At 37.5% G+C, this 133,447-nt stretch overlaps 3 protein-coding genes across 6 annotated transcripts; all 3 read right to left on the bottom strand.

Moving 5' to 3' along the window:
- Positions 1 to 22,831: 22,831 nt before the first annotated feature.
- Positions 22,832 to 30,998, bottom strand: VCAM1 (vascular cell adhesion molecule 1). 3 transcript variants are annotated; one of them, XM_086753501.1, is made up of 8 exons: positions 30,867 to 30,998; positions 29,863 to 30,141; positions 28,818 to 29,135; positions 27,924 to 28,196; positions 27,047 to 27,313; positions 26,331 to 26,597; positions 24,510 to 24,780; positions 22,832 to 23,778 (listed from the first exon to the last, which is right to left on the bottom strand). In XM_086753501.1, the coding sequence occupies exons 1-8, from the start codon at positions 30,916 to 30,918 to the stop codon at positions 23,610 to 23,612; spliced, it is 1,896 nt and encodes a 631-aa protein (XP_086609627.1). In that variant the 5' UTR covers positions 30,919 to 30,998; the 3' UTR covers positions 22,832 to 23,609. The 3 variants fall into 3 exon arrangements, with proteins under 3 accessions (XP_086609627.1, XP_086609626.1, XP_086609625.1); XM_086753500.1 differs by having other exon boundaries at positions 24,514 to 24,780; XM_086753499.1 differs by lacking the exon at positions 30,867 to 30,998 and having other exon boundaries at positions 24,514 to 24,780; positions 29,863 to 30,208.
- Positions 30,999 to 64,807: 33,809 nt separating this feature from the next.
- Positions 64,808 to 65,884, bottom strand: GPR88 (G protein-coupled receptor 88). The gene has a single exon (XM_010118761.2). It carries the CDS (start codon positions 65,882 to 65,884, stop codon positions 64,808 to 64,810), a length of 1,077 nt encoding a protein of 358 aa, XP_010117063.2.
- A 3,170-nt stretch (positions 65,885 to 69,054) lies between these two features.
- Positions 69,055 to 133,227, bottom strand: CDC14A (cell division cycle 14A). Of its 2 annotated transcripts, XM_086753384.1 has the most exons (16): positions 131,328 to 133,227; positions 130,685 to 130,775; positions 120,947 to 121,022; positions 113,269 to 113,361; positions 105,815 to 105,894; positions 98,288 to 98,354; positions 95,265 to 95,327; positions 92,026 to 92,113; positions 90,223 to 90,453; positions 87,966 to 88,104; positions 85,430 to 85,586; positions 82,981 to 83,096; positions 82,332 to 82,379; positions 80,345 to 80,473; positions 79,068 to 79,390; positions 69,055 to 70,888 (listed from the first exon to the last, which is right to left on the bottom strand). In XM_086753384.1, exons 1-16 carry the CDS (start codon positions 131,431 to 131,433, stop codon positions 70,875 to 70,877), a joined length of 1,821 nt encoding a protein of 606 aa, XP_086609510.1. In that variant the 5' UTR covers positions 131,434 to 133,227; the 3' UTR covers positions 69,055 to 70,874. The 2 variants fall into 2 exon arrangements, with proteins under 2 accessions (XP_086609510.1, XP_086609511.1); XM_086753385.1 differs by lacking the exons at positions 120,947 to 121,022; positions 130,685 to 130,775; positions 131,328 to 133,227 and adding an exon at positions 113,792 to 113,819.
- Positions 133,228 to 133,447: the final 220 nt, after the last annotated feature.

Here is a 133,447-nt window from a genome sequence, read left to right as displayed (position 1 = left end):
GGACTGCTTCTTAAATAGAAGTTACATCTGCTACAGGAGACATAATGTAGGTAAGCTTAGCAGTATACCAGGTCTTCACTATTTCTTCAGAATAAAACATGGCAGAAGAAAATTAGATAATAAGTTCTACCTTAGTTATGAAGTTCAACCAGGCCAAGTGCAAGGTCTTGCACATGGGTCACTGCAATCCCAGGCACAAATACAGGCTGGGCGGAGAATGGATCGAGAGCAGCCCTGAGGAGAAGGACTTGGGGGTACTGGTGGATGAGAAGCTCAACAGGAGCCGGCAATGCGTGCTCACAGCCCAGAAGGCCAACCCCATCCTGGGCTGCATCAAAAGAAGCGTGGCCAGCAGGTAAAGGAGGTGATTTTCTCCCTCTACTCTGCTCTTACGAGGCCTCACCTGGAATACTGCATCCAGCTCTGGAGCCCTCAACATAAGAAGGACATGGGCCTGTTGGAGCAAGTCCAGAGGAGGCCACGAAGATGATCAGAGGGCTGGAGCACCTCTCCTGTGAGGACAAGCTGAGAGAGTTGAGGCTGTTCAGCCTGGAGAAGAGAAGGCTCCAGGGAGTCCTTATAGCAGCCTTCCAGTACCTCAAGGGGGACTACAAGAAAGCTGGGGAGAAACTTTTGACAAATTTTGCTTAAAAATTGCTTAAAAATTGCTTAAAATTAATACAGAAGAACATATTGAATACAGTTTGTAACTAACAGAGTTAAAGCATTTCTTTTCATTACTTTGTAAGTTTGTCTGTAATTTAGTGTCTTTCTACCAATACGCAATCAAGCAACATTCACAGAGTGCAGCTACAAAATTTATTTTTTATTATGCAATTCAAGTGTATGTAGAAATTATGGTCCTTGAGAGACATTCTTTGTACTGTTATTCAAAGTAAACCAACATTGTGTATGTCTTTATAAATTACAATCCAGCAACTAACCCTTTAAGGGTTTAAAACCCTTTAGGCTTTAAAATCTCTAGCGATTGCCTTACACACTTGGCCCTTTTGCCCTGTAATCACTGCTTCCCTTTAGCAATCAAGTACGAATGACCCACTTTCTTGCCTTAGATTCTTTGTGGACTGTAAGCATACTTGGATGTTAATGCCTAGATGGTTTAAAAACTAAATAAATCTGCATAACTAGCTCCTGCCATGTTAAGAAAACCTTAGGAATAAAAGCACAGCTAAGTTAAATCCTTTGGATTAGGCAGGCTTTTACGTATTTGTGCACACATACACATTGCATTATGCATGAACAGTAGGGTTCATCATGATTTCATATCTGCTTAAAGGCTGGCTGGGGTACCTTGTCATAGCTTTTCTTTGCTTCTGAAAAACTATGCCAGTTTGCACACCCGAGATGTCTGCAGTGCTACCAAAACTTTTCCCACATTCACAACTACCCAAGATTGTCTTGGAACAGTTACAGCAAAAAAGAAGAGCTAGTGAAACCTTGAGAGAACTATCTCACGTTAGAATCCCTATTTCTATCCAACACTTCCTGAAATCAGATCTATCTAACTAAAAATTTATTTTGGAAATAATTTTAAAATATGCAGGTTTTGTTTCTCAGGAGAATAGGGGAAAAAAAAAAAATCAACAAAACGGAACAGGATTCAGCTGAACAAAAAATTCCCTTTGAATGACTGAAATGCAATTCCCATCTTCCAGACATACAAAAGCATATAAATGCTCAGCCAATATACTTAACAAATATTAATAAAACCCAGGTTACTAGAAAATAAGTTTTTTCCACCTTCTTTTAGTAAATGCACAGTAAATAGCAGCTCAGCAGTACTGGCAACTATTAACTGTGCCTCCCTGCTCTCCAGAAGCCTGTTAAAAGAGCCACTGGTCATTAACAACTGGCAGTCCTTGGTAGCTTCCTTGCAGGCAAGAAAGTGTCCAGCCTTCTCTTCTTCTGCCATGACCACTGGGGCCTCTGCTAGATGGAAGAGGAGGCTGGTGTGCTGGCTCTTCCCTGCTCGCCTCTGTCATTTTAAGGTCTGTCCCCTTATGCCATCCCTGCAGTGCTTCCTGGATTGAAAGAACCTGGTTCTGATTTGGTCAGGCTTTACATACAATGTTTTCCTCCTCGAGAGTTAGAAGATCTCTAGATGGGAGACATCCACAACAGATTTTACTCTTCAATAGGATTAAATTCCCAAACCAATTTTTACTTCCTGCTATACACGCACACACACGTATGCACAGACAGAATTTTATTACCCAGGCCCAGTTCACATCCTGCTACCTCACGGTGACCTCTTACTAGGAAATGTTTATCGTAATTCCTGTTCTTTTTCTATGTACAATAATTAATTACTCTTCACTACATATATACTTAAACAAATTTTAACTGAGGTAATAAAATTCATAAAATGAATTTGAGACTACTAGTATCATTCATATTCTACTAAGTTGCTATTCTCCCTTTTCTTCAGGGTTCTGCGTCATAAAACTTAAATCCTCTGGGTTTATTTTACTTTCAATTCAGTTAGATTTTAAATCTAAAGTCAAAACATGAGCTGCAGATATTGTTACATCACACTCTTGCATTGCACATGCTATATGTACTTAAGCTTACGTTTTACAGCGTAATTAATTCTTAAAATTAATGCATTGTGTGCAAATTAGTTGTTGGTAGTTAGTGGTGTACCTTTTCTTTTTTTAAACTTCCTGCCCTTTTTTAACATTAGCTAATAATTACAGTGCATTACTTGAAGCTGTTAAACTTTCATTTATATCCATTTACAGTCCTATCATTTTTAGCAATAAGGTTGGATTAAATCACTTGTGCAAATGTATTAACCTTTTGTTCAGGAAGAGATGAGACATTGCTTGCACCTGCTCTACAAATATGCACTGGGTTTTCTTATGTTAATCAGGCACATTTGAATCTTACATAAAAACTTCAGTGTGGGTGTATAGATACAACTAAGATGCTTACATTTAATACCGCTCAGACAAGTAGTGGCGATGACTCACAAGTTCTATATACCGAGGAAATAGGATTAATCCTCTCGAACCATGTGTCCCTAGTGTACTTCCATGAGAGAGAATTGTGTTTGAACAAATGTGATGATCAGAGAAAGGCACTGCACTGAGATATGTGGGGACTGAAGTCTCAAGACAAATAATAAGGGCATTATATGCAGTCAGTTACAAAAATCTCCTCAGGAAATACTGCACTCTGGTTCTGACTGAACTCTGTTACTCTCAAAAAGAGTACCTTTGAACTTTTTCTCCTCTCGTACCCTTAAATCTACTTCAGCTGCTAACTCTTCCTCTTCTGAGCCTACGTGTCTTGTTCTGATCACTAGAATATTAGTAAAACATTTACTGTTTTCTAGACCATGCTGATAATACTGCATCCAGTTTTAGGCCACTCCATACAAGAAAGAGACCAACAGTCAAGTTGGTCTGGGGCTGGATCCCTGTGAGGAGAGGCTGAGGGAAGGGGACTTGCTCAGCCTGGGGAGGGGATGGATTTGGGCACCTACCAGCAACCTGCCAGTGCCTGCGAGGACGTTACGAAGGAGATGGAGCCAGGCCCTTCATGCTGGTGCATGAACGGAGGGTGAGACGCAGTGAGGGTAAACTGAAACAAGAGAGGCTCAGGCTGGATAGAGCCCTGACCAGCCCAGCCTGAGCTCATGGCTGGCCCTGCATCGAGCAGGAGTTTGGACCAGAGGCCTCCTGCAGTCCCTTCCTACCTCAATTATCCTATGAGTCCTGAATGCCCTATCTGGCAACTAATGATAATCTGAACATAGTGCGGAAGAATTCTCTACAATATTCCGGTACAAGTTAATCATAACCCACTTTGTAAAAATGAGCCATAGGTTAAATAAAACACTATACCAAATAAAGGTGCAGATAGGCAAAAAATTGCCAAACTGAATTCTTTACAATGGAAACAATGGAGAAGTTTTTTTTTTAGAATAAAAAACAAGTGAATGCAAACATAGAGATTCAATCTGTTGGTGATTGGAGAGAATAAGAAGTAATATCAGTATCTAAAAATCAAGTAAGAAAGGTCAACTGGAAAGTGCTTCCCTAATATTTGACTGCAGAGAAGTCTGTAAAGATTGAGGTAAAACAAGTGGGAGCACAATCCTGTGTAAACTTAGGCAGACACAGAATTTTTCCTTTAATCTCAGATTTACTACAGCATTAAAGACCAAAGTTCAAGGCTTAGGAAATCTACTGATAAGTACTGAAAAAGTTCTTAGGGAGTAGGCATACAGAGAAGCTCCCACTACAAGCTGTGTGATTCTGAGTTTTTGAACCACTCAGCTGCCTCTTAGGTGTTTCACAGTCTCCCCTCTGGCTGGGAGGCTTTCTGCTCAATGCTTTCCAAATCAAAAACCATAATCCCGTAATGACAGGATATCTGCTACAGCAAGGAACTCAGATTTGAAAATCTCACTTTCAAATAATCTTTTTATTCACATACAAGTATTTTAGGATGAAATTTTAGACAAATTTTCTGCCATACCATGCAAGTTTTCAAAAATCCATAAAAAACCCAAATCTTATTAGCTCAGAAAACATCTAGAAGTATTTCTCTTTCTCTCTTCCCTAATATATTTGTCTAGCCACTTAAGACTTCCTTTACCAGATGAATTATTCCTGCATAAAAAAGACAATTTGTGAAAGGGTTTAATGATTTTTCCACATGGAAACCTCTCTATAAACAGAGAATTTTACATGCACTGTACAATTCTAGTTCATACAACTCCAGCTGACCTGAAGTTTATGTAACTCTTATAATCCTGAAATGTGCTAGTAGATCGTATGTTTTCTCACCCATTAATGCCTATAGCATCTGAACAAGGTCAGGCTTGTTTTAATCTCAGACTTCTTTCCTATACTGGTATTACTTTCCTTTAAAAAAAAACAATAATCAAGTGACAAATAATGCATTCGCTTTTTATCAGAATGGGGTCTTACACAAAACGGTTGTACAGACTAAGACAAATTCCAGTACATGGTGTTTTAGAAACAGTGGTCAAGACTTTGCTAGTCTTTGCTTATAATATGATGAAATCATGACTAAGGGAATTTACATTTGTGTAACTGAAGATGGAATTTAGGCTACACGCATAAATGAAAAAGATTATTAGATTACAGCATTTGGCAAAAAAGGAGGCGACAGTAAGCAGTGAGTCTATCTAACATTTCCATCACTTTTATTCCAGCATTATCCTCCCAAACTTAGCCACAGACTACTCTGATTTTGAATTATACTTTGTTGTAATGGCTTGCTAGTGAGTACTTCACAGCAAGTGAATAATGCTCACTCACTTATCTTTCAGCCATGCAAATTTACCAATTATATTGCTTTTTACAAAAGTTAGTCCTCTCTTCCCCAGCCTCCTTTCCCAAGATTCCTTAGATTTTTAATTTCTCCCTGATCAAATATGCGTTAAAAGTTAGGTTCTCTATCAGTAACATTTTAAGATGCGAGTGTAAAGGAAGCAATTAAATTAACAGAATATCCAAGTAAGTCAAAGAAGTTACTCTGAAGTAGCACTGTAAAGCACTGGCCCCAGCTGAACAGGGAATATCAACACATGCTGGCAAATCTTAGATAGCTACAGTGGGCTTGTCATCAGAAATGAGGATAAGCACATGGCCCCCTTATGTTTAAGTGATTTAGTGGTGCTGTATAAATATCTCTTATCAGAACAAGATTGCTAGCATTCTCTTCTGTGTGAGAGAGTTCATTTTCATAATCAAATTACCAAATGTAAAACTGTAAAAGAAGACTCTGAGAGTTAAATTGAACAGTATGAGGTCAAAATAGGACTTAAAATTAATTACATTCCATAAAACCAGCAAATCTTGTGCCTTTTATCCATTCAAACTTTTCATCTTTTTATTATACCCTACGTCATATCTCTGGACTTTAAACTTCAGCTCCTCAGCTTTACCAGTGATTTTGCCACACACAGCTGAAACATTCTTAATAGTACCACTATTTTTTTTTTCTCTCTCCATTCCAAAATGTGAAAGTCTCTGGTCTCAAAAGCCTTTGAAAATTCCATATTTTTTTTTTCTCTGCTTTTCTTTGCTAAAAGAAAAAAAAATTCAAAACTGCCCCAAAATCAGCCTAAGCTGCTGCTTTTGCTGAAGGGCTAAGAAAGACCTATGCAGCTAATTAATGAAAACATACAAATGTGCTGATTTCTTTCACCTTATTAATTGCAATTGGAACTAGATTTTCAAACTTGATGGACTGCTGGAACAAAATTTTAAAAGCAACTAACTGATTTATAAGTTTATATCTTCCAATAGGACAGAGCCTGTTCCCAGGTAAATTAAGAATACTTACGTATCCGTATGAGGTCTTCCTTCCAGACGTGGCTACTTGTGCTCCCACTGAAATTTAGAATTGTTGTAGTGTGCTCAGCTCCTCTGAAGCTGAAGATATATTTAAGTTTTCTTTCCGGCTGCTTTTTTTTTTTTTTTTTAACCTGTTGTAAAACCTGCACAGATTAAGAAAGCTTTAATTAGTGATAATGAAATGGCATATTTTAGAATGGGTTAATATATTCCAAAAAGCCATACACTAAATAAAAATACAGTATATATTAACCCTTTGTACTTGCAGAAAGGAATTAAGGTAACTGAATCAATGACAGCCACTGTCAGAGAGAAAAGGTCAATGTGATGTTGAACTAACTTGCTTTTAAAGTATTTTGGTCAGTCAGCACAAATAATTTTGAAACTGTGCTTTTAGATAGATTTGTTTGCTTCCGTCTTAGAAGATGGTGACCTCCAGGACCACAAGATTTATGTCCTCGGACTGCAAGCCTGCAGTTTCTGTATCCTGTTTATTTTTAAATATGTGCTCTGTAAAATAAGAACAATTCAAATGCTTTGCCACTCAATCAAGAGTCAAACACAAGCCCACATTTAGATAGAATTTAGATGTCTGTTTTATGCTATGATTATTTAATGATCCTGAAACAGAACCAATGAAACCTTCTTTCATAAGGACACCCCAGCCACTCTGGTTACCAGGCAAGAAAAGAGGAGAGCCTCTCTCCCACAGCAAATTGGATAGGTAGTGATTGCTGCAATTTGGAGGGAAACTATTTAAATCCTTTCTGTCAGAGGAAGGAGTTAAACCTGGATCTTTTACTTCCTGGGTGATGCTTTAACTCACACATTGTGAAACAAATGAAACACTACCATCTTTTGTCTCAACAGTTAAATGATTCCTGCTGTCCTTCTGATAAGGTTGCTGGTCTCTCACACTTCAAGATCACAAACAGACAGAAAGATGTCCCTGCAGGAAGTACTAGGTTTCAAATATACCCATGTGCTGATTATGTCTCAGCAGCAATCACCAAGAATTTGGACGGTTCCCTGATCCGCTCTTCATGGGCTGCACAGTGAACCTGGGGGACAAACACAGGATCGCAGTGTCCAGGAATTTGAGTCTCAGAGCCAGCCACCGCAATCTAACAGTTTCTCGTTAAAGCTGCTTCTCCCACCACGTGACTGCATGAAGTTCAAGTTTCCAGTAAATCATAGGCAGGCTGTTTCCAGGAGCCACTACTAGCCTGGACAGATCCGTATTACATGTAAGATAAACAAGGTCAAAATTCAGCAGAAGAAAATAAAGAAATCTCATAAAAAAACTGCAAAATTTTCCATATGATCTCATGACATATTACAAAATCTCTAGTACTTAGTAGGTTTAAATTACAGTCTCATCTTATTGATCTAAGCCTTTCTTTTACCTTCTTTCTCATTCTCTCTCCTTAGTCACTGTTCACTTTCTTTGTATCACTGGCTGTAGCATGCGAATCTGTGAAGAAGTGAGCAACTGAATGCCCATTTTTTTTTTTTCTGCAAACTATCAGCATTCTGCTTACAGACTCAGTTGCAGTGGAACTGAGTACTTACGACAAATAGGAAGGAGAGAAAAGAAAGAGGAGAGAAAAGAAAGAGGAGAGAAAAGACAGAGGAGAGAAAAGACAGAGGAGAGAAAAGACAGAGGAGAGAAAAGACAGAGGAGAGAAAAGACAGAGGAGAGAAAAGACAGAGGAGAGAAAAGACAGAGGAGAGAAAAGACAGAGGAGAGAAAAGACAGAGGAGAGAAAAGACAGAGGAGAGAAAAGACAGAGGAGAGAAAAGACAGAGGAGAGAAAAGACAGAGGAGAGAAAAGACAGAGGAGAGAAAAGACAGAGGAGAGAAAAGACAGAGGAGAGAAAAGACAGAGGAGAGAAAAGACAGAGGAGAGAAAAGACAGAGGAGAGAAAAGACAGAGGAGAGAAAAGACAGAGGAGAGAAAAGACAGAGGAGAGAAAAGACAGAGGAGAGAAAAGACAGAGGAGAGAAAAGACAGAGGAGAGAAAAGACAGAGGAGAGAAAAGACAGAGGAGAGAAAAGACAGAGGAGAGAAAAGACAGAGGAGAGAAAAGACAGAGGAGAGAAAAGACAGAGGAGAGAAAAGACAGAGGAGAGAAAAGACAGAGGAGAGAAAAGACAGAGGAGAGAAAAGACAGAGGAGAGAAAAGACAGAGGAGAGAAAAGACAGAGGAGAGAAAAGACAGAGGAGAGAAAAGAAAGAGGAGAGAAAAGAAAGAGGAGAGAAAAGAAAGAGGAGAGAAAAGAAAGAGGAGAGAAAAGAAAGAGGAGAGAAAAGAGGAGAGAAAAGAAAGAGGAGAGAAAAGAGGAGAGAAAAAAAAAGAGTTGTCTTTTTTTACTTCTTGTTGTTTTTTCCTTCTTTTTCTGTTTCTATTTTTATTTTCTATGCCCTGCTTTCAAGTCCATTTCTTTTCTGCTTTATGTGCATTTCCTCACCTTCTTCCAAATTTACATTTATTTCCCTTCTCCTCCCTTCCCTCGCATTCACATCTATTTAGAGAAGCATTACAATATCACAGTATTGTTAAACTACAGAATTATTAGAAGTACAGTCTGGCTCCAGCTAACCTCGTCCTTGCAAAACCATTTTACTTCCTGCAAACTGCAACAACTGGAGATGCAGAAAACACTCAAGGACATCTCTGTAAGCCCCTCCTATGGTTTAACTGGACAGAGGCTCAGTTCCCATGCATGCAGCATTAGCCTCTGCCTGCAGAGATAGCTACAGTAAATAAATGATGGTTCATGATATCTTATGAAACTGAAGGAATACTGGAATATGGGATTCACATTATTTCTGCATGAGTAGAGGAGGGATGCACCCTCCTACAGAGTTTAGTTGGGGGTTTTTTGCATTAAATAATTTGTTCTTTAAACCACATGAAACTGAAGCAAATTAAGCTGACATATATAATGTTGTAACTGTGCTTGAGGTTATGCTCAAGTTCCTGGAGCCACAGTTGCACCCACAGAGCCTAGAGGGTAGGACTTTCGTGTGAACCTGGCTATCTCCACGCCTGAGTCACTCCTCCTGGAGAGCCCTTGGCTCAGCAACTTCGACAAAGTGAAATTTAACGTGTAGGCGGCATGGACTATCTGGAAGTTCTGGCTCAAGCCAAAAAAATAATGTCTAGAGGAACATGTAGCCAAACACCATGCTAGTAAAAACGGGTCCCCATTGTATATGTGGAGATTTGTGAAAGCTAGTAACTACCATCCAGTCCTTGGCAACATAACAGTTACTGCCCATAGACAACAGACATCTTTGAAAGAAGGATGTTTTTCTTTTAGTTCTCCTTGTTTCCATGATAGAGTATTGTTCAGAGGATGCCTGAGACTGCATCCAAAATGCTGAGAAGCTGTGATAGAAATTTCACAAAACTACTCGCCTGAGATTCCTGAGGTTTCCCAACTTCAGGAAAGTAACAAGACTGGCTTTTCTCACATAAATGTAAGACTGACCTTCAAGTAAACCAAGATAGGCAAAATCCAGAAAAGGCCCAGAAACAAAATAGATTAAAGAAAGCTTGATCAAATTTTTTGAACCTCAAGAAAAGTCTCTTTTCCAGCATTTTACTCCTACATATGCTTTATCTACCCAACACTCAAACTACCACCATATGAGGAAGAGCACTCTTCTGCCCCAGCATCTTTCTCCTGGTAGTTAAAAAAATTATTTACATGAATTAAGCTTCACTATATGCCTGTAAGATAAACAGTGTAACAAGGCAAGATATTGGACAGACGGACAAGTTAAATCAATTGCTAAAAGGCATATTAGAAAAGACCGAGTCAAAAAATAGGTTTACATACTGGGGAGCCCTACTGGTTTCCAGTTCCTAGTTGCACTGCCAGACCGCTCTTACGATTTTCTAATGACTGTGAAATTTAGAAGTATTTTGAAGATTTCCACACATCATTGATGGTAACGATATTTTAAATCTTTCTAGGATAAGGCTAAAAAATTATCTTTTTATTCTCATGCTAATAGATCTCTCAAAAGTCCAAAAGTGTCTCATATACTGTTCAAATTTAGCACAATTTTATATCTGGAACAAAATCTAGCACCTAGCTTGTGTGCTGTATCACAGCTGTTCCAGTGGAGCACTAACACTCCCAGGCACACAGGACATTTTTAATGCCTCTTTACAAACAAGAATACAGCATGAAAACAGGATAAAAGTACTTCAGAAACAACTTTCATTTATGAGTCTGGAGGGTCTCAACTTAGGATCAACTGCAATTTTGTGGCAATTTTTAGGATTTTATGCACAAGATCAAGAGGAAAATCTTTGCAGGGAAACTGCTGCATCTGGAAAGCTTTTTGAGAACCTCAGTCACTGTGCTCCATGACTGCTGGCACTTTCATGGCCATCCTTCCACTATCTCACAAGCTGCTACTCTGTTTTCTCTCCACATTTCTGCAATTACAACACCACAGCTCTACGGTCACACATCTTGCATGTGGCATAGTGTTGGGTCACGGTCCTGAAAACACTTACTTAAGCCTCAATGAAGTGCACTGAATTTACTTACACATTTAAGAAGCATCGTGTTTTGTTAATACATAATTTTCTGGTTCAGACTGTTACTTTATGTGAGCATCATGGTAATTTTGAAAGACTAAAAAATGGATCTTAGCCTTTGGGTTGACTTATGTCTGGTGTAAAAAGATGAGAGATCAACTTATTCAGTTACTTCCTTCCTTGTCAATACCATTGCAACCCAACCACTCAGAAATGAGACAAATTTGTTAACAAAGTTAAATTAAAGGTCCAGCAAATTAAATTGCAGCCATTAGTAATATTAAAAATAACATGTTCTACTATCCAAAAAAGACACCATAAACAGCACCAGCTTTTACTTAAACAGTTTACAGATTTTAGTAATTAACAGACTAAAACCTACTCTGGCACAGCTTTACAACTGCATGCAGATAGAAACATTATTTCCCCCTTTAATCTCAGAAGCAAACTGTAGTAGTGTTGGTGGTGGTGACAAACACACAGATTTAGTTCAGGGGATTAAATAGTGACAGAATGGCTGTCAGTTCACACTATAGTTATGCTTCTCTAAAAAGGCACAGCTGTTGGTTGACATGAATTTTGATGTTACGCAGATATGTGTCTAAACCAGCTGCCTCTAGATTATCATGGAAAAAAATATTTCCTAAGCAATTTCTTTATGAGAAGACAGTAGGAAGACAAACAGCAGCAATTTGTAGATTTATCTTCTTGACTCATGGATTTTGACACAAAGTTTTGGGGTTTGGGGTTTTTTTGTTGTTGTTGTTGAGCAAGTGGGTGATAATATAAGACAATGAGAACAGCATGTGTTCTTAACCAACGTGCTGTTTCAAAACAATGCTCGGAAGCTGCTGACATACCAGCAGTTTTGTATGGCAAAACTTCTGAAAGTAACTCAGAGCACACATTCATCTGCAGTTTTAGATCTGCTTACCAGGTTCCTTAGGGAAAGTGCCTGGCTTCAGACTGCAGGCTTTCTCTGGGGGCAGTGAACACTGAACCATTCTGATGCAGCTTGCAGCCCTGGGTTTGTCCTGTGCACCTGATGTCCTGCTGTTCCATCCAGCGTGCCTCTTGGTTAATGCCATCGCTGAGGTGGAAGACTCTAAAAAGGTTATCTCAGTAACACAGGGAAGCAGTTAGTGGTATTCATGGCTGCACCCGGGGTGTGATTGTAAGACAGGTAATCCAGAACAGACATACAATGAGAACTTTCAAAAAGGAGAGTAGCAGAAGAGGTGCTTTCTATAACTAATACTAATGAGAAGTGAAAACTCAATGCTTATTCATTAGAAACAGAATATACTGACCTTCCCCCCACATCAGAAGTTCTTATAACTTTCCATAGTGAGCAAATCTGTATTTTAATTGGCTTCTGATGATATTGGTGATTTATGGATGGCTGATCCTTAATGCTATTTGCAATAATCTGGAAAGGAAAGGGATATGGCTGCAAAGAACGGCAGAGTCATGTTAGGAGAGATATATCTCGTCACCACATCTTCCTTTGTAAAGACCGAATCTTGTATCCTGTGTAATATCTGACAAGTCTCATTTATTTCTACAGTACAGGTCTTTGCATTTAAAAGAATGTTAAGACAACCTTAAACTTTTCCTAGGAATAAAGATTTACTCAAACACACTTTTCAATCAAGGATACTCTAAAGGAAGTCCTAAATATGGTTACTGAATACATATTAAATGTTCAGTGAAATGGAAAATATTTTTCAATCAATTTGCTTGGAAAATCCAGATCAGGCTCTGTAAATACTAAAATCTTCCAGAGAGAAGCTAACTGCTTTCAACTTCCTACAGGAAATTTCTGCTGTGTGAAATGCTGAGCAATGACCATTTAGATTAAGTTCTATAAATTCACTATAAGTTTAGTGTACTTCTTACTAAGTAGACAATTAACAATTGTTGTTCTAAGCTCATTAAAGGTCTCTGCTGAGTGTGTACCTATGGTTAAAAGAAGGTCAGATACCAAGAGTAACTGGTTTCACAGACACTTCCAATTGATGCAAGTGTGGGAGAGATGGCTCAGTCATTGTGTTGATGATCACCACTACTATCTTGGTTGTACTAGCCTCAATACGAGTAAGGCCCTACAGCAATTTGGATCCACGGCCTGATCCAGTAAAAAATTAACCCAGCAGATATAAAAGGAGTGAGTGGGTGAGAAATTCATTTTCAGTAAGGAACAGACTCTCTTTTTGGCCTACCACAGGCAACTGGGATTAGAAATTATGAAATATCTTCTTTTGGTATCAACCAGACTTCATCAGATTAAGACAGCAATATCTCAAAATATTAGGATCTGCAAGGAATGAGATACAGAATAATACAAGAAACATTATAACTCCTTTAAGGTAACTAAATGATAGAGCTTCATTTGGAATAGAAAGTATCAGACTGATCACTGCCTATGAAAGGCGATGTTGCATTAGAAGTTTTGGAGAGGGTGACATTATCGACATGTGAAAACCCTTTCTAAACAGAAACACTTAAAAGAGTGATATTTTGGTGTTTTCTTGTTTAATTTAGAAAAGATACGAGTAAGACAGAATCACACACATTAAGGATTAGTAGAAAGATGGTAATGACGAAATGTTGTCTTCCTGCATTGTAATTCATAAACAAGGGGACAGCAAGGAGAAGTGTTTTAAACCAATCAAAGGAAACACTTTTTACAAAGTGTCTAATTAAACTATGCAACTCTTTTCCACAGGAAGTAATTTGAGACAGCACTTTAGGAGTTTAAATGACTCTTTAGGAGTCATTAAATGACTGGACATTTAGACTTATGACTAGTGCTGGTGATTCGGAAGAGAGACTAAGTCTCACGTCTGCAGACTTACAATTCAGCAATCTATATCAGATATCAAAAAAAGCTCAATACTGTAGAAGCAGCTGTTCCTAAATCTGTCTTCAGGAGTGTATCTTATATTACTCCATGAGATTTTGGTTGCTGTTATTGCCAAAGACCAGTGTACTGAACTGTTTGAATATTTTTCGTTTCATCTTGTATGGGAACTGCATTGCTCCTTACAAAACAAGGAACGATATCTCATGGAAGCCTCTGTCATGCACAGTTACAGAAAAATTTAGGTGGGTACGACCACAGGAGATCAAGTCCAAGGTGCCACTCACAGCAAGGCTAAGTTTACAGTTAGGTTAGGCTGATCAGCTGAATTGCAAAAATCCTTAATGACTGAGGTTCTGCGGCTGCTGAGCAACCTGTTTTGAGTGTCAAACCACCCTCAGCATGAATTTGTTGTTCATATACAATTGGAACTTCCCTTGTTACATCTTTCGACTGTATCCCCTTGTCTTTTTCTTGTACATCTCTGAGAAGAGACTGGCTCTCTGTTCCCTCTAAGCCCTGCTAAGTGGAGGGATATTGAAAGACTACAATTAGTCCAGAAATACATTTTGCCCTCCTAAGGTGCATTTTTTATCTGGCAACAATATGCAGATATGTCTCCAGCTTACAAACTTCAAATTGCAAAACAGATTAAATGGGATGGAAAAGTAGGCCTATATTAGCCACAAAACTTCTCATACTTTGGCTTTTAAACCTGTCATCAGTATATTTTCTGAAAATTTCAAGTCAATCTAACTGTGACCTCTTTAAAGTTAGGAAATCAAATTATCAAGAAGTAAATTGATCAAGCATATCATATGAAACTTAAGGTGCTTCTTTGTACAACTTATATGGGTCAAAATCTTAGGCCCAAAACCTAGAATATGCACTGTATTACATTCCTTCATCTAGACTACAGACTTCTATCTTTTTCCATAAAAAAACCAGGAGCCTGAGGATGGCTCTTTTAAGACACTCAAAAAAACACGCTTTCAAGATGTCTGTGCTTGGCAGTTCAGCTGCAGGAAAGATACAACTAAAAAGAGGTATTCATCTTTGAAGTACAGGCAGGGATGTTAATCCTGTGGTTCAGAACTGACAGTTTTTCTTTTCAAGTGTCATAGACGTGAGCTCTGATTACACACTCTTCACAGGCTCCAACAAAAGAAGCTCTTGTTTCATTTGTGCTTCATGCTGTTGGTCTATTGTTTCACATATTCATTTTTATAAATCATACAACATGCTACCTTGAAATCAAGTTTTTGTCATTAACAGTGGAAACAACACCTATGTAAACAATGTTTTATAAAATTCTATCAGATTTTTTAAAATGTTCTTTTAAAAATTTTCTGTTTAAAAATTTTTCTCAGGGTTGTTATGAAAAGCACAGTGAAGGCTTTCATTTTGTTGGCAATGAACAAGAGAAGATATAGTGGCTAGTCTTGCTCCTGCTATCCCTGAATCTGACCGTCATGGCCGTCCTCTACTTCATCATTGTGGTAGGAACAGGGTAGTGCAGCACCACAGCAGGAAAAAAAAAAACAAAAAAAAACAAAAAAAAAAAGAAGACAAACAATCCCTCTGCTACAAATCCAACGCAACTCTCCTGCAGTCCTTCAATGAGTCAGAAAAACACAACTTTCTCACCTCAAAACTGTCCTAATTTACCTTGATTTTACTTTCTGGGAAGGGCTCAGGCCTCACAAAGGAGGAACATTCAAAATTACTGTACACTTTCAAGACAGGAAATCTTTTAAACTTTGTTAGGTGAAAAGCAATTTTGTGAACTGACATAACATTCTAACCAGTCCAAAAAGCGACCAAGCTAGGATTTTAAAGACAAACATTCATTTAATGTGATTGCAACACTCTTCCAATGAAACAATCTCAGTTTTTATTTCCAAGAGGTACAGCACGAAAACTGATTTTTTGAAAGTTTTTAACATTCTACTCTGTTTCAAATATAAACTCTTAATAGAAATACTATTACATCAGTAGTATGACTCTCCTCCTGAGAAACGAAAAAAAAAAAAAAATCAAGTTTCAAGAAGTAATAATTTGAATGTTAAATATCTAAGTGAGAGTTCTTCAAATGTGAAAGTAATTGATTACTCACTTGTACTATGTTAAATACAGTAATTGGCAATACAGATTGTATGTAGAATTACTTCTTAATAGATTTTGCACAATCAGCCCTCCAGCTATACCTCACGGGATCTCTGCCAAATCCCTCCCTCCTTCTGCTGACAGCTTGTGGCAATGCTGTGCAGAGTTCTTCACATTAGATTTTCTTGTGCCTCAGACATTATCTAGAAATCTAGATAGCTCAGTGTTGAAAGATTGCTCAAACTTTCTCCCACTTTCTTCTCTTTTGAAAAGAACACAAATCAAAAGAGTATAAAACACAAACTTCAAAAGCTCCCAGACACATCACCACAAGATATCAAAACTCACCAAATCTTCATTCCTTGCCAACAAGGATGTTGTGCATGCTATGAATTTACATAATTTCAAGTGACAAAACAAACAGAAAACAAATACATTGCAAGTCACTAAATGCAGGAAAGCAAACTCTGACTCAGGAAACTCCTGAGCTTCAAAACTGTTGGAAGCTGGGAGTACATTTGTAGAATATATTACACTTTTTGTTTTTATAGCACTTTTAAAGTATTAACTTTTACCTACTGCTGGTTTAAAAAAACTTCATCTGACCTAGTGTGGTCATTCTTATCCTCTGCATCATAGTGAACCTCATTTCCCTTTCACTGGCGCTTTCTACAATTACCTTGTTCCCTCCTTACCCGAATTTGGTTCCAAAATTACGCGTGTGCCCTCACAAAAGACTACAGAAACCTCAGGGGTGAGTCAATATCAAACTCACTCAGTATTTGCTTTCATTTCCCTATTCAATCAGGCCCAAGGTGAAACAGATGCATTGATCATAACTCAAATCTACTCACCTGTCTCTCATCTCTGTAACAAGAGGGCTTTGCTAACAAAAACCACAACAGCTTTTAGGAAGTGGATTTTCTCTTGGAGGTTTATACAGCCCCATTCTATTGAATTAACAGTGAGCTAGATATAGGAAAGAAAAAGGAATAATTATGCATGCAGACTACCAGTAAAGTTTGATCTTCAACTGCTTGCTACTGCAGATACTTAAAAAAACAGGGAACAAGACAAAGAAGAATTAAGTTTTGTCAATAAGTTTATAGATCTAATAAACAGGATATTTCAGTATATTTATATTTTGAACACAGAATTTTCAACCTATGAATTTACCTTTAGATGTGGAAATAAATTCTCCTGTATCCTCTACTTTTCTTTAGCTGCTTCTGCAGATATACTACTTTTTTTTTTGTCTGGCAGACAAAGCAAACAGAGCGCTACTTTGCCATGTTCTTGCTTTTTACTTCAACTCAGACAACTTGGGAAGAGTAGTTTATGCCACCAACGTTGTCACAGTTTCTCAAAAGAAGTGATGTTCTTCAACCAACATAAACCAAATCTTGTTATCTGCTCCATCCCTTCTCTGTAATCAGCACCAAGGCCATTCTGACAATGAACTAGAACAAAAGACTCAACAACAATGGGGCACTGGAATTGCATTTTGTACGCAAGAAGGAATTTTTCTTTCCTTTTTCCCAGAGCTTATCTACAAAACCTAAATTATTCCCTAAAATGTTTATTTTTGTATGCTTTTCAGATAAGAGTGCCTGAATGAATTATTCAACAGTGAAGAATCATGCTGTCTTGCTTCACTCTACTGTCATGATGCTTGGATATATATGGAGAGACAAAATGTTCCCGAATTTCAGTTGAACAAGGAACCAATAGAAACAATAGCAGATACACTTTTGATGTAATTTTAAAAACTACAGGCTATGTATTTCTGATATTGAAACAAGCAAACAAATGCACCATGTGTGGTACGATTTTGTTGCTTAAGCCCATTAGCTGGAGGTCAAGATACAATGCCAGCGAATATCCAAACCCCATTTTCTGAAGTTCTTTCTTCAGCTGCATGTTAGAAGTAGTGCTAAAGGATCTAGTGCTGTTTTTTTCCATGCACACCAAGTGCATGGGAGTGTAAAAAGCTAGTTTAACCTACTAGGTTTGACTAGCCACAGCAGAGAGGCTGTGTGTGACTCAACTGGTAGCAGTATCTCAAAGTTCCATTACTGTTAAAACTGATAGTCTCCATCACTTTAAGTCTCTGAGCCCTTAATAAATCTGAAGGAACAACAACAACAACAAAAAACCCAGTCTGAAACAGGTGGGAGTGTTCAAGACATGACAACTGTGTTGGGAACATGGATTCATTAAGCATCTATGGCACCAATTCTTTTAAACAGAGCAGATGTCCTATACCTGCCTCTAATTTAAAGGAAAGGTAAAATATTTAAGAGAAAAAACTCCACAGCATTAGGTCATAACATCCTGTTTTTTACAATTATGCACAACAAAGAGCAGTAATTTTGACTTCGTCATATGCTCCTTTCTGGTTCACTTAACACATACAAGTATAGTTTTCATTACTGCAATGACAAAAGAAAGTTATTGTTTTCCTACTTCAAGTCACATAAGCACAGAGTTCCAGACCCTCTGTTACTTTTGTTTATAAAATACATATTTGCCTTTTCTGAAAACAAATCTTAAGTTACACCTGGCACAAATCTTAGGATCGAAATGTCTAAATTTCTTCGCATTGCAAAAAGCAAAAGGTACCCTTGTAAGGGTAAACTTTCAACCTGCAAAAAACCCCTGTTCCACTTGTTTCATTTGCAACAAACCTTAAACATAGCAGAATCACCAAGAGGAACCAAGAATACAATCAGCAAAGGGAACTTCACACCCCTATATCTCATAGACAGACATTCGGCCATTCTGTGTACTTCAGCAGCATCAGAAGGATGGAAGGGCGGAGGGGCAGACAGGAGTTCCCTGCCTTGGTAGCTGGTGACTACCCAGGTACTCAGAAAAATACATTTTAACTGCTAAGACGCCTGGTAGCTAACAGCTAAGCACACCAGTTTTTTACAAGCACTTCCATGTTTCTATTAACATAGCTTGCATCACTTTAGTAGCAAGAGAGATAGCATGTGGACCCCAAAAGATCACGAGGCTTAAAGGCTGCTGAGCTGCACAACAGACAACAGGAGTAGTAGTTTCCCTGATAAAACTACTTCTCTCATTTCTTTTTAAAATGTGAAGTGGTCTTAAAATTGAGTATAGATTAGTGTCAAAAATTCTGTCAGTTTGGTAAGCTGAACAGTCCAGGTAAAATTCAGACTGATTGGTACAACAAAGTTTTAAATAATGGGAAAAGCTGATACAGGGATTAGAGGACAGAAAACATAATTAGTGCCACTTGGCAAGATTTTATGAAATGTAGTCATTATCAGACAAATTAATTTAAGGTATTTGGACTCATGAGGCATTTGAATTTGTATCACATAGCTTTCTGTTTCAAAAAAAGTACTAAGAACAGCTCTGTGGGACTGTATCCTACAAAGGACTGAGAAATTGTAATGGGAATAAGGAATTGACTTATTCTTTATTCCCTGCAGCGATTCTCAGACAAAAAAAAAAAAGGCAAATGTAAAAAAGGCTGTTTATGGAAGCAATCCTGTACAGAGGAGGAACAAAGAAGCAAAATCACCTTTGGCACTGTCAGAAAACAGGATCATATACAGATCTTTTGCCACATGTTAAAGGGTATGTTGAAGTGCTGGAGGGGATTTAGAAAGGTCCACAAGGACTATTTACTGCTGTAGAAAATGCCTTATAGAGAAAGGTAGGCTTACAACAGCTCAATCTGTTTAGTTTATCAAAGAAATAAGAGACAACTTGATTACAGGTTGCAACTATCTTGTGGGGAGAAGGGAATAAAAGGCCAGACAAATTGGACTAGGAAGTAGGCCATGTATATACAACAGAAAGGGCACAGCTAATTACCAAGGACAAGGGTATATTCTCTATTTGAGAGGCATCTTCAGGCAAAATCATAATGCTTACAGGGGAACACACTCTGCTCAGAGAAGCTGCCTGTTCCAGCACAGCAGCCAGTTGATGAAGCTGAATGGCCTGCCGCAGTCAGTGACACCAGAGCGTCGTTTGGCCTCAAACATTACAACCAGGCCCTGCAAGGCCCTGAAACCAGGGGGAGCCTATCCCTGCAAAGACAGGGCCTCCAGCATTATCTCCAGCAGATAACAGCATCTCTGTCACAGGATACATTAACTGTTCCCTTCATTATACCTGCAGAATAATTTGAAATCATTCTTGGAGAAGTTTAAAAAAGGTATCTTATTCTGTTTCAGCTTTACATTTTAAGGAAGAGCACATTCCAAACTAGCTGCGGGGACGGAGATTTTGCAACCACTTTTTAAAACACAGGCTCATTTGAGCATTAGCATTCAGGATTGCCTCATGGTATTGCTGGGATAAACCTCTGCTCTGAGGACACAAGGGCAACTGGTAGGGGAAAATGCAACTCTACAACCTTCGAGATGACTTTGTAGGCAGAACGTGAGCAGACCGGTCACAGGCCTTTGCTCTACAGACCACAGAAAAATGGGCCCCTGTGGCAGGGACTCTCACCTGGGCTTCAGGCAGCTCTGACCCCTTCTGAAAGCGCTTTTTGGGCCGAAGCTGCTGTTTATGGCTCTTTACTAGGGCAGAGGCTCTGTGCTTCTCTTGATGTGAAATAGTGCAAAGAGAAACAACATTCCTTCTGTAATTTTCAATAAAAAGATAAGTTATTTGACTGTGAACTTTTAACCTCTACAGGACGAGCTCTTGCCCAAACCATTAAGTGTTCTGGAAAATAAGAATCAGGCAGTAGGGGAGGAGATCCCCTGGCAAGGTTTTTCTTTGTGATTTCACTGAGAGGAAGCTTGCTGCCCACACAAGAGCAAAGTGTCCTAAAATGAGCACTACAAGATCTATGTATTCACTTAGTGTTTCTGGGTGTAAAACTGGCCCTGTTGAAATCACAGGCCGACTCCTATTGACATAAATGACTTAGTAATTTATGGAGACCCTGAGAGAGCAGACAAGCCAAGCAGACGTTAAGGTCTGTATCTGTATCACAATACTGGTGAAAGCAACAGCAGAGAGGATACCAGAAACCTGTGGAAGAATTTCCAGGGAAGACTACACGAGTACCAAAGCGCTGTTGCAAGATTACTAATTTTTCTCCCACTCCTCTTTCCTCTTTTTATTCCTTCTGAGGGACTATGGGAAAGGGAAAAATAGCAGAGGAACTGCTAAGCCCCTTCTCCAAGTAGGCCTGGCCCAAGACCACTCAGAGAAGGCATAAGAAGGCAAGAGATACCATACCAGATCTCACCAGTGACTGAGCTACCTCACTATGTCTCCAGCAGTTGGAGCTCCTGTTTCAGGAGAGCATGCAAACTTGGCCACTTTCTGCAGTGTATTTCCTGAGGATTGCTCAGCATCAATGGCCATTGGATTAGGGATGTTATACAGTACATTTCTGCCTATTCCCTTTAGTGTTTGTTTATGGACTTTAAATTCATTATTTTCCCCATCCCCTTTTTGAGCCAATTGCTACTGTTATCCTCCACAACCTTTTGCAGCAGCTTCTAGTAGTTCACCATTCACTGTGTAAAAAAGTACTTTCTATTATTTTTGTTACACCGCTCACTCCTTAGTTTGCGTGCCCTGCAGTTCTGGCATTGCATGATTTATAAAACAGCAGTTCTGCATCTGTTGTTTGCTATCAAATGCTTTCACAATTTGGAAAATGTCAGTCACATTCCCTCCTCCCTCAGAATTCTCTCTCCAAACTGGAAAGTCCCAGGCATTTTCATTTTTCCTGTTTCCCAGTCCTCCCTCTCTGTATCTTTTCTAACTATCCTTCTTACAATACAGATACCAGAACTATATCCAGTAAGCAAAATGTGTGTGCACCAAAGTATTGCACAGTGGAAAAATCATGCTTTCTGGTTTGTTCACAAGACAGCACTGAGACAGGCCTGACATTATTCTGAACAAATCTGCCTGGCACCACCTCCAAGAAATTCATGTCATGGGCCTGTCAAAGCTCTCCTCCTCCTCTGTCTTCAATCTTTTCTTCACCCTCCTACTGCACGCGCACATTCCTCCAAGCCAAGTCCACACTGCTCTCCCATCTTTCTGCTCCACCTCCACTTTCAAAGCCTCCCTTTCCAACTGTAGATAAGCACAGGACTCTGCACACACCGATTTGCTGTGCACAAAACATTTCTAAACATGCTAAGAAAAAGATATGGGAGATCTGCACCACTGCCTCATGCTAGCTACCAAGAGACATCTGCATTTATATTGCTGTTGGGGGCAGTTCTTACCATTTGTATAATGTCAATAAATTCTTTTCACATTTCTCTGCTTGACCTTGTGCTTGATATTGTGTGTGCAAGTTCGGGGGAGCGAAGCCCACCTTCCTGTGCCTAACACAGTGGCTCAGGGCTGCCGAGACCAGATGTACTTCAACATCTCAGCCACAGTGCCTGCACCTCCTACAACCTTGCCTTCAGTGCTGAACATCACCAATTCAATAAGTCAAAGCAGCAGTGCTAGCCAATAGAAGGGATATAAGGGAGAATACCATCAAACTCCATCTCTCCTTCCCCCTCATCTATGCCTCTGCACAAGAAAGCCCACTATTTTCACAGCCATTTTGCCAACACTGCAGAGAGTGTGCGGCGAAAAAAGATGCTAACCAGGTTGAAGAATGCTTCTATTAAAAGGAAAGTTGTTAGGCAAGTGGTTTAGTTTTCCACAGTGAGCAGCTTGGGAAGGGCATTTCTTCAGGAAACAACTCAAACACCACTACTGAGGCTGCACAGATTTTGCCTCTCCCCCTTGCCTACGCCGTGAGGTTGCTGCCTGCCTTGCTTGTGCCTTTACAGCTAGGGCAAGATACTTGAATCTGCTGCTGCTAAAGATAATACTTTTCACTGGTTCCTTCCACAGGAACGTGTATTCTGACATAATCTTAAGCAAGAATCACTAGGGGGATCTAGTCAAACATACATGCTGGTAGTTTTACTTCGCAGTGGAAATCTGTAAAACATATTTATTGGCAGCTTATATGCTAAATGGAGAGTCTGATTTAGCTCATCACAAAATAACAGAATTCTGACATTGATCTGAGAATGATTAAACTCTATAAAAATACCTTAGCTGTCCCAAAACTAACCAGACTATAATCCCAGACACTTACTGAATAATATTTAAAAAATAAAATAATTTTTTTCACAAATGAGCCTCAGATCTTAAATTAATTTAAATTAATTAGACATGCATAACCCAGTGATTGTGTAATTTCATGGAAATGGTTTATGGCAATATGAGTGAAAAGAGAACATTTTCCAAACATTACTACAAGCAGATAAATTATATCAAAAACATTCACCCTGTAGAGTAAAGCAAAATAAAATATTATCATCTGATCAGCTCAAGTAATGCTGAATTATATCTTTGATTTAACAACATTTCTCTGTACAGTTGCAGTAAGAATGCAATTTTACAAACTGATATTCAGTTGAACGCATCTATAACACAAATTATACATTATGTACAAACATAGTTCTCCAAGGAACTCTTTGTTCAGCATGCTTCGACACAGAAGTGGTTTAGATGATGAGCATTCCCTTTCATTTAAATACTGAAATACTTATCAAAACATGAAAAAAAAAAATCCATTTGCTATCACATGGTGGTGTTCTTAAGTCACTTGTTTGTTACCATATGTTATAGAAGAGTAGAACCAGTCACAACAATAGATAACATTCCTTCTTAAGAACATAGACTTATATTCATGAGATCACACTTTCAGCCCGAGTGCTTTTACAAGACTGTAGGATCCATTTATCTTTGCTTTTCTTGACACGTAGATCAGAATTGCAACTACAGGTACTGCTATTGCTGTTACACAAGAGAACGCAATAATCAGTGGTAGCATTTGATCTGTTTTTTTCAATCTTCCTGAAAGTGGAGACAAAAGGAGAAAAAGTTGTGTAAAAACTGATTGAAACAGATACATGTTTATTACTGTAAAAGCAGTGTTATTAATTACCTTCATTCGGAACACTATTTCTGTTTTTATGCACAAAGCACATTTTAAAATGTTTTCCTTATGCTTTTTTCTTTAGTAACTCCATATTACATACTTTAACTCCTAGGCACTATCTTGGTCCTGAATTTGGTCTGCAAGTTCAAACCCATCTGATATTAATCTAAAATGAAGAATACCATGGAGCTCATGAAGAATACAAGAAGAATATCACGTCTTTTACCCAAGAAAGATCTGGAGACATTTCTACCTCCTGGAAACAACATTTCAGGAGAAGACTATGTTTTAAAAGCCCAATCTTTACACCTTTTTGTGAAACAGAACTTTCTCTGGATTAGTCTCTCTGTTTATGTGTGGACAGAAATGCGCCCAGGATCCACTTTTTTCTGGCCCTATCCTTAAAGCTACTGCACCAACTTGAGTAAGAGAGAGAATAACATCCACACTGAAAGGAGGTTAAATACAGCTTATTCTCACCAGTTGTTCTGTTATTAGGGTTGATTTGGGGTTTGGGGTTTTTGGGTTTTTTTTTGGTTAACCGCAGTATTGCTGTGCAAGGATCAACTAGGATGAACTAGTGCTCACCTTGACACAAAATTCATTAGAAAGTACAAACAAAATAAGTTTAAGGCAATAGATCTACCTACCTACAACAGCTATGTCAATCACTTTGATGCTGTTTCCAACCTCATTGAAAACATCAAGCAAATATCTGCCTGTATCATTTTTGGTGACATTGTAGAGTACAAAGGTTCCATTCACTGATGGTAGAATAATTTCTTTCTCCTGATGGACTTTTTTCAGGACCATTTGTGATGGTGGGTTACTGTATGTGCTACATGTAATGGTGATATTTTCTCCTTCTTCAACATTTTCTGATGGATATACTAACACAATAATATTTTGTGGAGGAACTGGAAAGAATAGAAATGCAAGGTAGGATTTAGCAACAAACAGAAGCAAAAAACTCATGAGGTTTCAACAGCTTGTACACAAAAAGTACTAATCCAGTTAATGTATTCACTATAATATTTGACCACACAGCTGTAGACACTACTCTGTCACTAGCTAGTCTTCACATAGTGCAGTCAACAGCAGCTGACAGAAAGAACATTTTGTCAATTGATGGAGCCTGTTGCATATTTTTTACATTGTATGCAACCTTTCCTACTTTTCTTATTTTAAATTCACTGTTTATTCATTTGAGTTCATGAAAGGACACAGACCAACAGACCCAAAGGTCGATGTCCTCTTTCAACAGAAGAGAAATAGAAAATGCAAAGGAAGAATTCCTAGAAGAGTATTTTTTTCACTAGGTTCCACAATTTTAAATCCTGTTTTCAAAGTCTGGGGGGAAGTGGAACTACGAAAAATTTTGAAGTAGCAATTATTTTGTGCATCTGCATTTTCTTGGACAGAAGTTTTCATCAGCACTAAGATCCTACCACTTATGACAAGAAGCTGTGAAACTCATCTCAGTTTTTTAAAGACAATTAATGGAATTGAAGCAAAGATGTCATTCTGGCTGTCTAAAACAAATCCGAACATTAACTCTGTACAGTAGTTATTTTAACTGACTCTTGACATAAAGTAGTATGTGCTGAGGCTGCCCTCCCAGTTCATTAATTATATACATTCATACATTCCTGCATCCTTTAGCTGAGCCCTGCCTGGTATATTTGTCATCTACTGTTTCAAGGGTTGTGATCCCATCACCTAGTTTCTTTTCACAGAGGACTCTGAACAGATGGAACATCGGCAGATATGCAAGAAATGGTACACTTTCTCCTTGTATCACTGCACTTTAAGGGAAAACTGAAAATGTACTTTTTTGGTGCAGCTACAAAACCATCAAAGAATAAGGAAGAGAAATGGATTCGTGGCAGAAGTGATTCCTAAGCAATATGCTGTTGCCACGTAATAAACAGAAGCAGCAGGGCTAAAGCAGAGAAGTCTGCTTACTACTGACAATGAAACTTTGCTATTATTGCATGTAGGTTGAGGAATCAGCATTTGGTACAGCTTAAATGCAGTTTGTGAGAACAGGATACAGAGTCATAACTTAAAGGAGAGCCAAGGGGCTGTAATACAGTCCCTCCACAGAGAAGTTTCAGCATGTACTTTCTCTTTGAATCTTTTGTACGCGCGTATCCGGATCCTAGACTGAGAACTATTTGTAGAAAATACAGGCATTTGCCTGCATAGGTTCTTTGCCTGATGTGTGCATTTGCCAATTGAAAGGAGTGACAGAAGCTCAGCTGACATGAGAACTTTGCATAAGCTGTCTGTACTAAGGCACATTTCACCCTTCATTGGTTAAAGCTTCCTAAATGCCTTAATGACATTAGGGCCACCTTTTAACTCCACTGACATCAAAGACAGAATTCTCCTGTCCTTCACAGAACACGACCTGGACCTAAAATACATAAAACAAAAAACTCGTGTTCCATCTCATTCTACTAACCTTGAATAAGCAATTCCACAGCTTTTTCTTCTTTGCCAAATTGGTTATAAGCTTCACATTCATAAAGCCCCAGATCTTTACTTTTTGTGTTCTGTATAGTTAAAGTTGCATCTTTAAAAATTTTCTCAGGCTCCCCAGAGGCCGCCTTTTTCTTCCAAGAGATGACTGGAGCTGGATTACCGGAACTAGTACATTTCATCGTCACAGTTTCTCCTTCTTTAACAGAAGTAGCAGGGATAACAGTGATCGTTGTATTCTTTGGTCCATCTGAAAGGAAAATCCTGCAGTTAATCATCACTGGATTTTTTAGAGATGGATCCAATATGTCCTACTGGATGCCAGGGTGTTGGCCTCCCAAAGGTAATTACTTTTTCATTCTCAGAATAATTAAAATACATGGTATCAGAGCTTCAGTACAAACTCTCTATAGCCTAAATGTACGAACCAAGTACTTAAAACCAAGAATGTTAAGAAGTAGATCGGTTTCTTGTGCATTCAGACCCTGACTTAAGACTGTCATTACACTAAACATTTCATGTCTTTGTTTTACTCATCAGCACTGCTCCTTTCTCTGGGGAAAAGCAGAGGACTATGCAGATTTTTTTTTTTGTACTCATAGGGTTTTGTGTAGTTTGATGGGTACGTTTATCACTGAAGTAAGTGAAAAAAATAATTAATTATTTTTTAATGACCCAGAAAACATTACACATACTTACATTCCACATTAAGTGTTTTTTCACTTTTATTTTTCCCAAACTCATTTTCTGCTACACATTCATAGTCTCCTCCATTTAGGAATGTCACAGATGGAAGAAAGAGAATTCTTCCCTCACTGTAAGGCACTATGTCTGCACTGTCAGATTTTCTCCTTAAAATAATTTTGGGAGGAGGATTACTCTCAGCAGAACATTGTATGGAAACTTCTTCTCCTTCTTGAACTGTTGTAGAAGGCTCAATGGCGAGTTGTACAATGTATGGAGCACCTGCATGACAAAAGAAAAGGCTGTTATGCTAATGCAAAAGAAGTACTAAAATCAGAAAGGGTTTTAAGAAAGCAGGAATTGCTTGCCCAAGAAGCTGTTCATTTTGACTTTGGTCTCAGACTCCATCTGAGAGTTTTGGCTCTATTGAAACAGTAGCAATACTAATAATAACAACTATGATAACAACTATTATTATTCCCAAATAGTTTTACTATTAAATGACTACTAATGACTAAAACTACTAGTTCAAAGAAGTAGACTGTGATGTCCCTGTGAAATTGCTATGTCTATTAGCATTTCAAGGAAATAACAGTGTCTCCCACACCACCACTTTCTCAGATTCTTTTATCACTTCCAGTGTTGCATTGCAGGAAATGCATAGAGATATGCACATAGAGCAGCAGTACAGAAAGAACTGGCAGAAAATGAAGCATAGAAATAAAAAGCACAGCCTACGAAGAATAGCAGTAAATTGAAAGCTAAATCCTGAATACATAACAAGGAAGGCCTCATAATTTCCTGCTTTTCAGTGTTTCAGCATCCTCCAACCTAACAGGCAGCTACCACTTGGGTACTGGATAACACAAGTTAAATTCAAGCAGACTTGTACCTTGTATAACAATGTCCACAGTTGCTTTCTCTGTTTTATTAGTTGCCAGATTAATTGCTTCACAGATGTACAGTCCTGAATCAGTGAAATGGGCATGGGGAATAAACAGGACGTTGTTTTCTACGAGATGCTGAATGCTTTCATCAGCCAGATGTTTTCTCCAAACTATCTGTGGTGGTGGATTACTCTCAGTCACACAAGTGAGTTTTAGAGGGTCTCCTTTCATTGCTGAATTGCCTGGAGATACAGTAATGATAGTATTTTGTGGACCAACTGGAAGAGAACAACAGAGAGATAAGGTCAGTAGGCTAATGAAGAATGACATGCACATCTATAACACTAGCTTCTCTAGAGGTACTCTTCACATAATACCAAGAAAAAAAAATAATGTGCATTCCAGTAACACAGTGGAACAATTTTTCCAGATTTGATGAGACATTTAGCTTGCATCTTTGAAAGCTAAGCTAGACAAAATGTGTACAATTTTTTTTCTTCCACTCTTACATTTGTCTCCTTATTGTTTAGGACTATGAACTTGGAACTGGTAAGCATACAATGGCAACTTTAAAACCAAGTGAACCTGCTTGCTGCCATTTTTCTTCTAGTCTTTACTTTCTGACTGAGCACCTGTGCCTCAGGTAAGAGAGTGAGAGAAGAGCCACTAAAGCATTGCCTAAATTCTGTCATGAACAACAGTGGGTATTTAATGACTCAATGACTGCTACTGAATACAACAGAATTCAACTGCAAACTGAATACAACAGATTATCTACATAATTAATACAGATAAGTGCAGATTATAAATTATTTACGGCACACATTTTGTAAACCCATTTCATGAAACTTAACATTAAACAGTACTTGGCGTGAAAGCCCTAGAATAAAAATACTTACAGTTTGCATTCAGTTTCTGAGAAGTTACTCTTTCTTTGGGTTCAAAGTCCATACTATCAATTTCTAACTTGGCCACGCAGGTAATCTCTTTCCCAATATCTTCAGCTGTGAGATTAAATGAGTACATCACAGTTTTGGTCTCTGCATTGGTGCTGTCATCTTCATAAAAATATTTCTCAACAAGAATATGTTCCTCTTTCTTTAGGAATACTTCCAGGCGACTAGAAGGATACACATCAGGGATTTTACAGATGACAGCAACTGGTTCTCCAGCGAATAAAGATGGTCTGATCTCAATGACAGGATCACTGGGGAAAGCTAAAATAATAAAATTCACTTCTTTAGTCTAGCAGAGATGAGCTCTAGGGTCAACATAAAAGTAAGATCCAGACATCAAACATCCTGAGTTTAGAGGTGTGAACATGACATTGTATCAACGTTATTACAAGACATATCTTGGTATGAAGACATACAAGTCTTTTATAAGCAGTTCACACACAAACAGGAATTATATTTGTACAATTGTTGAAATATGATCACAAGTGATTTAACAAGATCAGGCAGGGCATCTAGGCAGTGATAGAGCTGCCTAACTATAGGCATCCGGAGTATGGTGGCATCCTGTTTTCTGTTTTCTGTGCTGGTAGGTTTAGACATCTGACTAATTTCCCTGCAAACCACAAAGCCTTTGACTAGGTGCTCTGCACTTGCAGGTTTCCCAAATACATCCATCTCAATCTCATTGGTTGGAGTATTTTTTCCAGCTCTATGACTGTTTTGGGGAGTCTGTGTTTCAGCTTTCAAGTATTACCAAGAATAAGAATAAGTAATACCAGTAGGTACTACATTCAGTGCAGAAAGGTAAAGCAGAAAGGGGCTGAGAAAGAGTCTCGAACAGACAGATAAAGGAATCTTACAAGGAAATGTAAGTTGAGCTGCAGCAGACTCATTATCCTAGCATTACCAGTTAACTACATCTAAAAACAACTATTGATTTTTTTAATGAACATGTACTACTTAAAGAGAATTTTACATTTTTACTTACAGTAAAGTTCAACTTTGATACTCTTCTCTTTTTTCTCTTTCTCACCACAGAAGACAGTACACAGATAATCATGAGAATTCACAACGCTAACTGGATTCATAGTCAAGGTAGAGTATGTTTTATAGTTGTTCACTGTTCCTCCAAGGGGGTTGTCCATCTGAGTTCTCCAGGAGAAGGTTGGTGATGCACAGCCGGTAGTATTGCATGTGAGTATGAGCGTTTCTCCAATCTGTGTAACAATTCTGTTAGCAGGTATAATATCCACTTCAAAAGCTTTAACTACAACAAGGAGAACATACATAAACTCAGCAGTATTCTCAACATTTATTTTCACATTACTTATCATGTTCTACTGTGACACGAGGTCATTACTTTGCAAGTTTACTTTACAGTTGTGTGGAGGTTCAACTAATAAAGCTCTTACAGTGTTTTATATCTACAAAACACCCCTAAACATTGTTATTTTTGTCAAACATAACACAGACTCAGATGACTCTAATAGACAATTCTCATACGTTAAATGGCATTAATCCAATGCTGCCAGTGAAAATAAATGCACTAGCACAATAAAACTTTTTTTGTCAGGTGGACCTGGTTCTAAAACTTTGTAACATTTGAGGGGAGGGGTGATAAGTCAGATAGCAAGGACAACTGCAGAATTCCTTTCAACAGGATACTTAGTGCCAAACTTGACTGATACTGTCAGGGATGACAGTAAAAACCAAACATGCAGTGATATACTGCAGTTGTCTCCTAGACTGTCTTTTAGCAAACTCAATAAGAAAATGACTGTGCCATTGCAAAGCACAGAAAAGCTCAAAGTAAATGTCAAAAAAAAAAAGCTTATTGACATTTTGACAGAACTAGTTAATTGACAGTTGTATTCACTGAAACGTAAAAGCAACTGGAGCAAAGAGAAATAAAGATCAAACAGTAAATTGTAGGTCAGTTCTCACTTAAAAAAATTAAAAACAAATAAAGCAAACATCCCCCCTCCAACTTACCTGTTATTAACACATACAAAACGATTAGCACAACTTGGCTTGTTCTTTCCATCTGTTTTAAGATTTGTAATTGCTGTACTGGGTAAAGAAAGTAAATTCAGAAGCCTTGCTTTCTCTTTTCTGTGAAGAAGCGCAGCGAGATCCTGCTGCTCTGCAACAGTTTATCAGCAGAGAGCCAGCGCGCTGCTTATAAAGGCTCTCCTCGAGTGGAGGGGGAAATCCTTGGCCAGGGAACTCCAGAGCCGGAGGAAGAGGTCCATATCGGGCTGTGCCAGCGGGCTCGGCGCCCTCTGCCGCTTGCTGCAGGACGGAAATTAAAGCCCAGGAAAACAATAACTAGGAACACTTGTAATACGGTGCCTACTAGACTTTAAAAAACCAAGTCAAGCTCCGATCCTACAAACAACCGATAAAATGAAAGAATGCGGGTAATTCCAAGTAATTGAATGGCACTCTATCTCAGATGGAAGTTATTCAAGTTTGCTCTCAGTGCAAAAAATTTTGTAGGGCTGAGTCTTGAGAATACTTCCAACAATATTCAACCCTGTAAATAACTTCACCTAACTCAGTATTCCCTTTGAAAACTGCGCTACAAGTTTAAAAGGTGATGTTACTCATATTCTTAAGTATTTTTGATCCCTAAAAATGAAGAAACAAGTCAGATAACAGAATGAACTAATTTTCCCAACTGCACTTCTAAAATGCCTCTAAAATGTCCCTCTTTCAAGATGCTACTGGTATGCATTACCTGACTGATATGCCGCTCAGATGTCTCATGTCCTGTTTATGTATAATTGAAGTATAGCAGTTGATAATACAACTCGGGGGTTCTTTTCAGCATTTGCTTTCAAGTGGGTATACAAATCCATTGTGGAGTATTTCTGGGGACAACTATTACTCGATAACACACAGTGTTATGAAAAAAGTCCATGTTTAATTTTCAGTTGGGAAATGCTATGAATGCAAAGAATGGATAAAGGTTTCAAAATCTCAATTGTTTATTTTTTCAACTACTTGAGTAGTTCATATTGGTCAACCACTAAATAAAAGCATCAAGAAATTAAAAACAAGATATATGATTTTAAAAAGTCTCTGGCAAATTGTTTGGTATGTAATAGTTTGGTCACTTGATGTCTATGAAATATTGTCACCATATAGTATATTTTATAAACAGCACAGATTCAAATGTCCAGTAAATGAGTAAAAACTTGAAAACATACAGGGTAAAGTAACAACGCTGTAAATGCTAAAGAAAGTTAATTGCTGAAAGGCTGGCATGACATCAACATAATGCTTTTTGAGTCAAGCAGATTTTATGATTAGTAACCTAATGCTAGCTCAAAAATACTCTCAGCTGAGAGTAGTACCAGAGGATATAAGTCTCTTGCTGGCTTACACGCAGCATGTATTCTTCAGGAACTATTTTCTTCTGCCTTTTTCCTGACTGCAGCTGCCCCTACATTTGCATCCTCATCAAAAGATAGTTGGACAGCACAAGCTGCTACAGAAACACACAAACAGAAGCATCAACCACTTTTTTTCACAAACTTATAATAAACCCATAAATATAACAGGGATGTAATGATTGTGGGAAGATAAAATTGTGAACTCTGGGAGAAAGTATGTCTTCAAAATAATAATAATTAATAATGAGAACAATATTCAAAAATATGAAAAAATAAACAAGACAACCCAATAATTACCCAGAAGACAATGAAACAGGGAAATCTGAAGCACCTAGCAACACCTAACCAAAAGTCACTAAAACTGAAGTTCACTGAAACTAACGCAGTGGATTGTCCCATAATATATTATTTGTATTACCATCATAATGTTTTTTATTAGAGGAGGAGAAGGAAGAGGAGGAGAAGGAAGAAGAAAAAAATTAAATCTCTTAGATCTTAGGAAATGCAAGCATTAGTACTGTTCTGGAAGGACTCTTATCAAATCCAGAAATCCAAAATCTATCCAGAATAGGTAACAACACTGTAGAATGTGATTTTACTTCACAGAAAAGGGTTTTGTTGAAGAAAAGTATACTCTCTCAGTTAAGTTGCAAACAAATGCTTTTTAATCATAGGCAGAGAGAAGCAAGAAACGAAACTCTTCTGGATTGACTGCTTAAACAATCATAGGCTAACCTGAGGGAGAAAAGTCAAAATTTCCCTAATTCTGGGAAATTACTTTCTAGACACAAAAAGATATCGATATAGGAGGCCATATCCGCATGCCGGAAAAACTGCAACCAAGTCATTCATCAGATAACATGAAATAGGAAATAACTCTGATTCAGCTCTTGGTAAATTAAACTGGACAGCTGCCATTAACTTTACTGGAGTTGGATCCTTACCAGAGGGAATACTATACTGAGTGATCAGACAAATTTAACTCAGACAGTATAGGTAAGAGCAGGGGTTAGGCAACACATATTATTAAAAGAAGTTCAGATCGGCCAAGAAATTAAAAAGTTTCTTAAAACTTGCTCTTTACCCAACTTCAAATGTGAACCTTCTATGTATTTTAAAAGAACATGTACTTTACTCTTGCTCCTACTATCCTCAGCATCAACCTGCAAATAGGAAAATAGGTATCAAGTTTGTTTATTTTTCAAAACTGACTGCTCTGTTTGAAAACCAATAGAGAACAGCTGACAAGTTTTAGCAGTTAACCTCACAAATTCAGATAATCTAGCTTTTTATTCAAAGGGCACAGAGCTGGACGCTGGGGATAAAAATAGAGGACACATTCAGATTCAGAGCGAGATCAACTACTATAAAATCAGCTGGAACACATCCTGACACATGCAGAGCGTAATGAAGACTGGAATGTAACAAGTATTACACAAATATTACTAAAGGCAAAAGAGATTAAAATAATTGAGCACTGGGATGTAAATACATGTTTTCCATTACATCTAGTAATCAAAAGAGACTTTTCTCAGGCTTCAATGAACAAAGATAAAACAATTGTGTGTCTCAGAAAGGAGTTTGGAAATACTGAACATATCACTTTTGTCCTGGCATCAGAAAATAAATATATCCTTCAGGAAAATGAAACTTACTTCAGATTTTTCTGGAATGTAAGAAAAGAAAACAATTTCAGAACTGTGCTAAGCATTTACTTTAACTCATACTTCTACAACCCTGCTAAATACCTATATGTTGGACTTCAATTAATTTCCTGTAGACAAAAGAGATCACAAGTTCTTGACACCTTAATGCATTATTTGAACAAAATGCATGTTACACAACATGCTGGTTATACAACATATCTAACCTTGCTGCATTTTCACGGTACTGTGTCGTCTCATGGAGGCTATTAGGGGCGAGTTGAAAGGCTAAACCTCATGCAGAATTTGGTCTTTTAAAACCTTCATCACTGGTTTTGTGATTTATGGCCAAGGACTCAGGGAGAAGAGGACTAAGCTTTCTCTTTTGGCAGAGGAGATTTATGAAAAAAATGGTAGAAGGAAACCTTTAATATGGTCTTATCTTGATCAAGTAACTGAAAAAACATGAACCTGGAGGACATGCATGAATACTGCTGACTACACGTCTTATACAGCAGATAACAATCTGCCAGCCTCAAAATTTTCAATTCTCAGCAACCTAATAGCCCGCTATACGGGTTATACACTGTCTTTCCTTCCTCAGTGCCTACTGGCTTTTTGGTTCCCAGAGCTTCCCTGACCCTTTCCTTTCCCTAACTCCCTCCACCTTCTTTCTCATCACCTGACAATAATACAAACTCTGTATATCCCCCAAGAGGAGGAGAGCATCACTGGCTCCCTATAATTTTCATCTCTGGATGGGAAGGATGAGATCTACATGCAGACCTATTTAAAGGGTTGTGTCTGTTTCAGGAATTGTAACTTTGTTCCTAGCTACAAAAAGAACACCAACGCACTACCCTGTAGCCCACATCACACCTTGCAATTGTACTCCACATCTAACTTGTCATCTATAGAAAAAAGGGGAAAAAGAAACAACTTCAGAAAGTTTCATCATCTGCTTCTTTCCCTTTTCTGGAATTTCTGAAATACTGTATATAAAAATAAATGCATCTACTTCCTTAATTATCTTTCCCAGGCACCAGCTCCCCAGCTATGATGCTTCCTGCTTGGTTAGTCTGAAGGCATCCAGAATCCACGAAAGATGCCAGATAAAATAATACAGAAGTATAATAACTTGCATAGACTACAAAATAGCTAATTTCTTACTTTGTTCTATTGAGAGGCATTGTCTATTTCACTTCACAGAAGGAACAAGAAGTTCATCTAAAAAAATAAATAGAAGCCACTAGAGAAAAAAGTCCCTACTTTTTATCTTAATCTCTTTACTGGCAAAAAAAAAAAACAGGCTGTGGAAATTCCAAGTCTTATTTCTATTAAATAGAAAGTATTATTTCAGTGATGCTGGATCTAAAAGTGAAACTGTTGAATAGCCTTTAAATCTACATCTACAGTACAGTGCCAAGTACTGTACTGTAAGTCAAACTTTATTAGTTTGGGTAGCTGAGCTTCCATTGTCTTCATAGTGACATACGTAAAAAAAATTTTCCTTTTGAAATATTCTCCACCATATATCAAGAGCCAAATTCAAATATGAGCCTTGAAGTATTCAAAATCTCTTTGGGAATTTTGAAGTGAGAGCTCAGATCTACTTTTATTTTGAGCCAAATACACTGAGACATGTCAAAGTCATTTGTTCTCCCTGGTATTACAGCTTTTCAGAAAAAAAACTAATTCAAAATGGTCAGGGTAAAAAAATAAAGTGAGATTTGGGTCAAAGTGCAGATGCTAGCTAGGACCTGAGATATGGCATGTTAAAGTCAGCTGAAAACATTTAACAAGGTATATGACCAAGTTACTTAATTCCCCCAACACTCCATATGAAATTTCAATACCACTAAATATTTTTGTCTGCCTCATTAAGGCCAGCATTTCACGTAATCAGATGAAGTTAATCAAGAAAAGGGTGGAGAACTTTTTGACAAAGCTTTCTTACTACTCACTAGCTCTCCAAGGCATTTGTAGATCCTTGACTATGGGAAAACGGAGATCAGTCACCTCTGTTTCCCACCTCCTTCCTGGTCTTCAGTCATGAGGTACATGTACGTCCCCATGGACCCAGAAAGACAAAGGCGAATGATGAGAGCAAGGTCTGTAACAGACCATTCCAGCTGGAACAAATGCAGAACTTGAATTCTCCTAGACAGGCTACTGGTAACTGCACTGCTACAAATTTATTATTCTTCAACTTGTCTATCACAGATTGTATTCTTTATTCTCATACGATGGTTCATATTCTGAAGAGCTATGTTCAGCTGTATAGATGTTATTTTTGCTGCACTGCATTAAATAAATGTTATCTTTGTAGTCCTACAGTGCACTGGCTTACTAACATGTGGAAATATTACACAGATACCAGAAAGGCATTAAATTAGTTAACACTGTATGATTCAAGAACCATAATTTTTAAATCTCACAGGGATCTGGAAGATTTAAATCTACCAGGGATTGTTCTTTTTTTTTTTTTTTTTTTTTTTTTAAAAAAAAAAAAAAAAGACACATAAGGAAATCTTTCTTTTATTTAGATACTGTCAGGTTTCCCTCTCTGGAAGTGGACTGAAAGTTCTAAAGGATACGACCCTCCAAACAGAAACAAGAAGGAATGACCTGACTTTTACTTCTGTCAAGCCAAAATTACACGTACCCAAGAGAAAACATTCTGCAGTAGCAAGATATGTGTGTTTGTGTGTGTGTGTATATATATACTAATAAAATGAGTGACACTTATAGCCAGCTGCAAGTCTGTTAAGGATCTGGCACCTTTCTTTTACCTCTTGAATGTGCTCTACCCTAAATCAACACCATGCTGTTCAGTGACTTAAACTATTTCTCTCTTCAATTTTTTCCCCACAGAGTTAAGTATCATCTTACTCACCTGCTTTGTTAACACTTTCATGGAAGGAATATGCTAATACAGGAGTAGCTAAGCGATAAAAACCATGGGTAGCTGAGTTTTTCTAGACAAGCAAGGGTAAGAAAGATATGAGTTGCTAGGATTTATTTCCCTTTTCAAGACAATTACTTGGCTAGGCATCAAAGCCCCAATCCTTGTTGACTGATATAGACAACTAAGCAAGAATGACTTTCATAGTTGTGTCACCCTCTGTCATAGACCATGTTACTCGCTTCTGATAAGAGAGGCAACTTGAGAAATGTGATGCGTGTTTGAAATTGTTGTCAGGCAGGGTAAAAGTCTGTGCTGTATTAGCTTAAGAAATGTCTGACTTTCAACAATTCCTTGGCTTCTTAGCCAAGGAATCCTCCTGAATTTTCCCAGAATCGCATGTGAATATAAACGCATAAGGAACAGATGTTTTAATGTTCCTTTTGTTTGGATAAATTTTGCCTCTATTGACTCCATTTATGACTATAATTAGCTCCACAGCATGAGAAACAGATATTAGTACCTGTCTTCAAACAGCTCAGCTTCACACAAATGCTCTACCTAAATGGTTTTCTGGCTGAAGTTCTCTCCCTGTTGAATGAAATCACTACTGACCGGGTCAGACAACCACGCTTTGGGCTTGAAGCTGGGATATCCTAATGGGAAACAAAACATTTCTGTGGAGCCCACAGTTGAGGAAGACACGTAAATGTTGCATATGTGGTGTTGAATCCTCTTGTGGATCAAGGACCAAGTCCCATTAAGTTCTGGTAGGCTCATGAGCTTGAGATTAGTCTTACTTCTGTAATGTCTTTCTGTATTCAGGATATCGAGCAGCGTGGTGACTTGGTATCTGCAAGACTATCAGGATCAAGGCATGGGAATTTCCAGGGGCATGTTTAATGGTGAATTCATTAAGATTTTGAGCAAATTATCTTACATTAAGTTTCCTAGATTATTTGAATGAATATAATACAGTTATCTCACGCTAAAAAGAAACTCTCCAATAATGACGTATTATTGATCTTAATTGTTTGATATAAAACTATCATCCTTTAAATGATTTATTATTACATTTCATTACACTGATTCATCTGCCCTGGTGCCAAGATCCAGCTGCTGACTCCACTTTTCTTGCACTTTCAGGTGTCTTGTGCCATGACTGTATTGAATTTTGTGGAACGAAGAGATATTTATTCTACCTCTAAGGTCAGCATATGGATCCTGCTGTAGCTTATGGCTTCAGAAAATGGGTTTGTACATAGCAAATTTATTCTATTAACAATTTAGGATCTCAGGCAATTTTAAAAAATTGTTTCCCTTTATCCTGTAAATTGGATTTATTAAATGGAATGTTTACTTTTAATTTATTTTTATATGCAATTTATTACTTGCAAAATTGATAAATAAAATTTATTTTAAAAGATTACTAGAAGATTTTCACATTTAAGGTAAAGGAGGGCAAATTTTCAGGTGGAGTCTATAGTACAGAATGATTACAAGAATGAACAGAAATTTATCATAACATTGAAAAGTAAGCAGTGTGTTTAAAAATCCGTAACTACCCAGGGGGAAAGCAATTACTAAATTAATCTGCACTGCTTACTAGTGCCTACTAGATCATCACATTACTATTTCAGTACAAATGACAACACTGCTTTCTAAGTTATCAAAAGGACTGGACAGTACATTTGAAAAAGACCATTAATTTAGACTAAAGCTGCAGATTATTATAAAGATGAATAAACAAAGAGTTGACAATTTTGCATAACATTTTTTGCGAAGTTAGTTTCATTTTTGTGAATTATCTGTAAACTTACCTTGATCTTTTAATTTCTTACTCTTCTTTATAATATGTAATGTTTCAATGAAAGCATTTCATACTATGGTATTTGTTTCTGTCAAGATTTGTATTGTACAATGTGCCACTTAAGACATCTTTTTTAGATGACCAAAACTCAGACAAACAAGTTCAGTGCTTTGACTGACAGACACAATTATCTACTGGACTTGACTGGGAATAGCACTTTTCTGGCATACAGCTATAAAGCAAACCATTGTGAATAACTGGAAATCCTGGCAGGATTTGATTAGAAGAAATAGGACATAGAAGCAAGCAATAAGTACTCTGTAATTTCTTGGTAATCTCATAATAACCAAGTTACATCAGTTATAATAATTTCACAGCTACTCTAAGGTCACTGAAGGTGAAATGCTATGAAAGCCTAACTTGATATGTGATAGAGAACTTCCAGTTTTATCTTGGCTTTAATTGCTTGCCGTCTCTCAAAAAAGAAATGTCTACATTATTCAGAGAGCTCTCTCAAGTACATGGAATGTCAAGAGCCTGGAGTAAAAGTAAGTATAGCCTGCATTGTCACATCTGGGTTTACAACACACAGAAGTGTTCAGTAACAGTGAGAGCAGCTTTGTGGTTCCCAAATGAATATGGAGAAAGTGGCCAGGAGTCCAAGACAGCTTTAAAATCTTGCTGTTAAAGAGGAATGAAATCTACCGTTCCTGTCAATGTAAAAGTGCTTTCCACAGAGATAAATTTCACAGGCTCTTCTCTGAGAAATTTACTACTCAACTGAGGAATTTACTACTCAACGTATGCACGAATGCCAGACACTGCCACGAATTTCTTTGTAAAATTTCCAGGACCCACATAGTGAGAGGCTATTTGAAAGACCAGTAAAACAAATTCTTACCAACACCGTAACTTCTTCTCACTCTAAAACTTAAAATTGTTCCTGACAAACCTCAGCTTTTTGCTCAGGAATCACTCACAGTTCCTCCACAAAACACAATAAATAATGCAAATAGATAAAAGAACAAAAAAACCCAGAAAAAATGGAAAACAGGAAATGGATATTAAGGAAAATGCTTTTTCAAAAACATTATTAAATAGTCTTAAGGCTTCAGTATCTCATACATGTTAGGAAAAATGTTTGTCTTCTCAAGGAGTTCAAATGGAAAGACAGATGGGTGCTACCACATACCGTTCAGATAACAAAATATTATAGAGAATGTTCTTATTTTCATGTCTTATAAAACATATGATGTGTTTGGGGTTGGAGGTTACACTTTTTATCTTCTTACAACAAAAGGAACCATTTTCATACAAAAATTCTGCTGCTGCTGTTTCTCCCTTACATTTAGAACTATTTGCTTCTGATCTTCTCCATCATATATTAAAAGAAATGCAACTGTACACTAAAACTTTTGACAAAAAGGTCTACTTTTGTAAGAGAAAGAGGGTTTTCCCAGTTAATTCAATAATCCTCTGAATCTTTGTAAGAATCATGGAAAGCAGGCCAGAGGACAGCTAGTACCCCAGACCTCACTCCTCCTCCCTCATGTACAACATTTCTGAATTCAAATCCTGTTTACATGTGCTCAAGAGTGTAGTTTTTATAAGCAGAGAGATGGCATTATCCAGACTTTGATACACTACTGAGGTTTTGGTTTTCTGATTTTTATCAGAATATATAAACACCTGCAATGGATCAGTGAGAATTTTATCACGCCAGAATCGCACCTCTGATGCTGTCCAAAAGCAGATGAAAAGACAAAAGCTTGTACTTGGGGGAAGTACAACTGATAGAGTTGCTTAGACAGGGACTCAGAGAGAAATGGCTTCTATGCATCTAGTCTGTGTTTTTGAGAGCAGAACTCAATATAAGAAAAATCCTATGAGCAAATGGAAAGAAACTTGAGAAAAGTCTAAGAGATCTGGAAATACAAGTCTACTGACATGTATTCCTAAAGCTTGCAGCCTTTGAAAATCTTATCCTAAGCAGTGTAGAAAAATAGAAATGAATAGTACTGCTTAACACTAGTTCATTTGGAACTCTGGAATTACCTGCTCTGTTCTGCCACTCTAGAACCAACCCTGCTGCTTTATGCAGCTCTCCTCTGCACTACTACCCCAAAATATCTTTTTCTCCACACAACTGGAAAAGAATCTCAGTCATTCGTAATACTAGAATGCCACTGAACTTTAGCAAATGAACTCTTCTGAGCGTCCCAATTTTGCACAGAGACTCTGCCAAACTCTTGCTTGCAAAATAGCTGTTGCTGTCTGCCACCTGTTGCTAATGTGTTACTCCCAGGCCATTTCAGTCCTGTTACCACATTTTGGCTGCCTCTGCCATGTAGCAGCTTCTCCATCCACTGGCTTTGCACTGCATGCTGTTACAAAGCTGCTTGTTGGCATCCACCTCTAAAGGTAAGTTTTCCCTAAGTTAATCATGTCACTTTCTTACTTAGATTTTCATTCTGGCCTAAGCTAAAACCCAGTGAATCCAAATAGAGAATTTTCTAGAAATACTGTTAGACTTTGCACTGTACCCTTCAGTTCTGTAAGGACTTACTAATTGATTTCTTAACATTGAAAGCATCACATTTATTACCACTAAAAACTGGAAAACAGGACTGAAAGATGAAAGAGCTATTTTGCTGCCAAGCTCTCTGTAACTGAAGCCATGAGAACAAGAGTCTTAATTAAGTACTTTATAGCCAGCCTCCTACTACGATGGGCCTACTCAGCTCCGGGGTCAAGCAGTTTGGAAGCCTGTCTTTGCCATAGTACAAAAGTTTGCAAATTTTATCACATAGACTAAACATCTTTATCTAAAGAATGAAAGTTGGCTTTGCAACACAACTTGAAAAAATATGTCAAAATTGATTTCAAAATACAAAGAGGTTTCAGAGGAATATACAAAATAGTAAATCTCTAATGTATATAGTAAAAATAACTTTATTTTCTGATGTGTATCTTTTCATTCTCTTCTTGGAAGAAAACTGGCATTTACCATTTTAGTAGCATCTATTATCACTCTGTAAACATGTCTCAATTTTAGCAGAAAAATCACCTTCTCCAAATACACCATAGATGAAACCTTTCTACAGCTTCAGTCCTCTCCAAAATTGCAATGTCACACGGGGATAAAGAAAGAAACAGGATATCCAAGTAAAATATACAAAAATAGGAAGATGTTTGTTTATGAAATGGCAACCAGAGTCCTGACATATACAATATTCTCATTGTTTTTTCCTTTGCCATAAGCTTTCTGACCCTTCTGTTTTGTTTTTCTGGTTGATTTATTCATCAGCTTTTTCTATCACTATGGCAAAGGCAAATATCCTTTGGAAGGAAGACGATCTTCCCTCCTCCACACTTCTTCCGCTACAGAGAAGAAAGAACATTGATTTATTGTCCCGACAAAGCTGGACACCTGGACAGAGAGACCCATCGTTCTCAGGCCAGAAGTGCAAGACTACAGTGTACTCTGGTAAAATCTGCCTGAGGAACAGATCATTTGCAACATCAGCAGCATTTACTGTTGGTCCACTGCCTAACTTACAGCAGCAGTCAACAGCGGGTGCTTCAGCAGAAGATGAAGACTGCACATAACAGGCCAAGTAAGTCATGCAGCGCTTCAAGTAATTACCTTATTCGCACAGAACATTATGTCCCCTTACTTGAGGTACGAATTCCTTCTTTAGCCTGGCTTACCTTACTGCAAATATTGTTCCTTCAACAGTGAAAAAACACAATTTTTTTTTTTTAAATTCAAAACACATGCAGAATGGACAATACATACAAAGAGTGGTAAATACTGGAGCGTACAAATCTGTATAAAATTCCAGCATTTTATCTCTGAAAACAGCAAGAAACTTCCTGAAAGTTTCCCAACTGTTAAGTATAATATAATCAGATAGTATCATTATCTGAAATCAAAACCTACTTAATTCAAGGAAATACAAAACATTTGACTGGAAATGAGAGGAATTCTCACTTATCAAAGCACAGTGCTTGCTATTCTTCAGATATGAAAAGCAATCTTCCTCATTTAATCTACGCTGTGATATCTATATAATTGGAATTGCCCATACTTAGGCTGTGAACTTAATATTTGACCTTTAACCAAAATAAGTTATAGAAAGATCTCCCTGCTCCTTGCAGGACCTTTAAAGGTTCCTTCCAACCCTAATGATTCCATGATTATACAAAGAAAGAAGAAAAAATATTAAAAAAGAGGAGCCTAAGGTTTATGATGGTCTAGAAGTTAAAGCCATTGCCATGCAAAACCAGATTTTTTTCCTACATTCCACCTAGCTGTAGGACTTAGACAACTTTTATTGAGCTTCAGTAACTGTCCGAGTCGACATATGGACACCTACAGATATCCTGCAGATATCCTGTATTTAGGTGTTTATATCTGCAGTTTAATCCCATCCTGTTACATCCCTTTGAAAGGATATTCTTTCCCAGTTAAAGTTTAAAACTCTTTACAACACAAAACTTTATGGCCTATACTAGTATTACAAAAATGTTTTGTCTTATGTGAAACATATGGAGACATATCAATATAATAAGTTATTAATGTGGCATACATACTAAGTAATTATATGCAAAAGAAAATACACTTCTGTTTCTTCATATATTAGAATGTCTTTTAGAATAAGTTTTTACTTAGTGATCTATGTATATACACAAATTACTACTGAAAATGCCTCCTATAAGCTATCTTTTAGTAAAGCTACATAAAATACAAATAATTTGTTTCCTCGTGCCACAGGGAGTGCTATATCTGCATTGATTTTTCCAGTACTAAGAAACTCTGTGCCAAAAAGAGAAACTCAACTCATTACAACAATGAACTTATTAATCCCATTCTCCACTAGACAAGGCATTTATAGTTGAAATTATCTCAGATTTACTGAAAATTAAGTTCATTTCTAAACATTTTTTTCTCACTTCGTTGGTGAATGCCATTATCACCAAGTTGTTTGTATATGTACAAGCTGAGGCCATGGACTACTGTTTCTGATGGAAACTGCTGTTTGACTTTGTCTAACAATCTCAGAGGGAACGTGTGCTGCTGTTCAAGCTGCGATGGAAAATACTCAGTGTGAATAAACTACATGGGAAAGTTAAAGACCTAACTGTAGTATTAAAGGTACAGAAAATAATACAACATTCCAAGTTCCACTGGAGTCCTTCTAGACAACTTAAAGGTTGAGGTAACTCAACTTCAATTTTTGCTTTCTTTTAAAAATTACTGCAAAACTTTTTCAGTTACAAAAAATAATAATTCACCCATATCTTGTTTTGATTTTGACAAAGTGATGATCAGAGGGCTGGAGCAGCTCTCCTGTCAAGAAATGCTGAGAGAGTTGGGGTTGTTCAGCCTGCAGAAGAGAAGGCTCTGGGGAATAAAGAGGAAGGAGCCTTGTCTTCCTTTGGAAGCACTTCAGAATTATGAATGACTACCAAGAAAAGCAGCCTTTGCTAGGAAAAGTAATGTTAAAACAATGCAATAGGTCACTGGAAATTTCTCTTTAAATCTTTTCATACGTGATCTTTCGGGGAGCCATTCATTTGAAACAATAAAACCCAACTAAATAAGATTTTAAAAATCTTTTAAAAGGAAAAATATTCTTAGGACTACTGTTATGCAGCACTGGACTTCTACAATCTGTTCTCTTCATTTACAAACAATGTTACTCTAATCAACTTTGCTGTGTGTCCCTAATTGAATGAAAATCTTCCAGTAGCAAAGAATGACTTGATCCTCTTTTACGGAGAGCAATATTTGCGGCAGCTGTAAATGCATGAATTGTGTAGCTTGTATCATGCCTCTGGAAGAGCACTAGACAATTCTGGATGAGATGTTCCAGATGAAATACAAGCAGAAAAAATGGTTTTGGTAAAATATACAGCACATAGTAACAGGTAGGACATATTTTAAGAAAACATATGGTAATATTTACGTATGCTGCAAAACCATAGAGCTTCCAGTATATGTCATCCTATGCCATGGCATGTGGAATGGAGCAGCTCCGAAGAATTTCGGAGAGAAGACTGTTACTTTTAAGGGCAAGTCAACCTGCTGAAATGCTACTTTTGCAATTAGGTTGATTTTGCATCACTTTTTACTGTGTACAGATACACATCAAGCTAACTTATAGCTAGTTCCCACATGCAGAATAATTTTAATCTTGGTTTTCAGTACAGCTTTTAGCACCAATAATTTTTTATTTTCTTTCTTAAGCCAATCTTGCTTTGAAATGGCTGTACTGAGAATTGACTCTGTGATGGGAGTATGACAAAATTCCTCCCTCTGCTATGGCCACATTTTTTCCAAACATTTTGCCAAAGGTAATTTCCAAGCTTTTGTTTCATTTTGGTGCCTATTTGAAAGATGGTAAGAGGCAGTTAGTTGATAACATCAGCAGAAGCTTAACAATATTGAGGAAGCAAAGAGAAGAAAAATAAAGAACCCCAAATGTCCATGTAGTGGTTACAGAAACATAGGCATTTCACACAACTATGTTAAAGAACAGTAGGTGCTTTAGGAGCCTCCACCCTAAACTAGTTTCCTCTTTTTCAAAACCGCAGCTACAGATTTTAAATGCTAAAAGATTCACATTAGTGAAGTTCATCTCATTACAGCCCCTATGCCCTGTGTTTGTAAATCTTTGCAATCACTGAAATTAAGCCTTCATAAAGCTGTGAATTCTGTGCAAACTGACCACTGTATACATGCTACATCAAAACCCGATGGGAACTTTTACTTGAATCAAGGACCTGTCTTCTTATTTTTACTGTGGGGTACCTCATATTTCTGAGATGCTATAGTAATAATTACAAGCCTTAAAAATACACAAAAAAAGAAAACCGAACCATTGAACTAAACTCATTATCTAGTTCTTGATGAGTTTGTTCATTCAGCTAAAGGGTTAGCTCTAGACATTAAAGATGCTCATTAAAACCATAGATACATTTATGATAACACAGCTTCACAGGATAAAAGCAATTAGTCATGGATCAAATACTGTTAATGAAATGGAAGTGCTTTGTACTTCCAAACTTGTTCTAGTGAACATGACTATCGATCAAAACACTTTCTTAGAAACTCCCACATCAATAGCTATATGTAGAAACAAAAAAAAAAAAAAAAAAAGTCAAATTCTGTATTGATATAATTTGGTAAAACAAAATCGATCTCAGAGTCCCTTCCAAAGTATCTCTCCTGTTTTAGTCCATATTCTCTCTTTGATAAAAAGAGAATGAGTCAGGCTTTTAAGAAATCTGGAGAGTAGACACTTAGGAAGTACTGCCCTTCCCAAGTTGTGTCTAAGCTCTTAAAGTACTTTTTAATGATCTCAGAAATTTGTTCTGGTAAAGTATGAATACTGCTTAAGATAATTTCTCTACAATCTCTCAATTTGATTAGTGGTTTGTTTTTTTTTTTTGCTGATATCTCAAGCAATGGTTTTTGAAGTACAGGCTGCAACAGCATGAAATCTGATTAGACCTGTGCTGCTTCACTGCACTGATCTGAGTCTTAGACTTTAATGACAGCTCCCTCCCCCTCAGAAAATTAAATTTGATCCGGACATAAAAAGCCTCACCAGTCCCCATTCATTGTCTTTAGAGTATGTGAGTTAAAGCAGGTTGATGGAATGACTGTATTTTTCCTACAAAGGCTTTTTGGCTTTGAGATATTGCCAGGCAATTAAGACTATTTGGAAAACATCTGCACCCGTCACAACTTCCACTGAGTTGTGTAAATTTTCCATACTACTAACATCCTTAAAAATCACTACAGAACCATTTCCTAGGTAAAATATCTTTCAATCTTTTATAAATTTTTTTAATCTGTTAAGCTTTGAGGCATGATCCTTCCCTGCGCATACAAATGCCTGTGTACATACATATTTTAGAGATACAGTAGAAAACACATTTTCAGGTTCTTGCTTATTCAACCATATCAGAGTTCAAAACACATCACCAGTATTTTAGCAACTGTCATATAAAACAAACTGGTCATAGGCAAGTCCCCAGTCCTTACAACTCCGCAAATTTTAAAAATTCTTAAAATTTTTTGAGCAAAAAGTTCAGCCATTTCCAAATGGAGGTATTATCTAACTATTGTGCATGACCAGATCATATACATACCATCCCTTCAGAGCAAATAAACACATTTCAGTTCTTGCTTGCATGTACTTTGGATTGTCCTAAATGCACATACATCATAGCCCAACAGCACAACTGATCTGGTGGAGCTGCACGTTTAAGGCATTTCCATGCTCTCTGTCAGTATGACATGGTATGATGGAATTTCTGCAATGAGATATTATGTTTAAAAATGCTATTAAAGTTGCAAATCCATATGCTATAAGATGGGAAATAACAGAATTAAAGTTTACTTACATGTTCACATACTTTTTTTCCAATAAAACCTTCAGTTCCTTACTGTAAGAAACAGATTGACTGTGGCAATGAACGAGGAGCTGGAGGTCAAGGGAGACTCTTTGTATCTGAACTTTGCTTCATTTAGCCACAATTAAAGCTAGAGAGAACTATCTTTTGCCTAATTAAAGTAGCAAGGAATGCTTATTACTCTGAAACCCCAGGTGCTCAAATTAAGCATTCAAATGTAATGGAGTTGAGGTGCTCCAAAAAGTGGATGGAAAAAAAAAGCCAATAAATTGATCAGTGGCAATTACCTTCCATGTTTTGGTAATCTACATCGACTACATAGGTACAATAAAAGCACATGGGTTCAATTCAGTACATCTACTATCCTCTGAATAAGCTGCAAGGGAAGGGAAAGTTTTAAAATTCTGTTACTAATGGGAATTGCCATAATATCCTCATGATTGTCAGGAAATGCTTTGAGATTACAGATGAAAAAGAGAAGGCACCGTACTAAGCAACTGAAAAAAACAGCTTTAGGCTATATCTAGCTTCTAGACTGTTTTTGCACAGGAAGTGATACACATTTGTCCCATTTCCAAATCAAACATCCACTTCTACATGGAAAGAACACCAAGCAAGACCCAGATCCTTATAGCAGTTTCTCTTGCCAGAAGTTCATGGGTTTTTCTGTACTAAGTGCACCTAAATTCCAGAAGACTTGAGGAAAGTAACACACTTGAGCAGAGACTGAGATTTTAGTCCCTGGAGCAGGATGCATGCAGAGTCCTTCAGTTACACCAGGAAAACACTTCCTTGTTAGAAACAGGCCTGACAAAGAACTTACTTTGTGACAGTCCATCTTATAAAACACAACAATGTGTGTGATTAGTGAAGCTTGGATGAGGAGCGACTCACAGATAACAGTCCATCACTTGTGGAAAACCCAGGCGCCTGATCCCAAGCAGCCAGCAGTGTCTGCTGTGAGCCCCTCCACAGCACAGGCTCCTCTGGGCTCCTAGAAGAAAGTCTTAAAGTTGATCATGAAGAATTATCCAGAGAGCTCATCAAACAAAGAACCACACTCAGACTGTGGAGAGAAAAAACCTCATGCAGAACTTAGATTCAACAAACACTAGGAGATTCTATGTGACACTTGTAGTAGGGAGTGACAACAGAAGAAATTAGTGGAATTGAGCTTGTTTAATTTCAGATAACGTTATATTACTTGTAACCTTAAAAAGATTTATTTTCAGTGATCACACAAAAGTATATGCTCTGGAAGTCTCAAAAGCTTCAGAACATTACTATGATCATCTCCATTTTCAAATGCTGATAGGCCTATGCTGCGAGGGAAACCTTTTCTCATGTTAAATTCTTATGCTTCAACTAGCTGTGGTATAAATTATTCTCAGGTAGATGTCCCACGTACAATAGCCTACATTACACAATGGCAAAAATAATAGCCTGCCTTTTAACATCTTCACAACATACACAATTTGCTGCTCTTTCTAGAATTTTTCTGCATATCAGCATACTTTGTCAAGACTGTGCAGAAGATAAACATAATATTTTCTAATTTTTGTTTTTAATTAAATGCTCTGTGCACAGCCAGAAAAAGTAAAACAGCCTACAGAAATATATTTACTAACCACTTGTTGACAGATTGATGCACATTAATAGAGCTCCTTCCTGATAAAAATACCAATGACTGATTCCCAGTAACTTCTTTGTCATTGTGTGAATATGTACATAGTTTCTCTTAATCAGACATACAGACGGCTGCAGGTCACACTCTCACAGTATTTTACTCTTTCTTCTTTTCCTTTTGCACAGTCAGAAGTTGTGCAAACTCCTTCCAAGTATGCTGATGGCCTCATGCAGTGGGGAATAGGAAGTCATGGCATAAATATCTAACGAGCACAAACATGTAAAGAACCAGTGTCTTATGAGAAGATAGCTGCAAAGAGAAATTCACCCTTGGAAAGAAAACTGCCTCTCTGCCAAGCAGTTTTGCAGTACTGCAGTGGTAAATGCCCCAAGTTATTTTGGCGAGTTCAAGACGGGGGAAGCCCTACTGCAAAAAGCACTGAAACTCTTAAAACACCAATGTTTGGAAAGCACCTAGAAGATCTTCTCACAAGCATATAGTTCTCCATATATACAAAATTCTTCTCAGACCCAAAGGAACTTAAAATATTTCCTTCTTCACTATCACATGCCTATACTTCCTTCTCGGTTATCACACACCTTAGCATGCTCTGGTTCCCTGCAACCGTTGGGCACTTTTGTCCAAGCAAACAGCAACAACCTAGAACGATGAAGATAATCTGCTGACAAAGATAACTTGCTCTGTCATCTTATCCTTACAAGTCTGTACAATACCAAACCTTGGCTATTCTCCTGAGACAGAACAGTTTCAAGTGCTAGCATTTAAATTCACATCACATATATGAATCTTTTGAACCTTTCTTGCAGAAGTGTCTCTTTAAGTACCTGAGCTCTCTTCTTTCAATTTCCTTTCAGTTATCAGTAAGTTAAGAATTATTTTGAAACTCCTCTTGCTAGTAATTAATTTTTGACCTTATTTTCAAGATTTCAGTTTGACTATCTTTCTCCTTAATTACAAAATCATCTGGAACTTTATACACTAGTTCCAGCACATCCAGTTTCCCGCTGCATATTTATTTTCTCTTCCCAATTCTGCACAGGGTAACTTCAAAAACCTGCTGTTCTTTTCTTTAAAGAATCTCTTATGCACTGACGGTTCTCACATTTTCTATCACCACTGCTGGTTTTGTGCCTTTTTCCAGTCCTCTCAAGGTCACAGGCTAAACGTTCTCACTTCCTTTCCAATATGCCTTACCAAAACTCAGTTTCTAACATTTTTAATTAGAGCTGATCTCTTATTCAGTATGCTGTTACTTTTTTGTAAGAGTAACATTTCCTCACCTGTACATGAAAAGAATTAGTGAGACCACTCAGCTGACTACGTTCTCACAAGCCGTTAATGGTTCAAGCCGCTAGTGAATGTAGCCTGCAACTGCTCTGATAGCTAAAACTAGCAGAACTGTATGATATTTTGTAACACAACATTTGCAGGCATTTCACCTGTTTACAGTTCTTATAACATCCAATACTAGCTGAATTCTCAAACTTCTTGCTTCCAAATTCTTCACAAATCTAGACTCATATTACTCGCTAGAATTGTGTAAGCAGGCTACTGCTCTTTTCCGACCTAGTTCCTGCCCTGTCATTCCAGCTAGTTCATTTGTACAAAAATAGTAGAATCAAATTGATTAAGATTTCCTACTATTCTTTCTTTCAGTTACCTTGTTGGAAATGCCTCAGCTTCCTAGAAACCCCCCAAAATTATGAGATACTGAAACTGAAACCTTCTACAGAAGAATAAAAAAGAAAGAAAAATAATTAAAAATGGATAAAAATTCCTCTCATTTGTGAAATAAAACAAAAGAGGATTAAAAAATATTCTCTTAATACTCTTCACACTAAGTTCAGTGGCTCTCAGCACATTGCAGACTCTCAGAACTTAAAAAAAAAAATAACAGATGTTACTCTGGAGGTAAGTATTTTTGGTTATTATTTCTCCAAAATACTGAAATATATGCGTAACATCACTGAAGGCACTAGTTCCAGTTAACTATGTAACTGACGTCTCTCTCATATATGCTTAAGAGTTTTGCTAAAAGAGCCCATACTATCATTAAAGAAGTAGTGTAACTGAAGGCACAAAAAGGCTATAAGATACTCCCTGTAGTTGGTAGAGCACTAACTGACGAACACAGAGGCTCACAGCCTTTGTGTAAAAAAAACTTTAACAAACTTTTACTATAGCAATCGCATCTTAATAGCTCTGAACATGTTTTGTACATAGGTACTAAGAGCAGACAGCTGCTTAACGAGGGTTTGAAAGCTGTGGAAATACCCTTGTAAAAGAGACGAAATGGAAATCCCCCCACATCCATTATTCCTTCAAACATTTATTTATATAAAATTAGTATCAGAGTTGTGGATGAAGTAGAACATTTAGGAATATGGAAAAATATTCCTGCATTTCATAGAGATCCACGAGGCTCTGTGTTGTTCCAAAAATCTCCTGCTCATAACTATTCTTTCTCAAGTAAAAACTTTGTCTCTCTTAGATATTGGTCCCTTCTTTATTTTTTGTTGGAATCACTCTTGTATTTTGCAAGACTAGAGTAGAACAGAAAGAAAAGGAAAAGGAACATACATTGTCAAACCAACACCTGCCTCACCCAAATGCTGCAGACATCAGAGCAGATGCATGGAGGTGAGGCTCTTTTCTCTGGCTTGTTTCACTGGTTATGAATGTTCTCATCTTTTCTTCTTTAGACCTCACCTCTACTGGAGCAAGCTGCTTTTAGACATTCCTGCTCACAACAGAAATACTGTCATTTAGAGCTGCATTACTGCTGAAAGTTTACACTCAGAGGTAAAACAGAGAAAGAAGAGAAGCAAAAAAGTGATGCACAAGAGAGAAACAAGTGGGAATCTCTGTCCTTCCCTTACGCAGACGGCACTGGAAGGAAAGCTGCTGCTCCCAGGAAGGTGTCTTGCAAGTGGGGAGCAACTGCGGAAGCTGCAGCCAATTTCAAAGCTGTAAAGAAAAGATATGCTTGGGCAGACATACTGGAATCACGTGCATGTAAGCCGTTACCACAGCCAACAAAATTAAGAATTTCAACATGAGGTGAAAATAAAGACGTGGCTTTTCACAAGCTGTCTCTTTATCTGCAAATGCAGTAGCAGGCTTGGGGGTTGCACCTTCAGCTGAGGCAAGCAGAAAAATGGTCTTGCAACCTCAGCTCTTATGCTGTTCTCCAGCCTGCCTTCCCAGCAGGTAGCCTGGAGGACAGACTGCAGCTGAACTACTGCAACTGAGACAGGGTATCTCTGGAAATACCGAGGCAGGGTTGAGAATTTGTCATGTAATTTGCAATGGAATATTGCAGCAAATATTCACAAAAGATTGAAATAAACAAACATAATTAAATTGGCACCTTCCAATTTACCAAAACCAGTCTTTTAAGCAGATGAGTGATTTTCAAGTGACTATTGCAGTATAAATGCATTTATGATAGTTATCTGAAATTCTAATCCGCTCTTCAAATCAGTACAGTGCAACTTGTGCTTTCTTCAGTTCACCTATGACACTAAATCCAAAAAACAGGCATGTTGGATTTCTTGCTGAGTGTGCTCATTTTAGGGCAGTTGCTGCAATCCAAAATTAGTACTTTATTTAGCATCAGCACTTTCTTGAAAACAAATACAAAGTTGATGGTTATTTTTAAGAATTTGCTGCATCACACATTTAGAAAATACAAATAATGCCAGCAAACATGAAGGAGATGTACCTTATAGAGTGTCACAGGAAACAGAAATGTGATGGAACAGAGAGATCTTCCTATGACCAATAACTAAAAATTGGACCAGCTGTTGTTTATTTAAAATATAGGGAAATATCTGCTTCCTGTCCCTATACGTGTGTTTTGCTCTATATACAATATGATCCTTGACTTATATCAGGCATTGGAGAACCTACTGGCTTTCATTCAGTTTAGCCATTACAGACTGAACATGTAGAAGGTTCAGCCAACATCCATACTACTTAAAAAGGATTTGACACATCATCAGAAAAAAAAAAGAAAATGTGAGTTTCCTTGAATTCTAGGGGGAAAGGACTTGAATGGCAAAAAAAGAAAAGAACAGAAACATTGTTAAGTCGGACAGACCTCCTTGTTGCTGAGGTGGCACAAAGCAATACAAGTACTGTATCAGCACCACTGTACTGCTTAGGGCTTCTGAAGGCTGAAATCTGCAGTCAGTTCTCAGAAGTTTGGAGCCAAATGGCAAACTGCACAGTACGGTTCCCATAAAGGAAAAAAATCATGATTCTTGTAAGGGTGAAAAGAAATTTAAAAAAAATAAAGACTAGTATTTAATAAAGTAGCAGTAACCCATGGTTAATTAAGGACAAGGCTCATGATCTGCCATGTCTTAATGTAAGCTGGAGGAACGATACTACTCAGCGGATGCCGCTCACTTTTCTGGGTAATCTATGGCAGCTGCCTATTCAATGCAAACGGGGCAGATCAGCAAGTAAGCAGTGTTTCTAAAAGGTGTTAACAGGAACTACAGCATTTCACACGTTGCTAACAGATGGAAAAGACTTTGTAATTTGTTATAATTTATTCTGAAATTTCTTCCTAAATCCCTCCAGTTAGCTGTTTCAGTCACAGAGGGCTTTTATGTTTGCCATCTCTCGGGAAGCACCATTTTTCCTACTTAAACTTGAGGTACGTCCTCCTAGTCTACCGATACGAACCACGGGAGCTAAAAAGGACTCCTGAATCATCAAATACATGACAAAGCAGGAGTTGACAAATTCAGTGTATCTTGAAATGGGAGGAAGATCTCAAAAATATTTGCTGTGAAATTCATTTCACTTTTTCTCATTTTTAAACAAAGTGCCATGTTAAAGGTAATTTATCTCTGGCTCTTTGCTAACCCAAGGGAAATGTCTCTTGCTGCTTCAGTGTATAGTTGTTCTAATAGCCTGGTTCTTCAAATTTCCAATCCTACTGCCAAATAATATGGACCTACTTCTCTGCACACTTTCTACAAAACTTTTGACTTTCTTCTTCCACTATGCCTTCTGTCTACAGATGACTCCCTCTCCTCTAGCCTCTCTTGAAGCATCTTTGATAATCTTCCTAGTTCCTTGCCAGTATTGGCTATGTCCATTGTCTCATTTTTACTTCCAAGGAGATGTCTTGTTCTGTTCCTTCCAATCCCATTTGCTCCTCTTCATTCCTACTTCTCAGCTTTCATTTCTTTTCCAGCTGCTAGTTCCTTAACACTGTCCTTGTAGGACTGCAGTTCTATGAATTTGCTTTACCAACCTTCATATGGATTCCTGCAATTGTGTAAGCATTAAAATTCTGTAATTATATTAAGCTTTCAATTTCATCTTGCTCGTCCTTTCTTGCAGGTTTCCCAGAAGTTCTTCAAGCGCCTCCCTAGCAACTCCTAACCTTGAAGCTTTTCTAGCATTTCCAAATTAGTCACCTGCCCATCCATATCCCTTACTGTGACGTTAGCGACACACTGAACTCTGAAGGAACAGTATGGTATTCTATGGTTACCTTCTGCCATGATAAAATACTACAAAATCAGTCATTTACTGTATCTGTTTTGCGACAGATGCATGTTTGTGTAACTTGCCGGTTTGTACAGCAATACCTTACCTCTAAGCCAACAAATACTGAATTCGTCTTAAAAAAAAAAAAAAAAAAAAGGACTCTTCCTTTAGCAAAAGACCTTGGTTCAAACATAGCATGCCGCAAGGCAGATCCCTTCATTGAATGAGCAAAATATACTAATGAAAAAGCCTGGAGGTTGGCTTTAATACACACACAAAGTTGTTTGTTTGGCTGCCTGGATTTTATTTATTTTCAAACACTGAGACCTTCTTTAAACTCATTATTAAATAAGACCTCCCCAGACTTCCAAAGCTTAGGAATATTTTTGTTTATTTGTTTTGTGTTTCAATAACTTTGACATTCTTCTAAGGAATTCTTAAGCTTAAATTGCCTACTTGTACTCTTAAATACTAATAACAAGTTAGGGAAAGGTTTTGGTTTGTGTTGTAATTTTAATAAAAACAATATTAATACATTCTTGTCTTACTTTCATTTCTGAAAAAAAAGAATAGAAATGCCTGAATTACATATACTAGTTAACTAAAACTAGCATAACTTAGTAAAAAAATCTTTGTGTTCTAAAAACCAAGATGAGGAAAACTGACATGGAAGTGAAAATAATAAAATAATAAAATAATTTAATGGATGTCTTGTGCAGCTGCCCCAGATATTTGCTTGTACAAAATTTATACTTTGGCAGTGCAGGTCCCTTTATCTCCATGGTTAAAAAATCATCAAAGAAAAGCTTTATGAGTGGATTAGGGTAGATTTTTTCCCCCCCTCTAGCTTGCTGGACCAAATAAGAGGAGTGTGTTGGTTTCCTTTAACTGCACACGTGTGCTGCATTGCTTATCCACTTCCATAGATAGAAACATATTTAAGCAGAAATATCTGAGTGTGTGTTGAAAAAACCCAAATATGTTTAAGTAAGTTATGTTGAGGCAATAAGGCACAACCTATCTCTCACAGTTTTATCTGTGTAGGTAATCTTAACACCATTTTACATCTCTAATCTTCTCTTTCATGTCTATATGCTTAAGTTTAAGCCTGTTAGTGTTATAGAAAACAAAAGCTAAATAATTGTATCAGTGAAAAGCCTGCTATCTCTCTAATTCCACTTGAGGAATTCTGACCCTGGTTTTGCTGGTATCTATTAAATAGAGGCTTTTAAAACCAGATGACTTGCACAGCTTCACCTTGTTCAGCAGCAGCACATGATCTCTTTGGACCATAGTGCCATCTAGCTTCTCTTTTCCTGACCTCAGTAATTCTGTGTGCTGAACACAATTGTGTGATGAAGCAAAAGGAGGTCCAGCGAGATACTGTTAATGTAATTCTAGACATACAGCTAAATAAGAGGAAGAAATGACTCACCGCGCCTCTCAATAAACTCCTCTTTGGTCATCCATCCAAAAATGGGAGACAAAAGTATGTATTTTTCTTTGGAATAGGTCTTATTGCTTCCCTCCAAAAGAGAAAATGAAGATCCATACAAATGCTCCAGGCAAGCTACCTGTGCCTTTGTGAAAGCTCTGGCACCATACCAATACCAATACACACTTCACAGGTCATCAAGGGCAACGTGGCTAAATCCTCTCACATTGCTGAAGGCATTTGTCTCTTAAAGAAAAATCCCTGCCCTCAAAGAAGCAATATTTGAAAAGACTTGGAAGATTCCTTGAGGTGCCAAGAAGGGAAAAACACTAGAGAAAGATACTTTTCATTCACATGAGGGGCAGCGTGTCTCTTTCTTTAGGAACAAAGACTTTTTTTTTTTATGAGAATAACAGAGCAGACATGAAAGGGTCCACCATAACTCTCTGTAACAGGCGGTGTGAAGTGGAAGCCCTTTATGGGTAACGGAATTCCTTGTGTACACCTGGAACCCGAGACCCACTGAAAGATGCTTGGGTTTAATTCGCTTTTGCAATATATGCAGGACCTACTTATATGCAAGCATGTAACAAATCAAGTCCCCTTAACAAAGGTGTAACAAAGGCTGCAGTAGAAGAGCTGATAAAGTCTCTTCCACATTTGGGTCCGACTCACGTCCTTGGCAGCTTCTGGTAAGCCAGGACTATACCAGATCCCATCTAGTTTTCTTAATCTTTCTTTCTGATTCACTGACATGCTCTTCACTGCTAGAAGGGATATTTCCTGCCGTGTCTCATGAGCATGGCTCCCTTCCATCAACTGGCATATTACACGAAGGTCTCGCTGCTAACACCCAGTAGTAAAACAGCAGACTCAATGGCAAGATAAAGATTTTCCATGAAATTCTACTAATGAACCAAACTTCTTAAATGATTAGGGTATAATAAGGCCTTAATCCCTAGATAGTTAACAAACTAATTGAGATTCCACTGCCCTTACTCCTTTTCAACGTAAACCACTGTGGAGATACGAGGATAAACGTCCTACCGCGTGTGTAAAGGTGGCATATACGTGCAGCTGTTAGAGGGATGCAGTAGCTGTGAACTTTTGCAACTCATTTGTATGAGGGAGAATAACTCAGACCCCTGGCTGGCCCCTGTAAAAGAGCAGGCTGCAGGCTAGAGCCTTCTTGTTCCCAAAGAGTACACAGAGACAGCTGTGCTCCCTGCTGACAGCATCCACTAGCATCAGACACCCTTGCTCAACATCTACAGACAACTTTGTGATCACTGAATGTTTTAACGGACATTCTTGGCAATAACTTGTTCACAGGTTATCTGAATGAAAGTATTTACATAACAGGTACCCACACCAACCTAGGCACGGCTGGCATGTAAACAGCTTTCTACACTCGTGGATGAAACCAAACACTCATGTTAAAATATTACAAAAAATGTATTAATTACAACTACTCACCAACTTTGCTCTCAAAAGCAATTAATAAAAGCAGTATTTCAATACAGTACTGTGTAAGTGATGAGAATAAGAAACAAAACAACACTGCAGTATTTCTACAGATAACTCATTTGAAAATAAAACCTTGTATGCACCATTCTATCCTGATTATTGTGATCATAATTATTTTCAAATTATAGGTAAGATTAACACATAATCAACCATTTTATTTACTAGGTTAACATACTATTTCTAGTTTTAGATGTTACTAAATGAGATAATGGTTACAAGACCCTTAGTTTTACATGTAGTGGGTTTTTATTTTGAAGTATTTGCTCCTCGAGTTGCATCAACACAGATTCTTCAATATAGTTTCCTTAGAACATTTTTACATTTGGTAAGAGAATTGTTTTATACATTTCTATACTTTAAGAGACAATATTTTTTTTCTTTAGAATTAAATGAACAATTGCCTCCCAAATCTAAAAGAAAATAGAGCAATGATAGTAATAAATTCTGAAGAAGATAGCAGATAATGACTTAAATTTTGTTCTCAGAGTTCTGCCCTTACATTTTACAGACATCAGATCACTCTCTGAAAGCATGCGTTTTATTCTCTGGAAAGTCACCCTCCACCTGCCACCCACAATCCGCAGTCTCATAAACACACGTCTCCCAGGAGTCCTGGCTGTGGTTCCCGGATCAGCTTCTGGTGTTTAGGGCACTGGAGGTCACCAGCCTCTGCCAGGAGAGAGACCGTGGGAGGTACAGCCAGAACGCCTCGGGCGCCCTGCGTTGTACCGCGAAAGGGTATGGGCTTATCTATCACACCAACACATGCTGCCAAACAAGCTTTCACATGGTTTCTTTGATCTCTGAGTAATAACTGCATTTTTAAATATTCTTAAACCCTCAAACTCAGACGAAGGGATGTTCAGCAAGGGATAAGAAGTTCTGATGAGTTTTGTTTATCTCAAATGAAGTAAAGCCATAGTTCAAAAGGCCACATATTTTTAAATTACATACACATATATGTACATATACATTTATAATGATCATTTAAGTTTATAATTTGAATGATAATAAAAAGCTATATATATTTTAATATATACACATATATGTACATATGAGTATATAATTTCCCTTGAACGTTAATAACTCAGAAACAAAATATTTTTCCACTCAAAAATCTCAAACTGCATTTGTGTTTGGGCTGAGACCAAGCATGGGACACTACCATCTCAAAGATACCTTTTTTAGCACCGTATAACTATATTGCAGAAGGGACTATAATTATCATCTTGACATTACCATAACGACCATGGTTGCTATCAGGTGACAAGTATAATATAGATAATCAGTAGACAGTACAATAGCAATATTTAATGATGCATGAGATAGAAGAAAATTAATTCATGCCTTTAATTCAGTTCAGAGACATAATTTGTTATATTTTTGTGTGACTTGCCTAACCCTGTTAGCATGTACACAATAGTTAAAATAAAGAGCAAAGAGCCAAGCAAGACACCTACTGCGAAATCCAGAGAGCTTACATCTACTTATGATATACAATGAATAATTTCTGTGTTCCTGTTTCTCTCTTTTTTTTTTTTTTAAAAAACAGATACATACTTCTATGGCAGTTCCTGCTGTTTCTCCCCTCCTGTCCCACCAGGACTGCCCTTCCACTTCCCTCACCCAGTTGCTCTCTGAACTCTCAAGAAAGGCCAAGTCCTGCTGCAGTAATAAAAAAAAAAATTGGCCTTACTGAGAAGCCCAAGCTGCACAGCTATTTTTCACAAATATTAATACCTTCTGTAATGGCAATATCACATGCAAACACCACCACCGTGTCCATTCAGAAAACAGCAAATGTGACAACCACCTACGGTATGGCTCTGTGACGGCATTTTTCACCAGCAGCTGTTTCTCTCTGTAGGGCTGCTCCTGAACACAAGGTGGCTTTGGTCTTAAGTGAAACTTTTCAATAATGGCAGTTCTGTCTTTGTTCCTTGTACCTTGATCCTTGAATCATGCGAGCTGGTTCTGTCCAGTAAGAATTAAAATTATTCTTTCTTACTTTGAGTTTATTTAATAATTAATGCTAAACATGGTTTTCATCTACTGTCAATTCTAGAGCAGCAGGAAAACTTTTGAAGTAGAAGATGATCTCACAAAAGTACAGGGAAAAAAAAGGCATTTAAAGAATGATGAAAAACTTTGGCAGAGGCATATTTTTTGTTATTCATTATTTCAACCCGTTGTCCCACAAAGGCATAGTTCAGCATGGTGAGGCCTATGGTGCTACATAGCTCCCTTGTTTGGCTTGAGCTCCCCCTCCAACCGGCAGTTTGCTTTCCTTCCAAACAACTCTCAAAAGCTTGGCTCTGCACTTACGATAAGCGTGTTGTGGAGTTGCAGGTTAGACACCCTGTAGTTTGCCCTGAGGTTGGAGGCTGGATATCCCACAGTTTGCCCTAGACACCAAACAGTTAACCTTCTGGAAGTAGTTATTATGTTTCCTCAGAAACCAAAACTTCAGGGCCAGAAAGCAGCCACAAATAGTTTTTCCTCTGAATTATTTTGTTTCCAGTCCTTTAATTTCATGAACACCTGCCCAGCCTAGGTGTAGGACAAAGACTGCACGGATTGAACACTGCCTTGCGGTATTGAACTCATCGACTAAACAAACAAGGCGGGCCACACTCTTAAAGCAGAGCTATCTGCCTTTAAGGCCATGTTTTCCAAGCCAGAAGAGATCATTAGATCACCTTGTATGTTTGAAGATTGGTCTGAATACTTACATAAAAGTGTGTATTCTGTAACGAGGTCACTTCTGATAAGGTAATCGTAATGAGCTCTTCAGCTACTAAGTTTTTCTTTCCAGCCTTCAAACTATTTGTGACTTTTTTTTCTGTATTACCCCTGGTTTTTACACAGCCTTAAGCAAATGCAAATACCTGTAAATATAAGCACAGCATTTCTCCACCACTCTACACAGGAAAAAAAAAAACATCTTCAAAACCTACTCAGTCTTAAGTAGAAATTTAAGTATATGGGGTTTGTCTCTCAGTTCTTTCATCTTAGTTTATGATTGTCTCCCAAAACTTAAACTGCTCAAGGAGTCAGGCCCCGATGAGCAGGCTCAAGTACTTTTCCCTTAGTGAAGCAAATTACAGAAAATACTGAAAAAAAGTGAAAAAGAAAGAAAGAAAACAGGCTATTACTCTGGTAAAATGATGACAGTGCATGGGAAGGATTGACATAAAAGAGCAAAAAAAGGTAGCTTTCTTAGAAGTTAAACAGTCACGAGAAAAGCTATTTTCGCTGCCATTTGGGAAAGGGACTTCTGAATTTAAAGAATACTGCAATAATCTAGTTATGTGATTTAAGATGAAATAGAAAGCTAAAGTATATGTTGTCACTTTCTTCTTTAATGAAATGCTACACTTAAACGTCTTCATTTGAAAATAATCTGTATGTGGGTTTTTTTAAAAATAGCATCAATTCGGTAGTTAGAAAAAAAAGGTTCACAGCGTGCCTATGGCTGACTGAATCTGGAGGTTAGCTAAGATGTTATCCCTGCTTCTAAGTCCAGTAACGCTGCTGAACGCAATTCATATCTTTAGGCCTTTTGGATTCCAGAGGTTAAAGAAAATTTGCTCTTGTATGGAATGCTTTGTTAAAAGAAGAAATCGAGACTACAATTGTATGTGGTTTTATTTATTAAGAAAAGCAGAGCATTCAGTTTCCTCACATACATAAAGAATCAAATAATTTGAGATGGTTTACTTCATCATAATCCCAGGCCTCTTTTGGTTTTCAGACTTTTCTCTGTGTTTCTCAGGATCACGCTGTTAGTGTCCCTGTCCTGCTCTCTTTATATCTCTTTTCGTATTTTCCCAGCTTCACTTTGCTGCCTGTACTATTTTTTTTTACACACCTTTGTTTACGGCAATGATTGCCCAGTTTTGGTGGAGGCTACCTGATTCCACAAAGCAGCTCAATGGCTTTTTACAGCTACCTTAAATTAAGGGTAACTTCAAAAGGTTTAATCTAAACTATAATTTCATGAACACCCTCTGCAAGCAATTTTCACAAATAACCATACTTCTACCTTCAGATCTTATTCCGAGGCATCACAATTTTACCTTCAAAAAGCAGGTCCCACATATATTTCTGCGTGAGCAACCACAAACTGAGTGGCAAATTTACTTAGGCCATAATACATCAAATGGTTGTTTTCAAGCCACATCAGTACAACTGGGCACAATCCATCTGGTCTACTACTAACTCCTAGCTTACTCTTGTCTCCAGAAGCCCTCAGAACATAGCAAGGAATAGGCACCTATTGCACGTGAGCAACGTGGCTGATCTGCACTGCTGTATAATAAATTCAGTGCTTTAACGAGGCGACACCCCTCATCTAATAGATGTGCAGTCAGCCGACCAGCCATTCTAGGAAGGGCAGCTTTAGGCTGTGCTCAGACAACTTGCTTGGCACAACACCACAGCAAATCTTGCTTGAATTGCTGACAGAATTTCCCACCATCTTAATTTACACCTCTTGAAAGATTGTTTGAGTTGATTGAAAGGACAACTGGCAAAACATCCCTTGCATCTGTAAATTCGTTGTTTGAGAATGACAGACATTCATATTGAAGAAAAGTCACCATTAAGCTAGCAGTGGACACATTTGAATCAGCTGTAAAAGCATAGATGCCAAAAACTGAGAGTCAGATCAGTTTTCTCAACCAAGAAGCAGTACCACAGAGCCAGGAGAAGTTGAGCTAAGCCAGGCTTCCAGTGGAATTTACCATGAAGCATTTACAACGTGGAAATACAAAGAATATGGCTGTAGAACAAGGCATACAGGACTTTTCTGAGCAGTAATTTCTCAGATAAACTGATCTTAAGTTGAGACAATTACTCTTTCTTAATTACTTTCTTAATTACTTTACATTAAAACTCTTTTCTGTGTAACGCTATTTAGATCACCTGAGTATATTAAAACAAAGATTTACAGTCAGATGTAATTACATGTAATTACATCAAATTTTCCAAGGGATTTCCAGCTGTTCTCTGGAATTAATGCATAGCATAAGGATAACTAACTAGAGTTCTGTACATGATAGCATTTTTGTATATGTTTGCATTTAAAACGTAGTTTATATAAAATACAGGCATTTCAGATTTAAGTTGCATGCTATTTTACAAGGCAAGAAGCCCAGAAGTTCTGTTATCTGATGTTTGGACATTGAATTCTGAAACAGGTTATTGCTTTAATTCCAGACTAACATGTTCCATAGCCAAAAATGGGGTGGGGAAGGAACATTGTCTAATTTTTTATTTTAAAGTTTGTTATTTTGCTCATGGGCCCAGCACTGAGCTTTACCAGATGTCTTCAGTTCCTTTAGCCACGGTGGGAAGTGGCGATGTGCATCCTTTTGTGGGTTCCAGCATAAAGATTACTTTATCGTAGAACAGGGTCTTACCCCTGGGTGGCCCTTGGTTTAGCTTTATTTTGGCAGTGAACCAGAATATTTTCCAGAATTGGTAGAGGTGTGGCTGAAACAGTTTTCCTTCTCCATTTGCAGCACAAAGCTAGCAAAAGCACAGTCACTCATTAGGATGAGAGATTACAACAAGGACATAGTGGCTCCTCCACTCTCCAAGATATGTGCACAGTGTTGATAAAAATAAATCTTGCATATCTTTTATGTTTGTGTTTCCCTGCTAGCCCTCCCCATCTTCCTGACGCTGTTGCTCAGTGGCGCACTGTCTCTCACACTGTCTCCAAGACGGAGGAAGAAGCTCTCTGTAAGCCTCAGACTCTAGGAAACTTCTCTTACTTTTCCACAGGTCCTTCCAAGTGGCCAAAGCAGTTTTCAAGATGTTGAGACATTTTCAGGCTGTCAAGACAATTTGTTGGGTTTTTTTTTATTTTCCTTTGAGGCCTTGGTTCCTTGTCTTTGTCAAATCCTGACCTCAAGAAGAATCTTCTCTGTGCTGTTGGCAATTTTTTTTATTTAGAAAAATATAATATTGGTATGGGGATTTTAGATACATCACTGTATCACAGTTGCCTAACAAGTCTCAGAATTGGAAAAAAAATGAAACTCTTCCCTTCCTCTTAAAGCAACTTCTGTTGAAACTCAGACTCCATCAGGGAAGGCAAGCAAGTGTAGAGCATTCTAAAACATGGCCACGGGCCCTTTTATGTTAGGCCCATTGTGCTTGTTTCTTCCTTGTGACTGTCCCGTCATTCAAACATCCTGAGAGCTGCCAAGCTCTTATTAATACCTGTTACCCAATGCAACAAACTCTTGTTCTGAAGAACTTTCCTATGTTCCCATGTGTCCATTCTTCTCCTCAAGACAGCACAGTTTAGGTGATGTTGCTTGTGGATACCCGTGGATTCAGAAAACAACTACCTTCTTCCAGTCTTTTGTGCCAAAATGCAAACAGAGTGCTAAGTATCATCACCACAAGAACAGCAGCAACTGTGTTGGAAAAGAGGAAGTAGGTTGTTGAGCAACAGAGAAGGAAACATAAGGATTTTAGGCCCGGTCCTGGGAGGAATGAGGCTGCAGCACTCACCACCGCAGTTTGTTTCTCTCACCACCCTCAGCACAAGGAGCTGTTGTCTTTCCAAATGCCACACAGAATCTGTCATTTTATATTTAGCAGAGGCTGTGAGATGGCACTTCAGCAATAACATGTTCAATATAAACACAATAAGCCGGTAACTGAACAGGTGACAAGGTGAGATGAACAACCCTGGTCTCCATATTGCATTGCGTTTTATCAAGTGCATTACCATGGGTGGAGGCCTTTGTCAAAACAGGCCTTAAATAAAGAGCTTTTAAAATGAAATATCCAAAACAGATCACTACAAAGGTGTATGTGATTTTCTTTTTAACAGTTTCCACAGACAGCATCATCCAGAAGTTTGCCAGGGAAAGCCGAAGGAGGGTCTTCCATGAAACACAGAAATCAGGTAAGCGAGGGAAAAGGAAGCAGTTCCTGGAGGATTTGTGTGTGTGTGTGTGTGTGTGATGAGACACCTGCCAGCTCTTCACAAGTGAACCTTGTGTTCAGGGAGCTCACCTCAAAGAATTACTTCACATGCTGAAAGAACTACATAGATTTTATAAAAACAAACTTGCAGTAAGTCTCAAAAACAGCTGCCTACTTGCCTATCCCATATTGAAATCTTTAAAGCATAACAACAGTTACGTATGTTGCCATATTTACCGGTTATCCCAGATTTCTAAATCCACGGCTTTCGGCTGGGTTCCTGGCCGGCACCCGGGGGCGGGCAGCTGCCGTGCGCGGTGCGGAGCCGAGTGGGCGGCGAGGGCCGCGCCGAGAGCGGGCGGGCAGGAAACCTCCGTCCCGGCGTCCCGGAAAAGCAGCCGGAGCCTTGGGCTGCCGGTCAGTGCGGTGGAAGAGGGAGCGGGGAAGAAGTGCGTGCGGTCAGAAAGGAGCAACAGGAGCAGGCATAAAGGAAGGAGCGCCATCGGGGAGGGGCCCGGCCTCGCCAGGGCGGCTGGGCTACCCACGGTGAGCCGACCACCGGCGGGAAGCGCCCTGAGGGAGTGCGGCTGTTCCCGCCCATCCGCCTGGCGCGGGACGGGCCCGCGGGCGCCGCCAGGCGGTGGGGCTGCCCGCGGGCCTGCAGCTGTCCCGTGCCCGCCCTCAGCGAGGTGCGGCGGCGGCGCTGGCCGCTGTCCCTCGGCGCCGCGGCAGCTGCGGGCAGGGCGGTGCGGCGGCTGCGGGGCCGGCGGCGGCGCGCGGGGCGGCGGCGGAGCCCTCGCCGCGGGGCAGGACGGAGCGGGCCGCCCGGCGGAACTCCTCGCTGCGCCACGTGTAGAGCAGCGGGTTGAGGGCCGAGAGGGAGCAGAGCAGCAGCCAGCTGGCGGCCTGCAGCGCCGGCGGCGCGGGGCGCAGGAAGAAGCCCAGGAGGCTCACCCACACCAGGGGCTGGGTGCCCAGGAGGAAGACGCAGCAGAGCAGCAGGACGGAGACGCTGCTGAGGCGGCGCTGGGCGCGGCGGGGCGGCGGCGGGGCGGCGGGGAAGGGCAGCTGGTGGAGGAGGTGGAAGTTGAGGACGCTGACGCGCTTGGCGCTGCCCCGCACCCGCCGCACGATGCCGAGGTAGCAGTGCAGCAGCAGCGCGGTCTGGCCCAGCACGGCCAGGGCGAGGAGCAGGGCGGTGTAGCCAGAGCTGCCGTCCGTCTGCCGCGGGGGCGGCTGCTGGGCAGAGCCCGGGGTCCAGAGCCCGGGCAGCAGCGGGACCAGGAGCAGGGCGAGGGCCCAGGAGAGCCCGATCATGCAGCCCGTGTGCCTCCGCTGGTAGAGGGCCTGGTACACGCTGGGCAGCTTGGTGATGAGCACGTACCTGTTGAAGGCCACCAGCAGGTGAGAGGCCAGGGAGACGGTGAGGCCGAGGCCGAGGAGCCCCCCTCGGAGCAGCCGGTACTCCGCCGAGCGAAGGGAGGAGGAGTTGGGCGGCAGCAGCCCCAGCACGGCCTCCTGGGGCATCCACAGGGCGCACACGCTGAGGTCTGCCGCACAGCCGTTCACTATGAAGGCATTACTGGTTGTCTGCAGCTTCTTGAAGGAGAAGACTAAATAGATGACCATTACATTGGATAAAGTCCCTGAGATAGCCAAGACTGCATAGAGCAGCGAGAGGAAGATGCGGGTCCCGGAGGAGTCCTCCCAGAGCAGCAGGAGGGGCGAGCTGGCACTCCAGGAAGAGGCGTTGGGCATCTCGCTGAACGCAGCTCAGTTTTGACTTCTCCCTGTAAATCCCATCCTTGTCTGGGTCGGAAGATCCTACTGCAGGAGTCCCCCACCAAGCACAAGGGAGGATGTGCAGCTGAGAGACTCTAAGGCAGGTTTCAGTCATACAAGCTGCAAGGTCCAGAAAACACAGTTTCCAGTAATGATCCAAAGAACAGCAGTGTCCAAGGCAGGCAGGTAGCAAGAGATCCCACAGATTGTAGCTAGTGAAGGTGGGTCCATAGGGAGCAGATAGCTGTTAGCAGACCAGAGCGTGACTGAGGATTTTGTAGCTGTGAAAATGCCAAAAGCAGCAGCACCTTGCAATCAGCAGCAGAAAGGCAGCAACTGATACAAAGCTTTGCAGTTTCTCCTGTGCCACAGTACGTACACTGTATATCATTCCAGGAAGATTCAGCCCTTCCACTCTTCATGAATTATTCAGTAGATTTTCAACTTGTTAAATCAAGGAGGGAAAAAAAAAACCAGCCCACCCAACCCAAACCCTGTCATGCTCCAGAAATACTGCAACTACAGTCTGACTCTTTTCTCTTTGCCTTACCAGTTTCCTGGTTCTAACCCATTTACACAACTTTCATTTGCAGCAAGCTTTAAAACCAGTATCAGTCACTTCTGTCTGAAAAACAATCCATTTACTATAGAAATTCCTCTGCTAGATACTCACTTAAACTGATTTTCTTTGGTTATTTTTGTTAAGAGAAAGCACACTATGCTTCTGCAAGCTTAAAGTTAATTTTAGAACTGGTCTATAACAACAGTATACTTTCCAAATTAAATCCTTCAAACATGTTAGATACACAGATCCTTGGTAAGACTTATTTGAGGAAGCCGGTCCTCAGTCTACATATTCTACATTTTTTTTTTTCTACATAAAACTCAGCTTTTCTCAGCCTGCAGGAAATCCTGCATCACCAGCCTTCCAGAGGTAAATGCTGGTGTCAGTAAGTACACAGATAAAACAGAATCAGTGTAGCATTTGAAACAGTCTTGCACTAAAATTAATTCAGAGCACAAGTTCCCGCAGAGGTGAATGACAGGTTCTTAGGTGGACTAAAAAGCTAGTCAAAGAGTAGGACTTAACAGTCTCTTCCCAAATGGGAAAGAGTTAGTAATGGGATTCTCCCAGGAACTCCACAGTGCTTTACTCAAATGTTAACTGTCCTTACCCTGGACAAGACTTAATAAGAAACTAAATAAAAGAATTCACATTTCCTCTCAAAAGCTTGCCAGAGAAGGAATGCTGATTAATTTTGGGGTGAGTCTAGGAGAAAAGCTGCTTTTACAGGTGGGTTCTATGCGGGCTACAGATGTAAGCAATCTCAGCTCGTAAGCTATGACCTGTATCCTGACCAAAGATATCTTTGTAAGGTGTTTTCAGGTATTGTTAAACTCACAATGCTAGCAAATGACAATACCACAGTAATGTGTTAGGATGTAATTATAGTTACAATATAAATTCTTTACGATAATGACGTTAGTTTGTGTGGGTCAATGGATTATTTTGTTGCAACACAGCACATTTTTTATTTGACAGAAAGGCTCATTTTTGCAATTGACCAGACTATTGATCCAAACGTGGATTTGTTACAAACATGAATATCTATGTTCTTTTTTAATTAAGTAGATTGCTCATGTGCTTAAGGTTAAAGACATAACCCAAGTGATTTACTTGATCAGGCCCTTAATTACCATATTTTTTGCCTGCTGCACTTTACAGTGTAGATCTAATCAAGTGTCAAACCTTCTGAGGCCTTTCATTGTTTAGCTGTCAGTAGAGAACAGTTATTATAGAAACTAAAATCCTCCTCTTTCTGCAGTACTGTAATTGAAAAAATATTCTCTAAATCTGTAACAAGAAATATCACACTAACCAAAGAGCTTCATAAAGCATACTTTAAAGAGATGATAAAGAGTTTTCAGAAGGCATTAGCCAAAGAATCATGGGCCCAGTCGAGACATCTAGATTTATTTAATCCATCCTTATATGTTTATCAAGCCCCTCTTTAAAGATCTCATGTGCTACTGCTTGTTCTCCCAGAACACTGAGATATATTTATATATGAAGCAACAGAAATGGTAAAGTTCAAGGATACGCGATCAGAGGATATGAAACCAATTTCAGGGTATTTTTTAAAGCTGCAAGGTTCTGAAGACCTACCTGACCTTTCACTGTCCCCAAATTAGTTGTTGTTCTTAAGACGTCAATTGTTACAGAATACTGGCTATATATATCATTCAAGAACAAAAAATGTGTTCTATATTAGCTGGAATTTACTGCATTTCATATAATAAATTTAAGTTTAGAAAAAGGCTAAGGGAGTGGTTGATGCCTGCATACTATAAACTTTTTAATTAGCTGTTCTTCCTTTATATTTACTCTACACATCCAAATCAACATCCATTAATTTTCTGAATGTAGTGGCAAAAGCCTTTTATTGTGTTTTTAGGTTAGACTGTCCCTAGAATTTGGGCAGCTCCGAAAATATCCACTGTATTCCTGGCTTTGCTATTCCTTTAGAGTGGCTGTGTAACAGTTACACACTTTCCACATCAACTATTGCAGTACAGACTGACAGGAATATCAAACACTGGGGATAAATAATCATGCAACACAACAAACTTTGCTGAAAATCAGCATCAGAGTTAAACAATGTTAGAACTGTTTCCGGCTAGCTTTTAACTGAAGGAAGGATAAAAAGCTAAATGAAAATAATATTTTAGGTTCTTATGGCCAAAGATCCTGCTGTTAGTGAGACTGAGTCCTGTTGCACATGCAAAAAAGACAATGGTATAGTACACCTTTAAAAAGGGTCATTGTCCAGGAAAAAAGTTTCTTCAATTCAGACACAGCTTTTAAATTATGCTATTTTAAAATATAACCTTTACATCATAATATCAACACATTTATTAAATACTTGACATTATAAAAAGCAAATACAAGAAATTTAGCTAGAGAGATTGCTTATAAAAGATACCTGTCATACTAATGTCTTTTCGCAATGTCATCTTATTTATAAAGAGCTTATGTGCTGTAGAGGAAAGCAGGTGATTTTGAAGAGCTACTCTTCAATTAGAGATCTAATCATATTAGTTTACATCAAAAGATCCAAGTAAGAAAAGCCAAGAAACAAGGAAGCTGGCTGATATAGGCATTTTATTATCAATTAGCTGTATGTATATATATTTCTACATTTCAAAATTAAACAATATTTTATTAAGGAAAACTATTTATAACAAAGTACATGACAAAATTCTTTATAAGAGGTAGAATTACCTTACCATTAATCTACAATTCATATACAGTATATTGTATATATATGCACACACATATGCTACTTTGTGTGTGTATATGTTACATATACACAGTTGTGAAAAAAGTACAGTATTGCATGTAAATTTTATTCAGTGATTTATATAGCTGCTCTCACTATTTCTTATTAACACTTTCAGGACAACTTCCCATAGCAATTTGTGCTCTGATCTTTTTAAAAAAATAACGTGGCACTTCATCTTAACTTCAGTTGTAAAGCAAATGCAGGGCATTCACAGGTCTTCAGAAACAAAACCTGACAACTGAATCAAATTTAATTTTCAAGTTCCCACAGATATTGGAAAAACTCATAGGTAACAAATCTGTTTTGTTTTTGTCTTCTAAGTTACTGGCAAATCAAGTCCTCACAGCCGCTTACTTTTTTTTTTTGCTTACTATGCACTTGTGGAGTTCTGAAAATTTTACACATCATCTCTATTACTTCACTGTCATACCACTTCATTCTAAGTCTCATTCCTAATCACACCTGATTAAACTATATGTGAAAGAGCATCTTTACTACTGACAAAAACATTGTGTGATACATGGTTACATTAGCTGTATGTTTAACAATAGTTTTCAAATTAAAAAGTTCGTGAAGTGTCCCATTGATAAGTTAAAATTTAATATACTTCTAACATTTACTTTAGTATGCTTTGATAATGAAAATGTACACGTACTGACAAACGTAGGTTAAAAACACGTAAGTATGCAGCACTGCCAAATTCATTGTACAAACACATTCTTACCAACTTAAGTTTGGTCTGCTTTAATTTTTTGCAGTATATATTGCATAGCAAAATTGAACATCCTGCATTGGAAAGAAAAAAGTTAAAATGTTCCTTTAAGACAAACTGAAAGAAAGCACTAATTGTACAATTGAATCATCAGATAAATTACTTTCTCTTTGTAACTGAAGATGTACATTACATCTCAAAAAAAATATTTTCCCTTTATTTTTCTTTCACAGTGTTTCCTTATGAAACATTAGCAGCTGAAAGTGAAAAGCAGACTACGTATCAAGTGCTTTCAGTTGATAGTGCAATAACTAGTCTCTCGCTAGTTAGACTTCCATTAAGTTACCAGAAGACCAATTAGTGAAAAAGTAGTTACATTAGGCTTTTAGAAATAATGATGGACCCATAAACCAAGAAAAACATCTCGTTCATTAAAAAATTTTCATCTTTGATAAACACGTAAAAATTATTTAAAATACACATTTTTGTAGCAAATAAGTGAACACTAAATTAAAATATATTCTATTTTTTTTACACAATTTATATATATATTGCTTACCAAAATATTCTCTTAATACATATTTTAACACTGTACCCAAGTTAATAAATGTCTTAATGAAACTCATTAGAAATATATTCAAGCTGTCTCAGCATTAAAAATTTAAATCTGTATATAACATAGGGTAAAATAATTTCCATAAATTCAACATCAGTGCATCTGCAGTAGTCATTAAAAAGAAATTTCTGCCCGTTAAGAAGTCTCCTCTTGGTGTCAAGGTTTTATTATGTCTTGTACTGAAGATTCCTTCTCTGAGTGAGCAGCTTCCTTAAGTTCTCCTTCATAAAGGACTTTGATTTTAAGATCTCAACAGGTTTCACCAAAGCAGCAAGGCTTTTGTACTGAACATACTCAGACTGAAGGGACTGTGCAGAGAAAAAAAAATACTGATTAAAACTCACTGAGGAGGTTATACTTCTATATAATATGCATTCTGCACTTAAAGATAAGTAGTAGAGGAAGGACAGGAAGAAGAAAAACAGAGTTGGAGTGGGACCTGAATCTCAGCCTAGGTAAAGATGAATAAAAAAGAAGAAACTCAAAACCTGGGTACAGCAAAGACCATCAACTTTCCTGTATCTACACTTACTTTTCCCAACCAAATTCTAGAGATTCTTGAAGAAAGTGTTACAAGTCCTTTAAAACACCACCTTAAAACAATGCCTTAAAAATGTGTTGGAAAAACATATGATTGCAGTTACTAGAACTGAATTGTTTCCATTTATCCTGAATAAGAATGAAAGTGCTGCTGTAACAAATACAGCATACTTTAGATGCTGATTCAGGTAACGAGATAGGAAACATATATGGTGTAGCTAATTACTGAGAAAAAAGCTACAGCAGTACCATTATGTACAAGAATAAGTTTATGTATGATTATGAAAATGAGATGAAAATAAAGTACTGCAAATGGTTCATCTGGATTAGCAAGCAGCCAGTATAATTAAGAGGAAAGTATAACCTGTTCTACTCTATTTACATTTCTGGTTCTACTGAAGTCTAAGGTTTTATGATAAAGTAATTAATCAGTTTAGCATCCAAACATTTTATTACCTCCTATACTGATGTGTTCAGGAAGTCATTCTGATGAATAAAAAATATTATCTGAGAGCACTCTTTGCTGTACTAGTATGGTTCTAAACAAATAGCAAATAAAAAACCCCAAACCATATTTTAAAACTGCATCAATTCATAAGAATTAGAGAGAACTACTGGAGAACAACATGAATCCCAAGAAAGTTCAGCACCTTAAAGTCTTCTCTTCCATTTTCCCACTGTTCTTAACTAGTCACTATAGAAATGCTCTTTGGCATCCATAGTAAAACCTATTAGAAGTTCATAATAGATAGATAAATCTTCAGAGCGCTAACTAATGTCACAAAACCACTGTTTTTCCTAGATCTTAAGTCTCAGTGTATATTTCCAAAGTTGTCTTTTAAATGCATTTTTACATCTTGAAGATCTGAGACCATCTGGATATTCTTTCCTAGGTTGAAAAAGAAGTGCTGTCAGCATACAAAGATTTGAATACTACTGACTAAAAAGGGTCTGGTTTTAGTACTGGATGGATTCAACACGAAGGGCATAATTTAACAGAAAATACTTTACTGTAAAACTAAGCAGATATAACAAGTATTTTTTTCATTACAGGCTCAGAATCACCATGGAATGGTGAAACTTATTTTTCCTCGCTCCATTCTCTAATAATCATTCTGGATTATTAGCTTTGGTGAGAGCTTTTGTCAAGCTGTTTATTACATGTGCAAGAGTGGGGCAGAAGGAATAGCCCTTCATTACTGAGCACTTGAAACTTCTGCTCTCCATGATCCTCAAAGCCACCTCATTTTCAGAAGTGCATTTTAACAATCAGAAAGATGGCTATGCTTAACTAGAGCAGTATTTGAAATGGATCCTTCAAAACGGAATTCCAGGTAAAGCTGATTAACAAACACAACAAAATGCACAAAATTTAATTATATACTCTCATATGTTGTACAGTAATAGATTACTTGAAGCTTGGACAGATGAAAGATGACCAGAAAGCACTATACTTTTGGTGATCTTGGGAACAGCTAGAGGCAGTTGACGTAGAACTATGAACAGCAGCCCTTTACTTACAGGAATTCTACATCATCATTTAAATAAACAAACAAGAAAACCATAAATTAAAGATTCTGAAGTTTACACGAAAATTCTTTAAATTGTTAGGAATCTACGTTACAAAATACAGAAAAAATAAATGGCAACAGATAATAAAAAGAGCAAATTTCTATCCAGCACGGGTTGCTTGGAAACAAGATAGCATGTTTTGTTCATTTTCATTACAGATGGGTAGGCAAGGTTTATTTCATCTATTTTCAAATTGAGAAATATGTTTTTCAGTGTGTTCCCACCCTCTCCATAGCTCTACTTCATATAGCAAGGATTTCTTCCTAATGTTTCAAAGCCTTTTCTGAATACAGGGAAAAATTAAATCTAAGCAGCATTTTTTACAGATTAAGATTTATTGATGTGACTACCCACAAAGTTCCTCTTACTAAAAACATGATGATAGCTGTAAAAACTGAGCTATTGTAAAGTATACAGACTAATTTTTGAGTTTGAAAAATGAAATTATAGTTGGGGTGAGTTCAGTTTTGTTTGGGTTTTTTTTTTTTTGCTTTTGCAGTTGAAGTAATTTGTGTTCTTAAATCTCTTCACATTGTCCAAAGAGACTGACTACCGTATTTCAAAGGCCTGTAAAGGGCTTTTTCCACACACACCCCCCCACCCACCATTTTGGTTGGTTTTTTAAAAACCTTTTGAGGAGTTTTCTGTTTTAAAATTTACATTCCTACCTCCTATTTGCAGTGACTCAAAGTATGGCCTGTGCTTCTGAAAGCTTTATTAAAAACAAAAAGCCCCAATCCACCTTTACAAGTCATATGCTGGTATTTAACAAAATCTTATTTAAAATAGGGGTAAAAATAGAAGGGAAAAAACAAAGAAAATTGACTGGTGAATTGCAACGATGAGAGCGTAAAATCAGTTAATTGAGTAGAATTCTCAATGTGTACTCCTACAGTGGTCCCATGTGTTAAGCTTGGCGTTTTATACCCAAATATCAGACATTTGCACAAAGAACTAAGAATTAGATAGCACTACAGTTAATGATACCTAATAAAGTTCATGCTGAAGCAACTGTCTAGATCAGTATCATTTTTCTTCTTCAACAGGAGGCGTGAAAAGCCTTCTGGAAGAGAAAATAAGCCACATACCCATGTAGGCACTAGAACCATATTCACACGCATCCAACTTCAGGACCAAGTTAGCTGCGAGTTAACTTTTAAGAGGGAACAACCCTATAGCATTTAGGGCTATCTGTAAGGCCTTGAACATGCACTTTTTCCAGATAACTGCAAAAAATAATGTATGTTTTTTGAATTGTGCATCGACTCTGCCAAAACACTGTTGCAACAGGAGTGTTGCAGCAGGCAAGAAGTACTGTGAGTACAGAAGATCCACTAAAATAAATCAGGATATATTACAGAAAATGCATATGCACTTGAAGCGATCCTCTGAGTCTGCAGTATTTACAGATCAGTAAGACGCGCTAGTGTTTGTGTCTCTTTTTGCAAAGGCTGTCCTATATTCATTAATGGTAAGTTATTATTAAGAAAAACTATTCTGCAAGTATAAAGATCATGTATATGAATTTTAAAATACTGCTACACTTCTCAATTTTTTGAAATTTTTCCATCTTGCTAGTTTCCATGACAGCTATAGAAGTAAAAGGTGACTCATCTTAAGACTACCCAGTTACATACTCTTCAATAAAATACTTTTAGAAGAGTGATATTGGCATTTATACTTATTGTAAGAACAAAGTAAAAATCTTACTGTGGTACCTTAAATGTGATTATACTTGATAAGAATATTGCTGCAAATTTTAATTGTGAGATATTCTGTTTAATCAAAACACCCAATTTGTAAAATTTGCAAATAAAATATGTATTCTATTTGGCTAGAATGGAAAGTTGTCTATTCTATGAAAAATCAAGCTTTTCTTCTAGTTCACCAGCATACAACAGCATAAACACAATAAAAAGGAAGTAGATTATAAGCTTACACTGATGAAGGACAACAACTATTAGGGAAAAATACATGTCTAACAACAACAGGAAGTCATAGTCATGGTCATTTTTTGTTTGAAATGGAATGTGGAACAATAGTATTAATAAATGTTTTTTAACATTTTTGTTTCACTACAAAACAGAAAAAGAGAGTATAGAATAACATTCTCTTCCATACTGGAAAAAAAAAAATTATGTACTTGCATTGCATAAAAATGAAGTTTCCGATTTCCTCAACTAATAAGATGAAAGAACATTCACTAGAACTGAAAATTCACTGTCTTACCCATCTTAAAATGTTCCTGCACCACTCGTGTCGATAGTTAACAAACTTAGAAAGAGAACTAACAGTGATAAGGTGATTTTCTAAAATAGAGTACCTACACAATTACAGATAGTTAGCTTGGTATCTAACTTGGGTAACTGACAGTGAGCTAATAAAAATGAGAGGCATATAATTCATCATTCAAGAGTTCTTTGAGGAAATAAGTTAAATGAATAAACATAACCACCAGTATATGTAATAGACCTATGTCAGGTACATTATCTGATGCGCTCCAATTAGAAAAAAGTGTCATTTAATACAAACACTTATTGCTACAGGACTAAGATTTGGCTGAGAAGACTTCCAAGTAATTTCAGCATCTAAAGCAGTGAAATGGAAATCATCAAACAGAATTTGTTTTTTGACAGAATTCTGCCAGAACTGGTATTATGCTTTTACAGAGCCAAATGCAGAGTTCCACATTAAAAAAAAAAAAAAAAAATCAAAGAATGCAGGACACCCCCCCCCCCCCGCCCGCCCCTGAACTCCCAATGCATTACAGCTAAAGAAGTTAACACAAGCTATGGGTTTATAAGCAGGACAGTACCAAGCAGCAGCTTTCTGGACCGGAAAGATGAATGTTAGAGTGTTGCAGCTACTTCTTGAAAAAGGATTTTCAAAACCTGTAAAGGATTTGAACACTTCCCAAAAGGATCTTTGAGCCAACTTAGCTTATCAAAAGACACTGAAGTTGAAATGACTAGCACGAGGTATCTTCATGACAAGAAAATAAGGTAATAAAGGAATATAACAGTGACATAATAAAGAGATGCATCAAGTTTCAGATTAAAAGTGAATTTTTAAGCACGACTGTGTTTAACCAGTGGGACCAATTATCATGAAAAATCTTATTGTCTTCAAAATAAACCACCATCAAGATGGATCTGTATTAGCCAGTAAATCAGAGGCTCACTACCAGACAGAAAGCATTCAGAGATTAAATGATCGAATAATCTGCTCTTGTCTTAAACCCCATGACATCACAGTAACTGCATTAGTCTCAGTCAATTGTGCATAAAACAGGTAACAATCCAGTGGCTGCCACTGTGATTGAGACAGATGTACAAGGCCATATGGCATATTTATAAGCACAGGCAACATTCAGGACCTGTTTGAAAAACATCTTCCAAGCAGGAAAGCAGTTTAACTGTTATTATACTGACATAAGATTACTTTACAGGTAAGTCAGAAACTTGTTTTTTGCTACATAGACTTTGTAGGGCATGATCCTTCCTAAGAAATTCTGCTTCTCACATAACAACACATGAAATCCCTTTTCTGTCACCTCACTCTTCCAGAGAAGACTGGACATAGCATCTAATTTAAAGATCTCGCTATATTTGACTGTGTATAATCTCAACTCCTAATCAGCAAATGATATAAACCCAGGAATTGTTCAAAGGTAACACACTTACATGCATTACTAAATCATTAAGATAGGTAGGAAGATTTAAAATGTTCTTAAAACAAGAGAAACGTGCATTCTAGAAAGTTAATTTTTCTGAAAAATTGTTTCCCATTCAACCTAGAACTTTATACTACACCTAACATATTTCATGTAAATCACTGGTTTAAGTCACTCAGTAGTTATATAGCAAGAGAAGAACAATTTATGTCCCTCATTACCAAGATGCACATAGCTATAGTCCCTCTCTGATTTCAAGATGGCTGTTCACGTGTTCATGAATTGCTATTTTCCTCTTCCATAAAGTAAGAAGTAGTCAAGATTCTTTGCTTTTCTCCCTTTTCCTAAGTATTTTAGTCACCTCTATCTAAGAAGGAAACGTATGCTACAATACTAGAAGAGACAACTACATTGTGCACCCAGTCCCTCTCCTCACACATATTTGGGGAATTTTTGTGCCAATTCCATTATGTTGAACCTTGAGGGTTTATGAGATTAAATAAAAACATAGTGCTAACCTAGAATTCTGTAAATATCTAGACACAAATAAGAATCAAAGTGTCAACCGTTATTTAATTTCTTAGCCTATGCTTATGGAATAAGCCCACTAACTTTGCTTTCTTTGTTAAAAATTACTTGTAGCATATGGTAACTACCTTTCCAAAGGAGATGCCAGTTCTTAGTTTTTAAGATGTTATCTTTTCATTCAACCTTTTAAGCTGTTTGAGAATTATGCTGATTGTTTCTGTAATGGTTTATATTTATCATTTCTTAGTCTTGTAACTATTGGCCTATTGTGAGCAATGTCAGCTTAACTTTATGACTGAGTCACATTACAGTTCTAAGGCATTTCTTCCCCTTAGGACTCTGCATGTAGGTTTACATATTTATGCATAATATGGGGCTGTAACTAGAATATGGAAAAAAACTATGAATTGCTCCTGACAGTGTATCATTTACAGAAGGTATAATAGAAATGAATGGGAATGGCTTGGCCTTCCAAAGAATTATTGTTTAAATACATTAAACAATACGATACTGGAAGTGAGAAATAAAAAAAAATAGGACACTTTACCACTTAGTTATTCAGATGAGCGATTAATCTCTACCATTGGTGGTGTATTGACTTTGGTTCCAGTATAACCAACTGGAGCCTCTGACAGTCCTCTTGAGAACTGAACTTCTGTCAGGTAAGTTGTAGTGGATAAGAAGCTATATGTACTTTCAAACACGGAGTGAAAGCATCAAGTTCTTAAAGAGTTGCTTTAGGTCAAGCACATCCTAGCACAGTAACTCTACTCCTTTTCCAGTGGAAGCATCCATTGAATTTACAAGAATATAGAACCAGGTTCCCTCAACTAACTTCATTTTCAAAGTACCTTGTATACTAGTTAGGTTTCAGTCATACATGCAATTTAATTCCACAATGGAACAATGAGAATTTATTTCCTAATGTCACCTATCCTCAGAAAGTGCAATTCGTACTCCTAAACTATAAACATCTGGCTTCTGAACTGTAAGTTGTGCCACATACTAGCTATCAACAAGAGGGCAGATGTCCCACTTCTTCGGGAAAAACAGAACACAACCCATGAATTATCTTTGCATTTAACTAGGATGTTAGCCGAAATGTGTCTATTAGCTGTTTTAAGACAGGGAACTTACCACACTCAAAAACAGTAGCAGGTATGTAACACTAAAATTTTCTTTATACTGAAACAATTTATCAGTGGTAAGGAAACAGAAAAGAAAGGTGTAATATGCTGAAGTTAATTTTATACTAAGGCAATTTTATTTCCAGCAGCTAAAAAAATAATCTGCAGTGTCAGTACTAATAAACAGAGGCTTACAGGTTCAAGTAATTGTAGGCAATATATTCTATTAAAAATATTGCACTAATTTTTATCATTAGTAGGATTAGTAGGATCTTTGCAAATCAGGTATTTTAAGTTAGTTTCAGATTTATAGTAGTAAATAAGTTTGTTTTTTCCCTAAAATAGCTGAAGTTATTTCTGATTTCATAACCGAAGTTTCTCTAGTCTCTCTTCTCTGTATTTTGTATAGAATCACTTTCAATTTGCATTAATTTATCCATGCATTCTCTTTTTACAGATTCTTTCACAGAGGGAGAAAAAGGCACTAAGTAAGCCCCAAGGCAGCAAAGTCATTGAGGAATGAAAGCTAAAATGACAAGACCATCAGAAATATCTTGCTCTAAAATACTTCCCACATTTGGTGTTAGAAAAGAACTCCGCTTCAAGTCAAGTGGACTCATCTTTCAAATGAGCCCTATCTTTAATACTGTTGTACCTTCCATTTAGTATGATATCTACAAAGGCTTCTTTAAATCTGTTACTGTACGAAGATTAAGATACATAATAAACTTATAAAACTATGTTATGGATAATTTGAAATACAAAAATCTAAAGGTTAAGAAGATCCATAAAAAAAGATATTAGAAAAGATGTTAGTTAAAGTTCCAGAATGGTTTATTTTCATTAACCTTCCGTGATCTAGATGGTTGAAAGAGATGGAAAAAAGCTTTAAAAGGTTAACAGACAAAGGTACTGTTCAGAAACATTAAAGGAATTTAGAGAATTATGCTGGGTTAAGATTTTTTTTTGTAACAGCTTTGCTTGCAGAAGCAAGGAAGATAAGCATTGGTCAGATGCCTGAGAGTGCAGTTGTGACTATGAACTTACAGGAATTCATTGACTCTGGTATCGTGCTGGCGGAGTTGTAAGGCCGATAAAGGAAGGCTGATGCAAACTCATCTGTCATGGCGCTGTGAAAATTGGTTTGGCTGCTTGGGTTATTGCCACTACTGCTGGTTCTGTTGTATAAGTTGTTGTTCAGTTCATGGTTATTTCTGTGAGGCAGCTGCATGCTGCCATTCAAGTGGCTGGAGATTTGGCTTACAGAAAAACCTGTCCTAGAGGACAATGATGTCATTTTGCTCTCATCATCATCTGAAGCAGCATACAGGTTCCCTAGAGAACTGGCTAGTCTGGAGTTTATGGAAACGCTGAATGGAAAACACATGTGGGGAAAAAAAAATACACACAAGGTATGTACAGATATACACAAAAAAAATCCCCAGGCAATTCAGAAGACATTAGGTGAATAACATAGATGATTCTGAAATAATTTATGTTTGCACATAGGTTCATCTTCTAGCTCTCAAATAACGAAAATAAGAATTATTTGTCAGGAGTTCCTAAACTTTGTTTATTCAAGCACTACCATGGTCAGTTTTCACCTCTGTCAAATCATATGCACATGCAGGAGACTCTGTTAAAAAGTTTAGGTAGTGGTTGATCTACATTGAAATGCATGCATTGAGTGCATGTCACAGTTTAAGAACTCCTCTTTTGTTTCTTTAAATCAGTAATGTGATACAAATCTTGAGGTAACCAAGAAGGAATATGATAAAATTTGAGAATAAAAATAGGGCGTTCTGAAATAGCTCTTTAGAGTTAATTATTTTTTTCAAGTAAATATTTGTACCAAGAAGTTATTAAAAATGCATCAATTATTCTAAATTTAACATTCATAATTACTTAGTACAATAATGGAATTAAATAGCAATAAATCAAGGGTTCATAAAAATAATATTAATTACCACTTAGTATTCTTCTGAGATTAATAGTATATAGACTTCTGGAATACATTCAAAACTTCTATAAACTCAAATAAGGAAAAAAAAAAAACAACAAAACAAACCTGAGCAATGTAATTTTGTTTCTGACTTGATATAACACCACCAAACCTCATATCAGTAGCATAGGTTTTGGGGTTTGTTTGTTTTTTAAATCTGCAGGCAACTACAGTTTGGCCAGTGCAACAGCAAATCACTTCATAAGTAAATTTAAGCTTTCTTACGCTCTAGAACAGCAAGCGCTTCGTAGACCGCAGATGTGCTGAAAACCACTGTAATATACGGTAAGTATTTCTACCAAAATGAGAAGAAGAAATAAACCTTTTAAGGTTAGAGCCTGAAGATGTGGAAATTCTGCTTATTCTTTCTGCAGATGGTGAATTTACTGGCATCACTTTGGAGGCCTTCAGAGGAGACACGGATCCTTCTGTGCTACCTGAAGTATTCAGTCTAAAAGGAGTGCAGAGTTTTAGTGAGAAGCAAGATTTTTATAATTGAAATATACATCTCAAACACGTACAGTCTTTCAACACATAGACTGGTATTTTAAAAAGTGGGAATTCTCAAGTCTGAGTACTGAGGACTCAACAGCAAAAACCTCAACAGTTTGCCTGTTCTCAAATGTATTTTCAAAAAACTTTTCAAATATCCCACTCCCAAGCTTTTCCCCTGCTGTACCATATTATATAGTTACAGACTACTTCTCACCTTGATAATTTGTGAAGGTTAAATGTCCATTTTGTATCAAATTTATTGTATATTTGATTATAAATTTTAGATATTGTAAATTTGAGAAAGAACACATTTTTGTGTGGTAGAAAAAAATCAACACTGTAGCTTTCATGAGAAGAACATCATCATGTCCAAACGACAGCAAGAACGTTTTTATGAAGTTGCACAGAACATAGAGCTGTTTCTAGGGTGGGACTCTTAATGACCAAATTCTTCATATTTTGATGGTGAGCTTTAAGTATGGTACACTGAACTACTCAAAGACTCATTACAGTTGTCCATATTAGTTTATTAAAATTAATAGACAAACAGCCCCAGTAGTATGAAATTCTCTCCATTCTTAGACCAGGGGATATTATCACAGTCAGCTCCTAAAGGATTAAAGACCTTGGGTACAAGCTACAAGCACGGAAGGAATGCTATTGAGCAGAAATAGCTTTAATTTCACACCAAGAAAGGGTAAACAGACATCTCTGAAGTTATAATCCAGGTTATCACAAAACTGAAGATAATATGTTCTGCTCAATATTAATGCTTTATAATGACAGATATTTTGTCTTACATGTTGTATTTTAGATGCGATGGGGGAAAAGAGGCACTTCTTAAACTGAAGTTAGTTTTCACTCCACATTTTATTTTCTTTTGGAGGGCACTGTCAGTACTGATTTGATATTGGTACATTTTAAATTTGAGATTTAGAAAAACATTTATTGTAAATATAAAATAAACATTTTAAAAAAAATCTTTAAACTGGAATAGGGTAGATGTAGATAAGATATACAGAAGAAATTTTTTTGCTATGAGGATGATGAGGCACTGGAACAGGTTGCCAAGAGAAGTTGTGGATGCCCCATCCCTGGAAGTGTTTGAGGCCAGACTGGATGGGGCTTTGAGCGACCTAGAAGGTTTCTCTGCCTAAGGCAGGAGGGTTGGAACTAGATGATCTTTAAGGTCCTTTCCAACCCAAATTATACTATGATTCTATGAAAATGAGCATGAACTATTGACTTTATTTGCTCCACAGAAAGTTCTGAACAAAGCATGTAGTAAAGTGTACAGTACTAAAACATGAAAAGGTACTAAAACTCAATAGTTACCTGGTACATCTTCTAAAAAAAAAAAAAAAAAAAAAAATTGTATCCACTAAGCAATACCTCAAATTCATCTAGTTCATCTACTAAAATACATAGGACAAAAATTGTGAACGCAGGCGATATGTAGCCAATTTAGGCTTTTAAGACAAGTACTTAATTTTACAGAGATAAAGTGGTTATGAGTTAACTAGTCATCCTTCACTGCATAACAGCATAGATATTAAAAAATAAACTGAGGAAATTGCTTCTATGTGCTAATTATTTATTAGAAGAATTCAATGTATCCCTGAAGTAGAGCTGTAACCCCCTCTGTGCATTGATTTTTTTTCTCCCCTATTTGCAGGTGTTAGAAGATTTTGTTACTTGCCACTTCTCAGAAGTCTGAGATTGCTAATCAATTGATGTGGTAAGTATAATTCAAAACACTGGAAATTTAAGACCGGAGTGGTATACATTTAGAACCATAATTTTAAAGTTAATACCTGAAAGGTTGTGATATTGACCTGGTGTGCAGTTTCATGTCTTGCAGCCTAAAGAAACCAAAGCAGCAATCTTTATCAAAGGATAAAAAGCCTTTCCCCTCCCTCAGAGCATACTTGTATGTCTCATACTGGCTTTAAAGTACAAGACTAACAAGAGTTAAGAAGTATTGACAATCATTGCAATTTACAGTTGAACCTCAGACAAGTACTTTAGGTTTATTTTCAAACTTCACATTTTTACTGGTTCTGAAAAAATTTATACGGAGTACAGAAAAATAATCATAGAAAGATAACGAAGTTAATTGAAAAATATTTTGTTTGAGACCTAAGTTTTAAAGTGCTAGATATAAATTTGAAGGTTTTAAAATATTTTTTTACTTTGTCTTTTACTGCTACATAAGTAGGTATCCTGAAAAGGGAGACAGAGAAAAAGAAAAAAGAAAAAGAAAAAAAAAAAAAAAAAGAAGAGACTAATAAACCAAATCTGCAACTAATAGATATATATACCTAGAAAAATTTCCACCACAGAAGGTAGTACAACTAGTACTACCACCACAACTGCCTTAAACAAGGCCATGTACTTGCCATAATGATCTGATAGCACAGATTGAATTTAAAATTGCAAATCACCTCAGAATTAATTAATTACCTGAGAGCTCCAGTTGTAGCAGAACATGGCCGTCTCCGACTTTTTAAGGCATTAAGCTTATCTCCCTGAGTCATACCATTCTGGGTTTCCACACCTGCTTTGTCTTCAAAATCATTCTGGGAAATACAAAGTATGCAAGCAAGGAAATATATCAAATTCTTAGGAGTACTGTAGTTTCAAAGTATTGAACATCTCCTTCGCAAATATTATAATTTAAAAGGCTAACCTATGGACTTCAGCATACATGGGGCACTCACTACTCTGTCTTTGCATAGTTCCAATAAATTAAATGTGTCTCTGGACAAACACTCATTCACAGACGCTTTCTGCAGAACCTGACCTCAAAGTCAGTTCAGGATGCTCAAATCCAGTATCAGTACTTACTTCAAAGTGGTCTGTTTTAATAGAACTTCAACTCCAACTCCTTCCTCCATAACTATTTTTAAAAGTTATCATCAATGTGGAAGGGAAGCAGTAACACAAAATTTTGTGATATGCACAAGATGAAGAAATTTCAATCAAGTTATGTGTCCTCCAAGAGCAGCTAAGAAATCAACTTGCCTAAATTACTGATTTTTTTTTTTAATAAAAAAGTTCTCATGACCTCTAGAAAAATAGTTTTGAAATATATTTCCCTATGAGAACTTAGTAAGGAATATAGGATGAACAGATTTCAGAGTTTTATCCTACTTCTTCTAGCTTTAGAAGATATTATAAACTAAGAAATTAGAAGTGTATTCCAGCACTGTTTAAATGCCTATTTATAATTTGACTGATCTCAAAATACTTTTCTAAGATCCAAGTATTAAGTAGGGACAGTATCTTAATAGCAGAGAAATATGAAAGTTACACAACAAAAGATGAGAACTGCAATTTTTTTTTTTAATTTGCCAAATGAAAAAACTTATACCAATCATGCTTCATTTGACCTCAGATTTTTTGTTTCCTATTGTGCCCAAGTGACCTTACTGCTCTGCATAAAACAGAAGAATAGTTTCTGCTATTAACCAAGATGAAAGATTGACAGAAGTAGTAATACAATAGAAGTTAATCAAATGATGTGATGGTTCAAGCGTTGCATTAATTACAGAAAAATACAAATATTTTAGCTAGATTTCATTGAAGATCATATACTAGGCCATTGTTACCTATAATTCAGCCTCACTGTTGATAAATTTTGTTTTACTGTCTTTACCTGCCCAACAATTATGATATGTAGCTGTTCTGTCCTATGATTCTTAGACCTTATGCATTTTTGGGACTGGGAACATTACTTTGTTTTGAGCTTTTAGAGAGCCTAGTGTAATGCGGTCTTGAAATATAACCAGATATCCAAAGAGATAAGTTAAATGTTTTGAAAACTGAATGTTAAACAGCTTTAATATGACATCTGTAAAAATCTGAAATATACATATTACAGAGAGGGTTACAGTAGAGAAAAACAGCACTGTGAATTTATATTGTGAATCTGTACATAGGCTGCTACACAGTGTACAGGTAGCTGAGCTACTTGCAAGTAAGTTGCCCTGAATACTAGAAGCAGTAAAGTTGTAGTAGCAGCTCAGATTAAAAAACATTACTTTTACCCACACGGTTACGCACCAGCTGTTTTCATTAGGCATAAAAGATCATCTCTACACAGTGTTATATTCTCCAGTTAGTAATTTTGATATTTAACTTTACATATTCCAAACCACAAATTGAACTTCCAAAAGGAAAATAGTACCTTTACAGAAATGCATTCAAGGTGCTCTTCAGATTACATGATAGATTATTTTAATTTATACTAACAGCTATCTGAAGAAGGTGCCCACTACATCCCTGGTCTTTTACATCAAGTAAAGGATTCCGTCAGCAACATAAAAGCTCTTTAGTTGTTACAGAGTTAAGACAATTAACCAAATGTGTCGTTCCTCTAAACTGCTTCTCACAGATACTGTAGGAAACTACAGTGTAAGATTTTTACTAGCCCAGAAGCAGAAGTATGTTCACTTTAGTTCATACTTCATGCCTATGCTTCCAATAAATAATTGTAAGGTTCTTATCCTAAATGTACACATCACATCAGTAATCCATAACATAAAGGCATGGACAGCTATACAATCATGCATTATCAGCTAGAAACTTGGAATAAATAGATGTCCAGGAGGAAAATGGAACCCTTTTCCCCTCTGTTCTCCAATAAACAACTGAAAACCCTGAAAGAATGAAATAATGCTAACCTTTTGAAATTTGCAAAAGGACCAATAACAGTTTTAAACATAATCTCTTTTTTTTTTGAAAAAATGGAGATTTGTTCTAATTATGACCTATTAAAAAAATTTTAGCTGTGAAAAAGCAATCTAGTACTAATACAATCCTAAAAAAAATCCTAAAAGTTATCTACAGCTAGTTATCAAAAGGTCAGCTCCATCTCTGCTTATTTGAAACTCTTCTTACCAACTCTTACCTCCCTGTACTGATCCAAGTCTTGTACTTTATTCAAGCTGTCACTGATTGAAATGTCATTCAAGCCACAAAGAACTCTGTTAATGTTTTCATCAACTACTCGTTGTTTCTGCTTTGATCGGATGAGATCTCCCTCCAGCCATAACATTGCTTGCTTCCTTTAGGATACAAAACCAAATCAATTCATATCAACAAATTTGCATACACATAAAAAACAATATGAAAACAAGCTACTCTTACAGACTGTCAACATTTGAATCTTCTGTACATGTTTATCTGGAAAAAAAATTTGAGTGTCTATCATAAAAAAAAAAAAATCAGCATTTTCAATAGTTAAAAACAAAAACAACCCCCCACCCCAGAATCACCAAATAAGACAGGGGGTAAAAAATAGTCATTTAATTGCTATAGTGTGCATGGGCCAATCTGGCTTTTGTTTGTGAAACTGCATTATTCCTCAATAAGGAAGTCTGCTGGGTAGGTACCTGTCATACAAGAACTGAGATCCTATTACATATTATTGTAGCAAAATTAAATTCCTACACTGAACAAAGAAAAAAAAGAATCAGGAAATAAATTCGAATATACTTTCACTGGAAACTTTTCTTCATTTGAAAACAAAAACATTATGGCCAAGCTTAAGAGTCAAGTAGTCTGAAGTCAATTGCCTAAACTAAGAATCAGTTAGGAACTAAGTCATGGGAAAGGTAAGCACTTCCAGAAAAACTTCGCTACGTCCCAAGAAAACATAAAGAGAAGGGAGAAGGAGGGAGCGAGGGGAGAGAAAGTGCCACTTATTCCACTTAACAGCAGTAGCCTAGAAAACCTGCTTGAACTTAAAAATACCTTTGAAATCTTTCAAAATTAATTGTATTCACAGTAACAAACTGATTTGATACATACTTGGGTGGGAGGGCCTCTGTAAAAAACTACTCAAACCTCCCTTTTTAAACCTTAAAGAACCTAAGAGATTAAGCTTTCACATCTATGAATATTGGCAGATCAAAGCTGCAAAATTTTACCTTTTTGTGAGATGCAACTTTGCAGCCCTGAGGGCAAAATATTAGAATGATGCAGTTGATGTTAGCTCCTTCTTTCTCAATCCCCTTTTGACACTACTGGTTACATTGCCTGAATTTTGTCTGACTGTCAAAACAGGTATCTATTGCCATTAGGACAATAGAAAATTATTACTAAACAATACTATAGCTCTTAGCTACGAATAATGTAGGTATGAATGAAAAAATCTGAAGGATCTTTGCCTAACTAAAATCAAACCAAGTATTAATACGCCACTGTAGAAAAGACATGGGCCCCGTTTTTCCTACCTTTCAAATAAACAGCACTTACTAATCACACTACCTACTACCTTTCTCTCTAAATTTTGCTCTGTTGTGGACGCTGTTTTTAAGAGTGCATCATCCAAGCATCAGCACGGCATGGAGAAGTTTAATGTGCCTTCACTGATCACTTGTGGTTTGTGAAAGTTTGTGATTCACTCTCAAACGAGTGCCCATTCAGTTGCACTGGAAAACAAATAGGAATCCTCATTCATGCTCAATTTCTCCTACGAATTTCAGTAATACTCCTCCTTTCTCTCTGATAGCCTACAGATTTTAAGATGCAAAGTCAGTGCATGTTTTACAGTATTTACAGTTTCTAGCAGAGCTGTTGTATTATCTTTTTTCCGAAAAGAGACAAATTTGTGGTGGATTTTCTCAAAATGTTTTTTCTCATTACAGTGAAAACTCCTCCCAACTGAATATCATCATCGTATCAACTCAAAATTAGCAGCATAACCACTATAATAGTAAACGCACAATGTAGAAACCACTATGAAATTAAACTTAACGACTACATCACTGAAGCCAGTGCAATTTTCTCATTCATTTCTGGATAGAATCAAATCTTGAATCACCCATTCAAGTTATCTGTATATTAAATGTTCTCAACCCAAAGTATACAATCAATTTTGAGAAGGTGCTGTATCAAAACCATTTGTTTTGCTAATTACTATTAGATCCAAATCACAAATGCTTCATACATCATGCTAGGAATCTGACAGAGATCATAGGCTGTCCACCTCATACTTATTTAATCTTTAGCTACAAGAAAGAAAAACACATAGCAATTATACTATTGTAAGATTCATTTTAAGTGTCATCATAGGCTATATATAAAGTTTATCATTTCTACATTAATGTTTTAACAAATCCTTACTGTTGATTTAAACTTTTGTCCACACTTGGACTTTACACTTCCAACACATTTGTCTAACTCTTAAATCCCCCAGAACACAAACATGCAGAGTTTCGAGATGCTCTGCCCCTTAAGGTGACAAAATGCATAGCACTACAGAGACGACTATTGCTACTGAGTAAGTTTGATTTCAATCTCAAATTAACTAACCTTAAATATATTGCAATAGGCAGTAATATACGATGTCAGTAGACAGAAAGTAGATCCTACAAATAGTGCAAGATGGATACGGATGTAGAGAAGCAGTTGGTTCTTAGTAGCAAAGAAGGTATACATACTCTTCCAAGAAGTGTTGCTGGGGTCCTATAATAGATCCTGGTCGACATATTCTTATCCAAGCAATGGCTTCAGCATGTGTGAACTTGTAGTGTTTCATTATGTAACAGGCAATGAGTGTTCCTGTTCTCCCCAGGCCAGCTACAGAGACAAAAATATCAACATTCACATATTAAGTCATGAGCATTTCACAATTATCAAATTAAAGTATGGGATATGAGAAGACTTCTTTGCAATGTTATTCACCACCTTTGCATTTGAAGAAAGAATTTCTGATTCAGTATCTCATTTATCATATAATTGGATTTCAATGCTGTAGATATAAGAACAGTACTTTAAAAAAGTTAACAGTGTTTAAGAATGCATGCAACAGTGATCAGTCTTGGCACTTATACAAATCTATTTCAAACAAAAAAGACTGATATCTTTAAAAAAGCCAGGATAAAGCTGGGCACAAACCTGCTATTTATAAAACCAGTAAAAATCAGAATCAAAGTACCTTTGAGAGGCCAACACACACACTTTACAAATCAGGGTGCAAATACATGCAAACACATGTGCACATCACAACAGACAGCAGCACATGTCTTCTCAGCCAGTGGCTTTCTATTTTTTGCATCAGTTTTGTTGTGAAACAAACCTATAAAACTATTCACTGCTATCTTTACAAACGCAATGAATGTTGACCAGCATATACTTTTATCTAGCAATAGCTTAAAATAATTTAGTCCATTTGCTGCCAAATCAAAAACTAATCCTAGTTTTAAGGGGAGAACAGAGACAGAAAAAATAGCTTTCACTAGCAGAAAAATCTCTAACTATGCAGTAAGAGTTAGTCTCTTTCTAACCCTGCATCTTATCTACTAGCGAAGTGTCTCCCCATTTAAACCTTATTTTCCACAAACACTGTATTTGCAATTTGCAGTCTCATCACGGCCAGCTACTGCTTATGCACCAATAACTCTCTAAATGGAAGTTCTCTAAGCAGCCAGCCATCCTTGCTGACAATGCTATTAACAGCTACAAGCTCTTACATGTAACCAATAACTAAATTTTGCTGTGACTTTTTGAAAAGTTAAGATGATTCAGGGTAAAAGGGTGAAGATGAAAGTTAACAAATAGTGAGATTCCATAACTGTATTCAGTTATTTTCTCTGTGTTCCTGCTAATGTACAAACTTTCCATAGCAATCCTTTACATTGAATTATTCTACATTTGGGACAAGCAATTTCTAGCATGGAAGTTGCACTTTGAATACTTCTACAATAAGTGTATAAGAAAACAGTTAACTCTGAGTTAATGTGTTGTCTGTAGTTGATTTAACACTTTGTATAGGCTTATTTACAAGGCTGTAAAAAATGAAAAAGAATTAGATTGTTGGTTTGCTTATTAAATGGTCAGACAAAAGACCAAAAATACTTTGGTTTAGCAAGCGCATATCTAAGTCACTAGAAAAGCGCATTGTATTCTTTTAGCAACTAAGCCTAGAGAATGACAATCTACTCCTGCTAATCAATAATTTATAGTCTCATTTAGTTAATTAACAGATGTCCAGCTTATTAATGCTAGAATTTCTGGGTTCTAGCCACAATAACAACTTGTTAAACTTATTTATCTTTGATATGCATGTTTATTGTTCATGGAAAAATTATGAATGAATAGCACTATTCTTCTTTCGGATCAGCAAGATGTTTGTCTCCACAATGTCCTTACACAACTCTAAACTTAAATTAAGCTGAATCCTTCAAAGCCTTTGTTCATCATTCTTGACTAAGCACGTTTTGTGTTTTTGCTGGATGATTTGCTGAAATAGGCTGGTTTGAAATGCTGGCATCACAATAACTCACATCAACTTGAAATGCGGAAATCATGCTCCACAGAAAAATGTAGAACAGACCAAAAGCACAAAGAAAACCTTTCCGTCTTTTGCATTTCCTAGCCAATTATCATAACGCTGTGAAAGCATAATGCAAAAGAGAAATCTCCATCAAATAAAACTCATGCCTTCAAGTGATATTATGAAAAAAAGAACAATGAACAATATTGTCAGTTACTGTAAGCAGTAGTGTGGGATGGAAGAACTTAATATGCACATGAAAATAACAAATATTTGTCATATATCATAAGTCAAGTATCATAAATCAGTATTACTTTCACAATCAGAAAGTGTTATTTGTTAAATGCTTTATTTTTGGAACAAACTCCGTGGATTTATACTTATTCTGAACTTCAGTCTGAGAAATAAATAAGTGCACATACCTTTACAATGTACAGCAATAGCACCGTCAGCATTTTCACAGATATTGAGGAACCTCTGAACTATACTGTCACTTGGTGTGCTTCCATCTATGAAGAACAGGTCATAATGCTCAAAACCAGCATCAGTAAAGCGCTTTGCCTCATAGATTTTTTTGTTTAGTCTTACGATTGATGTGACATTATGTTTCTTGAAATAGGGAAAGTAGGCTTCAGGTGCATGAAGAGGATAACCTATAAAAAAAATAATGCAACAGTCATCTAATGTCATAGAGGAGGTTCAAAGTTCTACTAATAAAAATTGTCCCCAAATCTTTTTTGAATAATAAACCTGCTAATACTGAAAACATTTTGATATTTTATTCAGAATAAGCACACTAAATGATATTAAAAAAATCGTTCACAAAATGCTTATGAAGACCACTATAATCTTTAAAAAGATCAGAAAAAAAATAAAACACAGAACGTGTGAAACACCATACTGTCTCCCGTTTAGTCCATTCTCCTCTAGAAGCAGAGTTTTACACATAAAGTTAGGCACATATATGAATTCAGCATTTCAGAACAGCTGTTTATCTATAGTCAAGCTGCAGATCAAAGAATAAGAACACTGTGTTTATGAGGAAAGTAGATTGGTGATTTATACTGTGGACGAGAGGACTAGTCAAAGGGTAAACTGTGGTACCACAAAACTCAGAAGGTCTATCATTGACTAAATTCACTGGTTTATCTCCAGAATTTTTATTCCTGTTCAAATAAAGTAAAATAAAGCTTCCTCACAAAACATGGGTCATTTCCATAAGCCACATATGCATTAGTAAATGCAATTAGAGTCACAGCATATTGAGAAAAATGTAGCTTTGTAATGTGTACTTACACTCATTTGGATGAGGCTTACTTGTAGCCTCATAACTGGATTTTAAGCATTGGTGTTAATTTAGTAATTTTCAGTCATAGAAGTATTAAAATAAACAACAGATTTTTCCAAATTGTTCCATGGAAAAATTTAAGTAATTTTTGACAAAACTCTGCAAGAAGAGACTGTAACAGTGACTGGGGAAGAAACCCAAACCAATATAAATATTTTCTCCCTGAACTTTGTTTAAATTTGTTTTTAGCAGACACGATGCAATTAGCAGCATTCCAGTCATAAAGGAAACATGAGAGCGTGGAAGTGAAAAGAAAAAAAAAAAAAAAAAAGAAGTAGATATTCAGAAAACATGCTCACACAAACAAAGTGACATGGCACAAAGAATAAGGTGAAACTCAAAAATCTGATTGTAGTTTTTAAATGACTGATTTTCCTTTTAGCTAGACCAAATTTCTACTTTCCCTCTGTCAGTCATGTTTCTCTTTTTTTACACCCTTAGAATCACATAGGTTCTTCCCATTATCCCAAGAATGTAAGTAGTAAAGGCAAGCTGTTTTTTAAAGGCTTTCCTGGTCTTTGTTACACAACTCTTAACACAGTCTCTTTTGCTTTATGCAACTCACCTTTAATTTTGCATACTTATTGTATCAGGTGTCAGGTTCTAGGAGAAATGTAAGGGACCTAAATTTCCCTGGTACTTTGTCAGAGAATGAAAATCACTGACCAGTAGAAGAATTCTAATTCTTCTAGCAAAGAAGAATTCCAAGACCTTTGGAATTAAGGTCTACGATTGCATAGAAAGTGTTCACTGTATGATTATTTCTGAACACAAAAATGAATCTATAAACCTTTATTATCTTCTTCTCATTTGCTGTGACTGTTTAACATTTTGGAAAAAATAAGATTGTATAATAGCATTAAAACATACACCATACCATTTTCAAGTTTGCTTTTTGGGTGTGGTCCACTAAATGCCAAAAATTTTCCTGGAACAATCCAGTTGAAGTCACCATTTTCCACGCGCTATAAAAATTTCAGAAGACAATGAGAAAAGCATTTTTTTTATCTGTACATATAAGGTTAAAAAAATACTCAAGATTTTACATGTTCTTGCTGCGTTAAAAGAAAACACTTAGATATAATTAGCTAGCTTACCTATACAGGATAAACTAACCATAATCTGCTTCTCAGAAATCTCTTAATAAAATGAAACACCAAAAGTTTTGCTAAAGTTTTCCAATAAAAGCAGAAAGATGCTATATCCACCCCTTAGAGGGTTCAGCACTTTAAGACACCTACTTGTAACAACACTGACAAACACTAACATTCTTGTATGTTTTCATCAAAGAATATGAAAAAATGCTTCCCTGTAAGGGACTGGCTAAAAAACTCAATTCACAGAAAACAAATTAAAAACCAATTAGCCTTCAAAAACAATTATCCTTTCCTTGTAAATACTGAAATTTGCATGTTGGCACAAGCTCTGATGAGCGAGTAATCATAGAAGCAAAGTATAAATCAAATAAAATAACTGAATTAAAAAAAAAAACAAACTTTCAAACTGTGACATTTTGCATTTCTTGCTTATTTTTAAATGATAACTTCAAAAATGCTCTGCAAATTTTGTCAGTGCCAAAACTGGAAGTTTTTTTTTGAAAGTGCATAACTAACGTTCAAAATTGCCTTATTTTTAATTGAGGAGGGGTCATTCCTCATTTGGCAATGCAGCTATTCTCAGCATGACTTTTAAGGACATGGCACTCAGTTCAACTGCATTATTAAGCTTGTGTTTTTAGCTGTCAGCAAATCAAAACATCCTAATGAGTGAAAGATTCTGATAATGGACATTACTGTAATCAATTCACAAACTGTTTGCCTAGCTAAGACCATTAGGGCTGCTCCAAATGTCCTCAGATAGTGAAAACTCCAGTAAGTTAACATGGACTAGCGAAATGACCTTACTGCCAAGTCAGGACCCCTCACCCCCCAAAGCTGTATCACAGACTGCAATCTCAACATTGTAGCACCTCTACGCCCTTTGAGGAAGAAGTCCTGTTCAGTAAGTTGAAAGTATTTTTATATATTTGTCTTACCCATTTTATTTGTGAATTAAGTAGTTCTTTGCATGCAAACAACATTGTTAAAAAAAGAGAACTTGAGTATTTTACATCTAGTCCAACAAAAGGGGAATTAGTTGCCTTGATAATGTAGCAAGATGAAAGAACTCTAAACATGAAATAATTTCCTTTAGCCTGCTCCCTTTAAGTCTTATGCAACTTTTCTCAAAGTAACTACACATCTGAAGACCTAAACATAGCAAAAACTTGGAACATTTAAAGTTTTAAAAGTATAGCACAGGACATATCTAAACATACAAAGCTGACCATGATGCATAAAATAACAGAAAACATATCAAAACACGGACAAAAAAAATTAAAAATGATTCCAAGTTCTTGCTTCTTAAACTCAGACAGCAGGCAGTATACTTCAGATATCATTCACATATATATATACTTTTCAGAAACTAAAACAATGTTAAGCATTAACCAACATAATGGGATTGCTTTAGTTAATTATTTTAATACTTTTTCAGGCAGATTAACGCCTACTATATATACAGATTCCGAAGAATTCCCAACCATCATTAGTTTTTAGAACAAACAATTTCTTTTTGTATATGGAGTAAGCAAAAAAGCAGCAATTTCATACTTTAAATTTTAGCTACTGTTCACTAAACTTTGATAATTCAGCAAAGGCTATAACCAATTTCTCAATCTAATCATTATGGAATATTACAGTCCAGAGAAATCCTTCTACAAAGGCTTTTAAGTTTTGTGAATAGCTATACATTATAGTGTGCCTATCATAGCCAACATCTACTGTATAGATCTGTGTTGTAAATTAAGTTTTTCCACTGTCTGTTCCTCTCATGACTTCACTCTTGCTCTTGAACCTTTATGAAGCACTTCCTGTAGCTGTATGCTTTTCAGATATGTACTAGGTCACCCGTATCTTCTTGCTTGTAAAACAAAATAGTTATCTATCAAATGTTAGAGATTTAAGAAAAGCAGTTTTCCCTAAAACGTGTTTGATAATTAGAAATATTCAACTTAAGATAAATAAATTTTAAAATGGACATTTTCAGACTAAGCAAATTTATTCTCATTATTTCCAAGTTTTCTGAAAATTGCAATAGAGGGACTAGGGGGAAGAATATTGGCTACAATAACATAACGCAACTCTTAAAAGGGAGTTTAATATATATTAAAATGTTTAATACATCTCTACTTTATATATTTTTCTCCTTAACCAATGCAAACGCAGGAACTTAGGGAGTTCCAAAGACAAAGTCCAATACAACTACATGGCTGTCACTGACTTCAGTAAAAAAATCTTTCCCTTCCTTTGAGTGTGGGAAATTATAGACACAGATCATGCAACTATTCTGGACCAGATGTATATACACCTTCTGTGCCTGTGATTTCCTCTGCACACAACCCAGTTCACAAGCGCAGCACAGGCATATTTTAAAAGTTGTCTGCAGCAATGTACCTTGAGATAAATAGCTACTACTAGCAGATAAAGATGTGTATGTTACAGAACAAAGTCCTAAAAGCATCTAGAGTCATCTAGAGTATCTATACTTTAGTTGCAAGAAGGCTGGCAGAACAATGAATTACATCTGTTAGCTTTCTGGGACTTCATTAGGGAAATATTTTTGATGTATTTTCATTACTGGAATCCTCATATAAAGCATTCTTATTAAAAAAGCTCAAAATGTGCTTAATCTAGTGGCTATAAAAATTATCATATATTTGTGACTAATAGCATCTCAAGAAGCAGCTCAGCAAGTGTTGAAAGGTAACAGATTCTGTGGGTCAGTTGAGAGACCTCGGATTGTATCCTGGGGGAAGGCTGGGAAAGCATGGAAGAGGTCTCAGAAGCCAGAAAGGCTACTAGAAAACAGGACACTTCTTACATGATGCACTGAAATTGTAAGGATATTCACCCTGCATATTTTTTACAGGTTTGGATGTACATACCTTACATATTAACATGGGGTTTTACAATAATCAAAATGTGTTTCCAGTATGTTTTAAGTTGTGGGATACTGTATATTCTAACTTATTTTAGGTAAACCAAACACATTCAACTAATTTTTTAATGTACAAACCTCATAGTGTTCATATTCATCCACATCAAATGTCTTAAAGTCAAAAAATCCATGCTGCAAGGCCTAAAAGGCAACAAGGTGTCAGTTTATTCTGAAATATGATGCATAATCTCATTTTATAACACTGCACTTGAGAATCAAAACTAAATCACTGAATGTTTGTGCTTTTGAAGCCTCTACATCAAGACAACATTACATTTTGCACAGATGAAAAACACAGACAACAAAAACTCCAACAATGTCACTAAAGCATGTCAGGCTTATTTCCCCTTCAAAGACATTACAATGGGACACAAAGTTGTTGCATAGCACTTAAATAATAAAATTTACTCTCCCCACCCCACTATGTTTTTTTTTCTATAAAGCAGACGACAATTTAAAAAGTGATTCCCTTTTCATCATACATTCATTCAATTATTTATATGCTGAATACATTTTCATTTAGTTGGACATTAAAAAAAAATAGAACACGAGGCGTTTATTGATTTTCTGTACTTATTATGGTGATAAAATCAGAGAGCCATATTAACTAGGCAGTCGTTGGTTTTGTTTAGTGGTGGAGGGGGCTACAGTGGCAGCTTCTGTAAGAAGCTGCTGGCAGTTTCCTGTTTGTCTGGTCGACTTGGCCAGGTCTAGGGCAGATCCATCGCTGGCCAGGGCTGAGCTAATTGGTGACAATGTTCAGTGATAAGGCCTCTGTGACAATGTATTTAAGAAGGGAAAAAAAATAAAAAAGAAAATAAGAAGCGAAGAAGAAGAAGTGGGGGCAGAGAGGGGGAAACATAGGCCTTGCAGCCCTCACCCTCCAGCCAAGCAGCCATCTGGGCCCAACTCGGCTCGGCCCAGCTGCAAGAAGTGAAGAGAGAAGATGTGAGGAGAACCTGAGAGGGGTCTGCCTGAGCCGATTGTGAAGAATTTCTTGTGAGAGGAACGGCTGCAGACGCCAACGTCAGTGCAGAAGGAGAGGGAGGAGTAATGCTGCTCCCAGCAGAGACTCCCCTGCAGCCCGTGGTGCAGCCCATGGTGAGGCCGGCTGTGCCCCTGCGGCCCATGGAGGCCCATGGAGGAGCAGAGATCCACCTGCAGCCCGGGGAGGACCCCAGGCTGGGGCAAGGGAGGAATGTGAGGAGTTCTTCCCCCGAGGAGGAAGGAGCAACAGAAAGTTAAGTGTGATGAACTGACCACAAGCCCCCATTCCTCCCTGTGCTGCTCAGGAGGGGGAAGGAGGTAGAGATAATTGAAATTAAGTTAAGCCTGGGAAAATTGTTTTTGTTCTCTTCCTCATTATCCTGCTTTGGTTTTAATAAAAAAAAATAAATAGTTTTTTCCCAAGTTGAGTCTGTTTTGCCCATAACGGTAACTTTAAGGATCTCTCCCAGTCCTTATCTCAAACCTTGAGCTTTTTGTTATATTACCTCTCCCTCACTCCCTCGGATGGTGGGGAGAGTGAGTGAGAGACTACACAGCTTGGTCCCGAGCGGGGCTGAACTAAGACTCATACACAGAATGCAATACTGTGTATAAACTGTATTTCATTATTTGGTTGTAATACACATTCCGCCGATAGAATGAAGTTCACTAGACTACTTTAGACAGTATTTACTATAGGATTGAAAGAAGTCAAGGTTTGCATTTGATTACTGTACTACTACTAAATAAGCCAATTTTGTACTAAAGATTTGCATATAATACCATATTAAAAACAATTCTATGAATAAGGAATTCATAGCCCAAACTTCTTCCAAGGAATACGTGGAAGACAGTTCTGTAGTATAGCTTTGTTAGAGACAACATCAGCTCAATGATTGGACCTGTCATGAAACCTAAGATACTGAGTTGTTTGAACAGCTGATTTTGAAAAAATTATTTCATTTAAGCATGGTTGGCTGGCTGGACTCCAGAATTCGTAGGCCCCCTGAATTATATGTATATGATATATGTGCACACAAACACAAAATTTACCCAGGCAGACTAAAATTTTACTTTAGATTAAGGCATAGGGTTTTTGCTCAAACTGTTTTTACCTCTGTAGTGAACTGCACAAAAATTCAGTAATAAATTTTATGAGAACAAAGTAGGAAAAACTGATTCTCAAAGTCCCTTTGCATATTTGTTGCAGATAAATTACACTGACTGCACTGACTGCTTCACAGGGCTTCAGGATCCGTAGAATGCCACACAAATTAGAGTCTTGCTGTTAACTGACAGCTCCTTTCCCACCCCCACAGAACTAAAAATACTAAGCTGGAATGCTCTTTTTAAAATTCTTAAGAAACACTTGTTTTGCCATACTTTTAAGAATTACAAATAGTCTATAAAGTGTCTGTACAGAACTGTTCATACAGCCTGCTCCCTTCATCAAGATCACAAAATTTAATCTTTGCTTATAGTATGAAGTATATACTATAACACAAGGTTGCCAACTAAGACGCAAAATGACATTTTAAAAAAAGCAATTCTGGAGCTTAATGTTCCCCAGAGGCAGGACTGTTGAAAGTGATACATCAAAACACTAATAAAATATATTAATTTTCATCTTTTTTAAACAATTCTGAAAATATTAGTGTCAAACACTGAACCAAGTTTTTTTTGGGGAAAGTTGGGGCCAAGTACATGCAAGAACTGCTCAGATTAAATCACACCTAGGTGTGTCTCACTTGACTTTATCAATCTATGTAATTCCCTTTTACTAATGATGATAAATGACCTGTTAGCTGATCTAGTGCACTGCCTTGAACTGTTGAGGTAAGAACTGCCTCCTAGGCAGGCGTGGTGCATTTGCACAATTCATAAGGTGAAGTTCACAAAGCTGTCAAAGGCCAGGCCAGCCAGGTAAAAGTGTAACATTCTCCCACTGTCATTACTCTAACACAGTCCTCAGTAACTTAGGCCTCATGCCAGCGTACTACTCATTCTCACATATTTTGCATGGAAACCAGATTTTGCTATGTATTTTAACAGTATTTTCCTTTACATTTTAAAAGTCAATTTAAATCTGCTTTGCTAAGGAAAAGTGTTATTACCTTATTTATTCCCTGTAAACAGTCCAAGATGGTAAGATTGTATGTGCAGTTCCCAAATGAAGCATCCCTATAGATTTAATAAAAATGAATTTAATATACACAGAATTATTTTAAGAACTCAGGGAAAGGTGGCACACAACAAAGTATATTCAAGTTATCCAAGTCCTTCTAAGAAATTTGAATTAAGGTTCAGAGAAGACATATTTCAGAAGCCTGTTCACACTAAAGCACTACCCTACCAAAGATGAAGCTCAGTGTAAATGTAGTTAGATACTGAAAATTACTTTAAGTGCATATTTTACATCATCTAACTACATGTCCTTTACCAAGTTATTTATTCCATCCTGGAACAGGAAACTTTGCATCCTCTCTCAATTGTTTAAGGATAGCAGCAAATAAAGTAAAACTTGCTTTAATTATTATTCAAGTCTTAATTGAGTTACACTAACAAGGAAAGGCAAAGACACTACTAGTTTGAATTTCATTTACAGGCTCTCATTTTGATGCCTGATTACAGAGGTGATTAAAAGTTATCCAGATATAATTAAATTTACAATCACTTGACCTCAGTTCTGCCACTACAAAAATACAATTTATCTTTAAAAGAGACAAGGTACCGCAAAGCAAAACATATTCAAGTAGTAAGAGACACCAACATAAAAATAACACCGCTAAAAAATAACAGCAATAAATGTACTGTGGAAAAAAAAGAAAAAGCAATTTTCAAAGTCTGCTTCAGACCAGTTTGCATTTTAACAAAATTCTGCCTGGGCAGATTATTTCCTGATCACTCATTAAAGAAATCTTTTATAGTTTTGCTCTAAGCCATCTTATCCAGAACGCTAAGAGATGCAATTTATCAGAACAGCAAAATCTTAGCTTTCAGCCAGATGTATCTTTAATCTATAATTGATATAAAATTTCAATATTTTACTGAAAACTTCCTTTTTTTGATAGTCTACTTGCCAGAAGTACTATGAAATTTGTTCTCTTGATATGCTCCTTCAATCCCAACTACTTCAAAAGTAGAATATCGTGATCCATTCTTTAAGAGCAGAATAAGTATAGCAGTTTTGAGCAAGCACTGTTCATAGAAAATGTATTTAAGAAAATTAAAAGCTGCAATTTTGGTAGTGTCATATTATAGGCAGGCTACCCTAGAAAAGCTTTAAAGTTATTAGATCATTAAAAAACACTTAGCCACAATGTTTTAGAATGGGAACTTTAAAGTGTGAACAAACCTTCAATACCCTAATCCAACAAGAAGTTTTTAAAAATGAAAAGCCATAAAGTATTTTCATTACATTAGATAAGCAGAACATACCAAAGCTATAAAATATGAACTTTGCAGACAATATATTTTTGACAGGGGAAAGTTCGATAACAGATCATTTTAGCACAAAAGCATTTTAGCAAACAAAAAGGTCTCCTAAGCAAAAAAATCTTCAGGCCTTAGTGGGAACACATACATAGCAGAAAATCTTTAAAAGTTGTAACAGTTTTCTGAAGGGCCTGATAGAAACAACAAAACTTAGAACAATGCAAACCACAAAATTAAGTATTTAGAGAAATATGAATGGAAGATATGATTGTGGTAGATATGTTCTACATTACATGCTAATTTGCTATAACAAGAACATAATTTTAATTTTATCTATATTTATATAACTACTTCTTCAACTGATAAGGCATCTGATACTGCAGTACATAAAAACAATACTGGGGAAAAAAGCCACAAAAATCTCTAATCCATTAATAAGAAGCGCTATGAGAGCGAGAGAGACAGAAGGGAGAGGAAAGGAGAGAGGGAGGGGAGGAGGGCATTGAACTTGACCTAGATGTGCAAGATAAGCCTATCACAATTCCAGGTGTACAGTATGCTTAGAGCTGCCACAGACAGCTGTTACCAGTGGAGTGCACGTGGGTGCTGGCAGCTAACGTCTATTGCCTACATTATCTGTGTCTCAAACTTCTCATTTCGGTTGCTGTGCACCTAGCCATTAAAGTAGGTGTACTCTGACTGGAGAAAATAGCTCTGCTGACACTTGCCATCCATTCACAGTGAAACAGAGAAAGACTGAAAGCCAATAAATTCCACATAGGGAAAATTTTTGAATTAATAAAAAGCTGTTTAAACCTAATCCCAAATTCCTAGAAACAAAAAGAATAGCAGTATTGTAATGTGTTTTTTTTTTAAAGAAATGCAACACACTGAGTTAACATCTCAAAAACTCACACTCCCATCTATCTTTTGTGGCAGAATGTGGTAATGTAATGAAACCATAAACACTAGATATGAATGACAGTACAGCATGGCAGTGAAAGAACACCTGGAAGCGGTGGCTTATTATTACCTAGTTCTTCAAGGGAAAGAATGATGTTTAATGAACCATGTCAAATACCCAGAGTATTATATCAGACCTTGCCATAATCTCTCTCTCCCTTTGCCCCTCAAGTATCTTCTAGTAAGAAGCCACAAGCAAATCATAAAAGTTCCTTCTACTGTAATTTGAAAAACAAGAAAATGGAACAAAATTTACACACTTTTTTTTTGTCCTTAAAGCCACAGCAATTTTTATTTTAGTACTCTCAATCCTTTTCAGGGTAAACCTAGGAATTTTTTTTTATTTTCTAGTTTCTGAAGTACTTTCCTCTCAAACCTGGAGAAGAGAAGGCTCCAGGGAGATGTTACAGCGGCCTTCCAGTACCTAAAGGGGGCTCATAAGAAAGATGGGGAGAAACTCTTTAGCAGGGCCTGTTGTGACAGGACAAGGGGTAATGGTTTTAAAATAGGAGGAGATAGATTCAGACTGGATATAAGGAAATTTTTTTTTTACAATGAGGGTGGTAGAACACTGGAATAGGTTTCCTGGAGAGATTGTAAATGCCCCATCCCTGGAAACACTCAAGGTCAGGTTGGACGGGGCTCTGAGCAACCTGATCTGGTTGGAGATGTCCCTGCTCCTTGCAGGGGGGTTGGACTGGATGGCCTTTAAAGGTCCCTTCCAACCTTAACTATTCTATGATTCTAAGTATAACTGCCCGATTAGAATCAACTTCAGACACAAACACCTTCTGTAACTTTACTGGTTTATGCTCCAGAATTTTAAGCTAAGCTATCTATAAGTATTAAATTTTAGATGCAAGAACAAAAATTGATCTGGCAGAAATGTTGCTAACAATCTATGAGGACTCTGCGTGCTGGATCTATTGATATAGTAGAGAAATATCTGAAGTACAGGTAAGGTAAGTGCTTGAGGATTCAGTATTAGGAGACGAAACTCAAGTTACCAGTTTCAGAACAAAGAGCAAGCAACAAAATGCACTTTACAGAGCTGTTTTAAATATTAAACCATTATAAACTAGTTTATTTATGAAGTAAAGTTGCAGTGTACTTATGAAGTTACATTTTTTAATATTCAATCTTCCTATGAAATAGATTATTTCCTATTATTCCAGAGAAGTGTTAGCATTCCTTTAGAGTTTAGTTAAACAGCATTTTGCAGAAGAGAGGATAGAGGCTTAACGCCAATCTTACTTCCAACTACACATCTAGAAAGGCCTTCAAATACTCAGAAAGCAAAGATTAAGAATTTATCATGACCAGATTTCCTGAATGTTTTAAATAAATTATTTAAGAAGATAACTTTTTGTTTAGAGAGAGTTGTCTAAGGTATTTGAAGTCACTAATTCTTTTGATTCTTTCTTTGTTAAAAGCAAATCTCCCTCCCAGTCACCTAGAGGACTTCCTCTAGGCTGAAGCTGAGTTATCAAGTTCTTTTTCTAGCTCAGATAAATCAGAAGTCCTATCAAATTATTAAGAAGCTTTGTAAATATGTAAAAAACAAATTTTATCGTATTTCCTGAATCCTCCTGAATTAATGCATTTACTGGAGAAAACAAAATAATTAAAAACTAATGCAGAACAGCTAGTTCAATTTCACCCTTCTTTGTGTCAACTCGTCTTCCTTCCTACTGATGTATAAATTTCCAGACCATGGATAAAAATACTGGGTACTGTCAGAACTAGTACTAACCTTTACAAAAGACCTGTTAGAAATACAGCTCTTCTCATACCACACTGACTTGAGAAGCCAATTATACAGCACTAGATTAATCAGCATGCATTTTCTTTCTACCAATGACAGATACATTTCAAAGTTTTAGAGCAATAATTAAAATACCAATTTTAGCTTGCATAAAATGCAATAGTTTCTGAATGGGTCACACTTTGTACCACAGTAAAACCAAATGCAAGCACTAACAGTTACGAGGAAGAGCACCATAAAGAAAAAATACCTTTACTAACCTTGAGGAAACATTTAATTTTATATGAAATTAAAATTAATTCCAGACATTCTTCCTATTTAAACGTCTTGTTTTCCTTTGTCCTCTGCATAGAGTCAGCATCCTATCCTACAGAAAACTAATGCATGTGCTTACATTTAAGACAGTAGTAATTTTTAACTTACTGGGACTACTTATGCATATATATATATATATTTAGGTGTTTTAACAGGTGGAAACCAAGCTATTTGGATTTCAAATGTTATACACTTCTGAGTTGAACAAAAAGGTATGTTTAAAAAAGAACAGAAGAGAAAGGAAGACCTCATTTCATATCGGAATAATAGAGCAGAGAACATCCAGACATCACCTGCACAGCTTTACAGTGTGAGTGCCCTGATTTCTGTTGCTGATCATGTTTCATTACAGTATTCTTCCAGTCTTTCACGGCCAAACACATAACCACCTTGATTTTCAAACAGTGCTTTACCAATTATTACTTGATAGTACTCTACTTGCTTTTAAAAGGAGAAAAATGTGAATATTTCTAAGATACAGATGCGGTATGAATCCGAGCCCACACTACAGAGCTGTAAATCCCACATTTGACTTCACAGTTACTGTAGCTGACCTCAATACTGTATAATGCTTTCCCTTTCAACAAAACTCTAAACACTGGCAATAACAAAATAGCTTGTTTCTCCAGCACTTACCAATAAAGAAACAAACTCCAAAAGCTACAAGCTAAAATCTAGCTCTGAAACTCATGTCATATCTAGAGACTAAACATAATAATACTAACATATATTTGTTTTTTTTTCTTTAATATAAAGTCAATACAGAGTAATTTGAAGTAAAAATTTAAAACTTATTTTCACAATAGGAAACTGGTATTTATGATGATTTAAAATGGTGTTAGCACCCTTTTCTTAAATGTGAGAAGATACAGTACAAGACCTGCAGAGATTAGAGCATCACCAAGTGACAGTGAATCAGTCAAAAATAAGATCAGTGTCTCAAAAACAGTTAGTGCCTTATCCTTCTGCTTTGTCTTTAGTTTTTCTATTTTAAAAATAAAACAAAACAAAAAAATCCATGTATCTTGTAATAGAGGTATTCTGTTTTCCTTTCATCCCTGAACAATATTTGCTGAAGTTGTCTTTAAATGAAATACCAGCTGAAGATCTAAGCTGATTAACTGCTTTTTGAGGTCACTGAGCTAGATGAAAGTAGATCAGTTTCCCAGTGATCACTTCATGTAAACATACCTCAATACTCCATAAAGAATCTGACTGTCCTGCAGCTTCTACTTATTTAAAGTTGTATATTTTTTTCCAAATATAAGATGCTTCAGCTATCAAATTAACAGACTTGTTAAATAGTCTAGCTGTAACACTTAACTGATCGTTACTCACTGATAAACTCTTGCACTTTAAACTATTCAAATGGAGATGATCTGTACTACAGAAGTTATATAATATCTAAGTTCCAGGCTCCAAGAATAAATGCAAGTCAGTAAGTACTGAATACCAATGATTATTATCTAAAATCATTTCCTTCCTAGACCTTAGAATAGGAGGGAAGAGGTAAGACATACGAGTTATGGTTTTCATTGTACATAGGAGTCATTTTAGTCTTTTTCAAGACAATAAAGATGTGGAAGGAGTGCAAACTTTCTCATAGCACCAACTTGTTTCTTCACAGTATAGCTCAATGCCAAGCAGATATGCTACCTAAGGCAGTGCTACTGCTTCCAGCACAGGTTAATTTGCTAGAGCCTCTGTATCATGCTATATTTTGCACTGCAAATGTCTCAAATGTCTTAGAATGGACAGGGGGAGAAAATAATCTCAAAGGCCTTGGAAAACAAGGGAAGGAGAAATAAATTATTTATTTCCCATTCCCAGACAGAAAAATGTATGGACACCATTTCTGTGCTCAGAATAATAGAGTTTGCTTCAGAGAACCTCCTGTAGCAATTTTCCAGTAGCTGAACCATCAGTAAATGGAATGTAACTATTTAAAACTAGGAGAAGATCACAGACCAAATAATCTAAAAGGTGGAGAAAACTATACATTACTCTTTGTTTAACTTAGATCATCACATCTGTATTTTATATAGAATTTGGAGATGTTAAACACACCGACGTGTTTAAAATAACTGTTGGGTTTTTGTTAACACATTGTACCAAGTATCTTTTGTAATTAGCTGAAAAAAATATGGATATCAATAGCTCAGTAAACTTATTGGGCTTTGTAAAGCTATTGATGACCAGATGAGCGTATACACTCTCTGCCAATAAAAGCTCTCACTGCTTTGATACCTTTTTAAAAAATGTGTTTGACGATTTAACTTTTCAAAGTCAAACTGGTCTTCACATATAAATCTACCATCCCAATAGTTTATACTGTATCTGGCTCCTGTACAAGATATGAGGAGAGCGACAATTTGACCTTCCTCTGGTGAGTGGCTGTAGAATGAGATGAATTTGATATAGACCAGGTAGGTCTCGATTTACAACTGCTTCAGCTGACAGTGAACACTACTTGCAAAACACTGACTCCTCTAAAAAAAGAGGACATTGACCTTTTTGAAGTTGCCTTTTATTGCCAGAGTTTGCATAAGAATAACATAAGATATTTTCATTCATAAAGTCCAAGGGCATTTCATGATTTACACCACGAAAAAAAATCTGTAAGTCTCATTATTAGATAGGCATGATAGCTGAAAAGTCCTCAGATTCAAATCTCAGTATGACCCTAGTACAGAGAATAAAGACAGATTGATAGAAATTATCTATGACTCATTGAAAACAGAAAGGTAAAGCAATTTAATAACTGGAGCACCATTACTTCTTCTGTAAAATAGAGAAAATACAACACAAATCCCCCTTCATTCATGTAAGTCTAGCTGGTTAGGTACTAGGTAATTTAAAAGATCTGAATAACTTCCAGATAGTAAAACATGATATATCACAAAGAAAAGTTTTAATTACTAAATGACAAACATGCTAAGAACAGTTTGCAAGACTGGGAGTGTTACTTAAAACTTAAATAAATTGAAATTGCTTTATTATACCAACACAGAGCAAGCAATTCCACCAGAAGTAAAAAGTATTTTTTTCCTGGAGATCAGTCATTCTATACAACACCTGTATCAGACATGAAACCCTTTTCTGGGAAGGCAATCTGAAAAATTCCAAAACACAAAAGTTAGGCCCATTTCTCATGTTCACATACCTAAATGGAAGATATTGTGGATTAGATCCAGACAAAAGTGTTCTGTAAACTTCTTCTGGTGTTTTCTTCAAGTATATTACCTAAAGTGGGTGGGGGGAGAGGAAAAAAATTAAGCTCTGAGCCTGAAGTCATTAACCACACGTACACTTCCCCTGGCCCACTAAACTCTTAAGAACGTATACTGTACTCCTTTATGACCAACTCCTATGCCATTTATAGGTCAGAAGAGACATACCTACACAAAGTAAAACATTCAGAAGTCAACAGAAACTGGTATTTCTGTTTTGTGTCATTTCCCCCTTAAAAAAAAACAACAAAACAACACACCACATATTGCTGCAATTGAGCCACTTTAAGACAGACTCAATGTCATACTAAGACGACAAACAGGTATCTATGTAGGAGTTCTCTGTCCAGCTTCAGATGAGTCAAAACATTATCATAGCAGCTGACAAAGGAAATATTTCTCCACCACAGCTCAACAGAAGATTTTCCAACACAAATAATTTTTGATTCCTAATTGTTGATATCAAACTACTAATTAAGAAAAATATCCAATTCAACAAGTTGAACCTGTTACTATGAGACCAACATACGTTAATGTAATATCCTATGCCAAGGCTCATTCTGCTATCACAGAACACTAACAGCTCAGCTTGCTTACTTAAGAAACTAGAATACAACCACATCCTGTTGCATTTCAACTATTATTTGTAAAGTAAAACTGGTCCTAAAATAAATTTAACTTGGAATACATATTAAGTAAGTGCACTATTTACAAAAAAAAAAAAAAAAAAAAGACTTCATCCATTGTGGAGCGGCATATTTCATGTGCACAAACATGTTTTGTAAACGAAGCAACACAATTTTCCTAGCCATTTCCCCTCAACTCACCTTACATCTAGCACCTACATGGCTACTTTTTAGCTCCATATATAGTAAAATGTTGAATATAATTATTTTCCTAACCAAGACATAGGCTAGTTCTTGATCTAAAAGATTTATTAACTTTTGACCTTGAACACACTAGAATATAGGTAAGTGGTGGTCACTCCCAGAATATTTGCAGTTTGCTTTATGTCTAGAGTAATATTTCAAGTTAATGTGATTCTTAGTATTCTGTAAGATGTCAACATGGCAGGTAGATATTCTCACATTTCTTCCTCAAGCATGGACAAGGCAGACAGAAAAGATAAGCATAAAACAAACAAAAAAAAGATTAACTCAAGTAAAACTCTGAAAAACTCTTTGCCATGACACAATGAAAAGAGGGTCCAGAATCATCTGTTTTCAACTACCACCTATTTCACTGCTTTGAACAACTGGTCTAATTTTGGATCAAAACCCTCTACACAAACTGATTTGCCTTCAAATGATCAATTTCCTAACACGGAGCTGTATTTCAGTCTCAGCCTCCAATGTTGCTGCTCCACTCATCATGGTCACACTGACAGCACAGATCAGTTTAATCAGCACCCAAAAAGAACAAACCCCACTTATTTTCAAATGTTAAATCTCAATACTGCAGCAGTGTCAATATCATTGCTTCATTTTGCAAGTGCCCAAATTACATGTTTCTCAAAGTTATTGTCTCTGTATTTGCTCAAACTTACATATTCCCTGCTACTGAACCTCTGAAAGCAAAGGTTTCCTGAAACCTTCCACCGTCAAAACAGACCACGATTTCCATATGAAAATCAATTTATTCTGTCTTATCAGAACAATTGTTTATAACTCAATTATTGCATTCTTTGTTGTTAGGGTCAAACCAGCAATTATTAATATTGAAACAGATTCAGAGATTTATTTAGTGGATATATGCATTTACTTAATTTAAAAAGTGGAGAGGCCCATTTCTTTTTATTTTTTAAGCTGTAACAGTCTGTCTACAGCACTGATTGCTAACTAATGGCACCAACCTTATGCTTTCAACCCCTGTGGCACAGCAATGCTATTTTGTTTTCACACTCATTTGTAAAAGATTATTTTAGTATGTGAAAGAAATCTCCTTTCTATTTCCTTTCTAGTCCCTCTCACCACACAGGTTTTGCATTTAAGAACAATGCATCCTGTGCAATAGATTTTTGTGGGGGGTGTATTTCAGAGAAAAATACTGACTCTATTCATGTCAATTAATATCAGTAATCACATCAATTAGTTTACTTTTAAAGCCTAAATTCCTGCTTGTAGTCAAAAGATCCTTAGAGTGTAGTTAAGAGGACTTCAGGGAAAGCTGAGTTTCCACCTCACACAGTAGAAAGTCAGAAATCTGAAGCAGGGCCAAATGTTTTCCCAGTGCTGCAGTTTTTATTTCACAGAAGTTATGGTACTTCAAAGCTGTCTCTGCTCAAAGACACATATATGTGACATTTTGAACTAAACACTGTTAGTGCTAAACACTTCTCTGTCCACAAAGCTCATAAAAGCTCATAATAAAGACATCAGGACGGAAAGATGAAAAAAATATTAAGAACACAAAAGGAAGGGGAGAGGGAAAGAAACACTGAAGAGAGCTGCTGAAAAAACAAAAGTATCACAGATGTCAAAGAATAATGCAATGACTGAAGGAATAATGATAATGAAATGGAGAAGGAAACACTAGAGTGCATATCTTTAGTACTTAAAAAGTAGTGCTATCCATTAAGAAAAACCCAAGAGACCATTTTCTGACTCATCTTTATCAATGAAAACTCAGCAACTGACACTTAGCTTCATTTTTTAAACTATTATGATGAATTTCTGGAGTGCTTTCATCCTGCAACATATACAAGTAAAAAAAACCAACAACATAAAGACCCTGTAGTGAATAGTTCATATAAATTGAACATGTATCTAAGAAATAATGTGAGTAAAAGCCTTTAAAAAGAAGTCACATTCCAGACAGTAATTATTCTCTTACAAGAGTTGTTTTACATGGAATAAGGTTGTTCTCCCTTTCCCCACCATCACTATTACAACACGTGGCACTGCTACCTGTAAAAAACAGATTCTGCAAATTTTGAAAATTTTCTATTTTTTTTTTCTCTGACATTTCCATTCTTATGTTCTCAACTTCCTGAATAATAACATGGTTGAAAGATAAAGCTCTTCACAGGTGGGACCCAGTCATTTGATGTGATAAAACTACAAACCTAAGAACTCAACAGCTTTTCTCCCTTATTGGCATTACAGAAGTCTAATAAAAGCTATTACTAGGAAAATACACACTTACAGTAATTGTGAGAAAGAAACATGACCAGCTCATCTGCTATTTACAAGGAAAAGGAAAAAGAGCTCACTGGCTCTCTTTTCAGAGTTTGTCACAGTATGAACACATTATGTTTCACTAGGACTGCTCAAAAGTCAGATTTTGGTTGACAAATCAAGAGATTACCCATACTTGCCTGCTTAAGGGTAGAATTCAAGCTCTAATTTTACCAGGAGGGACAAGTGTCATACATATATGTTCTCTCTTTCCGCTGCCCCATTTCTCTAGAAGTACAAGAGCAGTCACCAGTACAAACAGACTAGTATCCCTCCTGCTCTTCTCCCCAGGGAATTCAAACCTTATTAGACAGCAGAGTACACAACCAGGTAGAGGTGCCCTGGTTTACAACCAGAGAAGAAACATAACAAATACCTTGAGAATATGGAAAGCGAGACTCAGCCCCCAATTCATCCATGTTATCAGACAGGAGAAAATGCACTCTCCTTCACAATTTCTCTGAGAATTAATTCTCTGATGACAAGTGGGGAGTTCATACAATCACTTCAGTGCAATTTAGTTAAACCTACTCCCTCTCACCTCTCTTCCCCCTAGAAAGTGCTAGGGACAAATCGCATCAAATCACGCTACTTTAGTTTTGGTATGCATTAAAGTACTTTTAATACTATTGTATCCATGAAAGTACTTTTAATACTATTTAAAAACATTTTTAAAAGACTTTTTTTGAAGTTAACTATTGTGGAAGACTACATAAAAAACTAACAAGTAAAATAAGTCTCCAGACAAATGAAGGGAAAAGCAAGGCAATACTAGCTTCAAGATATTCTCTGTGGCACCTGGTAAGACTTTGCAAAACCTAGTAGCACCCTGTTTCTGACATCACTGAACCGTATGTGTTGCAGCCTTGGCCATTTAAGGAGAAACTCTGAACTTCTTTGTAAGATCAAAGAAGTCTGCGTGTTGTTCTATTCTTGTAACACTTTAAATATTTTTTTCTTCTTAATCTGAATTTTATACCAGAAGTAATTTTTGCAAAATTCTTAAAAGCAAGGATAATAATTTAGCAACTGGACTTGATTAGCCCAAATGTATTGAAAGTCCATTGTAAAGCTGAAATTTAGAAAACACATCTTTGTGAGACGCAATTTACAAAGAGGTAAACTATTGCCAATAAAGTTTTAAGACTTAACTTTTGCTTAAACTTATGACTCATTAAAATATTGTAATAGCTACAGGATGTTTCAGTTCAACATGTCTAAGAAGCTGTTTAATGGAACACTAATTTACATAATCACCACTGGAAACCCATTCCTAGAACCTGATCCACTGTGTTCCACGTTTCATTTTACACTTAATTCTTAAACACCAGGACAAATAAAACAAGCCTTCTCAATTAACTTTCACACATTGGTAGAGTTCATAGTTATAAGACTTTCTTGTCTCAAAAAGCTTGTGTAATCAAAGACAAGACATAAAATCTAGAAGATCTTAAATCAAAGAGACATTTCTGTCACAATTTGGATATTCAAATTGTAGTAAGATCAAATTGGCAAACAGTTCTTTTACTGAAGAAAATGATTAGTTTCCTTCAGGTCAGGAACTGCCCCTATCATGTAACCCAGGAGTGTACATCTACTGCATCTGACTGAAAATGCCATTTACAGGTAAAACCCTCCAAAAAAAGCAAGTATTCTTCCTTGAGTGTGAAATGAATATGCCTGGATTATAAAAGCTAAGCTTCTGCAGTTATAAAACAAAAATCAGAATATTAAGTAGGTCATTAAAAATGTTTTTAGAATAAATAAATATTATTTTAATAAATTTATTTGCATTAGTATCAATCAGAAGGTGAATGAACTCTGATAACACTTGCAAGTTTAGGAATATGCATCTATAGAAATCATTCTGGGATGACATAAGCATGTAACACTGGATACCTTTGTGCAAACTGTCTTCCCATGTTATACTAAAATGAGATGAATTGAAAAGTGACTAAGGTGTTTTCAACAAGAGAACAAATACTTATTTGAACTGGTAACATTGTATTAGTAAAGAATTATTCTTGGTACACAATATCTTCAATAATCAGGAGATACTTAAAACATTTTCTAGTCTGACAGGCGAGTAACAGTATCAAATGCAGATGTGGGTCACTTGCATATGCTAGCAATTAAGAGCTATAAGCAGCTTAAAACAGGCTAGGCAAGGGTTAAATATCCATCCAGTTGTGGCACATTGTACACATAAACTACCAACTTGTGATGTGCCACCTGATATCCATTACGGAGTACCCACACAGTCACATCATGGTACACATACTACGTGCTCCCCCTCTTGACTATCTTTAGAGGCATTTTTGCTGCTCTCCCCTCAGTGTGTGTCCTTATCCCTAGCTTTAGCTGCTGAGCAGCTCCTTCAAATAAGGACTACCAAATATACCAGACTGTTCCCATGTTTAAGTCTTAAATATTGTAAACGTGGCATAGTCTTACTCAGCTGAGCAGTCCTCTGCTTGGAATTCTGTCTTGCACCTTACATATCTCCTTACCTTTCTGTTCTGACAACGTGGCTTTGCAGGAAATTCTCTTTGTGGACAGTAGTGCTTTCTCCTTGGGTCTAGCTAATACCGTCATGTAACAAGGACTGGACAAAGGGGAATAAAAAGAGTCTCATCCTCTTCAAAATGCCAGTGTCCTATGCTCTCCAAGGCTTCTAAGATGTATCAGAAGGTGAAGGCAGGATCACACAAGGGCAATCCAGTGAAGGAAATTTGATGCTGTAATCTACATACGTGCTAGATAAGTGTTCTCTAGCTATAGGCTTATGTAGATGAGCTTTAAACCATAAAGTGAATCTTTCTAAATACAGAACTGGAGATACGATGCAAACAGAAAACAAAAAGCAGTCCAAATGGAACAAGTGAAGCTTCTTTACAAACTATAACGTGGAAATCACTGCTGAAGATGCTACAATTCAGACAGATTTTGGATGTGAAGGACAGTAAAGCTTATAAAGATACACTATCAAATTTGGACACTCCTGAAACAGCATATAAAACACAGATTTGGAAATTAATTCCAATATTATTAAATATAACCTTAAAAAGGTTAATGTAAAAACATTAACAAACTTAGAACATTTTAACTCATTTGTTATTACTATTCCTTTCTCAGAGTTGTTCCACCAGGTCTACTCCCAAGAGTTAAAAATCTAACCCAAAGATTTTTAAAATTTGAACTTATCTCCAATTTTTTTTCCATCTTTAAATTTAAATAGATCTTTCTCAAGAGCATGTACACACTATCCTCATACTTGCAGTAAAATATTTTGTTTAATTACAAGAATCTGCTACCTAAATTCTTTCAATACTATAATCTGCACTTACTGAGCTTTGCCTTCAGCATGACCTCAGTTCTGAAATCAATATACCACCTTTCATTCAGCATAAAGCCTGACTTAACAGAGACTTCCAGAAGTCAGCCGACCACGTGGACATCACCTCAGCACCAGCAGTTCGTTAGTTTCAATACTACATCAGCATAAAACATGCTACTGCAAAGACTCTGACTTTTCCACAAGTGTGCTCCAATTCCAGAGAGTAGAGGAGGAAGGTGAAATTGAAGTTTGAGCTACACTGCTATGAAGACACACAAACAGCTGTGCAAGTGTCAGCTTAGGAGTATGAAAAGTTACGAGCTATCATAAAAAATTTGACTTGTGTAAGTAAGATGGCCCTGTGTATTGTCTGTTATCTGCAATATCAGAAGGCTGAAATACCTAAATTTTCCCCTTATTCTGGGTAGGCTATGAAAATTAACTGAGAAAAGAAATCCATCCAATAATCACTACGCCTCTGGTCTACTAACTTTAAGAAAGGCTGTGAGAAAAAGCTTTCTCCTCCCCAGCATGAATCTCACTACTGCCATGAGCAGCAATTGATCCTAAGACAGTCAAGTTTAGGGGTAAGTTTGTGGTTTGTATTTTTAACATTCAGGAAAATGGTATCCAATGGTAAACATGCACGTGACCTGCCAAAGCCACTGCCTGTCTAGTAAAGTAAATGGACTGATGTGCCAAAGACAGGGCTTCCCTAAAACTCATACAGCAATACTTCCAGAGACAGCTTAGAGAAGAATCAAATGACAATCTGTTTAACTCCCTAAAGGAGCATCCCTTGAGATGCTATTTTACACATAGCACGTACCTCTTAAGGAAGGTTAGAGGTATCCATGTGATAAATAATACTTACAGCATATGCACCTATTAAAAATGCTGCATTTGCTCGTTTCCGCTGGTCAAAACTGGTATAGTACACTATCTTCTTTCTTGATAGACTGAAATACTGTTAGAAAAAAAAAAAAAAAGGCAGCATATTTACTGAGAGAAGAATGCACTTTAAAAATACTTTTAAAATTCACTTCCAAAACTGAAAAATAAGTCAGAAAAAATTCTTATAGACAGATTCTAAAATTAAAGGAGAAAAATTACTGATACTGTGAACAATCTTCTTAAATTATAGATAAGAGTGCAGGGAAACAGCCACTGTATCAGGGCAGATCTCAGATTGTTGTACAAAAATATCCTATAAAATGCAGTTGAACCAAAATGTTCAACATAAGATACTGCATTTTTTTTCCGTTTAAATATTTGAATAGCTTATGCACGGTGATTAAAGACGTTGAAATTTTCAGACTAAAACACCCTCATATATGTTAAATCTCTTTAGCACATAATTCTGTAAAAAAGAGAAAAACCAAAGCAATCAGTCTTACAGGCATTTTGTAAGTTAAACACCACTCTTCCATCTATGCTACCCAAAACCAGGGTGATAGATGTTTTTAGAAAGCTTCAACAGTAGGGATTTATTAAAAAAAAAAAAAAAAAAAAGATAAATGATTGCACAAGTGAAAAGCCTGAAAAAAAGGCTAGGCAAAGACAAAACCAGTAACACTTGCAATTCTTCTTTCTTTTGGAAGAAAAGAAGCCTCTGTCAGAATCCTGTGGACAAAACTCCTATTGAAAACAAGACCACAAGCACCACAAAAGAACAATAATGACAAACTGCAGCAAAACTACTTAAAGCCAGAGAGAGAAAATTGTCACTTAAAAATGGCAAGCTGGACAGTTTGTTGCATTATTTTTTTAGCTTCATGAACTGCTACACTTTCATTATATTCTGCAACACTATCACTCATGTTTTTCGTGACACATTTCTACAGCACTACTACAGCTTTGAGAAGTCATCATCAGACATACTGGATTCTGCTTCTAAATATTGGAAGCGTACTTCTATTTCTAGAAGTTGCACATTTTATAAACTGCCTTTATACCAGTACTGCTGTTACCCAACTTCAGCTTTTTAAGTCCAATTTGACAATTTTGATTTACTAATGGCACTAACGACACTAGAGAGTGGGAGATAAGGTAACTGCTGCAGAATTGTGTTTTATATATTTATGTAGTGCCAACTGTATTTCACTTCTGGAAATCTGTAAATGTCAACTCCGATTGTGTTGCAAATTTTAGGATAGCTTTAACCACAGAATCAAATTTTGCTAAAAAAAAAAAAACAAAACCAAACAGCTGATAAACTGAGGAGAAAACCGATGTCTGTACCGCAGCAAGCTTCTTACTGCCACCCGCCACAGATACAGCACCTGTAACAGCAGTTCTAACTGTACACTCCAGTCTGGTCTTGTTACCCACAACTTCCATCGGTGGAAGGAGTGAAAGTTAATGCACCTGAGTATACTTAAACAGGACTCTAATTCCAGAGATAGCTGGTTGATTGGAAGATCCTGTCTTGAGACCAACAGCAACATCTCCCTCAGTGTATATGCAAACATACAAAGCACAAGTAGTTATTTAATTAGTGAAGCATTCAATTATTATTAAAACTTGACAAAATTAACCCCAGTATTTTAAGATCTCTCCTTTCTTCCCCCTCCTCAATTTTTTAATTTTAGTGTTCTCTAACTACAATTCCACCCATGATGTGTAGGTGGGATAAGATTACAGTAGTTATGCAACAGTGACAGAACCTCAATTATAACTCGTTGACTACTACTTATTTTAAAGTGAAGTTCTTTGCAATAGTTTACAGTTCACCTGAAATACTATTTTAAACTGCAAAAAGCATATTCTGCTAGTTATCCAAAAGTTCTATGTAATAAGACCCTATTTCTTGTTTTATTTTACAGAATGGACTTTTTAAATCATGTGAGTACATCAAGTAATTCAAATTTTGAAACACTTTCATACCTGAAGTAGCCAAAAAGTGACAGCTCACCTTAAAAGTTCACAGAAAATTTAAATGAAAGCAATATATGCTTTTAATTGCTTCATTTTAAAAATCTAATGGTTTAATCCTTATGACCCATATTGCTATATGAAATATTTAAGTGTTTTTGAATCCTGACTAAAGCTTTAACACAAAATTGAAAATCGACATTAACTGCTTATTAGCATAGCAACCAGAGGAAAACTGCATCGGGATTTGACTTTTCAGCAGCCTATAAAACAAACTATTGTTTTTATTAGCAAACAAGTTACAGAAAAATCAAGTTTTACAGTAAGTGTTTGCTGGAGTGTCAATGCAATGCCTCTATTAACATTGACACACAAATTCTCAACTCAGTAGACTTTTAATTTCAATACTAATCTATATGATCTCATTTTCTAAAAACTGATTTTCTAACCATGTTTAATAAGTTAAGTCTATTCATTTGTCTAGACTCAGTTACTAAAGTGTCAAAGACAGTTATTTAAGGTGACTGTTTTTACAGCTCCAGAGCTCCACCTGAACAGATTAGGGCTTTAGTTCCCTTAGATACTGTGCAACTCAGAAGAATCAAAAAATGTTACAACAAGGAATTTTTCAATATAAGTTCTTTACAGAATAGCTATAATTAGAGATAATATAATAACATAGTTGCAAATAATCTTGTATCATTTATCTCAGTTACAGTCCCCCTCTGATTACCCTTGCTTCTGATTTTGAGATTCTGTAAGGCTATACACACATAAAACACAGCAGGTTTTTTTAAAAAAGTTTTTATGAAAACAGACTTATTCAAATACAAGAAAAACCAAACTTGTTTTGTAAATGAATCACAGTTACATATTCAAGCATTTTTTTTTCCCTAAACAGAATTCAAAGAACAAGTAGGAAGATAGCACAGCCAAGCATTTTTTCTTGCTGTTGACTTGGCTAGTCAAGATCATCTCCATAGCAATCAGCAATCAAAATATTACAAACATAACAAGGTCAGAAAGGTTTTCCTGTAAAGCAGAAACAGGACTTCAGCTCCAACTTTCTCAGCAAAAGGATATCTGAACAAATTCTTCAGCTCTTCAGAACTATTTATTGTTTTTAAAGTCAGCCAGCATAAAATACATCAGTTTACTTTAAAATGTTGGTCTGCCATTAGCACATTTCAAACTGGCACCCTTCTCCTTTCTCACCTGTCCTCCAAGAAAGGTGAGGGGAAAGCAGAAAACCGTCTCCACGTCTAATCCATCTCCCAAACCAGAAATAGATACACATGAAAGACTTGGAGGGGAAGTTTGCGAGGTTTGTCTTAACGAGATCTTAGAATCACAGACGGTTTGGGTTGGAAGGGACCTTTAAAGGTCATCTAGCCCAACCCCCCTGCAAGGAGCAGGGACATCCTCAACTAGATCAGGTTGCTCAGAGCCTCATCCAACCTGGCCTTGAAAATCTCCAGGGATGATCGACCACCTCTCTGGGCAACCTGTTCCAGTGTTTCGTCATCCTCATCATAAAAAAAACCCAAACAAACAAACAATCTTTTCTCCCCATGTCTAGTCTAAAACTACCTTTTAGTTTAAAAGCATTACTCCTTGTCCTACCACTACAGGCCCTGTTAATATAAATCTTATACTCTCATTTCCCCTTTTCCTAGTCATAGAAGTTTTAAACCTAATAAAAGTCTAAGTCTTAAATTCCTTTTGAGACACCATATCCACACAAAAACTATCACGTTTTATGAATAATTTATTTTGTGCCATGCTTCTCTTAAAGACTCTTCTGATAAGGAAACTATATGAAGTGCATAATAAACTGGTATGATTTGCATACTCCAAATCATGACAGGAGGCATCTGGGCTTAATCACTGTATGCCTCAGGGTCCCAAAAGTGTTGCAGTATGGCAAGAGCAGCCATCCAGCAGCAGAGGTTGGATTTTCAGAAAATTATACTCTGCAGTGCCTTTTACTTCTTATGATCAGCCAATTCTTCCTGTTGGTCATTGGGCACAGTTACCCCGAATGCAAGGGTATGCAAGCAGCAGGTTGTCCAACAGGACTTTCTCCATGTCTTCAGTCCAACATACACTTCCCGTCTCTGAAACGCTGATCACAGGCTGCCCACACGTCCTCCCGGTGCCACGTGAGAATTACCATATTCCTGCTGCTGCAGTTGCTCTTTGCATCAATGCCTTGCTGTCAGGTAAGTCACAGGTCATTAACTTCTGTCTTACACTTGTTCAGGCCTCAGGAATCCTCTCAGGGACACTTGTGAAGGACAGACATGAGAAGGTGAGGGGTAGAAGGGCAAAAACTGTGAATCTCTGATTCTCAACTAGTGAAGTTGAGCAGTAGTCTTTCGCAGCTAGGCCTATAGTACAGATCAGATGCATGTTTCAGCCCTGGGATTTGGTCTTAACAAGCCCACTTACCCACTGCAGATAGTATCTAAACCAGGACAGAATTTGGCATATATTTTAACTATTAAAAGAGCAAAGCTTACAACAGCAGGTGCTGGCCTACCTCAGGGGTAGTGCCAATCAGCCAAACTGGAATCTATTCATGTACAAGTTTCTATACCACTCAGATGGTATTGCAAGCTTTAGCTGTTTGATTTCAGGTATTACTTTCAAGTGGTTGCACTATCAGGTTACCCTTCTCCATTATGCACTAGTAGTTTAAATTAACCAATTTGGAATTAGCCTCTGGTAAGGTAGCAGCAACAAATACTACCTCCTCCTAACTGACACTACAGCTGATCTGCATGAGAGTTCTCTATCCTGTTCCTGACCATCTGTACTCTTCACCCTACCACTATGAGTGTGTTTGCTTCTTTCAAAAAAATATAAGAATTACATTAAAATGACACCACAGATTGCCAAATCAACTTTGCAAATGATTGATAGTTACTAATTTAGTTTCAATTTAGCTCCCTTGTGTATTTTTTCCATTATAATATACAATTTTTGTATCATCACGATTACAAGCCATTTATCACAAGCAGCTTGTCTCACTCAGTACTGATGATAATCCTATAACAAGACTAAAGACTGTAGAGGCACTTCTGGTTTATATTGAATCATAACCACCCCCCGCTTCCATCCCCCCAAGTCCTGAGGTATTTATTAGTTGTGTTCTTATTTTCTGGGTGAAACTCTTGGTATGTAGGGTCCAGTTTGAATGTGTTTTAGTTCAACTACAAAAATACTAACAGTGATACACAAGACCGTATTCAGGCCTCAAATTAATCACAGTCCCAATATGAATCTGGAAAAAACAGAACTAATGTCTTTAGTTCTCAAAGCCCAGTGAAATTTAGAAAGGTAGGTTTATTATTTGTTCTTCTCCAGAGCAACGACTTCACAGAGCAGACTTGACAGTCTTTAATAACTCAAATATAAGGTCACAAACAGCAGAATTAAGGCCAAAAAAACCCCAGATTCCTAGTGAGTAAGCATCATTGGTAGTGTGCTCAAATGGGACAGTGGCACTGGAAAACAGAGTGATAAGATAATGTATTTATAAGCTCTAATTAGTGTTAACATAGAAATGGCAAATCCAATGTTTTCCCAATATGAACATAGGCATTCAAAATTAGAAATACTAGAGTTTAATTTTATTTATAACTAAGCTTCTGTATTAAGCAGCAGTTTAAATTTTCACTAGAAGCACTATTTTGTAGAAAGGTTATAGCAACTCTACAAATCCCTCAATCTGCAGAACCTCCTCTTAAGAGTAACTAAGTCAGTATGCTCCTGGAAGCAGCAGATAGTGTGAACTCGCATAAGGGGGCCTACAAGAAAGATGGGGAGAGACTGTTCAGTAGGGCCTGTTGCAATAGGACAAGGAATAATGGTTTTAAAATAGCAGGGGGTAGATTTAGATTAGATATTAGGAAAAAATTTTTTACAATGCGAGTTATAGAACACTGGAACAGGTTGCCCAGAAAGGTGATGGAAGCCCCATCCCTGGAAACGTTCAAGGCCAGGCTGGATGAGGCTCTGAGCAACCTGATCTAGTTGGGGATGTCCCTGCTCCTTGCAGGGGAGTTGGACTAGATGACCTTCGAAGGTCCCTTCCAACCCTAACCATTCTAAGATTCATTTGTGCAGCAAACATTAGTCCGAAAACATGGCATTTTTATACAGAAATCCTCTTAACAGTGGCCAATGTTATCACATCTGTTGTCCCATTTTCCCTTCTGTCAGTAACAGGTCTAATATTTTACATTATTAAGATTTCAAATCTGTAATATTTAGCGAAGGTTCTCCTTGATATTTGCACACAAGTTATATTAATTAGTACTTTGGAATTAAAACATCTTTTTCATTTGTGCAGTTGATACCTTTTCTATACATGCTGCAAACTGCTTTTTCACAGGCATTTGGAGACCAGGTTAAATCTACAGCTATGTGCTCAGTGCACTGAGTCTGGGTGGAAGGGAGTTCAGTTTCCTCCACAGCAGCTTGCATGGTCTGTGTTTTAGATTTGTGACTAAAACTGCGTTGGTAACACAATAACATGTCAATGTTTTAGCTATTGCCAAACAGTGCCTGTACAACATCATGGCCTTCTGTTTCTCACTCTGCCCCCTCAGCAGGTCGGCTGGGGTGGGCAAGATGCTGGAAGGGCACATAGCCAGGACAGCTGACCCAAACTGACCAGAGGGATAATTCCATGCCATATAACACCACGTTCAGCAACAAAACTGAGGAGCAGTCTTCCTAAGTTCATAGTTGCTCAGAGACGTCCAAGCATTGGTCTGCTGGTGGGAGGCGGTGAACGACTGCCTTTGCACCATTTGTTTTGTTCCCCCCAACTTCTTATTCCTGCAGTTAAACTGTCTTTATCTCAACCCACAAGTATTTCTTGTTTTGCTCTTCTGATTCTCTCCCCTGTCCCACACTGGGGTTTGGTGGGAATGAGTGAGCAGCTGCCAGGTGTTTTTGTTTCTGGACAGAGTCAACCCACATCAGGCTTGCGATTTTATGAGAGGGTGGTGGTGTTAAAATAAGCCTCAGTCATGGTGATCTTCAGAATTAACCGCTGTGCTTACAGATTCTACACAACTTTATAAAGAAAGGACCAACACTTCGCAGTCAAAAGAAAAAGCTACTGTGGCATCCAAAGAAGATAGAAAATTTTGGTATCTCTAGTGAAGAACAATGCTTATTAGAAGCAATATTTTATCAAATTGAATCAGATTTAGAAGTTTTAACTTTTCCACTGAGTGAGATTGAGTTTAAATAATGTGATTTCAGGGTCCATGTTTTGTTCCTGTTCATGGATATGAGGATTTTTGTATGCTTGGTTTTTTAGTATCTATGTTTTCAGTTATTCATACTAGCATAACCACTTCATTACCTGCAAACCCATGAAATATCCAGACTGTTTTTTGTTACCATTGTCTTGAAACTGTAAGGTTATGAAAAAAGGTAAACACATCCTCCAGTGCCTCACCTGCTAAGCAACAATGAAAGCATATTCATTTTTTTCATTCTTCAGAGGGAAAGGAATTCAGAACGGAGCATAACCTTAAAGCTTAGTATAACCATCCAGATAATGAGCACCTAACAACTACCTTCAAACTGGGTAATAAGTTTTAGCTGAATTTCAAAACAAACAAAAAACAGGAACATTGTTTTTAAACAAATCTTACCTTTAATTTCTTATTTAGTTTACAGCAGTATCTGTATAACATTGCCAAATTTAAAGGTCCAAAATCTCCATAGAAACTGGGAGAAAAAGAACAAAAATGTGTTATTTATACAAAAGAGCTAAGCAAACTTCAACATGCACGTTTTTGATAGTTAAAGCTGCAAATCTAACTTTTGGGGGATACTGAGTAGCCAATATATATGGTGCAACAGATAAGCCCTTTATCAATTAATTTAAGAGGACAATAGTAACAACTAATTTGAAAGCATTTGTAGCTATAGTTTAAGATGCTCCAGTAACTACCTTTTCCATTATATACGCACAGTAACTACAGAACATTTTCTTCATCCCATGATACCCATTTTGCTTTTGGCCAAAATTATAGAGATAAGCACTTCAAGACAAGCTCTAGTCCCCTTTTAAGCCATACTGATGTCATCCTATACAAAGGTTCTACAACTGTTTAAGATGAGAATACATCATTAGATACTACGAAGAATAAGCTAAACAGAATTTCTTAAGGGTAGTAATATTTATTAAATAACACCCAGTCTGAAATTTTCTGTCTGAAATTTAAGCTTATTTCTTTTTATCCCACCCTCCGCTATTCCAGAGATTACATACTCCAAATACACTTCACACATAATTATGTTTCCCTTTGTCCCCCGAATCCTCTTGTCTCCAAGAGGATTGTCTTCCAATTTACTATTTATTTCATGTCTTTTGATTGTTCTTGTTTCTCTCTTCTAGATTTTTCTTAAGCATTCATATTACCTTTGAAGCAGCAATCACTGTCCTTAGGCTAAGAGCTAGCAGCAGTAATCTGTACAGGAAAATTATTGCACAGTAAAAGTTCCTAGTAGGGATTCACAGCACTCTTCCTAGCTAACCCTTCATATAGGCATCTTTACAAGTAATAGCAGCCTTTGTGCAAATAACTTACAATGACACCTTCTAGACCTTTGTCCTTCCCCACCCATTAGGCGAAATCGCTCAAAATTTAAGTTGCAGGCTTTCTCCAACATTTTTCAGGTTTGTGTGTAGAAGTCTATCTTGTTGATGTACAGGTTACAAGTTACAGTGAGAATGGACTGTAACTTAAATTGTTTTAATTGGCTCTGCCTGAAGTATTTTGATAAAAAACACTTCTCATCTATTGACAAAGAAAACGGGCCATCAGCATCTGAATGGGTGTTATTTGGGGAATGACAAAAGAAAAAGGCAACTATGTTCTAGGATTTACTAGAACACAGAATACTTTTTTTTAAAAACCAGTATGAGCAAAGTAGCTTTGATCAGCTCAAAGATATAACTGAATATACAGTTAAAGCACTGAAGAACTACAGCCATGCTTTAGCATAAGTTTTTATTACTATTCATTTGCTACAAGTACATCAGTATGAAGTCATACATCCACTTTCCCACATGATTAAACTTAAACAAAAGTGTAGGAAAAGCACATTAAAATGAATTTACAAATCAATTTATCCACAACAGACAAGTTACTCTTTTGGTGGGGATAAGGAAAAAAATACATTTATTTAGTCTATCCAATAACTATATTTCCACAACATAAAGCTATTCAGATTCTCTCAGCCACCAAGCTAAAGCTGTCACAATCTTATTTCTCCATCACTTATTCCCATTAAGTATGCTGTGCTTCTCTTAACTCATGGGAAAAAAGTATCAGTGTTTAAGACTCTAGTACTACCACTGTTTCTCTATGCTGCAGAGACAAGATACTTTTCAGAATCCAAACACCATCATAAAGGAAAGGCACTTTTGGTCACCGTTGCACCAGCATTATTACCCAAACACCAGCAACTCCCAAGTTATTTACATAACACCATGTAGGCAGTGTAAACCAGCCATTGGCTTCATTGATAAAACACTGTGCTAGATATGTGAGGGAGAAAGGTTGTTACACGTATATTTTTAACTTTCTCCATTTAATACCTCTAAATTGGAACAAGTGTAAATGTCCTTTTTTTTTAAAACGGGGCTATGTGAAACAAGTGCTTTACAAGACTCCAAATCAGAGAGTTCTCTGAAAGATAATACAAGGCTCTGTATTGAAGTCAATGAACTCTGATCTACAAAACCCTTTTTCAGTTTATATCCTTAGAACTAAATACAGTTTTGAACATGTGTAAACAGAAGGGTTTAATCTTATGCACTCATTACTTTTAGTATAACAGGCCATTTTTGTACTTGAGTTAGAGACACTTGATTCTGACTCACCCAGAGGATTTTCTTCTTAGGAAGAGAATTTTGACATAGAGTTAAATATAAGCAGAAGATGGGAAATGGGAGCTACAGGGAATGGGGAAGAAACTACATATCAAGTCATCATCGGAATAAATAATTTTATCTGGCAAAAGTTGAAGAAAAAAAAAACAACCTTATTATATAATGATCACTGATAATCACCTATCCAATATTGTTTTACTTCCATCTCTTTTACAGGTAATACTTACTTTATATCTAGATATTTTACAAGCATTCATACATAATAAGATATCAGGATGTCTCTGAAACTTAAGCCAGTTAAGAGAGAGTAATTTGCAATGGAGGTGGGAACCAGATATGAGGAACAGAAGGCAAGTATGGTATTAATCTACACTTAATTATATTTTGTTTTAATCAAGTACTTAGATGATAGCTTCAATTATTCTTCCCCCTCATCCCATGGAAATTTGCTATCCTTATGCTTCTCAAACTAAGAAGTAGCAAAACCCCAGAATATACTAGATGAATATTTAAACACTTACTTCAAAAATACTATTATAATGCTACCTGGAAGCAGTAGCATAGGTTTCTTATAGCTGCAATCTCCTTAGAATAGACTCCTAGAACCCCTCCCTCCTATCAGTTCTTATAGCATAAGATCTGAGGTATTTGCTGTGTTGTATCATAGGAATTGTCATCCATCTACAAAGGCCAGCCCATAAAAAGCTCATTGGTCTGCTGTCATGCAAGCAGTTACTGTACATCCTTCCAGGAAATTTAATGGTGAAAGAACTGTAGTCCGCAACTGTTCAGGACAGCAACTCAAGGTGTTTGTGACTGCAGTTCCACAGGAATCCATGTGAAGGTGCCGTGAGTCAGCTCAAGCCATGAGCACCCCTTCTGAATGCTGGAAGTCACTTTTTACTAAGCATTTCAATACCACTGACCCTAGTACAGCACTAAAATGACAAACAGCTTTCATATCTTGAATATCGGATGGAGCCTGGTTATGGTCTATGAAGGAATACTATAGCCTGGCAGACTTCGAAATGAATCGATAACCTCTATTTTAACATCGCAGTCAATCTACTTATGGCCAAGGTACCATCTTTCAAAGATAAATTGCACTACTTCTATTTTACCCCAGAATCCTGATACTTTTTCTCCACAGGTGAATACACCAGAGCAGTAGTTTCATACTGCCATTCACTTACAAGTTGTGTGATACAGCAACAGAGGTACAGATGAAAGGATAGGATATTTCTATCTGAAAAGTTATTTCTGGATTCTTTTCTTCATAACAGACCAGTGTAAGTTCAGTGTTATTGCTACACTGAACATGAAGGTATGCATACATTCTTACCAGGCTGTAGGCATTTCCAATAGTCTGAATGTGGTCCAAAACCTAATTACTTGGGGGGGGGGGCGGAGGGGGGGGGGAGGGGGAAGGCGGGGGGAAGGACAGAAACACTAAGCCACTTCTAACAATGCAATAATGCTCAGAGGGGAGCATTATTTCTCAGAAGGGATGACATTACCTGTATGGCAGCTGGTTTAGTGACTCGAAAAGAGGCACTGTTTAACAATTGCCATTGTTTTCTTGATTTTGTACACCAGAATTGAAGTACAACTTCTCCTTTAGGTAGGAAGCTTGCCTTCTTGGAGACTAGCAACCATATGAAGTCCTTTTTCTGCCAAAATAGGAGCACTTCAAGCTTGCAGTTACTCCAACCAAAAAGTTTAACCACAAGAACTTCAGAAATTAGCAGAAATACAACTCCCTAACTGCAAAATTAGACTAATTTTTCAGCATTTTACAACGATCTAGCTTACTACAAAAGTTAAACAATGTTTTTCTTCTCATTCTAATTCAGCCTCATTTTCTACTTGCTTTTCTCTCTCCCTTTGCTAGAATGGATTACTGGAACATTCAGGTCACTGCGCTGCAAGGCACTTGATGCATGTGCTCTGAATCCAGCCATCAAGCAGTACAAGAACCAGCTACCGCAGAAGTGGCCAACTGGCTACTACAGATAGATGCTTCGAATCATAAACTGAAGACATCTTACAGGCAACAAAGTTTCTGGATGAAAGTCAAGAAGATTAGTCCACATCTTCATTACAACATAACTGCTGGTCAGGAAATCTTACCTATTCAGTCTACTTTCTCCAGCACCTGTTTCCTAGAGTGTGTTTCTCCTTCTTAATTCTCAAGCACACGAACAAAGGTGGGATGCTCAATGGCACTGTCTCCCTGCCCTAGCCCCACCAACTCTCGTAACACGTGAGTTGCTAGGAGCTTTTTTTATCTGGGCTGAGACACAATCCCTAACACTTAATACTACTTAGGGATTGTACACTTCTGAATAGACGAAGGATGACGCAGCAAATATAACCCTAGAAACAATACATCACCTCACTGCTTGCATCTGAAGGTAGGAATAATGTAGAGGCTCCAGATCACACAAAACACTGGGTATTCTCTCCATTTCCCCTTCAGGGTTCCAAATAATCCTCAAGATTCCGATTCTTCAAAATCCAACAAAAACTCATAGGTGCAAATTACAGATAATTAAATAGCTATTCCAGACATATGCATTTTTGACAGAATCTCCTTGACATCAAGAACAAAGTATCAGTGAAGAGGGTCTCCCATAAAATGTTCCCCTATAGAAGAATCTTCAGGTCATGTTAAAACCTACTCTCTATGGAAAATAAATCACCTTAACAGAGACTAAGTTACTCATAAGGGGTTTCCTACATCAAGCTGTACTTCCATTCAATATTAAACTGGAGCCTAGAAAACAGATTTGCTTTATCCTGGTACTCATTTACTGCAAACAAAAAAAACCTGCCTGAATACTTTTGGTAACTGCTTTTATCTTTTCCATACTAAAAAGGGAAGACAGATATGGCAAAGCAATGGGAGCAAAACAGCAAATTGTAATTAAAGCAAAACATGTACTAGGTATGGTAAATTCATTTCAAAAATAAAATTTATGAAACTGTCAGACTGGAGAGAACACCACAGGTGTTAAAGGATACCACTTTAAAGGTATCAGTATAAAATTATGTCAGTAGTTCATGTCTGAAGGAAAAGCTGATGCTCTCAGTTCTTAGATCTTCTGATTTTCTTATTTGCAGTGAATTTAAAATCTCTCATTTTAAGATGGAAAAACAAAACAAAGCTGGAGTACTATTCTTAATATTCATCTGTAAGAGCTAGACATAAAAAGCTAATATTGATATATCAAGTTTTTCTACTCTGTATTTACATTCATATCAACAGAATTTTGGAAATTTCCGAATTTTTTTGTGGACTTCAGCTTACTAAGTTATCGGGGTCATCTGAAAATGAAGTTCAAGTCTTTAAAAGCTACCGATACGAACAAGGAACTCCCTGTTCTCTGTGTGAAGTGACAGCTCTGTTTGTTTTAACAAAGCTAAGGTTAAGTTTTCTTTTTCCTTTCAAATGATATAAGCCACAGAACAATGGAGAAGTTCAGATTTCCTATGCAAGTACTGCCACTGGATCACCACAGAAAAGAAGCATTTAGCCAAAGTGAAAATAAGCAAGTTAACCCTTACCCTTCTCACAGGAAAGAGAAACTGCTTCTTTGCATATACGCATGCAGCAAAGGAAACAAGTCCTACAAGTCAAAGTCCAAATACTACTTACTGAATATTGTTGTAGCTAAGCATTTGAGTCTTATTCTACCACTTCTTTAAGTCAAAGAAGCAGCTAACATTAAGATTGCTGTGAAACAGACAAGTAATATACCATGGCCTGAAATAAAGTTTTAGTGTAAAACATGGGATGTATCATGAATATCTATCAATTACTTTTACAGATGCTCACAAGATGTCAGGCTGGATCTGCAAAAGCTGTTTATACAGGAGATCCAAAGTCAGAACAAATGACTGAATAAAAACATTATAATTTATGAAAGCTGCCATTATAATTTCAGTAAGAGATTACTGTTTCTCATTATCTCAATTTTGTTTGAGAAAACTACTCAATAAAAAGGACAAAGTTGCTTTGATAAAAGTATGTGAAAGCCAAGTTAACCAGTGAAGTGTAGTATTCTCAACCCAGATCTGTTTACTGAAAGGTGAAACATGAAAGACACTATTATTAGAGAATGAAAAGCTTTTTACTAGTGCCTAACTCATTAATTGAGGTCTTGCCAAGACAAGGCTTGTCTATTTGCCATATGACAGTCTTCATCAAGCTGGATTATTTCTCATTAACTCCATTTTCCTGAAGTAATAGTTACCTGCACTACGTTACCCTGAAAGATTGTATTCCCTTACAAGCAGTAGTGCAGACTTGCTCAGGAAGGATCTCAGAGTTTCACAAAGACTGACAAAATCTTACAGAAACAGAACAACAACAACAAAAAAAACCAGAATTGGATAAATTCATTCAGGCTCCTTGTTCTCTCAGCTGAGGAATTTACATACCATTTCCCTAGCACAATAAGTTCAAGGTTAAATTGCAGCACATTTAACTAAAACAGTGACAGCTCTAACAGCGAGTTCCTAGTCAGATAGCATTCGAGATGTTCTTAGAAGCATTTAAGCCTATCTTTATTACTTTTAAAAGTGTGAATGTTTAAATAAGTGAAGACAGTGTTATGAATTCATTAGAACAGTTGACAGCTTCAAGCTAAAACTGAAGGCTGAAGTACTCAAGATTACATAACCACACTTTGTGTACAATTTAGGGATAAATCATGTGACAAACTGCAAGAGCAAAACAGCATTTATCAGACCAAAACTTCCAAACCCATTAAGTCTAGCACTACAGTTGTATATTAACAGTATACTCCACTTATTAAACAAAACGTTATTACTACCTTATGTCTCTTCAAGAGTGGGGGGAAAAAAAAAAAAAAAAAAGAGGGAAGTAAAGGCAGTGAGATTTTAAGTACTATCTGATCCAATAGCATGCTCTGTCAGACAGCCCCAAATCTACATATTCATGAGGTTTTCAGATCATGTATCACTTCAGCAAAAGCAAACTGACACCTCAGTAGTCAGCTGCACAAATTTCTGTAACACTTCAAAGTTATCACTAAAGTTAACGGAGTAACAGTCCAAAGAAAAGCAGTTTTCTTCCATGCACAACAAAGTATCTTGTCGCTAGAATGATGCATCTAAAGAAAATTAAGTAATTTTGTTAATATGACTGTTTATTGACTTATGTACCTCACAGGTGCTTAGGACTTTGTGCTTGGGGAGACACCTCCTATCCTCCTCCTTGTAACAATGTGAGGAACTCATTTGATTAAAAAGCAGAAGTAGCCATGAAATTCTGATCATCAAAACCAGCACAGGCAAGCTATTTTGAATGGAAACTCTAGAAACCACTGTTTGAGGTATAGCACTTCAAAACTCACTTCCAAATGTTTAACTGCTTTTTCAGAAAGGCTGAATTTTTCAGGAAATGAACAGAAAATCTGATCTGGTGTATTACACTCCACTACTTCTTACAGACAACTCCTAATGTCAGGCCCCTCACTTTGCTGTGCAGCCTGTGAAACATAACAAACTGATGTCAAGCTCACTGATGAGCACAAGGAAAAGGGAAGCTATAGTAAAATCACTTCCTCAAGAACCAAGAGTCTTGCATTATATTCCTCATTTTGCCTCTAGCTTTCCAATTGCAGAAAGATATTGAAAAAATATAAAATGGTAGCTCTATTGACACCTGCTTTTGCTTTCCTGAAACAATACAAACTTCCTTGGAGATGAGAGTGAAAAGAGAAGAAAAAATAAAATTAAAATCATGTATGGTTTTACTACTAAGTATTGCATACACTGATAGTGATGGGTACTGCAAGTATCGGGAAAATTTAACCCTGCTATGTAAAAAAAGTTGGATTATTACAAAAAACTAATCCATACCACCTAGTAACTGTCACAATTTCTACTTCATAGTATGTTTTAGTATTTTAATTTGAGAGCACAAAAGGGAGGGCGCTGTTATGGTATCAACTACAGGGTAATAACTTTAAAAAAAGATTAAATAGATTAGAAACTATCAATTCCAAAAATATACCACAGATTACATGTCCAAAAATCTTTAGATGTGCTGATGTGCCCTAGAAGAAAAAAGAAACTTTGCTACATTCCATTATCTTGTAATTGTAACTGGTATCAAGCTACACCCTGGTATGTGGTTAACGGGTAATTGGGTAAGGACTATATACTAACTGAATTTCCTTTATACATGTTAAAGAATATTACTTTCCATCTCCCCAAATTTCTGAGATTTTTTTTTGCTTTTGAATATGACACTGTCTTCACAAAAAATAGTCCAGCTACAGTCCTTGGTTACTACAACTGTCTGTAACTAATGGAGTACAGAATTGCTTCTCTTTCCCACCCTCAAGATTAAATCCCACATAAGATTCCTCCACCATTCCTAGAAACATATGAAGAATTAGAAACGTAAGACTTACGTATGAGGTATTTCAAGACATACAAGACCAATTTTTCCTTTCATTAAAGAAAGCAGAACATATTCACATAACACAAATTGCTCAGGACCTTCTCAATTAGAATTCTGCTTTTAAAGACACCAACCTTGCCCTTCAGGTATTCTTGAGGTCCCTTCCAACCTAAATTAGTTAATGATCATTACAGAACCTGCTCCCAACCCAACCAGTTAGTTACAGAAGTCAACTCTGGGAACAAGTCATTGGTGACTGCAGCAGAATACACACAGCTGAAGATAATACTCAAATTTGTGTAGAAAAGAAACCCTAAAACTGTAAGCTGTGCACAGAAAGTAAGATAGAAACCAAGGAAGATTGGTTTACACCTTCACAGAAGCAGTTTTGAAGTCACTGGAGAAGGGAAGGAAGAACGGTTGATGCTCACAAGCTTTTCAACTCATATGAAAAGAAAGTTATATTTTAAATAAGACCACTTTTTTATTTAACTCGTTCTGCTGCAAATCCCTTGACAAGCGGTTAGAACTGTTCTAAGTTTACAAAAGCCAACAGGAAGTGACATCTCAAAACCTGCAGGCTTATTTAAAAAGCTGCAAATGTTCTTTAAAAGTGCACTTAAGCTTTGCATTCACACGCTTCTGTAAAAAAAGGTGATCACTTCATAGTCTCTATAAAGGAAAATATATATAAAGCAAACTATTGTTTTATCTATTCACACTAAACAACAGCCTTCTATTTAAGACACCATTTAATAAGATGTAATTAGTCTTAAGAGATCTTCTCCACCTTATAAACAAATCTTACAAAGCTCAGCTCAATGACAATTTAAGCCATTTACCTGGTCTTGTAGCTGTTTTTGTGTTCCTTTAAAATAGCAATCTTGTTAAACTAGTTTCAGCTAATGTTTAAATATATTCGGGCTAACTCGTGCTTCTCACGCATTCTGCAAGTAGCTAAACAGGGCGATGATATTGTCTATAGCATTAAAGTGCGCTGGGAAGACCCTCACGTGATCACTGTGAGTATGCTAAACGCATCACAACACTTACTTTTCATAGACCAGCTCCTCATCGGTACAGAAGTAGTGAGTATTTACGGTACTTTTCGGTTTATTTCGTAAAGTAGCAAAGTACAACCGATCTGAAAAGACAGATAAAGGCAACAGGGTAGGACGCACAGAGCGGACCGCCGCCTCCCCACCGCCCCGCCAGCGGGCACCGCTCCGCGCCCCGCCCGGCCCCGGGGCGGAAGAGGCACCGCTCACCCTTTTTCTCCTGCGTGAGCGGTGGCGGGAGCGCCGGCAGCCGCTCCGCCCGTGGGGCCTGCCCACCAGAACCCCCGCCCGCCCCGCTCTCGCCGGCCGGACGCCCCTCGGGAGGGCAGAGGAGAGTTCTGACCCAAAACACAGCAACACATAGCAACAGGTGTCGGCCCCGCTTCTTACCGGAAAAGAGAGAGGAGGAAGGAATCGCTTAGGCGTGCCCCGCAGCAGCCGAGGGGCAGGCTGCTCGCGAAAACCGCAAGGCAAGGGGGGACCGAGGCCGAGCCGGGTACGCAGCAAAGCCCACGGAGCTGTGGCAGGGAGGGGGGAAGGACGGGAAAGAAGCCAGGGGGTCTCCTTCTTGAGGGAGGCTCCGGCGAGCGGGTCGCCCGCGGCCAGGGGACGGGGAGGGCTCGCTGGCCCGCTCTCACCTTTCACGAACTCCGAGGCTCCCCCCAGCACTTCGGAGGTAGCGGCCGCCGGCTCCATCTTAAAGAGGGCGCGGAGCAGCGAGGCGCGGGGCGGCTCCGAACTCATGGCACTCCCGGGCAGCCCCGGCGGGGCCGGGGCGCGCTTGCTGGGAAGCGACCCGCTGCCTGGAGGGGCCGCCCGCCAGGGGCCACGCTGCTGGGAGCGCCGCTGCCGCAGCCCGCATAGGAACGGGAGCGGGGAGAACTAGCTCCGGGACACGGCGAGCCGCCGAGCGGGCGGGCGCCCGCAGGGACTTCAGCTCCACCCCGCCCCCAGCCAGGAGTCGCCCCCGGATAAAGAGGCAGCGGGCGGTTACCAGGCGACCAGCAGCGCTCAAACAACCGCGTTACCCAGCCTTTGTTTCGCCCGGCCCAAGGCGAGTGACCGGCAGGTCCTCCCTCCCCAGCCCTCCCGGCGCGGCTGCCCCGCCCTCCGCCTCACCACCGGGCAGGCGGGCCGCCAGCGCCCCTGCTCCGCCAGGCAGCGCTGTGCACCCGGCGCGGCTCCGCCCTCCGCCTCAGCCTTGCTCTCACGCCCACCTATAGGGGGGAGAAGCGGGGGGGGGGGCACGGCCCTCTCCGCAGCCCGGCAGCGCTTCCGCGGCCCGCGGCGCTTTTTTCTCCTTTTTCCCTTAGGCCGAGGGCAACCCGTGGTAAAACGCCCCACGGATACAGAGGGGATCTTGAGGTGCAGCTGCAGGGGCGTGAGGCGGCAGGAAGCAGACCTGAGCCGCAGCTAGTACCTCAGCGGCGCAGGCCCGGCTCAGGAGGGAGATGAGCGAGCCGCGCAGGAAGCCGCCTCAGGGCGGAAGGAACGCGCGGCACTGCACCGGGGGAAACTCTCCCTGCCCTACCTGGGACACTTACTCGCATGGGGCAAGGCCCAGCCGCGTCTGCGCCACTATTTAGCCTGATAGACAAACCGACCCACCAATCAAAAGCTGCCCTCATACGTCTCCAGCCAATGAGCGAGCGGTGCCTGGTAAAGAGAGGGCCGCTGCGGGGCGTACCCCTCGAGCGGGGTTCTCCCTGGAGCCGCGGCTAGGAAACCCCGCGCCCCGGCGCCTCTGTTCCAGCCCGCCGCAGTTTCTGTCAGCGGCTGCGGCCGTCCTCCCTGCCTTCGACGAGGAGTTGTGTCTGGCGGGCGGCGTCCTCTGCTGGGGAGAGCTGAGGGGGAGCACGATCTCGGGGAGGCCGCTTGCGAAGAACAGGGACGGCGCGCACCCCTGTGGCGGGAAGCTCTCCTGGCTCGAGCTGCGGGCTCTCGCTCTTCCCGGGAAGTCATCCAGCCGTGAGGAGTTTCACGTATGCTTCTAAGGCTGTCTTAAAACGACAATAAATTACTTGTAGCTCGATGTTTTAAAAAAGTGAAGGACTGACTTTCTGATGGTTCACTTGCAAAGCTGAATTAGCTTGTAGTCTGCAATTCACTTACTGCCAAAGAAACAGAAGCATCAAAAGTGCTAAAAATGCCTTTCTTCTACCATCTTCGCCTTTGGAAAGAATTAGTGAGTGCCAAGCAGAACAGGTGGTCCATCTCATTTTTACAACTAAACAAGCAAGAGATACCTTGAGGAGGAAAAATAGGATGCTATTCTTCCCCAAAACAAAACAAAAAAATAAATCCCACCCTTGAAACACCTTAAAGACATTGTAATACAAAGCAATATAGCCCGTGGTGCAGCCCACGGTGAGGCCGGCTGTCCCCCTGCAGTCCGTGGAGGCCCACGGAGGAGCAGAGATCCACCTGCAGCCCATGGAGGACCCCAGGCTGGAGCAGGAGTCTGTGTCCCATGGAGGGCCTGCTGGAGCAGCCATTGCAGAGGGACTGCACCCCATGGAATAATGACCCATACCGGAGCAGTTCACGAAGGACTGCAGCCCATTGGGAGGGACCCCAGGCTGGAGCAGGGGAGGAATGTGAGGAGTTCTTTGCTGAGGAGGAAGGAGCAGTGTAAAGCGACAAGTGATGAACTGACCATAACTCCCATTCCCTCTTCCCCCTTGTGCCACTCAGGGCTGAAGGCAGTAGAGATAATGTTAAGCCTGGGAAGAGGGAGGGGTGGGGGAAGTTACCTTGT

Source organism: Chlamydotis macqueenii, chromosome 8 (genome assembly GCF_036417535.1).
Source record: "Chlamydotis macqueenii isolate bChlMac1 chromosome 8, bChlMac1.mat, whole genome shotgun sequence".
Taxonomy (NCBI): Eukaryota; Metazoa; Chordata; class Aves; order Otidiformes; family Otididae; genus Chlamydotis; species Chlamydotis macqueenii.
The sequence above is the reverse complement of the archived record's forward strand: the minus strand, read 5'-3'. Positions and strand labels throughout refer to the sequence as shown.

What these genes read in the sequence shown, in the direction of transcription:
- VCAM1 (XM_086753499.1), bottom strand. Translation starts at nt 30,208, where the DNA reads ATGATAAGTAATGTGAAAATAAATGTTGAGAATACTGCTGAGTTTATG. An exon ending in TATCAAAGTTGAACTTTACT is followed by an intron (nt 29,136 to 29,862) that starts GTAAGTAAAAAT and finishes TTATTATTTTAG; the next exon opens with CTTTCCCCAGTGATCCTGTC. An exon ending in TCAGAAACTGAATGCAAACT is followed by an intron (nt 28,197 to 28,817) that starts GTAAGTATTTTT and finishes GTTCTCTTCCAG; the next exon opens with TTGGTCCACAAAATACTATC.
- GPR88 (XM_010118761.2), bottom strand. Translation starts at nt 65,884, where the DNA reads ATGCCCAACGCCTCTTCCTGGAGTGCCAGCTCGCCCCTCCTGCTGCTC.
- CDC14A (XM_086753384.1), bottom strand. Translation starts at nt 131,433, where the DNA reads ATGAGTTCGGAGCCGCCCCGCGCCTCGCTGCTCCGCGCCCTCTTTAAG. An exon ending in GTTTACAGGGAATAAATAAG is followed by an intron (nt 95,328 to 98,287) that starts GTAATAACACTT and finishes GTTGCCTTTTAG; the next exon opens with GCCTTGCAGCATGGATTTTT. An exon ending in TCAGGCTCTAACCTTAAAAG is followed by an intron (nt 79,391 to 80,344) that starts GTTTATTTCTTC and finishes TTTTCCATTCAG; the next exon opens with CGTTTCCATAAACTCCAGAC.